Source organism: Quercus lobata, chromosome 10, assembly GCF_001633185.2.
Source record: "Quercus lobata isolate SW786 chromosome 10, ValleyOak3.0 Primary Assembly, whole genome shotgun sequence".
Classification (NCBI taxonomy): domain Eukaryota; kingdom Viridiplantae; phylum Streptophyta; class Magnoliopsida; order Fagales; family Fagaceae; genus Quercus; species Quercus lobata.
In genome coordinates this window covers 8,900,714-9,044,516 of record NC_044913.1, presented here as the reverse complement: position 1 = coordinate 9,044,516, position 143,803 = coordinate 8,900,714, and the positions used below count along the sequence as shown (strand labels likewise).

The 143,803-nt window shown below is 34.7% G+C and overlaps 12 protein-coding genes across 21 annotated transcripts in view; 5 read left to right on the top strand and 7 right to left on the bottom strand.

The window, feature by feature from the left end:
* Positions 1–22,575: 22,575 nt before the first annotated feature.
* On the top strand, positions 22,576–29,159 carry LOC115964307. The gene is made up of 10 exons (XM_031083645.1): positions 22,576–23,011; positions 23,517–23,664; positions 24,106–24,236; positions 24,568–24,769; positions 25,042–25,304; positions 25,799–25,913; positions 26,164–26,350; positions 26,582–26,724; positions 26,858–27,024; positions 28,968–29,159. Exons 1-10 carry the CDS (start codon positions 22,805–22,807, stop codon positions 29,157–29,159), a joined length of 1,755 nt encoding a protein of 584 aa, XP_030939505.1. The 5' UTR covers positions 22,576–22,804.
* LOC115962485 lies at positions 26,603–31,935 on the top strand. Of its 3 annotated transcripts, XM_031081330.1 has the most exons (6): positions 26,603–26,724; positions 26,858–27,024; positions 28,968–29,262; positions 29,356–29,399; positions 29,817–30,013; positions 30,640–31,935. In XM_031081330.1, exons 3-6 carry the CDS (start codon positions 29,230–29,232, stop codon positions 31,656–31,658), a joined length of 1,293 nt encoding a protein of 430 aa, XP_030937190.1. In that variant the 5' UTR covers positions 26,603–26,724; positions 26,858–27,024; positions 28,968–29,229; the 3' UTR covers positions 31,659–31,935. The 3 variants fall into 3 exon arrangements, with proteins under 3 accessions (XP_030937190.1, XP_030937192.1, XP_030937191.1); XM_031081332.1 differs by lacking the exons at positions 26,603–26,724; positions 26,858–27,024 and adding an exon at positions 28,623–28,861; XM_031081331.1 differs by lacking the exons at positions 26,603–26,724; positions 26,858–27,024 and having other exon boundaries at positions 28,870–29,262.
* Positions 31,936–46,633: 14,698 nt separating this feature from the next.
* On the bottom strand, positions 46,634–49,854 carry LOC115964306. Its single transcript, XM_031083644.1, has 3 exons — positions 49,797–49,854; positions 49,079–49,610; positions 46,634–46,868 (listed from the first exon to the last, which is right to left on the bottom strand). Exons 1-3 carry the CDS (start codon positions 49,852–49,854, stop codon positions 46,634–46,636), a joined length of 825 nt encoding a protein of 274 aa, XP_030939504.1.
* Positions 49,855–66,797: 16,943 nt separating this feature from the next.
* LOC115964305 lies at positions 66,798–77,434 on the top strand. The gene is made up of 14 exons (XM_031083643.1): positions 66,798–67,232; positions 67,726–67,873; positions 68,314–68,444; positions 68,796–68,997; positions 69,290–69,552; positions 69,859–69,973; positions 70,227–70,413; positions 70,641–70,783; positions 70,915–71,081; positions 74,584–74,883; positions 74,979–75,022; positions 75,405–75,450; positions 75,483–75,567; positions 75,889–77,434. The coding sequence occupies exons 1-14, from the start codon at positions 66,993–66,995 to the stop codon at positions 76,920–76,922; spliced, it is 3,105 nt and encodes a 1,034-aa protein (XP_030939503.1). The 5' UTR covers positions 66,798–66,992; the 3' UTR covers positions 76,923–77,434.
* An 873-nt stretch (positions 77,435–78,307) lies between these two features.
* Positions 78,308–80,710, bottom strand: LOC115963101 (glutaredoxin). The gene is made up of 4 exons (XM_031081993.1): positions 80,418–80,710; positions 79,753–79,841; positions 78,695–78,793; positions 78,308–78,555 (listed from the first exon to the last, which is right to left on the bottom strand). The coding sequence occupies exons 1-4, from the start codon at positions 80,516–80,518 to the stop codon at positions 78,470–78,472; spliced, it is 375 nt and encodes a 124-aa protein (XP_030937853.1). The 5' UTR covers positions 80,519–80,710; the 3' UTR covers positions 78,308–78,469.
* Positions 80,711–88,748: 8,038 nt separating this feature from the next.
* Positions 88,749–95,179, bottom strand: LOC115962472 (methyltransferase-like protein 17, mitochondrial). The gene is made up of 12 exons (XM_031081316.1): positions 94,841–95,179; positions 93,841–94,109; positions 93,469–93,542; positions 93,259–93,353; positions 92,210–92,307; positions 91,811–91,894; positions 91,549–91,629; positions 91,326–91,412; positions 91,140–91,235; positions 89,959–90,041; positions 89,477–89,565; positions 88,749–89,330 (listed from the first exon to the last, which is right to left on the bottom strand). The coding sequence occupies exons 1-12, from the start codon at positions 94,971–94,973 to the stop codon at positions 88,990–88,992; spliced, it is 1,530 nt and encodes a 509-aa protein (XP_030937176.1). The 5' UTR covers positions 94,974–95,179; the 3' UTR covers positions 88,749–88,989.
* Positions 95,180–96,566: 1,387 nt separating this feature from the next.
* On the bottom strand, positions 96,567–102,170 carry LOC115964002. Of its 3 annotated transcripts, none has more exons than XM_031083285.1 (5): positions 101,929–102,166; positions 101,230–101,296; positions 100,135–100,268; positions 98,122–98,574; positions 96,567–97,295 (listed from the first exon to the last, which is right to left on the bottom strand). In XM_031083285.1, the coding sequence occupies exons 2-5, from the start codon at positions 101,254–101,256 to the stop codon at positions 96,881–96,883; spliced, it is 1,029 nt and encodes a 342-aa protein (XP_030939145.1). In that variant the 5' UTR covers positions 101,257–101,296; positions 101,929–102,166; the 3' UTR covers positions 96,567–96,880. The 3 variants fall into 3 exon arrangements, with proteins under 3 accessions (XP_030939145.1, XP_030939146.1, XP_030939147.1); XM_031083287.1 differs by having other exon boundaries at positions 97,211–97,295; positions 98,195–98,574; positions 101,929–102,170; XM_031083286.1 differs by lacking the exon at positions 101,230–101,296 and having other exon boundaries at positions 101,929–102,167.
* Positions 102,171–104,691: 2,521 nt separating this feature from the next.
* On the bottom strand, positions 104,692–118,159 carry LOC115963940 (protein MODIFIER OF SNC1 1). Of its 6 annotated transcripts, none has more exons than XM_031083187.1 (11): positions 117,830–118,159; positions 113,775–113,850; positions 112,133–112,225; positions 111,992–112,036; positions 111,454–111,829; positions 109,920–110,001; positions 109,399–109,485; positions 107,952–109,281; positions 107,592–107,850; positions 104,989–107,518; positions 104,692–104,905 (listed from the first exon to the last, which is right to left on the bottom strand). In XM_031083187.1, the coding sequence occupies exons 2-10, from the start codon at positions 113,804–113,806 to the stop codon at positions 105,074–105,076; spliced, it is 4,749 nt and encodes a 1,582-aa protein (XP_030939047.1). In that variant the 5' UTR covers positions 113,807–113,850; positions 117,830–118,159; the 3' UTR covers positions 104,692–104,905; positions 104,989–105,073. The 6 variants fall into 6 exon arrangements, with proteins under 6 accessions (XP_030939047.1, XP_030939051.1, XP_030939049.1 ...); XM_031083191.1 differs by having other exon boundaries at positions 109,405–109,485; XM_031083189.1 differs by having other exon boundaries at positions 117,945–118,159.
* Positions 118,160–126,035: 7,876 nt separating this feature from the next.
* On the top strand, positions 126,036–129,348 carry LOC115965942 (probable apyrase 7). Its single transcript, XM_031085260.1, has 2 exons — positions 126,036–127,772; positions 128,646–129,348. Exons 1-2 carry the CDS (start codon positions 126,626–126,628, stop codon positions 129,194–129,196), a joined length of 1,698 nt encoding a protein of 565 aa, XP_030941120.1. The 5' UTR covers positions 126,036–126,625; the 3' UTR covers positions 129,197–129,348.
* A 1,788-nt stretch (positions 129,349–131,136) lies between these two features.
* On the bottom strand, positions 131,137–133,145 carry LOC115962851 (heme-binding protein 2-like). The gene is made up of 2 exons (XM_031081724.1): positions 132,826–133,145; positions 131,137–131,798 (listed from the first exon to the last, which is right to left on the bottom strand). The coding sequence occupies exons 1-2, from the start codon at positions 133,020–133,022 to the stop codon at positions 131,345–131,347; spliced, it is 651 nt and encodes a 216-aa protein (XP_030937584.1). The 5' UTR covers positions 133,023–133,145; the 3' UTR covers positions 131,137–131,344.
* Positions 133,146–134,687: 1,542 nt separating this feature from the next.
* On the top strand, positions 134,688–137,004 carry LOC115964304. Its single transcript, XM_031083642.1, has 3 exons — positions 134,688–134,960; positions 135,081–135,930; positions 136,055–137,004. The coding sequence occupies exons 1-3, from the start codon at positions 134,688–134,690 to the stop codon at positions 137,002–137,004; spliced, it is 2,073 nt and encodes a 690-aa protein (XP_030939502.1).
* A 4,231-nt stretch (positions 137,005–141,235) lies between these two features.
* LOC115965392 (CRAL-TRIO domain-containing protein C3H8.02) overlaps positions 141,236–143,803 on the bottom strand; it is a 4,455-nt gene continuing 1,887 nt past the window's right edge. Inside the window, exons 4-7 of the mRNA XM_031084601.1 lie at positions 143,130–143,282; positions 142,411–142,533; positions 141,910–142,034; positions 141,236–141,582 (exon numbers count right to left, since the gene is read on the bottom strand). Of these exons, the coding sequence (XP_030940461.1) occupies positions 141,957–142,034; positions 142,411–142,533; positions 143,130–143,282 (354 nt within the window). The 3' untranslated portion in view covers positions 141,236–141,582; positions 141,910–141,956. The remainder of the gene's footprint in view (positions 141,583–141,909; positions 142,035–142,410; positions 142,534–143,129; positions 143,283–143,803) is intronic.

Here is a 143,803-nt window from a genome sequence, read left to right as displayed (position 1 = left end):
TAGGTGTCCTATGAATTTGGAATGACTCATTTATATTTTGTATAATATGTAGTACGCATCATCATCTTGAATGGGATCACTAAGAAACATTGGAGCCATTAATTTTATTGAGAAAGTTAATCATTTTCAAAAAATTTACACGGTTGCACATCTTGAACTTCCCCTTAATATAAAATGCAAAAGGGTATTGAATCTATTGATTATCACACAATCATTGTTGTACAACATCTGTACACACTACCAGCTTCATGTTTAAATGTGGGCATTCTTAAAAAATATGGATATCACAGGTGAAATTGTGGATTTAGTGTGTACAGAGTGTACATTATGTGTGTGTGAGAACATTTATCGCTTTTATATCTATAAGACCTATTTTTCTCATACCTTCTTACTCTTTTTCACTCTCTCCTTTCAGGCTGCTACATGCATATCTGGCATGGCTATAGTCACAGTAAACATTAATTCAACCATAATATGCATTTTAGGGACTCCAGTTTCCCAAGCTGAAACAATTACTTTCCTATATGGTATGATTGACAATAGTTTACAAGCATTACAAAGAGAAAATAAATCATCTGTTTGTGGAATCAAAATTATGTTTAAATATTTTGTTTAACTCTGAATATTTCTATGGTTATATGCAATTAGGAAAGATTATATGCAATTAGGAAAGCTTTATATTTAAATGTCTATTTGTAGGGTGTTTCCTCCTGATACATATAAATGTGACCTTCAGATTCTCTGAGGCCTGCTGTAACATTGAGTACACCACGTTCAGAATCTCTGAGGGCTGCTGTAATGTACACCATCCCATATTAGGACAAAAGAACGCAACATTCCTATGTTGATAAAATTCGTGAAGCCTGTATTTGGCGTCAACTCTTCTATAATATCAATCACTGGAGGGCATATACAGAGGCCAGTAATTTTGGTTACTTTTGTGTTAGTATCTATGTGTATTAACCAATACATGAACACATGCATCACATACATAATGCACCCACACACAAATGAGAAATCATGATGATGACCTTTTTACGCACCATTTGGGTTCTTGATGGAAATAATATTTCAATTGATATGGCATATTTACTTTTAACATATTTTCATTTTTGTTCCTTTCCAATGATAATCATTACCATTTTCAGCTTTAAAGAAATAAGTTCACGAATATATGCTGTAGAGATAAAAGCAGAAAATGATAGTATATACTGTGTATCTGTCTTTGTTCCTGAAAACGTGATTGGGGATGTTGCTGGAAACAAAAATCTACGTTCCAATGATCTACGACTATGTCCCTGTAAGGATTCTTACTCGTCTCTTGTTCTCAGCTCAATTGTAGTCCAACATCTATGCCCTAGATGACACTTTTAGCCCTTTGACTTCCTTATTTATTTACTAATGTATGGTTAAAAAAAATACAGATCATGTGCCCAAAATATCTTCTGTGGTTTCTGTGCTTGCAACTGCTTCATTTGCGGCGACATCTATTGCTGCCGGGCTGCTTACGGTTTCAATTGCAAGCCTTTCCTCCATTGGGACATTTTCAACACCATTTTCTTCTTTTTCTAATCCTGCAAGTAATCTTTTTGTATGATATCAAACTCATTTGAGCAGTTATCTCATTAATTGATTATTTAGTTATACAATGATAATCTTCGACACTCTTAGAAACACAACAATAAATAAATTGACATTAATGCTGTGGTTGGATTTTATAAAAGGGGTAGAGAATAATTTTACAACTGTTTGGGGTTGGAAAAAATTTCTTTAAATGACATTCTTGACAAACAATCACTAACCCAAAAAAGGTTCTATTAGCATGTCAATGTGCACCTTTAACTTTCTTTGGACACCTTGAATAAGAACACTAAGCACATCGTTGGTGATCTCTTCATTCTAAAGTAAGTTTATTATGGTCTTACTTTTTTCAAAGCATTTCATTTTTGGTAAAACAAGATCTTTCTGATGTACAAATCATATTTCCTTTTTTTTTTTTTTCTTTGTGGCTGATCCAGTATTTTCCAAGGTTTGAACCAAAAGTTAATCAAACTGTACTAGCAGGTTATTGCACTATGATTATATATAGCCTCTTGACAATTAAGTGAAATAACTACACATACTGTGGAACAAATTAACCCTTTTCCTCCTCCTGTAGAAATAATACACTCCCAGAATAATTTTCCTTGATTTTTATACATAAAATTTAATATATAATTGAACTCTCTAAATATTTTGGTTGGTTTTGAGTCTTTTGTCTGACTTTTTGAACCAAAAGCCCAACTGAAGCCTGCAGAGCCTATTAGTACTTCTGCCAAAGATGGAAACTAGGATTGACCTCTTTGGAGTGGAATTTTGTGAGCTGGGGTGTTATTTAAGAACTACACCACTCTTCCTGAACTTATCAGACATAATTTACGGTTTATGGCTGGTAGATTAGCGTAACATACTGTTATTTAAAATATCTGACAAAAATAACATATCAAACCTTATGAACTACATCATTCTTGTAGAACCAATGATCTTTTTTACTTTTCTATTTCATACAGAGAAGTGCATGCCATATTCAGGTTTTTGCATTATCTAGATGGTTGGCAGTGAGACTGCCAGTGAATTATTATGAATTTGCAAGGGGTTTGCAATGGAGCATTCCCTACTTCAGTCTTCCATGGGAAACTAGGCACATCCAGCCAGTCGTGGTGGGCTCCAATCCTCCTACCAACTCAGATTCCTACAGGTCTAAAATTCATGATTCTGGAATTTTCCTGGGTGTGCAGCCAAAACAAGAGAATTTGAGTAGGGTTGCTTCAGTATACTGTGTACAAGGCACGGTTGCGGCCGAATCCCAAAGAATATATATATCATACTTTCAGGTTTGAAACCACTATTTTTTCTATGACTTGCTTTTGACTTCTTTAACCATATAATGAATAAATTTTGTGATACAATGCATTGTACCCTTGCAGAACAATAGTAAACCAGATGCTGAATATATTCTAGATGGGTAAGTAATGAGGCCTCTTATTTCTATCTATTACATGTAGTTGCATATAGATTTTAGAGACATAAAAAAACGGAGAGAATATTCAATACAGATTTTTTTTTTTCTCAAAAAATATTCAATATAAAGCAGACTAATTATGAAAGCAATAATGTAATATTTCGTCTTCTTCTTCTTCTTTAAAAAGAACCGTTGAATGCAATTTAAAGAATTCTGGGAATGGACTATTTGGTATGCTAGTTATTTTGATGTAGAATTTTGTGTAGGTTCTATGAAAAATTAAAACTATTCATGCTTTGAATTATTTCAAATTACGGATCAAACCAAAAGGACAAACTTGATAATTAATTCCCTATTATCCATTTCTGTTTAATTGGTGAATTCATAATTTGGATTTTGAAGTGCCACAGACAGACTCATTTATTTATCAGTGTAATATCTTACTAGATTTTGTCTCGTGTAGTTGGGAGGAATTTAGTAGAACCATGTTCTGGTTAGCCATAATTGGTGGCAGTTTAATATTGCTGCATGCTTTACTCCTTGCCATCCTAAAATTCAAGAAGCAAAAGCAGAGGGGTTATGGACTACTCACATTCCCAAGATTTAAAATATTCCTTGTAAATCTTGCACTACCTAGTATTTGTGAGGCCTCTGTTGCTCTAATTATAGGTAACTTGACAGTTTGTTTACTTCCCTACAAATGAATCCTTATCGATGCATTTATCATGCAAAATTTAAGTTTCGAAAGATAATTATGTTGCTTGCTTTTTTTCTTTTTTTATTTTTCTTTTTTTTTTTATATACTAATTTAGTATGATTCAACTTTCTACTTATATTGAATTCTTTAATCAGAGAATTGTCTAATTCTCATTCTGATATATCATAGAATGAGCTAGTTATTTTTTTTTTTCCAAGTAATCTTTTCTACTCTACATTCCAAATATGTGATGGAATTGTGACTATGTTCCCGTCTTGTTCATATGTCTTATGGACTTAATCATTACCACATTGATTGGCAATAGAATTGGTATACGGTCCCATCTCCTCACATATTTAAGAATTTCAATGCAATTGATGTTTCAAACTGTTTGGACATTAACTCAAATCCCTTCTCTCTGCATGACAATCATCATAGCATCATATCAGATTTATGCAAATATGTATCTAGATCCAAGATTCATATATTTTGCACATGTAATGCTAGAACTTGAAGTACATAACTATGTGGCTTAATATTTTCTCACTTTTGTTAATTAAGGAGGAACGCCATTAGAGTTTGTAGTTGGCACTCTGCTTCTGGGTACTGTGTCTTTTCTACTGCTGGCCTTACTCTGGTTCCTCTCTATAGGTATTACATTTGCAAAGTTACTTCAATACAATGAAGATCTTCAAGTAGGTCGAATATTTAACAGTCCTAGAAATAGAGGCCAGTGGACATGGAAAATTGAACAGAACTCTGATTGCCTAACCATTTTAAGGCCTCTATTTGAAGATATAAGAGGCCCCATGCTCTCCCAAAAAATTTATGGAGAAAGTATTGATACACATGGTGATGGGATCATTGCCTCTAATGAGGAAACTGAAGAGCTTTGTCCAAAAGATGAAGAGGTTTCTGGGGACAATGTTGAGAGAACACCAGGGACGAGGCTCAACTCAGCTTCATGAAGTTCAGCGCGAAATATGTCCCGTTCAACTATACCAAGTCATATGCCCTCAAAGAGATCAAATACTGCAGCAACTCTGATAGATTCATTGACCTTCAGCACAAGTTTACATACACATGGTGATGATGGGATCATTGCCTCTAATGATGAAACTGAAGATCTATGTCCAAAAGCTGAAGAGGTTTCTGGGGACAATGTTGTGAGAACACTTGACTCGGCTCCACGAAGTTCAATAAGAAGTATGTCCAGTTCAACTAAACCAAGTCATATTCCCTCAAAGAGATCAAATACTGCAGCAACTCTAGTGGATTCCTTGACATCTAGCATAAGTTTTCATACACATGGTGATAATGGGATCATTGCCTCTGATGACGAAACTGAAGATCTTTGTCAAAAAGCTGAAGAGGTTTTTGGGGACAATGTTGTAAGAACATCAAGGACAAGGCTCAACTCAGCCCCACAAAATTCAATGCGAAGTACATCCCGTTCAACTAGACCAAGTCATATTCCCTCAAAGAGATCAGATACCACAGCAACTCTAGTGGATTCCTTGACGTCCAACATAGGTTTTCACTCACATGGTGATGATGGGATCATTGTCTCTGATGACGAAACTGAAGATCTTTGCCCAAAAGTTGAAGAGGCTTTTCAGGACAATGTTGTGAGAACACCAAGGATGAGGCTCAACTCAGCTCCACGAAGTTCAGTGCGAAATACATCTCATTCAGCTACACCAAGTCATATTCCCTCAAAGAGATCAGATACCGCAGCAACTCTGATAGATTCATTGACATCCAACACAAGTTTCCATACACATGGTGACGATGGGATCATTGCCTCTAATAACGAAACTGAAGATCTTTGTCCAAAAGCTGAAGAGGTTTCTGGGGACAATGTTGTGAGAACACCAGGGACAAGGCTCAACTCAGCTCCACAAAATTTAATGCAAAGTACGTCCAGTTCAACTAGACCAAGTCATATTCCCCTAAAGAGATCAGATACAGCAGCAACTTTGATAGACTCATTGACGTCTAACACAAGTTTCCATATACATGGTGATGATGGGATCATTGCCTCTAATGACAAAACTGAAGATCTTTGTCCAAAAGCTGAAGAGGTTTCTAGGGACATTGTTGTGACAACATTAGGGACAAGGCTCGACTCAGCTCCACGAAGTTCAATGTGGAGTTTGTCCCATTCAACTAGACCAAGTCATATTCCCTCTAAGAGATCAGATACCACAGCAACTTTAGTGGATTCCTTGATGTCCAGCATAAGTTTCCACTCACATGGTGATGATGGGATCATTGCCTTTGATGACAAAACTGAAGATCTTTGTCCAAAAGCTGAAAAGGTTTCTGGGGACAATGTTGTGAGAATGCTCGACTCAGCTCCACAAAGTTCAGTGCGAAGTGCGTCCAGTTCAACTAGACCAAGTCATATTCCCTTAAAGAGATCAAATACTGCAGCAACTTTACTGTATTCTTTGCGTCCAGCACAAGTTTTCATACACATGGTGATGATGGGATCATTGCCTCCAATGATGAAACTAAAGATCTTTGTCCAAAAGCAGAAAAGGTTTTTGGGGACAATGCTGTGAGAACATTAGAGGCAATGCTCGACTCAGCTCCACAAAGTTTAGTGCGAAGTACGTCCCGTTCAACTAGACCAAGTCATATTTCAAAGAGATCAGATACCGCAGCAACTCTAGTGGATTCCTTGACATCTAGCACAAGTTTATATACATATGGTGATGATGGGATCATTGTCTCTGATGATGAAATTGAAGATCTTTGTCCACAAGCTGAAGAGGTTTCTAGGGACAATGTTGTGAGAACATCAAGGACGAGACTTGACTTAGCTCCACAAAGTTCAATGCAAAGTACATCCTATTCAACTAGACCAAGTCATATTCCCTCAAAGAGATCAAATGCCGTAGCAACTCTAGTGGATTCCTTGACGTCCAACACAAGTTTTCATACACATTGTGATGATGGGATCATTGCCTTCAATGTAGAAACTGGAGATCTTTGTCCAAAAGCTAAAGAGGTTTCTAGGGACAATGTTGTGAGAATATCAGAGACGAGGCTCAACTCAACTCCACCAAGTTCAATGCAAAGTATGTCCCATTCAACTAGTCCAAGTCATATTCCCTCAAAAAGATCAAATACCGCAACAACTATGGTGGATTCCTTGACGTCCAACACAAGTTTTGATTCACATGGTGATGATGGGATCATTGCCTCTGATGACAAAACTAAAGATCTTTGTTTGAAAGCTAGAGAAGTTTCTAGGGAAAATGTTGTGAGAACATCAGAGACGAGGCTCGACTCAACTCCACGAAGTTCAATGCAAAGTACGTCCCTATCTACTAGACCAAATCATATTCCCTCAAAGAGATCAGATACTGTAGCAACTCTAGTGGATTCCTTAACGTCCAGCACAAGTTTTCATACACATGGTGATGATGGGATCATTGCCTTTGATGGAGAAACTAAAGAGCTTTCTCGAAAAGTTGAAGAGGTTTCTGGAGGTAGTGTTGTGAGAACATTAGGGACAAGGCTCGACTTAACCCCACTAAGTTCAACTCGAAGTACATCCTATTCAACTCAACCAAGTCCTATTCCCTCTACAAGATCACGCATCGTAGCAACTTTGGCAAGCTCCTTGACGTCTAGCTCTAGTGTTCATCCACATGGTGGTGATGGGATCATTGCCTCTGATGATAAAACTGAAGAGGTTTATCCAAAAGCTGAAGATCTACAGGTTTTTGGGGGCATTGTTCATACAAATTCAGAAGCACCTTTTAACCAAAAGCTATTTAGGAAACTCAGATTATTCCACACATTGCTCAAGTCCTTAAGACGCATTGTGCTAGGGACTATGACTGGTGTCTATAAGGACCACTGGCTTTCTAAGATTCCAACTATAATATTGCTATGCATCACTTCTTTTCAGCTCTTATTCCTTATTCTTAATAAGCCATTTATTAATAAGGCAATTCAGTTGGTTGAGATCATTTCAGTTTTTAGTATGTGTATTTGCTATTTGTTTAGTTCTCTTGGAGAGTCCGTCTGCAGCCCAGGATGAGACTATAGTTGGAGTGTTCATGCTTATAATTTTCCTATTGGGATTTTTACCACAAATAATGAATCAATGGTATGCTCTCCAAAGACAAATAAAGCAATTGGACTCTAAAAAGAAGTGTTTCCTAACTGGTTTGAAGATAGTTTCAATAGGATTAGCTTTGCTTTTCATCTCACTGGATCTTTTGGAAAGTGAGTTCCCAGGAATTTTTGGGGATGGTGACCAAGGGCCGAAAGAGGATAATGTCAATATTGATGACCAAGGAAAGGAAGAGACTAATGACACTGGTGACCAAGCAAAGGAAGAGACTAATGACAATGATGACGAAGGGGAGGAAGAGACTAACAGAAGGAACTCTGGGAGTAGTAATAGAAGGAACTCTAAGAGAGGGAACAGGAATAGGAACTTTGGGAGTAAGAACTCGGGAACAACTATGCCAGAAAAATCCTGGTTAAACCAACTACTAGAATTAGTAAAGGTTGTTACAAACTGTATGGGATTGCCTAAGATAATTTGAAGACGGTAGCCAGCAACGTGACCTGTTAGAGTTGTTATTTATTTATTTTTTTTTTTTTTTGAGAATCAACATAGTGCCTTTTATTCAATGAATACATCAAAGTTTGCTAAAACTACAAGAATGAAACTGTGGTGGAACATCCTCCATCCACACACTATAATCTAAAACAGTTAAAGCAAAACATGCTAAAACATAAACAACCATATTACACTCTCTCTTAACATGAGAGTAGTGTAATTTACCAAAAAAATCTAGCCATAACAACTCCAATCCCTAATTTTTGCTTCCTACTGAATAGTGCATCATCAAAATTGATCTTCACCATGTCCAAGATAGGAGCTCTCCAATGAGCTCGGATCGGTGTGAATTGTGGTAGAGAAGGTTGCTGCACTGCCTGGAATTTCGTTAGGAGTTCTTTGGCCATGTTTGTGAGCTAATTTGGACTGCAACAAGGTTGGTTAGTTCTGACTCGATTCCGGTGTGTCCAAATTTTCCAAACCATGACCGAGAACAAAGTGATTTTCTCATCCATGAAAGCAACGCCCTGGCCCTTAATATCTCGGATTACAATGCCTACACCCACATAATTTTGTTCTCAAAAAATAGCATTGCCAAAGTTCACCTTTAAGATCGGCCATGGATGTGGTTTCCAGATGGCACGGTGTGGAGGCTGATTGGACTGGTCCAGCTCATTACCCTTCATTGCTATTGTTGAGATTTTTTCCTTGTCTAGAATATCGGCCATAAGAGTTGGGTTGCGTGTGTATTGTAAAGTTGAAATTTTCGGGGCTGTGTGAGTAAATTCCATGATGGGTGACTCAACTGGCTTGCACGTGCTCCTGGTATTATGATGAGCCTTCTGTTTTTGGGCTGAATCAAAATACTCGTAAAGAGCATTAGTTGTATTTCCTTTCATAGACGGAAGCTCATTAAACCGGTTAAGGTCAGCATCAATTTCATTTATTTGAATATCAAATAAATTTGCCATTGGTAACTGAATAGGAAATAAATCCTCCTCCAAATCAATTCACTAACTGCTATAACGGTTACGATTATTGCTCGATCTCCTTCAGACTCCCTGCTCGCCTGAACCTTCTCCGGTCCGCCGTCCAATGCTTCTTTGCCCGTCACTTCCAAGGCCATTCTTACTGTGTGAAACACTTTCCTTGTCCAAGGTTTCTTATTCTCATAGAATCCTGGCACATAAACAACCACTTTTTCATGCACCGCGTCTAGAATTGCCTTCAATGACCGACCTCCATACCTGGTTCCCTTATTGCTGATTTCCACCTTGCATCACGAAAGGCTTTCCATGTGAGTGGAAAATTCCTTTCGTAAAAACCAGGCACAATAGGCGTAAAAACCGTATCCAACTGTATGGCTAAATTCCTATATATTAGTCGACGTAGAAAATATAGTAGACTCCTCACAAAAAGAAAAAAGTTTCCCCATCCCCCCAACAAATAAACCCCACAAGCTCCATGGATACACTTGATATCCATAGAAAGACAAAAACATAAACAAGACAATACCAAAATAGAACTCTCCTTCATGTAGAAGGGACAAACAACTTCTACTGTTGAAGAGAAGGAGGAAAATATTTGGTGTTATCTTAGACTCTTAGTTGCTTAGTTGTTATATGAGAAGCGTATAAGGCTTTTATAAATGCCTGTGAACAATAATATTATACTTGTCGCAAACCCACGCGATGCGTGGGAATATATTATTACTTTGAAATCGTGGTATGATGTATAATATGTTCTTTCTAAATATAAAAAATAAAAAATTCTAAAATTATTTTTCATTTATCCATCTTTACATATATATCATTTTAATATTTTAGGTATGTTTGATTGAAATTATTTCTTTTTGAGGTGGTCCATATTTTCTAAATTACATTATGGTACATTGTGTTTTCTTTTTTTTCTTACAACTAAATTCTTTAAGTTTTTTACTCAAAAAAAAAATGCTTTAAGTTTCAAATATGTTATTCAAATTTCTCATTTCTTAAATAAGATATCATGATAATCAAAACTCATCACAAAATTATGCCTAATATTACTCAAATAGTTGAGAAACACATTCAAATACATAGCGAGATTGTATTTTAATATAAATTCTAATTTTCAATTTCAAAATAACTAAGTATTATGTCAAACAAAAATCAAACAAAAGCTATGAGAGGGAGAGAGAAGGCTTGTGATGGAGAACACAAAAACACACATAAAATTGTATATTAACCCAAAATAGTTTTATAAAAAAATATAATGATTCATCAACCTAAAGTTAAGTTGCAAGAAAGAATAAATAATCGAGAAAGAGAATAATCGCCTTTTTTGGGAGAGACTTGAATTGGATAAATTTATAGAAAATAAGATGAGAAGAAGAATAGTCAAAATAAAAGATATAGTCACACCAAATTATTCAAGTCATGTTATGTAATTGAATAAGATTATATTCTTATATTCTATCTTTATAATGCAATATGATAGCATTTGATAATAATAATAAATAAATAAAAAATTACTTGAAAACACAAAACCAAAAAGTTTGGAGCATGAAATTCAATTCAATCCTATTTATTTTTTGTAGTGGTATGCATCAACTTAAAGTAGAGTTTTAAAGAACACACAAATTCATCAACCTAAAGTAAAGATATAAAACATAAAAAAAATTTAAAAAAATCCACACAAAAAAGAAAAAAATATATGAGAGAGAGAGAGAGGGAGAATAATAGTAGAGTTCTAAAGAACATGGAAATTCATCAATATAAAGTAAAGATACAATTTTTTTCTTTTTTTAAACTACCAAAAGAAAAGAAATACACGATAAAGAGAGAGAGTAAAAACCTTTTTGTGTGATAAAATATGTATAGAGTGAAAGAGATTAGCAAATTTATAGTAAGAGGATGGGGATATGAATAGTCAAAATAAAAGGAAGATGAAGGGATAAAGGAAAAGTGATATTAATGTTAATAGTAGTGAGGAGATGAAAATGTAAAAGGGATTAGGAAACGTTGGAGAAAATGTAACCATTAACTACAAAATTAATAAATAAATTAATTAAAAGTCAAAAAATAAAAAGAGAAATGATTGAAAATAAGTAGGCGATATGACCGCTGACATGGCTCAACGAGGCGTAGCAATAATAAATTTTACGCTTCAACTTTTAGATATATATAGATATAGATTATCTTAATGATTGTGAGAAAAATCAAGCCTATATATGCTTGTTAAGAGGTCCCCGTAACCCCTTGATGCATAACCATAAAGAAAATTTCTAACATTTACTTACTTTCCATATTTACTTCTGAAGCTTGGGCTAATGCAACATAGGTTCTAAGTTTGAAACCAATCAACTTGGTCCCTAAACTAGTAAACCCAACCTCTCTCTTTTCCTTTTCCTTTTTTTTTTTTTTTTTTTTTTTTTTTTTTCAGAATGAGTAAACCCAACCTGGATCCCAAAATGTTACTCATTTTCTCTACTCTCTCATAGTGATTAGGGATCAAGCGATGGTAGAGCCAGGAATTTAGGTCAAAGGGAACATGATTAAAAGACAAGATTGAAAGTAAAAAACTAATCTAAAAAAATTAATCAATATCAATAACAAAATAATGTAATTGTCATACGGAATCTAACATAAAATGTAAATTTTAATTTATTTTTTCACACCTAACTTAATTTACTCAATTGCCTTCGACGATTTTTCATATTTTGAAATCGCTGCATAATTTCTTCACACTCAATAATCTTGAATGTATCTTTCTCAATGTATGTGACTAAACAATCATTCGTCCATTGATCTTCCATTGAATGCTTTTAAAAACTCAACTTGAATGTTTTTAAAAACTCAACTGAAACTCTAAGGTACAAACTGTATCAAGAGAATTTTTTTATTTTTTTATTTTTATGGTAGGTGTCAGGCATGCTTTATATTATATATACAATTTAGTTTATCAAAAAAAAATATATACAATTTTTTTTTCAGAGTTCTATTAGTATTTGGCTACTGTGATTCCTATTCCGTATAGCAGTAGGTTTTTTTTTTTTTTTTTAATCATTACTAGGTGGAACCCATAGTCTTATATTAGAATTATAATAGGAATTTTTTTTTTTTTTCAGAGTTCTATTAGTATTAGGCTGCTGAGTTCTGATTCCTACCGTGTAGCAGTAGGTTGTTCTTTTTTTTTTTTTTTTTTTTAGGTGGAAAATTTTTTAAAGTTCAGGTGGGGCACCTGCCTCCTCTCCCTCCGCCCCTGGGATCAAGTGAGCCAATACCCCACATGGAAAAAAATGTGCAGCTCCCGGCCCAGGGGGTCATAACAAGGAGCCAAAAATATGACCTCTCTGCCTTTGGTTCAACGACGTTGATCGCTCTACTTTACCTTCTTTAAGCTTGAGCTCTCAAATGATATTGGTTTGAGCTTGTTGACAACGCCACATTCTCCAAACAGGACTGAACAGTTATTATATATGTTATTTTATATTTTATATTAAAAAACAGCCTGTCTTCAAAATTGACCCTTTCAATCATCTTCTAAATTCTAATTACATTCACGTTTTTACATGTTGTGCACAGTTCCCAACTAATGAAATTATTTAGTCAGATATTCCATTATGGGCTGTTATAAGTTGGCTTTTGACTCTTTGTAGGAAGAACTATGGTAGAGCCAATGTGAAGTTGGCTCTATTTTATGATTGGCTATTCATTGATGAAAGAGTGGATAATATTATTAACATTGAGCCTGAAATGCTGTTGATGGTATATTCCACTCCCAAATACATTGATATGACCCTTCTCAAATTTTTGTTCCTTCTGGCGGACAACTAAATGATGTACGACATATTGATATTCTAGAAGTTAAGGGTGTCTCATCAGCTTTCACTGTACTTCTCAGAAAGGAGTGATTCAATCAATGGATGTTTTGACCAATTGTGATGCACTTTCTCCCGCTGTAAGGGAGAGACTTGGGAGTAATTTTATGGTATTTTCATAGCACAATCAATGACACTCATTTTTGTGAGGTTTACTTATTAAATTTATGATGGTGAATAAAAAGCACCTAAATTTGTTCCAAGACTTTGAAGGTTTTTGTCAAGAGCCAATGCTCCTAGTTACCTTTTGACACCTTTGAGCTGGTCAAATTCATGTTGTATGGAAAGTGGAAACTACAACACCCATCACCAAAAGGGCAATTTACAGATTTTACATTTTACTTACGTGTGCGTTTGATTTTAAATTAAAAACTAACTTATTTTATTATTTAATTTATTTCTCTACTATTTATGGGTTCTACTGCACTTTTTGATACTATTCATGAGTCTCATTATACTATTTCAACTAAATTTATTTTTATTTACAGTACTTTCAATAAAAAGTTTTCAATTTCAGTAAAATAAGCAAATTCCAAATAGACTCTACTGTTAGAACATATGTGATTTGATGTTAGGAACATATGTCAATTTAGAATTGGTTAATCCTTTGACAAAACGTACTTTACTTGCAATTTGATAGATTTAGGATGTGTTTAATACTTCAAGAAATAAGGTTTCAAGTTCTAGTGTTAAAGTCATGCAAATCTGTCCAAGAAATGAGTGAAGAAGTGTTGGATTTTAAAACTCAACAGCTAATATCTATCGAGGTTTAAAAAACTACTGAAGCCCGATGCTCGACAGCTAGCTTGATAGATATCCTATCTATCGAGATTTATAAAATTCAGTTTTTCAAAGCTGATTTTCATCAAATCCGTGTGTATATGTTTGGGCTTTCTTTTCTCACAATCCTAAACATATATAAGGATTATTTTAAGGACCGTCAAAGGTTGCACAAGTGTGAAGAAAAGTTTTGTTCATGCAAATTGTGATCGGAGACAAAATTTGCCCTAGTTCATCCTTTTCTTGAAGAAACTGCTGTGTTTGTACACCGTAGGGTTTTGTGACCAAGAAACTTCATGATTTTCATCATATGATGAATTGAAAAACTTTGCAACCAATATCTTTCTCAAGTTGGTGATTAAGTCATGTACTGGAATCCGCACATCTATTGGCTAGTCATGTACTAGGAGCCGTGCATTAAAAGGAGATATTGTCACTACAGAATAAGTTCAATTGGGTATTGGGGTAAGGGTTCAACTATAAGTTGGTATAAAGTACTGGGATTCCTTTACTTGTAACCGCTTGTTGTGATAATAGTGAATTCTCGAGGGTGGTGACCTTAAAACCACCCAATAGGGTTTTTGCCGTGTAAGTTTTCCTCATTCGTAAACAAATTACCATGTCAATTTAATTTTTATTGCATTTAGTTAATTGGTAATTTGTTTGTACTACTATATATATTGCATGTTAATTGAATTAATTAATTAACTTGGCTAATTAATTTGTTAGTTCATCATAAGGGATCAATACATTCTTGGCCTATCATCTACGTCAATAGAATTGCAATGGTTTCACTATTTTTAGGAAGGGGGAAAAAATACAAGATGTGATGATACAATATTTATTTCTCAAAACAACACAACAAACCTTAATCTGAAACAACGATGTTTATATCATACACATAGAATTCACAATGGCCTAAAAATTGGCCTAAACCTAAGAAAATTTTTCATTAAAAACTGTAGCACTTTTATATTAGGTCAAATCATAATCCAAATCAAGCACAAACTAACTAGCCCAACACTTACACCATCATATGTAATAGGCCTTCAGACATTGAAGGAGTTATTATATTCATTTGTAAATCTCAGTAATCGAAAAAACAATGGGTGGCACTGTTCTGGGCTCAGTTACTATCTGGTCATGGCCCATGCTTGGCCTTTGCCTCATATAGCCATTAGATTGATCCATTTGGTCTCTAGCAGTGTTTATTACACAAAGAGCAATACCGGTACTACAACATTTTACACAACTTTTACTACAATTTGCCATGTGATGAGTTGTGAATGGTAGAGATGTAGACCCACATGGATCCACCATTTTTTCTTCACCACTGACAATTTATCACGAGACAAGTTATGACAAAAATTGTGTTAAATGTTGTGGTACTAACATTACTTTTAGAGCATTAGCATCAGGCATTCTAAAAAAAATATTATTTTGACACATCAAAAAATTACTTTATCTATTTTAACACATCACTTTACAATACACCCTACATCACATATTCTATTCTTGTTTTACTTTATTTAAATAATCTTAATTTATTTTTTCTTTACTTTTTTTAATTCTTTTTTATGCTTTATTTTTTGTTCTCAAAGTTGGGTGAAGAGATAAAGGAGAGAGAATCTTTCAATAATTATTAATTAATCTCAAGTTACCAACGGTACTAAAGAGAGAGAAATTTTTGAATAAAAAAATAGTTAAATATTTATACAACATCTGCCCATATCATCCTATCATTAGAATCTCACTATAGCAAATGCCAAATTTATTTGGCATATGACATATCTCGTGAATGTATTTTTTTTTTTTTTTAACAAAGTTTAGCTACAAAATTAATTGTAGTCTTAGGCTACAAACTCACTCAATATCTTTTAATTGGAGGTGAATTTTAACAAATCCACCATTGGATTACATCTTCTTCTTATATCCTCCATATTTGCAAAATTTCAAGAAAATTAAAGATCAATAGCTATGTCATCAATAAATTTTTAAATTGCAAGTTTTTGTAATTTAAAATTATGCATAAAATATAATATTATAGATTATATAGTAAATAATATTTGATTGACACAAAAATTGACATGTGTATTAAGAACATAAAGAACATGTAATTCAACGGTTAGATTTTCAAAATATGCAGTAATATTTATTTTATTGAGTAAGTTTGTAGCCTAAAGTTACAACCAATTTTATAGCTAAATTTTGTCTATTTTTTTATGTCTAGTCTGCTAAATATAAAAATTTAGCATTTAGCATACCTGATGTTAGTTCTTTTATACAAAACTTACTTTACACAATATTACACACACCCAAAAAGTATTTAAAATTGTAATTCAAGTCATGATTTCTAGCTTAGAAATCACAATTTCAATATATATATATATATATATATATTTGTGTTTATATAAAATCATGTAAAATAACATCTATGCAACAAGAATAACACTTTGGTTTAAACTTAGCTTTAGCCTAGTGGAACCTCTTAAATAGGTTGTTCGTAGCTCGCTTGTCAATTGGGTGTCTTCTGCCAGGAAACAGAGGCCATTACTAACAAGTCAACATTCAATGGGCTTGTGGACCATCTTTCTCAGTCTGGCAATTATACTTGATATTCAGACCCATATAAAAAGGAAAAAAGACAAAGAAGGTCTTTGAAAATAATAAGTGCTTTACAGTCTTTTCCACAACCGTTGACGCAGCCTTCGTTGACGCCACAACTGCTTTAAAGCGTTTTCCACAACCGCGGACGTGGCAATGTCTGATTGCATTCTAGGAGGGTACAATTTTTTCCACGACACTTCTTTTTTTAATAATGTTTTTTTTATTAAAGGAGAATGAATACTATAGAAATATTAGAAATTATCGTTGACGACGTTGAGCTACAGTACAGAAGTCTTCAAAGTTCAAACCGAAGGAGATGGCTAGTATTGTTAATTTCTGATACTATTGCCCGTCTGGTAGGGTATTTCAAACATATTTTTTAACATTTTAAATACATTTACATATATTTTCACATATTTTTTTCACTCACACATATATAAAAAACGCACCAACATTACTCAATTTCTTCTACCAAACAACCCCTAGCTTTGTCTCATTGTGATTTGCTCTCATTGAACATGTCACTTCAAGACCACTTTCACAGTTTCACCTACTACCATTTGTTAGATTCATTGAACCAGTGTACCTCTAATTTAAGCATGGAAGTCTTTATTTACTTACTTATTTAATGTAAAGTTAGTGTACTTTTTTAATAGAACAAAGTAGTAGGGGTGTGCAAAAAATCCACTGACCCACCAAACTCGATCCTATCCGTCAAGTTGGGTTAGTTTTTAAGGCTTGGTAGGTTGAATTGGGTTAAAAAAAAAAAAATTTTATAGCGGGTCGGGTTAGGTTTGAGTCATAAAATTACAAACCCGTCAAACCCGACCTGACCCACCATATTTAATATATATTAAAATATATTATATATTTAATAATTTTTTTAAAATCAATTGTAGGGCACTTATATATATATATATATATATAATATTATATAATTAATAAATTTTTTTAAATAACCAGTTCTTCCTATCTTATATAAAAGCCAATTAGTTCACACAAATTCTAATAAATTACTATTGTTGTTTAGTCATTAGTGTTGTTTGCCTTTAAGAAGTTACATTGATACTAATCTTTATGTTTTTTTAATATATTAATATTAATATTTTTTTCTACTTAATTTAATAATAATAATAGAAAATTTGTCAAACCCCTGGGTTCAACCTGACCCAACCTGACCCATGTGGGTTGGGTTAGGTTGAGTTGGACTTATATGATGGGTTGGGTTGGGTTGAATCTTTTTTGACCAACCATAGTAGGTTGGGTCAAAAAATCCCCTCAATCCGACCCAACCCGACCCGTGCACACCCTACAGAGTAGTATATCTTGAGCCAAAACAGTCAATCATACAATACAAGGGACTTCTTCTAACAAGACTACAAAAGATTCTTTTCCCAAAAAAAAGAATCAATATAAAAACAAAAAACAAAAGATTCTTTTCCGTTTTGGAAGAATCAATATAAAAAAAATTCGTTCACTTTACAATTATTGTCCTTTTGTTTTTAGAAAATTCTAGGTCTACAATGTGGGTCTTTTTAAATTATCAGTGGCAAGTGCCTAATGGTGATGGAAAATTATAGGTTTATATATATATATATATATATATATATATATATTTATTGATAATCATGGCTACCAAATATAAAATAACCAGAAAAGTAGCTTTTAACTACTTCTTTTGTCGTCATTTTTACCTTCTTTTTCACGGTCTCATTCCGCGTTGTATAGTGGAGGAAAAATTTAAATTATTGAGTTGTTTTAATTAGTTCGATACTTCTATGAAAGTGCACCAACATTGACCTCGTCATTTAAAAATTTTTGAGTTGTTTAAGTTCATACTTCTATGAAAGTGCACCTATAGTGACCTCGCCATTTTAAAATTATCAATGATGATCAGATGGTCCCTCTCTTGATAAAATTATTGACAAGGTGGGATGGAGCATGAAAATAACAACAAAAGGAGCCTATGTTCTTTGCAGTTTACAACTCTGCTACATGGTTTAACTTGTGAATTATGAGTTTTGAAAGTTTGAGAAATTAATTGGAAATGTAAATAACAACAAACAAGGATTGATCTCTGAAATATAGTTGGGAGATTTTCTTTTCTTTCCTTTTTGATCCCTCAAGCATTATGTGTAAGCATTCTTTGTTTTGGTTGATTCGTAGAGCGAGTGAGGTTAGTTGAGCCAAGAAAGTTCTTGAAATCATGTATAGCAACTTTCCCATTTATGGATTTTTGTACAATCTTGATAAGAATTGACTATTCATAATCCAAAATCTTTTTAACTCTTTTACTTTGTAGCAAGGATGTCAATACCGTACCGGAGGCCATACCGATTTGGCCACCAGTACGATATATTTCGGATACCGGTCAATATCAGTGTACCGTTTCAGGTTTACCGCTATTTTATATATATATATATATATATGTATGTATGTATGTGTCTGTGTATATATATATTATAATAAATATAAAAGTTTACCATAAAACATTTCTTCAATTCAAAACTAATTATTCATGGTTTTAGACTTTAATATCAATTAAAAGGGAAAAATAATAAAAAAAATAAAATAGAAAGCTTAAAAGTTACCATTGCATACTAAGAAAACAAATAATACTAATAAGTTAATGCAAATAAGTTACCATTCTGTCCTAACAAAAATTCAAAAATTACAAAACTTAAAAAAAATAAAATAAAATAAAACTTATTTTTGTACCGGCCAGTACGCTCGGTACCAGCCAGTATTGCCCAAAATTGGCCGGTACGAGGCCGGTACAGCCGGTATTTTTTTCGGTATGAAACAGGGAGGTCGAGCGTACCGGATTGCTGGCCGGAACGGTATATTCCGGCCGTACCGGCCGGTACAGTACGAAATCAATAACCTTGCTTTGTAGCACTAGTTTGGGCAACACATAGATACATGCTTGCCATTACAAAGATTAGCAATTAATATAAGATTTAGAATTGATTTATAACACAAACCAAAAATATAATCATCTGATTTTTGAAATGCTTATAAATTATACCATTAAAAGAGAAATTAATTTGAATATACAAGAAAGAAGCACAAATAATATTGGGAAAACTAGAAAAATAATTGATCTCAATTGTAGGCACATAGCAGATTAACAAAAGAAGGCATTTGATTGCTAATATTTGGAAAACAAAGTGATACAAAATAAAGTAACAATGTATTAATTTGTCTTGCTTTTTATGCCCTTTCAACAATTGTGAAAATTCCAAGTAGTATTTTAGAAGATAGTTCATTTTTTGATGTGTTGTTATATAATGGATTTGGGTTGTAATTTATAAGTTGTTCAAGATATTAAACATAGTCAATTAGTTTTTCACTGTCTTAAGTTAATAAAAACCTTACATTTATTTTTTTTATTTTTTAACCTTAGTCAAAATACCAAAAAAAAAAAAGAAAAGAAAAAGAAAAAGAAGAACACGCCACTATTAAAAAAATTATCAAGCGCAACGCACGAATTTGTAACTAGTTTCCTTAAAATTAGACAAATTATAAGAAATTATGCTTTTTCACTTAAATAAATGAGGATGGCTACTTCCAATCAAACCATAAATTGCATGTATTATATTGTAGTGCTCAAATCATGCATCAAAATATATATAAGTAGAGACCTCATGTTGGAGAGTATAAGGTTGTTCCATGTGGCGCATTCCTTGAAGTTCTCTTTATTTAGTTTTCTACTTCAACAAAGTTTGCATTTATATTAAAGTATTAGTTCATTGAATTAGCTAATAAAGTAAATGCATTAGGCATTTTCCGGGGGGGGGGGGGGGGGAAGTTATATCCAGTATTGGACCAATGATAATATTATCAATTGTTGTGCATTAATTATTATATTAAATGAATTTATATAATTATTTTTATAAACTCTATATTGAAAATAATTTTTTGTTGGAATAATAATAGAAAAAATTTAGAATTTGACATTCTTACTCATGCTTAGTTGCTTTGACAACAATTGTTTGAAAAGCCATAAAAAATTAAATATTTGTGAATACACTAAAATTAATCTTAATCCTTTAAATTTTCTAACTCCTTTGTGTGTGTGTGTGTGTGTGTGTGGAACTAACACTGTAGTATGTATTTTATGTAATTACAAATATAATTAATAAATATGTTTATTTAGTTATATTAATTATTTTAAGCATAATGAAATTTTAATATCATTTTTCTAAGATTTATATGAAAAACAATTGGTTTTTTTATGTGAGAAACAATTAATTTGAAATATGGCATTTTTACTCAAATTTAATTGTTTTTGCAACAATTTAAACCATGTCCAACAAAAAGGGGGGAAAATTTTAGTAACACACGATCAAGAATGTAAAAATAAAAAATAAAAAATTAATTGAAGGATATATGCATTTTTTAGTAGTCATGAAACATGTCTATCTATATTCGCTACTATATCATGCAATTTTCAATTCGTAAACACGTTTATATATATATATATATATATTGTATGATAAAATCACTATACTGCTCTTAGTGCATTTCTATTTTGTCTATATATAAAATAACTAAAGATTACAATTTTTTACAAGGAAATTTATTAAAATATCTTTTTTATACATCAATAGTTGGAGGTGAGGATTTGAATGTTGAATATTTTTATTGGAAATTGAGGTGTTAATCAATTAAGTTATAAGATTTTTGATAAAACTTATCGAAATATTGAAGAAAACTAATAATAAATTGCACTACATATCGAGTTAGAACACAACTAATTTAATAGAATCGTTAAAATAATTAAGAAGTATGGTTCTATAACTGAAAAGAGACCCCTTGTCCACATAAAGTAAGCTAGAACCAAGTTGCAGGTCTTCAATTGATCGATACAATATATGAGAACTAAGGCCATATCCAAATTCCAAAGTCCATCCAAGCTGAGCTATGAAACAAAGCTAAACCGTACAATGTTTTCCTAATTAATGCCTTTTGATACAAGCATGCAATTTGTACAGCAAAGTATAAGTATATTAATTTTTCATCGAGAAATATACCTTTTTTTTTTAAGACACATTTATAATCCAAGTAGGATACATGGAATTTAAGCTATGAAAAATTGAACGAAAGCCAAGGCATGCTTTGTATTTATTTTCTTTGGAAACTAAAAAAGTGGCTAATTCAATAAGGAAAAGTCTAGGGCCACATAATTTTTCATAACTTCTTGTCACAACTGTGACATGACAGAGTGTAATTGGTAAAGAAAAATGGTAGATCCACGTATAAGTGATAGTTAACCACTCACAATCTGCCACATCATAGAACTACTCATTCAATAATATTGAAACAAAATGATACTAGTTATGAATTTTAAACTAATAGACACCTCATGGAGTTGCAGATTATGGGTAAGGGGAAGAAGAACCGAAAAATAGTGAAGAACAAAAAATAAAATGAATTTCTTTAATGTTAAAGGAATTATAAGAAAATTAAATGAAAAAAATAAATATAAGAAAAAAAAATTTTAAGCTAATGTGGCTTATTTTTCCATTTAATCAATTATATGACCACTAAAATTTATACAAGTCAACATCTCATTTAATTTTTTAATTTAAGTGTGTTATCTGTGTAATTCGTTTGTTACCTAAGTATTTTTTTTTTGTTAGTAAGTTAATTGGTACCAAATTAACTGCAAGTTGAAAATGACGTAATCTAAATTAACTGTTATTAAAATTTAGGGTCAAAATTGATTATAGCTCCAAAATATAAAGGTCATAATGATTTTTTTTTTTTTTTTTTTAAGAGGAAGAGATTCAGAGAACCTTAAAACTTTTATTTCTCACATGATTTATCTAATTTTAAATTCATGTGAGCCCCAAACATGTTTGAAAACAGCTGGCTGCTAATGGTAATCTTATCTTATTTGCTGTGTACTTATTTCCCTATAAAAAGGAAAACATGGTCCTGTCTCCTGACATAGTTGCATGTCTCATGTCTGTCCTTACTTATCATTTTATAGTACTAACAAATCCTTGTCGTTGCTCTGTCTGGAAAGCCTTTAACTTGCACTGTTGGTCTAATGTGCACTACATCTTTAATGGAACCTTCATCATCTACTAAACAGTCCAAACTCTGTATAATCTCTTTTCTTTTCCACTAATCTCATTTTCAATACTGTTTCCGTACTGCACTCACTATTCAAAATTGTTTTCACAAACCCCACAAATGTGTTTCTTTTGGTTATAAATTGTTGGCCTTTACTTGTCTCAGACTTCAATTAAGGTTTACTCTGAAATGGACTTGCACAAGCTTCCATTGGTGGTTTTACTTTTCTCGGTTTTTTCTCTTTTAAGTTTCATAGCACTCTGTGATGACTCAGAGCTCACTGTGAAGTTCTCGAAGACTCCCCATGCATTCTCAAATCTCAACTCAACCGTATTCGTCTTTGAAGTTCATGTGGGTGGGAATGGTGCTTGCACCAATTGTAATATCACTTGCAAGGTACGTTAAGGTCTAGTAATACTTTGAGCTTCTTTTACTTGGCTTTTTTTTGTTTTGGGTGCTCTACTCTCTCTCTCTTTCTCTCTCATGAGTTTATATGTTTCGTGGTTCTTAAGTTAATGTAAGGGAGTTGGTTGATTTAAAAGAGTAATTAGCACGTGTTTACATTCTGTAAGGATGTAATGAGCTTGAATTTTCTTTTAGAGTTCAGACTAATCAAGAAGGCTATTTGGAATTCTGTTTATTCATATGTACATATTTTTGAATTTTTCTATAGTTGATAAGAATGAACGATTACTCATAATCTTCCTGGTTCCAAGCTAAATTATTGGAATTTTGTTTGTTTGCTGCTTTGTGTGTGTGTGTTTTGCTTTCCAACTCAATGGTAAGTGGGAAGTGAAGAAGCTGCATCATGGTTTGATTTGTTGAGAAAACTTTGGGTTTTCTCTTGACGTTCATTTGGCTTATTCCACAAAATAATAGGTTAATAAACTTGTTGGTGCAGTTGGACGATGGCTTTGGCCGCATTAATGCTTCTCAATGTGAAAATGGGACGGTTATGTGTGAAGACTTGCAGGATGGAGATCATAAATTTGAGGTTTGCGCCAACGGGACTCAAGGAGTTGGCTGCAGTAGCCATAACTGGACTATTGGTTAAGAACCTTCCTTTTATTCTTTTTCTAATTATAATAAATATTATATTTTCTTCAATTACCACTCAACTTCAAATAAGACCTTGCTTGAAAGTCTTCAACAGCTATGTATATGAGGAAATGTTTTGCCTCCCATGAGCTTATATTGTGTTCTTCAGTACCCAATTTCTAATGTGTTCATTTTTTCTGAAAATGGGCTCTACAAAACCCATCTACTCAATTTTCAAATTTCTATGAAAATGCATAAATTTTACCTTCCTATTCTTATTCTTGAAGACTTAAACACACCCCCACATTGAAGGTTAGTTTGACACTTTATCAAGCCTGCTGAAACCAAACCGAGTCTATGATATTAACAATTTTAGATTTTCAGGCAATCATGTTGACTTATATTTTGTCTGTACCCATAGCCGATTCATATTATATACCTTAATTTTGCAGATATTGTCCCGCCAACGGCAAATATCACCGCCTCAACTGATTTCACAAATGCTCTGAATGTTTCTATAAATATATCTTTCAGTAAACCCTGTACTGGTGGAGGTTTTGTATGTTCGTCTGTGAAATGCAACGTGAGTAGGTGGCTAACAAACACATAAAATAAAATTAAAAAAGCCTCTAAATCGATTTTATGTTCTCTCTTTGGTTATTGCATTATTATAGTGTTTCAGAATTGTGGTTTTTTGGTTAATTTGTTCTCAACCTTTCTATTATTGAAGAATGCCTTTAGTTGAATAACGGAAAAATGTCTTGAAATTCCTCATATGGAACTGTCCACCATGTTAATTAAGTAGATGTGTAAATTGAATTCCATAATCTAGGTTCTCTGACTAGTTATGCTGTCTAGACTGAATAATAAACCGAATTCTAACATTTTCATCACTTTTGGAAAACTCTTTACAGCTTTTGGTCTACGGTGATGGCAACGTTATACCAAACTCGCTCAAAATTCTACAGCCAAACCTCCAATATTCTGTCCTTGTGAATTTATCATCCACTGCTCAGTATGGGCGAGTGATTTTGGTAATGGATAAGAATTTTTGTACTGACAGTGCAGGGAACAAATTTGAAAGAAACAAGAATTCTAATTTCACTCTGCATTTCGGTGAGTCTAGTTTTTATTGCCATAGGATTTTTTTCCCCAATAGGCAATATGTATCATTATTTTCAGGAAGAGTTATAAGTGAAATGTCCTTTAATTGCTATTCTTGTTTTTATCTAACTAATGCCTTGAGCTTTACTTATTGGCAATTTGTATCATATTTAAATTGAATAATTTGGACTGTTTATGTAACTTTTCTTGTCTGATTTGATTGATTGGTTGATTGTTGTTGTTGTCAATGTGTTCTTTACATGCTCTGTTCATTAATTCTACAGATAGACGAAGTATCAACTTAACAACTCACGTTCCTAAAAGGCAACTTCAATTTAATGGTGAAACTATACTGGTGCGAGCAACCAATAACTATAAGAATCTAAGGGTCTGTTTAACCTTTCCAAAGCCTGTTAACAACACATCTGAAGAAATTAAAAAATTTCTCAAAGCAGAAGTTTTATATTCACTCCAAAAGAGTCAGGGCTCACTTCTTCCTCTGGTTGACACTAAAAAATATGAAGGGCCTAGAAGATTTGAATATAAGGTCAGATGGTTCTCACAGTCTAATTTTATTTTTTCAGCCATGAGAGTAGAAGTTGGTTCATAGGTTAGGAGCCTGTTTAGTTGTCCTATGAATTTGAAATGGCTCATTTATATTTTGTTCTATGTAATGCACAACATCATCTTGAATTGGGTCACTTAGAAACATTGGAGCCATTAATTATATTGGGAAAATAAATCATCTTCAAAAAAATTTCACAGTTGCACATCTTGAACTTCCCCCTAATATAAAATGCAAAAGTGTATTGATCATCACACCGTCATTATTGTACATCATCCGTACACACTACCAATTTCACATTTTAAATGTGGACATCCTTAACAAATAGATATGGTTATCGCATGTGAAATTATGGATGTAGTGTGTACAGAATGTACATTAATGTGTATGTGAGAACATTTATTGCTATTTATATCTCTAGGACCTATATTTCTCATATACCTTTTATTTCTTACTCATTTTCACTCTCCTTTCAGGTTGCTGCATATATATTTGACACGACTGTAGTCAATGTAAGCATTGATACAACCTCTATAATAAGCAGACAGGGGACTCCATTTTTTCCAGTTGAACCATTTACTTTCATATATGGTACGATTGACAATAGTTTACAAGTGTTACAAAGAGAAAATAAATAATCTGTTTGTGGAATCAAAATTCTGTTTCAATATTCTGTTACTCAACTCTTTGAATATAGAAACTCTTCAGATAGAATTTTTTTTCTACAGTTATATAAGCAATTAGGCGTATAAAAAAATATTATATGCAATTAGGAAAGCTTTATATTTAAATGTCTATTTGTTAGGTGTTTCCTCCTAATAGATATAAATGTGACCTTCAGAGTCTCTGAGGCCTGCTGTACACTTGATTGAACTACCTACCGAATTTCCAAGGCTTGCTGTAATGTGGCGTACACCATCCCATATTTGGACAAGAGAACGCAACATCCTTGTGTTGATAAAATTCGTGAAGCCTGTATTTGGCTTTAGCCGTTCTAATATATCAATCATAGGAGGGAAATTACAGAGGCAAGTCGTTTCTGGCTATCTTCATGTTTGTATCTATGCATGTTAACCCTTACATGAACAAGACATCACATAAATAATTCACCCACATACAAATAAGAAACCATGATGACGACCTTTCTACACATCATTTGGGTTCTTGATGGAAATAATATTTCAATTAGTATGTCATATTTAATCTTTAACAAATTTTCATTTTTGTTCCTTTCCAATGATAATCATTAACATTTTCAGCTTTGAAGAAATCTGTAATGGCATATATACTACAGTGATAAAAGCAGACCAAGATATTGTATCTGTCAATGTTCCCGGAAGCGTATCTGGGGATGTTGCTGGAAACAAAAATCAGCCTTCCAATGTTCTACAAGTAATGGACTGTAAGGACTCTTCCTCTTTTCTCTTGTTGTCAGCTCAATTGTAGTCCAACATCTAAGCTCTAGATGCAGTGACGCTTCTTAGCCCTTTGATTTTCTCATTTATTTACTGATGTAAGGTTTAAAAAATATACAGATTCTGTGCCGAAAAGATCAACTACGTTTTTTGGATCTACAATTGGTTCATTTGTAGTGATAGTTATTGCTGCCGGGATACTTAAGGTTTCGATAGCAAGCTTTCATTCCATTGGGGAATTCTCAAGTCCATTTCCTTCTTTATCTCAGCCTGAGAGTAATCTTTTTGTATGATATCTATTTCATTTGAACTGTTATCTCATTAATTGATTATTTAGTTGTAGCATGATAATAATCTATACAGACGCTTTTACACCGTGTTAGAAACACAATAGTAAATAAACTGACATTTTTTTTTATATAATCATAAATTAACATTAATTTTGTGGCTGGATGTTATAAAAAGGGTAGAGAAAAATCTTACAAATCTTTGAAGTTGAAGCATGTAAAGTTGTGATTTTCAATTTATGTCTGTTGGCTTTAATTTTGTGTCAAATTTGATTATAATTTATTCAATCATTTACCTTTATTTTTTTGGGATTAAATGTAATGGGTTGCATGTGCAAATTGATAAAGAACTATGAAGCAGGGGATTTCGCGATTGGTGCAACCTGCGAAAGGTCATGTGAGGAGCACATGTTGAAAGTTCAAACGACTCAAGTGTCAAAGGCATTTCGCAAGTGCCTCGTGACTTGGCCAACTTGCGACTTGACCCACGAGATGCACGGCTAGCTATTTATGTTTGTTTCCCTCATTTATTTACCCATACTTATGAAATTGTAAGAAGAGTTTCAAAGGAAAAGCCCTAAAATCCATTTGAGAGTTAGAGATTGTAGCCTAACAATCATCTACACATTTCTCTTAGTTTTCTTCACTCTCTTCTCTCTCTAATTCTATATCTCTTAAGAGGTTCTTAGCCCAAACACAAACCACATCTATACAGAGTGTTGTGAGTTGATTTGGAGCAATTGGGAAGCATTGGGTTCATGCCAATCTTTGATGGAAGCAATTGGTGACAATTGCAAGATTTGGAAAGCTAGTGAAAACAAGGCTTGGCGAAACCTATTAGTAGCTAGGACTTGGAGGGTCAAAGTACAGAGGGTAGTCTAGGTTTAGGGGGTCTATTTGTTATCCTTGTACTCCAATTGATTTACTAATGGATCGATTCGGCTTGTAAGGGCCACGGAGGTTTTTGCATTGTTTTTTTCGGTTTTCTCTTCAATAGCACATCACAGTGTTATCTTGTGTTTGCTTCTCTCTTTCCTTACTACTTGTGCTTTTTACTTAATTGTTAATTATGTATATCCATGCACTAGTTAGTAGTCCCAGTTGATTGCGCATTTATTACTCTTATTCCGCATTGTTTAAAGTAAAGTAGAAGCAATCTAGCTGTAATTTAAAAATTAGGGTCTAAACTATCTCTAGTATTTATACTGGTGAGCTTTTAAAACAAAATTTTTAAATGATGAAAAACAATCATGACCTCAAAAAAAGTTCTGATAGCATGTCGATGTGCACCTTTAACTTTCTCGGGATACCTTATGTCTCTGCAAAGCATTTCATTTATGGTAAAACAAGATTTTTCTTATGTACAAATTGATTTGCTTATTTTTTTTTTCTCTGTGGCTGATCCAGTATTTTCCAAGGTTTGAACTAGAAGTCAATCAAACTGTACCTAGCAGGTCATTTATATGTAGCCTCTTGACAATCAATCAAATAATTAAAAATAATTAGAAATACTGTGAAACAAATTAACCCTCTTCCTCTGGATCCGATAAAAATTAATACACCTAGAATAATTTTCCTTGATTTTTATACATATAATTTAATATATAACTGAATTCTCTAAATATTTTGGATGGTTTTGAGCCTTTTGAGTTTTGACCATGTTGTCTGACTTCTTGAACCAATGGCCCAACTGTGAAGCCTGTGGAACCTATTGGCACTTCTTCCAAAGATGGAAAACTAGGATTGACCTCTTCAAAGTGGGATTTTGTGGGCTGGGGTTTTATTACATTATCGGCATAAAGAGTAGAACTTATCAAACCTTGGTAGATAGATTAGGGTAACCTACTGTCACTTGAAGTATCTGATAAATAACTTATCAAACCTTATGAACTGCATCATTCTAGTAGAACTAACCAGCATTTTTCCTTTTCTCTTTCATACAGAGAATTGCATGCCATCTTCAGGTTATTGCATTATCTGGATGGTTGGCAGTGAGACTGCCAGTGGAGTATTATGAATTGACAAGGGGTTTGCAATGGAGCATTCCCTACTTAAGTGTTCCATGGGAAAGGGAAACTGCGCACACCCGTCTGGTCATGGAGAACTCGAGTCTCTCTGCCATTACACACGTCTGAAATTCATTATTCGGGAATCTTTCGGAGTAAGCAGCCAACACCAAGTTCCAATAGTGGGCCCATAGCTTCAATGGTTTCGAAGGATTTTCAATCACTACTTGAGGTCTGAAACCTCTACTTTATCTACGACTTGTTTTTGAATTCTTTAATCTCATAATAAGTAAATTTTTTGATAGAATACATTGTACACCTGCAGACACCACATCTTAATTCTACTCTTGATCCAAGTATTTTACATGGGTAAGTTACGGGACTCTTACTTCTATTTATTACATGAACTTGAATATTGATTTTAAGGACAAAACAAATGGAAAAAATATTCAATACAGATTTATTTTATTTTATTTTTGGGCTTGAAAATATTTAATATAAAGCAGAAAAACTATGAAAGCCACAATTTTTTATAATAAAAAAACCTTTTAAATTTAATTTAAATATTTGCTAGTTATTTAAATGTATAATTTTCTATAGGTTCTACAAAAAAAATTGAAGCTATTCATGCTTTGAATTTTTGCAAATTATTGATCAAACCAAAAGGACAAACTTGATACTTAGTTTACTGTTATTCATGTGAATTCATAATTTGGATTTTGGAGTGCCACAGACAGACTCGTTTATTTATCAATGTAATATCTTACTAGATTTTGTTTCTTGTAGGTGGAGGGATTTTAGTAGAAGCATGTTCTGGTTAGCCATAATTGGTGGCGGTTTGATAAACCTGCATGCTTTACTCCTTCTCTTCCTAAAATTGAAGAAGAAGGATTATGGAGTACATACATTCTCAAGATTTGAAATAGTCATGGTAAATCTTGCGCTACCTGCTATTTCTAAGTCCTCTGCTGGTCTAATTAGAGGTAACTTGACAGTTTGTTTCCTTCCCCACAAAAGATAATTATGTTGCTTGTCTTTTCTTTTTTTTTAATTGCAAACCCCATATTAGTATCTTTCAGCTCTCTACTTAATTATATTGAATTCTTTAATCAACGAATTTTCTAATTGTCATTTTTTTTTTTTACGAAAAGATAGATAATTCTCATAATAATATGCCATAGAATGAGTTTTTTTTTTTTTTTTTTTTTTTTTTCCTATGAAGTAATCTTTTCTACTCTACTTTCCAAATATGTAATGGAATTGTGACTATGTTCCTGTCTTGTTCATGTATGTCTTATGGACTTAATAATTATCATATAGCTTGGCACCAGAACTGGTCTACGGTCCCATCTCTTCACATATTTGAGAACTGCAATGAAGCTGATGTTTCACACTGTTTGGACGTTAACTCAATTCACTTCTCTGTGCGTGACAACCATCATTGCATAGTTATCTGACTGCATCATATCAGAGTTATGCGAATGTGTATCTAGAACCAAGATTCACAATTTTTTGCACATTTACATGCTCTTTTGTCATTGGTTTTAATGCTAAGAACTTCAAGCACAGAACTATGTGGCTTAATCATTTCTCACTTTTGTGAATTAAGGAAGAACGGCATTGGGGACTGCTGTTGGCGTTCTGCTTCTGGGTGTCGTGTGTATTCTACTGCTGGCCTTGCTCTTGTTCCTCTCTATGGGTATTTCATTTGCAAAGCTACTTCAATACAAGGAAGTTCATCAAGAGGGTCGGGGTTTCCACTGGTATCAAAAAATAGTCCGGGTATTTTTGGTTTCTGGTAAGGGAGGCGAGTGGACATCGAAAAACCCACAGAATTCAAATTATCTAACCATTTTAGAGCCTCTATTTAAAGAATTTAGAGGCCCTCCAAAGTCCAAGCTCTCACAGATTTCTGGGGGCAGTTCCCAATCACAAGGTGCAGATGACAAAACTGAAGATGCAGAAGCACCTTTTATCCAAAAGCTGGTTGGAAAACTCAGAATATACTACATATTGCTTGAGTCTGTTATCCAAAAGCTATGTGGAGAACTCAGAATATACTACCTATTGCTTGATTCCGTGAAACGTGTTTTGCTAGCGATTGTGGGTAGTGTCTACGTGGGCAACTCTTCTTCTAAGATTCCTACCATAATCTCTTTATGCATCAGTTGTTTTCAGCTCTTCTTCCTTGTTCTCGGGAAGCCATATGTTAAGATAAACATTCAGCTGTTTGAGATCATATCAGTTTCCAGTGAAGCATGTATATTTGCTATTTCATTAGTTCTCCCAGAGGAGAAATTGTCAGACAAGGATAAGCCTAAACTTGGAGTTCTCATGCTTATACTTGTCCTAGTGGGAATTTTACCACAGATAATGAATGAATTGTATGCTTTGTATAAACAGATAAAGCAGCTGGACGTTAAGAAGCATTTCTTAACCGGTTTGAAAAAAGCTTCATCTGGATTAACTAACTTTGCTTTTCGGCTCAAAGGAGTTTTCACTAAGCAGCCCCCAGGTTTAAAGGATAATATTGCAGACTCCAACTCTAAACCAACCTCTGTTGCAGATGAGGATACAGCTACCTCTACCTCTACCTCTTATCAATTCAAATCTCCAAATCAAGATTGAACAAAAATTCACCAGTCCTTCGGCTGAAAGTAACGGGAACTCTAGGAGTAGAAACAGGAAGAAGAATTCTTGGAGTAGGAACTCGAACAACTGTTCCAGAAAAATCATGGTTGAACCAACACCACTCTTTGATTTATTAGGTGCTATCTTTAGTTGCTTAGTTGTTACGTGTTAGGATAGACTTTATCCATGTTAGTTCACCTCAGCTTTATCTTAGCTTATCATTTGTTTTAGTTCACCTCAGCTTTATCTCATTGTTGAGTTACGTTTTCAAGCATGTAAGGCAGGGACGGACCCAGGAAGGGGCCAAAGGGGGCCCGGGCCCCCGCTGGGTCCAAAAAAAAAAAAATTAGTAGGTAAAATTTTCAAAAAAAAGGCTTGGGCCCCTTGGTTTTTAGCTTGGGCCCCCCTTGGTTTTTAGCTCAGGCCCCCCCAGTCGGCCAGCCCAGTAGTTTTCAAAAGCCATGAAAACCTTAAAAAAATAAAATGTAAAAAAGAAAAGAAAAGAAAACCCAGCACAGCAAGACTCCAAAACCGTTGAAGCAGTTTACTTTGACCGACTAGAAAGCTTCTAGACTGAGTAATGAAGTGCTGTACAACTGTACAGCATTTCACATATAATACTTTTGTCTTTCTTTATTTTTTTATTTATAATAAGGTATATTACTTTTGTTTCGGTGATTTAATGTTCTTTACACAGTACACTACAATTAATAATAATAATAATAATAATAATATAATATGTAATAATGTGGTTTATATTAGAATATTAGATTATCTATTTATATATGATAATAGTAGGACAAATAATTGTTTAATTGTTTGATTTGATCTAATTGCACTTAAATAGTAATTTGCACTTCATTGTTCACACTTTTTTTAACAAAAATTATTGTATAAATCTTCAAAATTTCATACCTATTAATCAATTTTTTATCCTAAATGCTGAAACATTAGATGTAACTCCTTAGAAAAGCTCTAAAATGTAAAAAGGTAAGTTCAAACCTATTAACCTATGTACAAAAAATTTAGTACAGTGAAAAAAATGTAGGCACAAGTTTACTTAAAGTTAGTTTATGAAATAAAGTAATTTAATTTTGGCCACAATTTGGGCCAAATTAACTTGAGTGTTTTGCATTTTGAGCCAAAATAGGCTTAACCTATTAACATAATGTAGGCATAACTAACTTGCTCCTCCTAAGAAAATTTCTTGGCTCCGCCAGTGACTATATGGATGTGTATTTGAATTTTTTTTTTTCGTTTATCTCCGGCCCCCCCCCCCCCAGCTTGAAATCCTGGGTTCGTCCCTGATGTAAGGCATATGTAAAAGCCTATGGACAATTATAATAGATTATTATCAAAATGTATATGAGAAAAATCAAGCTTATGGAATTTCTTCTTTGACGTTTACTTGCTTTCCATATTTCTCTCTTTTGTCACCATCTCCCCACGTGGGAAGAACAGTGCAGCTCGCGGCAGAGGGGGTTGTAACAAATGCTAGCTTAGTAGCCTTAGTAAGGATGAAAGTGGGAGCCCTACTTTGTGCCCGTTTGTTTGCACTTTTGAAGTGCAAAAAGTGCTTTTTCAAACCACTTTTTCAATCTACCCGTTTGGTAAGACTCAAACATCCTGCTTTTTCTAAAACGTGGCTTTTTGAAATGTGAACAAACGTGACTTTGACACAACACAGCTCTGGCGAGCTTTTGCAAAAGCTAACGCGCATTGATAAATGTTACCGTTGAGAAGCTCTCTTCAATTACCAAATTGCCCAACCATTTTGATTGAAAACCCAATTTTGCCCTTTGATAAATTAGGGTCTGTAACTAGAAAGCCGTTTTTGAAGATAGTTTCAATAGGATTAGCTCTGCTTTTCATATCGCAAGATTTTTTGGATAGCAAGTTCCCAGGAATTTTTAGGGATGGTGACCAAGGGCCGAAAGAGGATAATGTCAATATTGATGACCAAGGGAAGGAAGAGACTAATGACACTGGTGACCAAGCGAAGGAAGAGACTAATGACAAAGATGACGAAGGGGAGGAAGAGACTAACAGAAGGAACTCTGGGAGTAGTAACAGAAGGGACCCTAGGAGAAGGAACAAGAACAGGAGCTCAGGGAGTAGGAACTCGAAAACAACTGTGCCAGAAAAATCATGGTTAAACCAACTGGTAAATCCTATTATGAACTGTATGGGATTGCATGAGATAATTTAAAGATGGCAGCCAACAATGTGACCCATTAGAATTGTAATTTGATTTATTAGATTATCTTACTTGCTTAGTTGTTATTTGATAAGCATATGAGGATTCTATAAAAGCCTATTGAACAATAATATTAGATTATCAGAATGTTTGTGAGAAAAATCAAAGCTTATATATGCTTGTTAGAAGGTCTTGGAAACCCCTCTACGCATAACCATAAAATATCTTTGACATTTACTTTCCATATTTCTCTCTTTTGTCACCATAGCCCCACGTGGGAAAAAAGGGTGTAGTTCATGGCTAAGGAGGTCGTAACAAAGGAGATTAAAATATGACCTCTCCGCCTTTGGTTCAATGACGTTGATAGCTCTATTTTGCCTTCTCTAAGCTTGAGCTCTAGAATGGCAATGGTTTGAGCTTGTTCTCAATGTTTTGCAAACTGCATTCCACTTCCTAAATGGAAAGAAAATTTGTATTTTTAATGTGGAATCTTAAATATAGTTAGATTTCTTACATGCCAAGTGCCATATCTCTCACATTATGATTATTCCCTTTTTCTTTTCTCCTTAGGCTTTGTACATATATCCAGTTGTTTTATATCCAGAGCTCATCCTTTACAATTTGTTTGAAATTTTGGAAATAGATGAGAATTGAGAGTATGAGAACAAAAGGAAGGAGAGTGGAGTGAAATGGTAATCCTTCCCCTTCTTTGGATGTTTTTAAATTTAAGTAGGATAAGAGTAATAGATAATCCCTTCATCAAATTTGGTTATTTTACAAAATAAAATGGTACTGAGAGAAAATGATAAGACATCATATAAATTGAAAATTATGATTTTTTGTTCAATTTAAAGAAATATATAATTGAAGTCATAAGGACAATTTTGACAAATTATTTATTTTTATCTCCAAGTCTCATCTATCGCCAAACTTTCAAACACATTGTAAAGGATGAGCTATGGACACTATTGGATATACATGCAAAGCTTAAGGAGAAAAAAAATGGAATAATTCTAATGTAAGACATATGGCACTAGGCATGTAAGGAATGTAAATGTATGTCCCATATTTGTGTTGTGTGGGTGCGTTTGATGAGTTTCACATCAGGCAAATACTGGGTTGATCTAAGATTTTATTAACAACTATAAGAAATCTCAATTGTGACTAATTCTTTTGAGATATAACACATAAATGACAAGTGCATACTCATATTTGGCATCTCTACTCAAAATGCATTTCATAGCTTATTATTAGGAAGTGAAATGCAGTTTGCAAAAAACTGAGATGTTTGGCACTTCTTTCGAGTTTCATGACATGCGTTTTCAATTTAATACATTTTGCACTTTTTGTTTACTAGAGTAAAAAATTGAAAATCCCTAAAACCAATGATACCCTTTGTTGGCACTGTATCTAGTCTAGTATTCACTTTGAACTGTAGAAGCAAATCTAAAAGGAGCAAATAAAAAATATGTTAGATCATCAAAGTGGCATTGATTATTGTCTTTCCTATAAAAACATATAAAAATAAATTAATAACTCTTTCAAAGGAGAAATTATTAAGTCCGTACCCCTGTGAGAGGGTGGACTCTTGGACAAACCTCCTCTCACAGTCTCAACTGTGTCATCTACCTCAGTACTCTCCCAAGATGCGTGCATCTTTGCGGTTAAGTCTTTGGATAAAAATTTATATACATATACTCTGTTTGCACACACATTTTTAAAAGTGAAATCATGTTTTTAACTCATGATTTTAGTTTAAAAAATGGTTGTGTAACGGTGTGTGTAACATGGTGTATAACAAACATTACCTTTTATCTTTTGAGTGATATTTATTATACACATTCCAATCCACACAGTTTTGCATATAACCTTAAATAACAAAACTTATAACTAACTGAAGTTATGCCTTCAAACTTTAAAATCGTGATTTCAAGTCATAAGTTCTATCGTTTTGAGGTGTGTGTGCAAATCTGCGTGACTTAGTGTCTGTTTGGTAATGGAGTACTGGAGTTCAAGTACTGATGTTCAAAATGATGTGAAAACTATAGTTTAAAAAATGTTGTGAAAATATGTGTTTAAAATACTCATAATGCAAAAAAATGTGTTTGATACCATTTTTCTAATAACATATTTTCAAATGTGAAAAAAAAAATTATGTGTTTAGTATGTGTATATTTTTTTAAAAAAAAATGGGTAAGGTGTGTAACTTTTTCTAACAATACAATACTTTTAATTCGAGAGAGATACTCCCATTGTCCCACCCATTCCCACAACCACACAGACAATGTTAGAAATCAACACTAACTCTCTTGTCTCTAGAAACTCCTAGAACATCTCACACATTCTCTAGAACATTCTCTTGCATTTCGGGTTTCTCTATGAGATGTCTCTCTTTAGTTCTCTAGGGACTTCTATGTAGAATTAAAACTCAACCACATGTTTATAGAATAGTCTAGAAGGTTGGAGAATGGCATTCATTTAATGCCAATAAAAAGGAAGATGCTAGAAGTTTCAAGTTGGTTTCCTAACCAACATACACCTATTATAAATAGATGTGGTGGTATGTGAAAGTGTAGTGTGTGAGACTAGTGAGAGGTGTGTGAAGTGAAGTGAGTGTCATAAAGCATCAAGTGAGAGATGTGTGAAGTTGTATGAGGTGGTGAAGTGTGTGCCATAGATAGCAAGTGTGTAGAGTGAAATAGAGTCAAGAGCTAGTGTGTGTAGGTGTCTAGAAGTGAGGTGTGTGCGAGTGTACTTAGTGAGGCAATGTTGTGCACAGTGAAAGAAAGGTACTGCATGTGCACTAGTGTTAGTGAGTCAAAGCATCAATGCTTGTAAAGTGTTGTAATTCAAAGAGTCAAGTTTTAAATAAAAGCTCCTTGTTCAGTCTTTTGTTCAACAATCTAGTGTCAGAGCTTCTGCTAACTCAACAATCTCGTATCAGAGCGAGGCGGTCAGGGACCGTGTTTGTGATGTCTAGGACAGTATTTTTGGAGGTGTTCATTATGCTCGTGTATAGTCTGGGACTGTGAAGTTCGTGGTCTGGGACCAAGCTTATTTGGAAGAGCGAAAGATTTCACCAAGTTGTGATAGCAGACCTCTAAGTTGTTGGTAGCATTAGAAGGCTCAAAAACCAGAATTACAACAGATGGTCGACTTGTATGTAGTCATACTTGCAGGGGCAAGATCTGTGGGAGATCGTGGTTGGTGGTGAAACCACACCTCCTGAAAATGCCAAAGCTTTGCTAAAGTGGAAGATTAAAGCCGGGAAGGCTTTGTTTGCAATCAAGACAAGCATCGAGGAAGAGATGTTGGAGCACATCAGGCATGTAAACGCACCAAAGGCTGCATGGGACACCTTTTCAACACTATTTTCAAAGAAGAATGATGTAAGGCTACAATTGCTTGAGAATGAGCTAATGTCAGTGGCACAATGAGATATGACAATCACGCAATACTTCACCAAGGTAAAGTTTCTCTGTTGCGAAATCTCTGAGTTAGATCCTACATCAAACATTTCTGATTCAAGAATGAGAAAGATAATAATTCATGGGTTGAGACCCGAATAGAGAAGTTTTGTAGCTGCCATTCAAGGTTGGCATGTCCAACCATCATTAGCAGAATTGGAAAATTTGCTAGCTGACCAAGAAGCATTGGTCAAGCAAATGGTTGGGGTCTCACTAAAGAGTGACGAGGAGGCACTCTTTAACGGTCACTATAAAGACAAACCCAAGAAAAGATTTAATGCAGGTTCTAAGAATAGAAATAATGAAGATAGAGAAGATAAAGAGATCTTTCAAGATGGAGGAGCTCGAGGAAGTCACGACAATAATGATCGACGATCCACTAGTCCCAAAAGCCGTAATGTCAAGTGTTTCAAGTGTGGAAAAATGGGCCACTTTGCACGAGATTATCGATTCAAGTGGAGAACAGCTCAAGGAAATACAGCGATGTTAAGCAACCTAGAAGATGATAGTGAAGAAGAATGGGCTGCTGAATCGTGTCTAGCTATGATAGAACCAGCTGAAGAAGCAGTGGAAGAGGAAGCAATGCTAACAGTCTTAAAGGAAATTGAAGAGAAAATGCCTGACAACATGGGGGAGCAATCTAGGAAAGATCAGTTCACAGTAACTGATGAGTTACAATCTTTTGAGGATGAAGGTAAGCCAGAGTCTAGAGAGGTAACCCATCCTTGGCAAACTAGTGTTCACCATAGGACACTAGAAGAGGATTGACCAAGAATTAAAGAAGAGATTCACGCATTAAAGTAGGTGCCAAAGCCCAAGGATATGAAACCCATTAAATCTTGGAAGTTATGGCAAATAGATGATGTAAAGAATGCTTTCCTGCATGGAGAGTTGGATTGAGAAGTTTACATGGAGCAGCCAATGAGATTTGAGGGTAAAGCCCAACCAAACAATGTCTGCAAGCTATGAAGAACACTTTACGGGTTGAAACAAGCGCCGAGGGAATGGTATGACGACAATGGCAAAATTGGGAGAGAGTTAGTGTTGAGGGGGAGTATTAGAAATCAACACTAACTCTCTTTTCTCTAGAAACTCCTAGAACATCTCACACATTCTCTAGAACATTCTCTTGCATTCCGAGTTTCTCTATGAGATGTCTCTCTTTAGTTCTGTAGAGACTTCTATGTAGAAGTAAAACTCAACCACATGTTTATAGAATAGTCTAGAAGGTTGGAGAATGGCATTCATTTAATGCCAATAAAAAGGAAGATGCTAGGAGCTTCAAGTTGGTTTCCTAACCAACATACACCTAGTATAAATAGATGTGGTGGTATGTGAAGGTGTAGTGTGTGAGACTAGTGAGAGGTGTGTGAAGTGAAGTGAGTGCCATAAAGCATCAAGTGAGAGATGTGTGACGTTGTATGAGGTGGTGAAGTGTGTGCCATAGATAGCAAGTGTGTAGAGTGAAATAGAGTCAAGAGCTAGTGTGTGTAGGTGTCTAGAAGTGAGGTGTGTGCAAGTGTACTTAGTAAGGCAGTGTCGTGCGCAGTGAAAGAAAGGTGTTGCGTGTGCACTAGTGTTAGTGAGTCAAAGCATCAATCCTTGTAAAGTGTTGTAATTCAAAGAGTCAAGTTTTAAATAAAAGCTCCTTGTTCAATCTTTTGTTCAACAATCTAGTACTGTTAAAGCTTTCGCTAACTCAACAGACAAAACCAAGCCTCTCTCTTCTTCCTCCTCTTCTTATCTCCTTCTTCCCCTTCCCATGGTCCCCCACCCATTCTCACAGCCATAGACACAACGAAGAGAAAAGAGGAGAAAATATTTGATTGTGCCTTCAATACAAAAAAATTAACTATCAATTATTGAGATAAATACAAAATTTGACCAAAAGAAAGGGGTATCAGAGAACTAGATCAAGTCAATTATAACATCATTAAAAAAAGAAAAGAAATATACAAATCATGGTATTTACGAAACATGTAACAAATTAGGAAAATTCGAGATTTCAATAAAAGAGAAAATAGGAAGAAAGGGTTAGATAGATTGGTGGATTTTATATTATTATCTGATTAAGTTTGTTTTGAAATAAGTAGATAGTGTGGGAGGATGAGGGGAAAGTGGATGTGGGCCGGGTTGAATCCACAGTCTTATTATATAATGCCATTTTTATCAAATTTAATTGGCTACAAAGGGTAGCATTGTTGTTCGTACCATTCCCATTATTTTTTTAAAAACATTTCTATAGTTAAAAGAGAGTGGATTTTAATATGGAATGTTTCTATTGAAAATATCAGTAAATGCTAGTTGAACTACAAAAGTCTTGACATTTTTAATTTGAAAACAAAAGTGACATACAACATATACAAAAGCTATTTATTAAGGAATCAGAGGACCTAGATTAGCATTATTAATTCCGCAATACTAACTTTTTTCTCATTGTGTGCATTGAACATGTCATTTCAAGACCATTTTCACCTATTACTATATGTGAGATTCATATCATACTATGTAAACAGTGTACTTCCAATTTAAGCATGCAAAGTCTTGTCCCATGACTTATCCATACATATTTTTGGTATATTAAGGTCGAGGTCATGTTTAATTATGCATGACCTTATCTATTGATTAGTGATTATATGGGTTAAATCATGATTACCTAAAACAGCCAGAGTAACGGGTGAATATAGCTAACCAAAAAAAAAAAAAACTTAAAAACCTACCGTATTAGCTTACCCATTTCCCTCCTAAGATAGAGTTTTAGTTACAGTGAATTTGACGCTGGTATAAAGAAAAAAAAATAGTTAGTTAGAGGAGAAAAAGCTTTTATCCTAAAATAGAGAAACAAATTTTAGGGAAGTTACTACCAATAGTCTTAGCAATTCAATACCAATGGTCTCAGCAAGTCAATACAGTATAACATTCCTTTCTTTTTGGTAAACCAGGACAAAAGATTGTTGGCTTTACAATTAATGTTCTTTTGCTCTTTGAAAATAACCTTACAATGTGGGTCTTTTCTCTTTTGAATTATTAGTGGCAAATGCCAAATGGAGATGTGGGGACTACGGGAGGACAATACAAAACAAATAGGTATAACATTCCTTTCTTTTTGGTAAACCAGGACAAAAGATTGTTGGCTTTACAATTAATGTTCTTTTGCTCTTTGAAAATAACCTTACAATGTGGGTCTTTTCTCTTTTGAATTATTAGTGGCAAATGCCAAATGGAGATGTGGGGACTACGGGAGGACGATACAAAACAAATAGGTACCAAATATAAAGATAACTAGATAAAAGTCACTTTTAACTGTTTTTTTGTAAATTTTTCTGGGAAAATTGGATTGTGGAGGCAAAATTATTGATATAAGTGACCTTGCAGCCTTGCAGGTCATCTGCACATTGCAAATTATTTCAAAACTATTAGTGAAGATCACACGGTCCCTCCCCTTTCTTGATAAACTTATTGATAAGGTGGCAGGAGCATGAAAAATGTGGAACCAATTAGAATGCCTAGGATGAAAATGTGGAACCAATCTGCAGATTACAACTCTGCTACATGGTTTTGAAAACTTGAGAAATTAATTGGAAATGTAAATAACAACAAACAAAACAAACAATTGGGTTGATATGTGAACATCTTATGCGTAAACATTTTATGTTTGAGAACTACTTATTTAATTTTTTACTGAAAATATTATAGAAAAAAATTAAAAATTAAATAAAATAAGTTGATTATTTATTTTTATTTTTTTGCTAAAAGTATGTAAGTTTTTAGACCTCTTAAAACCACAATCAGATTAACCTAGGTAATTAGCCAAATGATTACTTAGTCAAATTAACAAATCTAGGTTAACACAAATATATTGTATCAATGTATAGCAGCGGAAAATAAAAAATACAATGATATAATAACCTAGGAAAACCAAACCGGTAAAAAATCTGGGGAGAATATAACCTAGCTATTCTCAAGGTAAAAAGCAAATCTACTAGAAAGAATCGAAATTTTACAATAGCAACTTAGACCATTAACATCCTATTGCTACCCACTAGTAGAAACTTACTGACATGACCACGTGCAAGCTCTGAGACCACGAACTCCTTCTTTCTTTGGCCTTTACAAAGCACAAACACCCACGTTTGTGACTTTGAGATCCCACTCAAAGGTTTAGAACACAAACTCTCATGTTTGTGACTCTAAGACCCTTGAAGGTTTAGATCATCAACACCTTTAATGACTAGAGAAGGCAGCAACTTCTACAATACCGGATCTTGAGATTCTTCAAGTAATAACACCGGTAGAAAATAAGAAAGAGTTTTTTAGGAACAAAACCCTAAATACAAAAGAGACACACTCTTCTTTCTCTGAAAGCCTTATAAAAACGTGATTAGGGTTTCCTTTATATACTGGGAAAAGTAGATTAGAAACCCTAATCCTTAATAGGCTTGAACTGCTGTTTAGGTTTAATTAAAATTCTGCAGATACGACTTTTGATCAATCGAGCCTGTCTTTCAATCGATCAAACCAAACGGATTATGAAATCTTCTTCCTGCAGCTTGTATGTTCTTAAATCTTGACTTGAATCACCTTGAGCATTGTTTAATTATACCTATAAACTCTAAGATCTATATCTAGACAAGTTTGTGTTCACAATTTGCCAATTGTTCTAAACTTTTAGAACTTAACAAAGTACTTAGCAAAAATAATTGTGAGGAAAAACATAATTAATGTGAGACCCAAAAAAAAAAGCTTTTTGACTAAAAATGGTAACTGGCCCTAGCTTTTTGGGGAAAAAAAAAAAGTATTTAGTTGTGTGAAGGATAAGGTACAAATAAGCTTCTAATAGTAGAAAATTTAAGATAAAACCATCTGATTATTAGAACCCAAACACACATTAACTCAAATGATTTAGTTGACTCGTAAAGCGAGTTAAATTGATTGAGCTAAGAAAGTTCTTGAATTCACATTCAGTAATTTTTTAATTTCCCAATATTTGTACAATCTCGATAAGGACGTGACTATTCAGAATCCAAAATTTTTTACTCCTTTATTGCTGATGATTTAAATAATGTCAGCTTGCTGGCATTGTAGTCTGACAAGCACGTGGAAATGTTTCTTCTATCAACAGTGGTCCAAACTCCAAACTCGGGGCTTTATTGCTTTCAAGAAGGAAAAAAAAAACACACACACACAGGGCTTTATCATTAATTTTCTGGGCTAGAAACGTACAGAATAGAACGGGGGTAGTGAAACTAACGGGGAAAACTTTTTATTTTTTATTTTTATAGATGAACTGAAAAGATAACAGGGAAAACTAATAAAGAAAGAAAAGAACGTTTCATAAAAAGAAAGTTTCATAAAACCCTTAATACGTTTACGATACTAAAAGAATCTCGGGTTTTAGAATATTTGTTAATTGATTAATTTATGAAAATTTTTATACTATTTTTTTGAAAAATATAAAAAAAATTTATTATATTCTTATTTTCTCATAAAAAGTTTCTATAAATATTTTTTAAATTAATACCTTTAGAGCATTTATTAACTTTTTTCAAAGAAAAAATGTTTAGTTAATAGGTATTCTTAGCCTTCGTTTGGGAGGAGAGAATAAAATGATTTGAAAATGAATGAAAAGAATAATTGTAGAATATTCTCACATTCTTTCCTTTGGTAGTTTCAATGGAGGAAATGGAAAAAATAGAATTTAAGTGAGAGAGAATAGAATGAGTAGAAGGAAACACTCATTGGGAGGAATTGAAAGGAATGTAATTAGTTTTAGGGCAAAACTTAAATACAATACCTTAGGTATTGTTTCTTAGGTACTCCTTTTAATTTTTTGACACCTGTCTAATTAAATAAGTCAGCTAACAGGCGTTAACCCGTCTCTTTTTTGCTTCTTTTTTTTTTTTTTTCATCATCTCCTTCAGCAAGAAACATGATAGCTTCCTATCTCTCAGACTTAAGACTTATCACACACAATCTTAGAAGAACTCAGGTCGCTATTAGGATTCTCACACCCAAACTCTTAGAGTTCTAATCAGAATCAAGCAAAGAAGGTCAAAGGGGCTGGTTAGTGCACATTATATCGTCCACAAAACTCTCGGATTTCTCATGCACAATCTCACAAGATCTCGTTGGCTTCTGTAAATTGACAAACCTTTAATAGTAGTAGGCTTTTTACACTCAAACTCTAACTCATTTAAATCAAGCAAAGAAGGATAAAATGGTGATTTTCTTCATTAATCCCATTATTTTCATTATAAAACAAGTTGATATTTTCCTATTCTTATTTCACACACAAACTCTAACTCATGTTCTTTGAGTGTAAAAGGTCGAAGAGGTTGGGGTTCTAAGGGTTTTCTTGTGTGTATTATAAATGGGTTTTAACGCAACTGTGAGAAGTTTCAGAGATTTGAAAAAGATGAACCAGAAAAAGAAAAAGAAAAAATGAGATGACATTAACGCCCCATTAGCTAACTATTTAATTAGAAAGATGTCAAAAAATTAAAAGGAGTACCTAAGGAACAATACCTGAAGTACAGTAGCTAAGTTTTGCTCTTAGTTTTAATGAATTTTTTTACTAAAACTCCCTAAATACTTCTAGATATTCAACTCTTCATTTTAAAATAGGGGTCTAATAGTAATTTATATATACTATAAAACCGAAACCTTTGACTTTTTGTTGACCTCACGAAACTTTGCCACCTAAGCTTTTATTTTTTAATTATTTTTTTAATCTTTATTTTTAGTCACCGACTCACCTTCCCTGATTATTTTCTTTCTCCCTCTTCAATCACATCCCCTCCCTCAACTCAGCCAAACTCCACACCCGACCCGTACTTCTCACAAGCGCCAACCAAAAAGATGCAGAGAAAGATGTGATCAATTCTAGAACTAGTATAACTCTATAGGGCATGGAATCAAACTCTTTAACGCTGCGTTTTATTTTATGCAAATTCCAATTCTGATCAACATTCGATTTGTATTCCAAGGCAATCAGCAAAGTAAGAGTTGGAGAGATAAATAGTGTTTTATGAAGAAGCTTCTGGTATGATGGTGTTGGGTTAAAATGAATTGACCCCTTACAAATTAATTAATTACCCAAGTTAATTAATGAAATCAAATTTTATGCAATAGCGTGGCAGCATGAACAAATCACCAAATTATCTAAATGCAGCAGAAAATAAATTTGACACATGTGATTTGTTTACAAGTAGGGAAAACCACCAAGGCAAAAACCCACCAGGTGATTTTAAGGTCACCACTCCCAAGAATCCACTATTATCATTCATAAGCAATTACAAGTATAAAAAATCTTACCAAACCCTTTGGCCTATCCCGAAATACCAACCTAATGTTGAACCTTTACCCCAATTGGACTTGTATTGTTGCAGCAATCTTTTCGTTCAATGCACAAATCCCAGTACGTGACTAAGCAATGATGCACGGATCCTAGTACGTTACTAACTCCAGCAACTTGAAGAGGTTGTTGGCTGCAAAGTTCTTCAATTCATCAACAATGAAGATCAGGAAGCTCTTTGGTCACAAAACCTTTGATGTAAAGATGCAGTAGTTTCTTCAAAGAGAATAATGAACTCTGTCGCTTTTTGCATGCGCGGCGGCCTTTAAAATAAGCCTTATATATGTCTAGGTTTGTGAGAAAAGAAACTATGTACAAATATTTCAGCATGAGCCGAAAATCAGATCTGGAAGTTTTGATTTCGTAAGTCTCGATGGAAAAAACTTTCATCGAGCTCCAATTGAGCTTCCACATTAAAAATCTCAATAGAAAGGATTCTGTCAGGACTTCTGTCGAGCTTTAATGAACAACCCTTCTTCACTTGTTTCTTGGTTAGATCTTCATGGCTTTAACACTTGACTTGAACAACATGTTTCTTAAAGTACTAAAACCATTCTAGATCTACCCAATTACAAGTAAAGTGCATTTTGTTAAAGAATTAGCCAATTACGTAAAATATGTCTCTACCAGATGGGAATTGAAATTTTAAAATACAAGAGACATACACATAGTGATAGACATGTAAGCCTATAATCGAACATGCAATTTGGATGGTGTGTTGGCATGTCCTACCTCCTATGTTATGTTATACTTATTAAAAAAAAAAAAAAAAAGTTTTCAATACACTAATGGAGCCAATGGTATTTTAGTTTCTATTATGCATAACCTAATAATCCTTTGCACGTATCCATATTTGTCATAGAGGAAAATAAGGAAGACAATATTTACCATTCACAATTACCATTGTTCTTTTTCATACCCATATATCTTTGAAAATTTGCTTATATGCATAGACCATATATTAGATGCTACCCGAAATTTGACAAAGCAATGTATGATTTGTAAGTGCCTTTATTTTTTTTTTTTTGCAAAAAATGCATATTTTTATTTTTGTCTAAAAAGTGGTCTTTTATATATATATATAAAGATTTCTCCAATGAACTACTTAAAGATGGTTGAATATGAAAATTAATAAAAATAATTGAAATGGGAGTCAAGCTGTTCTTTTCATTTAGTCTATTATTAAGAAATGAAATATCCTACAGTTTTATATTTTAACCCTCTGCCACTATGGATACAACCTTATAATCCTTACCTTATTGATCATCATAATTGCATATTGCACAGTTTTTTTTTTTTTTTTTTTGGATACAAGCATATTGCACAGTTTTTAATATTGCTTACTTTTGAATATCTAGAAAAAGAAAGGACATAACTTATTGTAAAAAGGAGTATAAAGACAAGATTAGATTCATAACTTAGTTATAGTAAGATATAATGCTTATTTGCCGCACCAAAAACAACCAAAAAAAGACAAAATCTAAACAAAATAAAAGGACCTCTATTACAACAAAAAATTTCAGTTTTCTAAATGAAACCAGAACCAATGACTAATGCTATTAATAACTTTCCTTAATAATAGTTTTAGGGAAACAATAAAGTCTCCAAGGAAAGTTTAATAACTTTGACATAACATTCGTAGTATTATTTTAGGTGTACACAATTTATTTAAAAATATACACACATTTTTATTGTGGTCTTTTTAGATTGCTAAAAATGTTATAATTTCTTAATCCCTTGAGACTTTTTTTTTTTTTTTTTTATAAGAAGCACTTTCATTACTGAAAAACAACGAAACACTACAAAACATCCTGAAGAAGAGCTTGTTCAAGAAAACAAGGAATCTCTTCTATCCAAACAGAAAAAATCATCAATGCCTAAAGCATGTTTAGTGAGAATATGGGCTGGACAATTGTCTTGCTAGCATACATGGGAAAAATCAACATGACGAAACTCATGGGAAGCAGATACAGAACCATAAATCACAGACAATCGACGAAGGCGAGGGAGAGGTCTCTGAAAGGGCATTGAACACCACCAATGAATCACCCTCCATAATGAAGTCTTGAATCAGCAAGTCCTTAGAAAATTGCAACCCGAACTCAACTGCCTTTGCCTCCACTTCTACTGCACCAAGAGGGATCCGAAGCTTCTTACTGCAAGCTCCAATTAATGAGCCATCTGAGTCCCTAATAATTAGCCCAATGTCTGCCGAATTTTGCCCAGCAAATATGCCACCATCGACATTTATTTTATACCTGCTGGGTGAAGGAGGAATCTAGCGAGTTTGGATACCTGGGCTCAGCTTAGAGATAGTGCAAACACCATCCTGAAATTCTGCCAAAAAATCCATAGCACCATAAACCACTTGCTAACTTGATTTCTTTACACCCCTAACTCTTAACTTATTTCGATTTGTCCACACTGCCTAAGCCACCATAACAATCCGTTCAATCCTATCCTGCTCCCAATCGGCTTCCATAACCCCATACCACAACATATCCAAAAAAGAATGAAAGTGGACCCACGAGTTCATTGGAAACAGCTTCGATAAAACCCAGACTTCACGAACGAAGGCACAATCCCAGAAAATATGGCTTGATGACTCCACATCCGCATGACATACATCACATAGTCCATCTAACAACACCTTCCTTTTCATGAGGTTCTCTATGGCGGGAAGAATGTCCTTACAATCTCTCCATGCAAAGTGGCGAACCTTAGGAGGAATATCAAGCCCCCAAAGTGTCTTCCAAAAATGCCCCAGCCTACTATCATCTGAAACAACCCCCGTTAACCCTTCTTACTTCATATCTATAGCTACAGTGTAGGCACTCTGGACTGAGAACCTACCATTCAAAGATGGGACCCAAACCAGCCTATCCTCAGGTAAGCGAGAGCTCAGGACCAAACCCAAAATTGCCTTAGCCTCATGCGGTAAGAAAATTCCCCGGATCAACTCAGGATTCCAAGAACTAGTGTCCTGATCAATAAGCTCACTGACCCGAGCTTCAAACCCAAGCAGAGAAGGCGGAGAGATCACCTTATATGTCAAAGGAGTGGGAAGCCATCTATCTTGCCAAATCTATATGCTCCTCCCGTTACCCACTTGCCAACAAATCCCACGACTCACTATGCTTTGGGCTACCATGATACTTTGCCAAGTGAAAGACGGATTGCAACCCACCTTGGCATGAATAAAATCACAGTTGGGGGAAGAAGACCTAGAACAACAAGGAGTCCCTACCCACTTGAAGTCTCCACCCTTGATTGGCCAAAAGAGCTAAGTTGAATTGTTTTTGAAAGTTCAAATATGTGTATAAACACCCTTGAACGTTTAGACCCCCAATTTACAAATTACCAACTCAAGCTTTATATCAAACAATTAATGTACGGAACATGAGCAAAAGCTTAATATAGAATTGGTAAACAAACTATGCCAATTAAAATCATATCCACAACAGAAAATAAAAGGCAAAGATAAAGGGAAGAGAGATGCAAACACAAGGACAACACACGATGTGTTATCGAAGAGGAAACCGAAGCCCTCGGCGTAAAACCTCTCCGCCGCCCTCCAAGCGGTCAATAATCCACTAGAAAATGTAGTTGGGATACATGAACAGCAATAGACCCTCCAAACCTAATCTACCCGATGTACCTAAGCCCTCCAAGCTTCTTGCTCCAACGAGGTTGCGCCGAACCTTTTTCTTTTCTAGCTTACCGGATTCCGCTATAATCCATAGCATCCGCCATCCTTGGCATCTTCCAATGCTTCCCAAAGCTCCAAAAACACTTAACACTCTAAATGGGTGTGGGTAGTGTTTGGATAGAAATCTCCTCTCAATAGGTATGACAATGAGAGAGGGAATGAGAAGAGACTACAAAGATTTCTCTCTAAGAATAAGTAGCTCTCTCTAATTGGGTGGGTGTTTTGAAGAAACCTCTCTTAGGGTTTTTCTCTTTGAATAGCCACACATATTTTGTGGGAATAAGGGGTATTTATACTGGTGTGAGAATGGAATGCAAAGAGTCAATTTTTCCAAAACAGGGCTGGCTGGCGACTTGACCTCGCGACTTAACTGAGTCGCGAGTTCAAGCCGCGAGCTAGCTAAATGGCCAGTCTGGATTTTTGTCCTGTAGTGCTCCAGCTGGCATGACTGTTCAGCTCCTCTGCATGCTCTGCGCGTGTGCAACTTTTGGCAGCTTGCAAGCCGCGAGCTTCCCGCGAGATCCAACCGCGAGTCCCTGCTTCACTGCACAGTCTTGAGCATTTCTTCACACTCTCTCACACACTACCCTTACATGATTCCCACCTAAATACAGGGTTTCTAAGTGCTGTATTACAAGCAAATATGTCACGGAATAAAGCCAACACATGGTTGATTAAATTCAACCTTACAGTTTTAGTTGCTTGAAACCCACACCCCCTTGAGATTTAGGAGTACAAAGTTTATCCCAACTAATCCAAGCCATCTTCCTTTCATCTTTTTTCTGACCCCACCAAAAATTCTGCATCAAGCTCGTCATCTCCTCACAAAGCGAGTTCGCGATCCTAAAACAGCTCATAAAGTATGTTGGTATTGCTTGGGCCATGGCCTTGATCAAAATTTCTTTCCCCACCTTAGAAAGAAGCTTTTCATTCCATCCTGCCAATTTCCTAGCCAGCTTGTCCTTAATCTCCTTAAAAGAATTTTTTCTATTTTTCCCTACCAACGAAGGTAAACCCAAATACTTCTCATGCTGCTTGATAACTTGAGCACCAAACCTGGACTTTATCTCCTCTTGAACCTCATGAGCAGTGTTACTACTGAAATATAAGGAAGTTTTGGCCCTATTCAACTGTTGACCCGAACCCAATTCATAGACATTCAAAACATGTTGTAAAGGGTCACAATTCTTAATGGAAGCTCTACAGAAAATTATGCTGTCATCTGCAAAAAATAAGTGAGACAAAATAGGACCCCCTCTACACACAAAAACACCCTTCGTAACCCCATCAGTGATTACTTTTTTAATTAAAGATGAAAGACCTTCAGCACAAAAAAGAAACAGATAAGGGGAGAGAGGGTCACCTTGGCGAAGCCCCCTTGAAGGAGTGATATGGCCCCACGGCTTACCATTGGTTCTGATAGAATAATTGACTGATGAATACACTGCATCATCAAGCTTTGCCATCTAGGGTGGAATTTTATCCAAACAAACCCATTCGAATCTATCATAGGCCTTGCTCAAATTAAACTTCAAAGTCATTTCTCCTACTTTCCCTGTTTTACGCTGGCTAATGTGATGCATCGTTTCAAAAGCAATTAGAACATTGTCAATAATAAGTCTACTGTTGACAAAAGCACTCTTAGTCTCACTAATAATAGATGGGAGTATTTTCTTTGACCTATTAGCAAGTGTTTTAGCAACCAACTTATAGATCACATCACACAAGCTAATAAGTCTAAATTCAATAACCTTTTTTGGCTGATTTATCTTAGGAACCAGGACAATATGAGTGTCATTAAAATTTGGAGGGGGAGATACCAAAATTGAGAAAATCAAGCACAGTTTTAGTTACTAAATTTCCCACCGTAAGCCAAAAATGCTGATAAAAGAGGGGGGGCATACCGTCGGGACCCGAAGCCTTTTAAGGGTACATTTGTTTGAGAGCAAGGTGAACTTACTGAGGAAGAAACTCTTTCACTAGATGCCCATTCGTTTCCAGAGTGACCTTGGTTTGGATTGCATCCAAAATTTTTGAAAAATCCGTGGGGGAGGTGGAAGTGAAAAGCTTTAAGTAGTAATCCCCAAAAACCTTAGCAACGGCTGATTCATCATCTTGCCAAGTCTCTTGCTCATCAAAAATGCCCTTAATAGAATTTTTTTGAAACTGGGATGATGCCTTTGCATGAAAATAACTCATGTTGCGGTCGCCTTCCTTAAACCAATGCAGTTTAGCTCTTTGTTTCCACATCAAGCTCTCCTTTTCAAGCCCACAATTAAGCTCAGATCTGGTCTCATGAATACTCTGTATTACACCCACATCTGTTAGATATAACTCAAGCCACTCCAACCGCTTCTGAAGCCTAGCAACTTCCTTCCCTACATGACCGAACTCAAACTTGTTCCAAGCTTCCAATTTTGACCTTCACAAGTTCAAACATGTTAGAATGGGATAAGGGGAAGTGTCAAACAACCCCTCAAACCATGCCGAAGAGACAATGCTCTCACATCTGGGGTCCTGCACCCACATGGCCTCAAATCTAAACCCTTTCTTGTGTCTACCCCAGTTTAGTTTCTCAAAGAAAGTTTGGAGCAATGGACAATGATCCGAAACAGATGAAGACTTGTGAAATAACCGAGCCATAGGAAATAAGGCAGTCCAATCCAGAGATACAAGTGCACGATCAAGGCGTTCTCTGGTCTGAAACCCATTCCCCCCTCTGATAAAGCCAGGTAAAATTGGGTCAACAAAATCCAATTCCTTTAACCCACAAAAATATTAGAATTATTAAAGCGGGCCATTTGTTGATATGGCCAAGCTGCTCCCCCTTCCTTTTCTTCAACACATCGAATCTCATTGAAGTCCCCGATGACCAACCATGGCAAATGGGAAACTGAATAAAGGGAATTAATAAGTTGCCAAGATTCTACTCTTTTAGAAGTCTCCGAGTTGCCATAGAACCCCATTAAGTGCCACGGACTATAGTTGCCACCACCCTCCACAATGGCATCAATATGGGATAAAGAGGAGCCTAATACCTTCATTCTTAATTATGAATCCCAAAACAAAGCCAGATCTCCACTAGAACCTTCACTAGGGACAATAAAACCTTCCTTAAAACCACAACGATCTCTTATCACCTTCATCCAATCAACATCAGACTTTGTTTCCATTAGGAAAACAAACTTGGGCTTCTCTATCCTAATAACGTTCTTCAAGACATTAACTATCTGAGAGTTCCCAAGCCCTTGACAGTTCCAGCTTAACAGACTCATTAGGCTCGGCGGGACTGCTTAGCAACCTCTGCCACTCCAAATGTGTAGCAAAAATGACACCCAAGTTCCTGGCTTCCTCATCCACTTTCAATTTCTTTTCCTCCTCCCCATCATGAACCTCGACCCCATTAGATTTTCTTTTTGACCCCACTTCTGTCAACTGCATCCCATGATCCCCCTTCATACTAGCCCTTTTGGACAATTTGGCCCAACATCCTTTTTTCGAAACACAGTCAAGCTTAAGTTCGGCCTAAGGGGCCTTGCCACCCTTCTTAACCCCCCCCCCCCCCCCCTTTATCTTTTGTTTTCCTCCCACCCTACTGAGAGTCCTTAGATTCGGTCCAACCCAATTCAAACGAACCTAAAGTCTCCTCCACTGCAATTGTATTAGAAATATGCAAAGACATAGATTGTACATTGGACCCCACAACCTCTGAAACCCCTAACTTGTTGAGATTATAGATTTGGACTGAAGGAATCTCCAAAGAATTTTGGGTAGCATCCACAATGATAGTGTTAGGTTTTACTATGTCCGATGCTATAGCCTTATCAATATCTTCTAGTATCGCCTCAAAGTCAGCCTCCTTTGAACTGGACATAAAGACTCCATTGTTCTCGATACTTACCAATTTCAAACTCCTGGATTCCCTCGAATGCACCCCCCAAGCACCCCTTCATCATTGTCTGTTGCGACACCACTCCTATTATCACCCTTCTCGGCCTGCTTTGGATTGTCACTGAAGGCAGCCACTTCAATAGCATGAAACCTAGACTAACTAGCCTTAGAGCATGTTTTGGGAACCCCTTCCTCATATCCCTTGACCTCAATAGACTAGCACTTACCCATACTAAATTGAGGGGCTCTCATCCAATATTCAAATTGCTAATCATCCACCACAAGCGTACCTTTACTTTTCAGCCAAATTTCAACATCTTTGTCATCATGGGTTAATAATCCACACCAAAAACACAAATTGGGTAGACGCTCGTATTGAAAAGCAACCCAACCTTCTGTACCATCTTCCATCGCAATTTTCCTTCCTCGACAGAGAGGGTGAGACACATCCACCCCCACCCTTACTCACCTAAAAGTTCCTCCTTTCATCTCTAAGGGGTCAGCAGATTGGATCACTATACCTATGGATTCTTCTATTAACACTGCTATTTATGGGGTCATAAACTGAAAATGTATCGTGAATCTAAATCCAAAAGGTACAAAACTTGAACTCAAGATCTTTCAAGGACTGTTTCCCGTTGAAGTGCTGAAAAAACTACCAGGTGTCTATCATACGACCAAGGCTCTCCCTGCAAAACCTTTTCAGCGTCAACTTCTAACTCAAATTCAAAAGGCATAATGTTATTCCCTACGTTAACCAATTGGAAGCACTCCCTTGTACGCCATAATGGACGAAAAGTTCAGGCGACCGTAGCCATATTCAGGTTCCTCTTAGTAAAGAACTTTGCCATGAGAACATGCTCTAAAGTAGATAATTTCCTCAGTAGCAAAACCTTATTCTCTTCCTTCGTAGTCAGGAATAATCCATCACACCTCCTAATTATGTCTTCCATACTGATCTTGGGCAAACCAACCTCACCACTATGCTGTAGACTATGCCCCTCTAGCAACGGAGGTCACTAAAGGGAAAACCGCCTTACTCGATGAGAAGGCAACAGTCTAGGTTTTGGAGGTGCTCTCACTAAACCCTAGCCGAGAACTATTTCCTCATATACATCCGTTAATTCCTTGAGACTTTCATTAATTTATTTTAGTGTACTACACATACAGATAGGCTCCTGTGCATAGCATGGATTTACAACAAGTATTATTATAAAATGATTCCATTCATTTCCCTCTATGTTACTTCCAAACAAGGTTACTTATTCATTTTCATTCATTTATTTTAAAACATCCTAACAAGGTTATTTAATTAAATTCTATTCGTTTCTCTTATTTAATTAAATACGTTCCTTTCCTTTCTATTCCTTTCAAATTATTCAATTCTATTTCATTTCATTCCTTTATGAATTCCCAAACGAAGCCTTAGGGTATTTGTTGATAGACAATTTTATGAAAGTTTGGATACCACTTTCATGAGAAATATAAAAAATTGTATAAAAAAAAAAAAATTATTTTTTTCTTTTCACATAAAATTTTTTTAAGAGTATTTCCTAAATTAATATCCTTAGAGTATTGGTTTACTTTTCCCAAAGTGAAAATACAAGCTTGGAAGAAGTATTGAAACTATGGACCATTAATATTTCATTCACTATCATAACTCTTTGCATTAAAAACAGAATGAAGATGTCATCTATATATATATATATATAAAAACCGAAGCCTTTGCTGGCACCACAATTTTCCACGTCAGCATAAAAAATAAAAAATAAATAAAAATTATAACTCCTCAAAACCCTAGCAACCTTACCCCTCTCTCAAGTTAAGAAATATAAAGCCACGGTTTCTGCAAACTCTCTCTTTCTCCAGATGTAGGAAGCCCTAAAGCATTCAAGATCTACAAAACCCTAGCAACCTTACCGCTCTCTCAAGTTAAGAAATATAAAGCCACGGTTTCTGCAAACTCTCTCTCTTCAGACGTAGGAAGTCCTAAAGCATTCAAGATCTACAATGCACGGTATAGATTTTAGCTTATAAAGTTCAGCTTTTGTAAGGTTAGTTTGTTTATATATTTACTCCTTATGTATCCCTTGCAAGCACACATGAACTTAAATTGTCTTTTAATATATGCATGCTTTATTATTTTCTAATAGTTTTCCTGTGCATCGCACGGGTTAGCAACTAGTTTTATTTATTTTTATTTCTTCCCCGGTACATGTAACCTAATGAAATTGTCACAAACCGATGACACATAAACATCATAGCTTGCATTTAGTTTTTGTTGAAAGTTAACAAAAGCATAGTTGTACTTTTTATAATAAAAAAAAAGTGAGACTTGAAAAGACTGTTTATAATAAATAAGTTAAGGGTAAAATTATCATTTTGGTCCCTACATTTTAGGGTTACTTTCAATTTGGTTCTTATTATTTTAAATTTTCTGTTAGGTTAGTCCATATCATCAACTCACCTATAAAAAGTGTCGATGTGACAAACTATTTGCATATGCTTATATTTTTAAGTTTTAGTGGCCTCATTAGCACTTAGATGGCAAAAAAAGCCACAACAAGTTTTAAAAATATTTTTCTTTATTTTTTCTTTTAATTTTCTTTCCATTTCTTAGTCACCAAACATAAATTTTATTTTTATTTTATGAATTTTATTTTTTACTTTCATGCAATTTATTGGTAACCAAAAAAATAAACTTCCCACCAAACTGGCAAACCCAGATCCACTCCCTTATAATGCATCAAAAACAAATCAAAGATCCAATCCCTAATTCAGCCATCAAACAACCTAAACCCTCATAGATTTTGAAGTGAGGACATACTGCCTCATTTAGATTGAATATGGAGAAATTGAATGGATAAAGAAGTAGTAGACTCGCGGATCTTGAACCTCAGAGAAACTAGCTCAACACCATAATGGAGGGCGACAATGGAGCCGAAGGCTGCTTGTAACACCCCAACCTAATTTTATAGTTAACATATGTGTTCAAGTGATTAATTATTATTTTGAGTCACTTACTTTCTAAAATTAATATAAGAGTATTTAATAAATATATTATTTTATAATACCATTGAATGAGAATTGTAACTATTATACATAATTGAATGACTATTTGTATTTTAAATATATACTAAGTATGTACTGTAAGGTTGAATTTAATCAACCATCTTGTTGGCTTTATTCCGTGTCAAATTTGCTTGTATTTCAGCATTTAGTAACCCTGTATTTAGGTGGGTTTTGTTGTAAGGGTAGTGAGTGAGATAGAGTGATTGAATGCTCAAGAGTGTGCAAGAAAACAGAGTCTCGCGGCTTGATCTTACAGGTGACTCGCAGCTGCAAGCCGCCAGAAGCAGCACACGTGCCAAGCATGCCAGAAGTTGAAGCGTCATGCTAGCTGGAGCACTACAGGACAAAATAGGACAACTGGCTGTTCTGTTATCGCGCGACTGGAACTCGCGACTCAGTCAAGCTGCGAGTCCAAGTCGCGAGCCACCCCTGTTTTGATAAACCTGACGTTTCACATTCTTTTCTCACCCCAGTATAAATACCCGTCATACCCACAAATGAAAGAGAGCTTCCAGAGAGAATTTGAGAGAGAAACTCTAGAGTAACACAAGATTGATTCATCTATAATCTTTACATAAGAGTCTCTTCAAATTCCTTAACTCTCTTCCACTCCATTGTAAAATCCTTGAGAGGCATTTTATCAAAACTTTTTTCTCACCATATCCATTACTGTGAGAGGGCTGTTTGGTGTTCTGGGAAGCAGTTAGGAAGGAACCAATCTACATTGGTTGATGCTATAGTCAAGTAGCGGAATCCGGGAAGCTAGAAAAGAAAAAGGTTTGGCGCAACCTCGTTGAAGTAAGAAACTTGGAGGGCTTAGGTGCACTGGGTAGATTAGGCTTGGAGGGTCTATTGTTGTCCATGTATCCCAACTACATTTTCTAGTGGATTGTTTACCACTTGGAGGGCAGTGGAGAGGTTTTACACCGAGGACTTCGGTTTCCTCTTCGATAACACATCGCGTGTTGTCCTTGTGTTTGCATCTTTCTTTCCTTTTATCTTTGCCTTTTACTATCTGCTGTGGGTTATGATTTTAATTTGGCTTAGATAGTTTTCCAATTTTGTTTTATAGATTTTGTTCATTTTCCTCACACTAGTTGTTTGACATAAAGCTTGAATTGGTTAATTTATATATTGGGGGTCTAAACGTTCAAGGGTGTTTTTACACTATTTGAACTTTCATGTACAAAACTATATTAAGTGGTTTGAGTTATTAGATACATAATTGGTGTTTTAATTAAGCATGATGAATGAAATAGTATGGTAGAAATTTTACCCACATGCAACCAATTGAAATCTAACACATGTAAAGCCAAAGAACCATGCATGTTGATAAGCCCCAAAGACCAAGACTTGGCCATGCAATGAACAAGCTCAATGACAACGCCTTAAAATGTATGCTTGTTATATATTTATGTGGGCGTTATCTCCTTATTAATATGCTTGATTTGTATAATTAAGTCATGATTTGCATTAGTCTCTATTATTTATCTTTACAAAATTTCTTGAATAAGATGCTATTCATTGTGTGTAATTTTCTACTTTCAGGAAATCATGTGAGAAAGATGAGTTTACAGAAATTTGTAAGAGAATGGAGGTCAAACTAGAATTAAAGTGGAGCTAAAGGACCATGCTTAAATGTCTAAGGAGGTGCAGCTGGAGTGCCTGGATCGTCTACCATGATTCGAAGCTTCAAATAAGGAAAGAAATCAAAAAGGCAGAATCTGAAAAGGAAAAATCTGATTTGAGCACTGATCAGTATTTTGGACGTATCTCTCTCATCAAAAATCCAATTGACACAACACTGAATGAGTTGGAAACGTGACTTAAATATCTACAACTTTCCAGTTTTGAGTTTTTCGAAATTCTCAATTTTCAAAGGCTGAAATTAACTCACAAGTTACTGCTGTAAACCTGGACAGAAATTAAAATAGTAAAAGTTTTATTTTCTTTGGGATACTTAGACATTAGGGTTTTGAAGTGAGGCTGGGCAGAACGAATTTTGGCAGAGAAAACCTTGTATTTTTCTTTCTCTAATGGCAGTTTAAACTCTTTGCTAGGGCTAGGGGTTATGTTTCTTCTATACGGTATGAATATTCAATGTGATTCTTTCTAGGATTTTATCAACAACATATTTGATTGTTCAATTAGATTTCTTTTGATGTATTATTTCTTCCATGATTTCAAGTTCAATCATGTTTTTCTTATTGTTTAGATGAATTTCTAATAGTTTCAAATAGAAATCACGTTTTAAAGTGAATGGGTTTTTCTGAAAACTATTCTAACTGCGTTATTAATCGAGGTTATCATGCGTTCTTGAATTGTCTCAGTTCAACAAAATCATAAGTATTTAATTGTATAAGAACAATCAATTATGAAATATATATTTTCTCAGATCACAAAGAATTTCATATCAATATAGCAAAACACTCCGATACCCTAGTATTTACATTATTGATTTAAATTAGTTTTTATTATTATTCTTGTTAACAATCACCAAGCAAAAGTATTTTTCTTCTTTACCCAAATTTTTGTTTAATTATATTGTCTTTGAATCTATCCTACTCCTTATGGTTTGACCTCAGTACTCCGAGAATTATATTGCTATGATCTCCTACACTTGGGAGTGAGCAAGCACTCCACCTCACCTCTTCTTTGACTTTCTAAAGCAACTAGAGCATCCAAGAAGCTCCTTACCTCTCCATTTCCCACGGGTACACAAATCAAAATTTCTCACCCACTTTGCTCTCTTTTCTCTTAAGGAAAGAGCTAGGAAGCTCTCTTAAGTCCCTTTTGTCAAATCCACGGGTCCACACATTAAAAGAAAGCAAGACTCCATCTCATTTCTTCTTCACACTCTCTCAAAGAAACTAGAAGACTCAAGAAACTCTCTTCCTCTCTCATGCCTACAGGTCCAACACCAAAAAGAAAGAAAACTCTCTCAAGCTCTCTACCTCTCATACTTTTGGGTCCAGCCACTAGGAAAGGGAAATCCTTTCATGCAAGAGAGATTCTATTCCTATTTTCCCCTCAAAAACCATAAACTTGGTAAAGGTTCTAGCTACTCTCACCTTAGAATCCATGATTTCTTCAAGGAATTTTTAGTAATGGTATTTGTGGTTTGTAAAACTAGGAGATCATGAACTTGTAAGTAATATATATAAATATATATATATATATATATGTGTGCTGTTTTAAGAAGCTTTGGAATTGTGTTGGTGTTTTGTTGAAGGTAGATTAGGGTTTTTACTAATTAATGATTTTATATGATTAAGGAAGTAAGAAAAAGTTAGGATGAGTACTTTTGATGCTGCTGCTGAGATTTTTTTTGTGTGTATTTTTTGCTCTAAATGGTTAAATGACTATATATAAGTGTTTTCTAACATGTCCAATGAGTGTATAAAAATCCTCATATGATAATAAGACTATTTGCAATCATTTTATGATTTTAAAAGAAAATGTTTCAGAGCTGCCTCTGTAACAGATTCTGTGTTTATGCATGATAAATTATGTATTAAATTGTATACAATTAATTTGGATGCTAGGGATATTTATTATGAAATCTAAGACACATATGGTTGTTATGGAAGTGGTCTCACGGCATTTGGATCAATATAAAAATAATGGGTTAATTTCTAAGTTGCATGAAATTCTGTTAGGACAGATTTGAGCACGTTGTCTTGTATGATTTTTAGTAAATTATGGTTTTATACTTTGACTCCAAAATTGTTATGGTATTTACTAGACATCCAGAGGAGTTTCTCTGTAAAATTTCATGAATTTTGGATGTGAATTGGTAGCCCATTTGTATTTTGTAAATGAAGTATATGCTGCTGGAATAAAACAGTGAACAGTAAAGGACATGCCTAACTTTGAGGATTTAATTCTAACGTTAGGATGAATGTTTTGAGCTATAATTTAATATGCTTATCATTTGGTATGTTTGGATCATAGATAAATTTTTTGTATCTTGGTTTGAGGTTCAGTACTCAAAGGAAGGGCTCTAAACCATTTAACTGTTTTTTTTATGAAGCTGTTTTGTTCGACATGCTCAATGTTGCCTTATGAGTGTATATGGTCATATGATCATGCTTAAAAGAGTTTATGTTTATGCATGCATTATTTCCTTAATCTCAAAGCACCTTTTGAAATGAAGTTGACTCTTCTAGAGATACGTTATTAATATAAGAATAATGGTTTTTCTATAGTTTGGTACATTATTTGTTGATGTGTGATGTCGCGGAAACCTAAAGAAAAGCACACACGATGCTCTCTTGATGGAACAGGAACTAAACTGTTAGTTCCTGGTAGTAAACCTCGAATCCATGAGGGGTTTCCCTGAATCTACAAGGAGAATAAAACTGGAATCCACCAGAAGATAATTTGACAAAACGTCTGTGTTTATTGATAATAGTCTCTGAAAAACGTTTAGGCTCCGTTTGGGAGGAGGGAATGGAATGGAATGGAATAAAAGGAATATTTTTAGAATATTCTTCCCTCCTCTTGTTTGGGAGTTTTAACGGAGGGAATGAAATGTCCATTCCCTTGTTTGGGAGTTTAAGTGGGAGGGAATGGAATGGTTAGGAGGGAATGCTCATTCCTCCCTTTTCCCTCAAAACCTCAAATTTTTGTTCTCTTCAAAATTGGAAGGAATGGGAGGGAATGAATTTAGGTTTAATGAAATTTTTGTTAAAATCCCTAAAATACCCCTTTAATATCAGCCTTTTTTTTCTCATTCAGCCGTAAGAAAAATAAAGCTATAATTCTTGCATAATATTGTCCGTCCTCTACAAAGTGAAGCTACTGTCGCTGGTCTTTTTTTTTTTTTTTTTTGTCTGCTGCATTTTCAAATATTGCTTAAACCAGTAGCTATCTTTTCTTTTTCTTTTCGGTTGTTTGCTAGTCTTTTTTTTTTTTTTTAATTTTTATGAACTGTTTGCTAGTGATTCATGAGAGTGATATATAGTGTTTTTGTATAGACCAAGATAGTTCCCTTTTCTATCCATCAATCTATGTTATAATTTATCAACGTCAATTCCCTTTCTGTCTAAACAAAATATATACATAATATATTTTATGCATTTGTTTACAACTTATTAAGATGTTAAAGCTAGTGAACAAGGACAGGTGTGTGGTTAAGAAAAAAACAAGAGTAAAAAAAATTTTAAATGAGAAGAAAATAAAATGAAAAGTATTTTAATTAAAATAATAGTAGTTTAGAACTTTAATAAGTTAGAGTAGATTATTTTTAATATAAATTTTTTTATGCCTGAGGCCTACATATTTTTGATGGAAAATCCAACTTATAAAGAGATGTTCTTTGGTTACCCAGATCATGAGCGCAAATGTGTCTTATTGACACTGATGTCTAGGCCTAAAAATTAAAAAAGTGTGGGATTTTTTGGCCAACCTTAGTTTTGGAATGGATTATGTTATTTTGTTTTGTTTTGGCATGACTCATAACCGGAGTTTTTTTTTTTTTTTAAGATATTTATTTGCATTGTTAGACAATATTTATTTTGTTGAGAATAAATATGTGATGCGTGAATTGCTTTACAACATAGAAATATACATAACTTGTTTTTTAGCTACAATAATTTTTTTTTCCTTAATGAAATTGGGAGATGGAGATGTATTAAATTATCAAATCCATTGTAAAGCATACCAGCCAAAAAAGATCCAATCTAAAACTAGCAGCCCCTAAAAAAAATTTGCAAATTGAAATAAAGAAATTGTACTATTGTTAATTTTTCATGCCATTATATTCATCTGTTAAATTATTGATTAGCGTGATACAATCTATTCACCTTGACAAAACAATATTGTAATTTAATAATCTAACATAGACCCAATTGTGGCTAACTAGTTTCACATCATCCACTAAATACTAAGCATTTCAAAGCAATTATAAGTTCTCATTGATTATTTTTTATGTTCTTTAAAATGAGGGGTATAATAGTAATGTTATTATAAAATGATTCCATTCCATTCCTTTCAATGTCACTCCCAAACGGTGTTACTTACTTTCCATTCCATTCCATTCCATTCCTTTATTTTATAACATCCAAACAAGATTTTTAAATCACATTCCATTCCATTCCATTCCATTCCTTTCCCTACTAAATCCATTCCATTCTATTCCATTCCATTCCATTCCTTTAATGATCATTCCATTCCATTCCTTTATAAACTCCCAAACGGACCCTTACAGACTTAGGGGCCTATTTAAGGGCTCCTTAAAACTTGACCGACAAGAAAATATAATCTAAAATAACTCCTAATTGATACCTAACCATAACAGGAATCAAATTTGACCTAAAAAGTATTAAATGCACCTAAAAACAAGGAAATAAATCACCTAAACCTAAAATAACGTTTTTTTACATAAAAATACCAAAAATAATAAACTACAGTAATTAAATAATAAATTGTGTCCTACGTCAGACCCCTCCACTTGAAACAAACTCGTCCTCGAGTTCATCTTTGAAATCTAAAATCTCCCATGCCAAGAGAACAAATACTTTGAATACTTCATCTTCTTTGTCTTCTGCCAAACTTGAAAGTCATTAATTGGCCAACTTGAACTTCTTCTCCCTTGATCTTCATGTAATTGAAAATATTCACCAAATAAGAGTCAATGATCAAATCAAATCTTTCCACCCCAATAAAATCAATAAACTTTGTTTCGGTGTCTCCCAATAAAATAATAGGAGTTTGAATGTTGCAATCATCTAACTTGATTTCATCAAGATCATTGACAACTTCCTCTATAATTTCTTCTTTAATGGTCTCTACTATCTCAACCTCAAGATCTTTCTCTATAATGGGGTCTTCATTAATCTCTTCCACAATCTTGATTTCAGGTTCTTCTTCTATAACAAGACCTTCATTAATTTCCTCAAAAATCTCTATATTTTCTTCTTTGACTTCTCCATATTCTTCAAGAACAATATTTGCTTCAACATGTAATTCTTCCTTTAGCGGTGGAATATTTGGCTCTTCAAAATAATTCAAGTATGAACTTCTTGGCCAATAATAATCTTGTATTGTATACGACAAGATTTCTTCACAATCCAAAGGATAAAATTTGATAGCAAGCATATTTTTCATCCTTGGCCATGATCGAATTTTGTCTTTACCTTGTCGAATTCTGTCAGATTGTACTCGTTCCCACCAACATAAGGCATACTTACTAAGTTTATACAAAGCAAGTCCAACTTTTCTCTCATAACAAATATCCTCATAGTCAAATAAATCCTCTAGATCAAGTAACCAATCAAGAAAATCTTCTTTTAAAAAATAACCATTAAAACTTGCAATTCTCTTATAAGGTCTATATGAAATTTGCTTACCAATAGGTGGCCCATGAGTTATGTCTCCGCTGCAGTTATCCCTATTGTTTCCATTCTTCAACGGCGCCATCCTAGCATAGATATTTGTGAGTGCTTGTTGTACGTCACATAATACTCGCTAAGTTATTCATCGTTGTTGTGGGGGTGGTTACCATCTCGCCCGTTAGCAATCAGACCAAGGCAAGTCAAGGCTCTGATACCAACTGATGTCGCGGAAGCCTAAAGAAAAGCACACACGATGCTTTCTTGATGGAACAGAAACTAAACTGTTAGTTCCTGGTAGTAAACCTCGAATCAAATTTGACCTAAAAAGCATTAAATGCACCTAAAAACAAGGAAATAAATCACCTAAACCTAAAATAACATTTTTTTTACATAAAAATACCAAAAATAATAAACTACAATAATTAAATAATAAATTGTGTCCTACATCAATGTGTGCATAATATGTTGTGGGAATCTCGTTGAGGTGGGATTAGGATTTCCTTGATTCTAAGAGATAAGCTTTGAGATGAATGTGTAAGTTTATGACAATGAAATTATGGATAGTAATAAGCTTTGATTTTTGGTTTGGGTGTTACCAGTATCCAAGTCTAAGCTCCTTCGACTTTAGGCTCTCAGTTCCTCTGCTTTCAGGTAAGGAATAAGTTATATGAGTATTTGGTAAGTCATGAGGTTATTTTAAAGTATATGATGCATTAAAAGGGTTTTTGATTAGAGGTATGGCATATAAGCATGTATCAAACAAAGATATGTTCGTGAGTTATCGAAACCTTATGTATATGATTTAAGCATATTGATGCTATTACTAATTCCACAAACATGATGTTTAAAGAAAACAATAGAGATGCTTTTATTATGAAATGTTATGCAAACAATGAATATCAATATGATGTATAAATATGAAATGTTTCAAGTTATGTCCTCTAGTAATTTGAACTCTGCCAGTAGGGGTTAATTACTGGCTTTCCATGGAAAATGTTATCTGTTTGGCCATTATAAATGGAATTGGCTCTGCTATACCCGCCCTTGTTGGTTACAGCCAACTTGTGGAAGAAGTCAACCAACCCTCATGGTTGAATATATGTATTATGATGTGATCTCAAGAATACCTGGCATTGTTTGGAATGCTGGATACCTAGCACCGTGGTGCTAAAAGCCTCCCAAACAAGTACAAACTTATCAGATATGGACTAACTAATAAGTTATTTATGAACAACTATATTATGTTATTAATCATAAGAGAATGATTTTGTTTAAATGCATTATGAAAAGTTAAAAGCTCTCATGAAAAGAAGTTTATGATGAAAAGAAAAGCTATTCTTTAAAGATAAGAGTTTCTGGAGTTTTTTACTCTTTAAAGATAAAGCTTCTAATGAAAGTACAAGTTTATGTTAAAAAGTTATAAGATATCTGTTCTTTATGAAACGTTAAGTTTTATGACTATGAAAGTTACAATATTTTACTAGAAGAAGTTTATGAAGAAACGTTTTATTATTCTTTAAGATGTTTTTAGTTTAAGACAAGGTTACCAATTATCTGATTTAAGTTAAAATGATTATTTCATAATGAGAATGCATATATATTGATTTTAAACAATCAACATTATATTTGGTGACTTTGTAAAAAATTCAATCCGAAGGTTTTGGTAATATTATTCTAATAAGAAAAAAGAGAACAATTATTTTCCTATGAAGAGCGTGTAAGTTATTATTATGAATAGTATAAAATACTATGCATGAAAATATATTCTCCTATCTGCACATTTATAAAATGAAATGATTTGATTTACATGCATCCTTATTAAATTCTCATGTATCTTACCTTTATTGAGCTGTATAGCTCACCCCTTCCACTCTTTTAGTCAACAGGTTTTAATTTGGAGCAAAGGGAGCCTTAGTTGAGTTTTGGAAGGAGCTAGTTTTAGTTTTAAATGTATAGATCCCAAATTTGTATCTGATGTTTAGTTTTGCGGTATTGTGTATTTTAGGATCTAATGAAAGTTATGTACCTTAAAGTATAAAGAGATGTATTATGTGAAATTCTGAATTTGAATAACTAGTGGATTATGTCAATCTTGGAGAATAGTGTAGATGTTCTGAATTTTAAGTGATAGGTTATATCAGGAAGTAAAGAAACAAGGATGTAAAGTAAGAAAGAGGGAAGCTCTTGTAAAAGTTAAGTTGGTTCTTGTTAATATCAGGTTTAAGCTTGATATTAACATGCCGGTCATAGTCACAAATCCGGGTATCGGGTTTAGGGTGTGACACTGCTATTTCGTAGGAGCCAGGAATATAGATATCATATAAGAGCCTCAGAGTAATTAATTTTTGTGAAATTGTGGACATATAAAAGAATGACTAAAATGTAAAAAGATCCCCTAGGTTTAGGTCATTTGCAAAAACACCCCTTATGGTTCCAATTATTTCTCATAATTTCCTGAGGTTTCTATATCCACCAAATTGACTCTTATAACGAACTTTTTTTAGCTCCTCTGGACAAAAAAAAAAAAAAATATATATATATATATATATGCAACCATTATGTGACCACATTAAGAAGATTCACCAACTAATTTGTGCTACAAGTCATGTGATAGTCACATGATTTTTTTCATCCATAAAAGCTAATAAAAGTTTGTCCCAAGGGTCAATTTGGTAGATATATGACCCTTAGGGTGTTCTCAAGGCTTGTTTTTACAATAGATGCAAACCCCAGGGGTGTTTTTGTAATTTGGCCTAAAAGAATTTGTGAGTTTATAAAAAGAAAAAAATGGTACATAAAAGAAAAATATTTTTAAAATCCAATGTTTCTTTTTTTTTGCCATCATCTTAGTGTTAATTTGACCACTAAGATTTGGACATGTTTAGTCTTTAAATATTGCGCATGCCAACAATGGAAACACACATTTTCTGTAGTTAGTTGACGGGAGGGAGTTTAGGGACTAACTTGACCATAAGTTAAAAATAATATGGAGGAAATTGAATGCCTGAAGAGAGAGAGAGAGACGTTTGCCATATAGATATTTTCTATAAGTGAATTGACGATAGGGATTAACTTGACAATAAGTTAAAAATAACAAGGACCAAATTAACTACCGAGAAAAAGTGAGCACCAAATTGAAAGTAACCCCAAAATAGTAATTTTGCCTAAGTTAAAATGGTAACAAAAAATAGCTAATCCAAATTCCAAATGCACTATTCATATTTGCATAAGCCTTATGCTTTTGGAATTTGTTGAAAAAAGTTTTGTTTACTTTTTGTCTCAACTTTGTTGCCAATAGTTTTTCAAAAAAAAACTTTTTTACTAATAATCTAGCTTATAGCTTCTTATAAATAAATTATTTTTTCTAACATATTTAACATACAAAATACCAAAAATTATATATTTTGATAAATACTATATAAATAAGTTATCGAAAAAAAATAAAACAATTCTCAAATCGACGCACACCGTGTCATGCTACTTCTTTTGGCAATATAAAATAAACTAAGCAGGCACACCTTTTTTAGGAGCTCAATAATAATTTTGCAATCTTGCCCACCATTCAACAGGACATACCCAGTTAGCTCAACTGATAAAATCTTTGATGGTTGAATATATAAAAGATCTATGGTTTAATCTCTGCCTACACCAAAAACCGACTGGTATTTGGGTCTGATAATAAAAGAGCTATCATCAGGAGCGAACACCATAAGTTGAAACTTTCTAATAAAAAAAAAAAAAAAAAGGACATACCTAATGGAAATTATATGTAAGCTTGATCAAATTTTATAATCTCAAGAAATTTAATTGAACTTCTAGTAATTTGTTTTATATTTAAATATTCTAAGCATGTTATGTATGTAGAGTTAATCCACTAATCAGTCTGTTCTCATCTTCAAGTTTCAACACAGTGTTGGTGGGAATATTGAAAGTTGGTTTTAAACTGTGTTGGTGGGAATATGAATTAAGCTGGATACCGCTTTAGCCTATACTTATTACAGAAATGCGTAAGAAGTTTTAGTATACTAATTGTCTATGGGTTGTGTTAATAGGCACTGTAACAATACATTTTTGGATAACTTTTTGGGTAACCTTTTTAGCTTTTGGCAATTTTTCTTTATTTCTTTTGGCAATTTTTCAGTCCAAACTTGCACTCATCTTTTTAAGTCACTCTTACCTCTACTATTCACTGTAAAATATATTTTCTATCCAACTAATCTCATTTACAACACTGTTTCCATACAATGTCCCCACAAATGTGTTTTTTTTTTTTTTTTTTTTGGTTATAAATTGTTGGTCTTTACATGTCTCAGACTTCAATTAAGCTTTACTCTGAAATGGGCTTTCTCAAGCTTCCATTGCTTGTTTTACTTTTCTCGGTTTTTTCTCTTTTGAGTTTCCTAGCACTCTGTGATGACTCAGAGCTCACTGTGAAGTTCTTGAAGACTCCCCATGCATTCTCAAATCTCAACTCAACCGTATTCGTCTTTGAAGTTCTTTTGGGTGGGAGTTGCGCTTGCACCAACTGTAACATCACTTGCAAGGTACGTTAAGCTCTAGCAACGCTTTGAGCAAGTTTTACTTGCCTTTTGTTTCGGGTGCTCTGTTCTCTCTCTTTCTCTCTCCTGAGTTTATATATTTCATGGTTCTTAAGTTAATGTAAGGGAGTTGGTTGATTTAAAGAAGTAATTAGCACGTCTTTCCATTCTGTAAGGATGAAATGAGCTTGAATTTTCTTTTAGAGTTTAGACTAATCAAGAAAACCATTTGGAATTCAGTTTATTCATATGTACATATTTTTGTATTTTTCTTTAGTTGATAATATTATTATAATGAATGATTATTCTTCCTGGTGCCAAGCTAAATTATTGGAATTTTTTTTTGCTTTGTGTATGTGTTTTGCTTTCCACTTCAATAGTAAGTGGGAAGTGAAGAAGCTGCATCATGGTTTGATTTATTGGGAAAACTTTGGTTCTTCTCTTGATGTTCATTTGGCTTGTTCCACAAAATAATAGGTTAATAAACTTGTTTGTGCAGTTGGATGATGGCTTTGGCCGCATTAATGCTTCTCAATGTGAAAATGGGACGGTTTTGTGTGAAGGCTTGCAGGATGGAAATCATAAATTTGAGGTTTGCCCCAACGGGACTCAAGGAGTTGGCTGCAGTAGCTATAACTGGACTGTTGGTTAAGAACCTTCCTTTTATTCTTTTTCTAATTGCTATTATATTTTCTTCAATTACCACTCAACTTCAAATAAGACCTTCTTGCTTGAAAGTCTTCAACAGCTATGTATATGAGGAAATGTTTTGCCTCCCATGAGCTTATATTGTGTTCTTTAGTACCCAATTTCTAAGGTGTTCATTTTTCTGTGAATGGGCTCTACAAAACCCATCTACTCAATTTTCAAATTTCTATGAAATGCATAAATTTTACCTAACTATTCTTATTCTTGAAGACTTAAACACACCCCCACATTGAAGGTTAGTTTGACACTTTATCAAGCCTGATGAAACCAAACTGAGTCTATGATGTTAACAATCTAATTTAGATTTTCTGGCAATCATGTTGACTTGTATTTTGTCTTTACCCATAGCTGATTCATATTATATACCTTAATTTTGCAGATACTGTCCCGCCAACGGCATATATCTCAGCCTCAACACCTTTCACAAATGCTCTGAATGCCCTTATAAATATATCTTTCAGTGAACCCTGTACTGGTGGAGGTTTTGTATGTTCGTCTGTGAAATGCAATGTGAGTAGGTGGCTAACAAACACACACAAAAAAAAAAAAAAAACAAAAAAAAAATCCTCTAAATTGATTTTATGTTCTCTCTTTGGTTATTGCATTATTAATTTATTATGGTGTTTCAGAATTGTGGTTTTGTAGTTAATTTGTTCTCAACCTTTCTATTATTGAAGAATGGCTTAAGTTGAATAACTGAAAAATGTCTTGAAATTCCTCATATGGAACTGTCCACCATGTTAATTAGGTAGATGTGTAAATTGAATTCCATAATCTAGGTTCTCTAACTAGTTATGTTGTATAGACTGAATAATAAACCGAATTCTAACATTTTCATCACTTTTGGAAAACTCTTTACAGCTTTTGGTCGATGGTGCTGGCCAAGTTATGCCAAACTCGCTCAAAACTCTACAGCCAAACCTCCAATATTCTATCCTTGTGGGTTTATCATCCACTGCTCAGTCTGGGCGAGTGATTTTGGTAATGGATAAGAATTTTTGTACTGACAGTGCAGGGAACAAATTTGAAAGAAACAAGAATTCTAATTTCACTCTGCATTTCGGTGAGTCTGGTTTTTATTGCCATGGTTTTTATTGCCATAGGATTTTTTTTTTTTTCCCAATAGGCAATATGTATCATTATTTTCAGGAAGAGTTATAAGTGAAATGTCCTTTCATTGCTATTCTTGTTTTTATCTACCTAATTCCTTGAGCTTTACTTATTGGCAATTTGTATCATATTTAAATTGAATAATCTGGACTGTTTATGTAACTGTCCTTGTCTGATTTGATTGATTGGTTGATTGCTGTTGTTGTCAATGTGTTCTTTACATGCTCTGTTCATTAATTCTACAGATAGACGAAGTATCAACTTTACTACTCACGTTCCCGAAAGGCAACTTCAACTTCATGGTGAAACTAGACTGATACGAGCAACTAATAACTGTACTAAACTAAAGATCTGTTTAACCTTTCCAGAGCCTATTCTCAACACATCTGAAGAAATTAAAAATTCTCTCAAAGCAGAAATTTTATATTCTCTCCAAATGAGTCAGGGCTCACTTCTTCCTCTGGATGACACTAAAAAATATGAAGGGCCTAGCAGATTTGAATTTAAGGTCAGATTGTTCTCACAATCTTATTTTATTTTTTCAGCCATGAGAATAAAAGTTAGTTCATAGGTTAGGAGCCTGTTTAGTTGTCCTATGAATTTGGAATGGCTCATTTATATTTTGTATAATATGTAATGCACAACATCATCTTGAATTGGGTCACTTATAAACATTGTAGCCATTAATTGTATTCGGAAAATAAATCATCTTCAAAAAATTCTGACACGGCTTTTGGAATGGCTCATTTATATCTCTAGGATCTATATTTCTCATACCTTTTCTTTCTTACTCATTTTCACTCTCTCCTTTCAGGTTGCTGGATGTATATCTGACGCGGCTGTAGTCACGGTAAGCGTGGATTCAAACTCTATAATAAGCAGATACAGGACTCCAGTTTCCCCAGTTGAACCAATTACTTTCCTATATGGTATGATTGACAATAGTTTACAAGCGTTACAAAGAGAAAATAAATAATCTGTTTGTGGAATCAAAATTCTGTTTCAATATTCTGTTACTCAACTCTCTGAATATAGAAACTCTTCAGATAGAATTGTTTTACTACAGTTATATATATGCAATTAGGCGTCTAAAAAAAAGATTATATGCAATTAGGAAAGCTTTATATTTAAATGTCTATTTGTAGGGTGTTTCCACCTGATAGATATAAATGTGACCTTCAGATTCTCTGAGGCCTAATGTAACGTTGATTACACTACCTTCCGAATCTCCGAGGCCTTCTGTAATGCTGAGTACACCATCCCATATTTGGACAAGAGAACACAACATCACTATGTTGATCAAATTCGGGAAGCCTGTATTTGGCTTCAACTCTTCTAAAATATCAATCAAAGGAGGGCATTTACAGAGGCAAGTCATTTCTGGTTATCTTCGTGTTTGTATCTATGCATGTTAACCTTACATGAACACAACATCACATTAATAATGCACCCGCACAAATGAGAAACCATGACGTTGACCTTTTTACGAACCAATTTGGGTTCTTGATGGAAATAATATTTCAATTAGTATGGCATATTTACTCTCAACATATTTTCATTTTTTTCCTTTCCAATGATAATCATTAACATTTTCAGCTTTCAAGAATATAGTAAAGGCATATATACTGTAGTGATAAAAGCAGACCAAGATATTGTATCTGTCAATGTTCCCGAAAACGTAACTGGGGATGTTACTGGAAACAAAAATCTGCCTTCCAATGTTCTACAAGTAAGGCACTGTAAGTATTCTTATTCTTTTCTCTTGTTATCAGCTAAATTTTAGTCCAACATCTATGCTCTAGATGAAAATTTTTAGCCCTTTGATTTTCTCATTCATTTACTGATGTAAGGTTTTAAAAATTATATACAGATTCTGTGCCGAAAATAACTCGTGTGATTCTTGGGCTTGTAACTACATCAATTGTGGTGACATTTATTCCTGCTGGGCTCATTACGGTTTCAATAGCAAGCATTGACTCCATTGGGGAATTTTCGAGTCCATTTTCTTCTTTATCTCGTCCTGAGAGTAATCTTTTTGTATGATATCTAACTCAGTTGAACAGTTATTTCATTAATTTATTATTTAGTTACTCCCATGATAATAATTTACACCGGGGATTTTACACCGTGTTAGAAACACAACAGTAAATAAATTGACTTTTTTTTTTTGGGTAATCATAAATCGAAATTAATTCTGTAGCTGGCTGTTATAAAAAGGTAGAGAAAAATCTTACAACCCTTTGAAGTTGAAACAAATTTTTTTTTAAATGACATTATTGAAAAACAATCATGACCCCAAATTTTTGAAGTCGATGTGCACCTTTAACTTTCTTGGGACACCTTGAATAAGAACACCGCACATCATTGGTGATCTCTTCATTCTAAAGTATATTTATTGTCTTTGCAAAGTATTTCATTTATGGTAAAACAAGATCTTTCTGATGTACAATTTAATTTGCTTATTTTTTCTTTGTGGCTGATTCAATCTTTTCCAAGGTTTGAACCAGAAGTTAATCAAACTGTACCTAGCAGGTCATTGCACTATGATTATATATAGCCTCTTGACAATCAAGTAATATAATTAGAAAAACTGTGGAACAAATTAGCCCTTTTCCTCTTCCCATGGAAATAATACACTCCTAGAATAATTTTCCTTGATTTTTATGCATATAATTTAATATATAATTAGACTCTCTGGTTGGTTTTGACCATTTTGGGCCATTGGTTTTGACCAATGGCCCAACTGAAGCCTGTGGAGCCTATTGGTACTTCTTCCAAAGATGGAAAACTAGGATTGACCTCTTTAGAGTGGGATTTTGTGGGTTGGGATTTTATTCTATTATTAGTCACAAACCCGTGTGTTGTGCATAATAATTTTTAAAATAAAATATTATTATAGTCTCTAAACTTTATAAAGGATTAAAAAAAAATAGTTTTATTATATTTTTCATAATCTTGTCTATAACGTTTCTTACCATTATCATATATTTATTGATTGAAGATTGCATAATATGATATGTGAAGATTATGATTTTATATATATATATATATATATATATATTAGGTTAAATGAAATATCAAAAAATGAGATTATAAAATTTCCCAACTTTATTTCTAATATAATTTCTAAATTACTTAAGAACATCTCATTTTTTGTTATGAAAGGAAATATAATTTCCTTAGTTAGAATTTGATTAGTTTTAAGTTTAAAATTTATATTATTATATGTAATTGTTGATTATTGATTTAATTAAGTGAATGTAATGGTTGATTTTATTGCATTATAAAGTTTTCAATGTCCTCCTTACAGTCATCTCTATTTTATTTCTTACTTCTCTTGACCACTTTTTTATTTTCCAAATAATGATTACTAATTGACGTTTGATTTCACTTTTTTTTTTTTCTTCCTTCATTTATTCTTTATTACTTTGTATATTCCCTTGCTAATTGTAATTTTTATGGTTATCAATAAGAAATAGATATCATGGATGACTTAAATAGTTAGATGTAGTTACGTTAGTGGTATGTCAAAAGGTTTTTATGCCGAAGGATTTTTTTCCCTTCTGAATTTTGAAGGAAATATGAAAAACATGTTTCTATTTTGGTTTCAATCAATTAAGACATCCATAATATCTTAACAAAAGCAATAATGAGCCTTAAATTTTTTTTTTTTTTTAATATATGAAGCGGTTAGGTTAGTGGCATGTCAAAGTAAAAATAGATAAATAAATCCATGGAAATGTAAAAGGTCTTTTTTTGAAAAAAGAAATGGTGACTTTTTGAATTGTAGAAATATGATTGTTTCAATTATCCTGTTTATAAATTTCATTATTTAGTTATAAACATCTAAATTAAAGTAGATGAATATATAAATGAAAAATTATATGCAAAGTTACAACCGCACAAGATAAATATGTATAGATTTTTTTTTTTTTTTTGGTTTTTGATTATTCATGAATCATTATTTCATTGTTTACTTATAGATATCTAAATTAAAGTTTTTTTTTTAGAAAAATCTAATTAAAATAGATGAATATGTAAAGGGAAAATTATATGAAAAGTTAAAACTATCCATGATGAACGTTTAACTACTGGTAAATATGTGTTTTTTGAAGACTAAAAGTATGCTTGATTACTTTAGCTGGAACTATATAAATATACAAATACTGTTGTGAGTGATTCCATCATTTGCAAATTATCGAGTTCGGTAGTCTTATAGGATAGATATTTCATTTTGCAAAAAAATTTACATGAACTCTTTTGTGACAACAATTTTTTTTTTTTTTTTTGCCGAAACAAGTTAAGAATATTAAGACTTAAGTTACCACATTTGGTAACTGTAAAATAAGTCAGTGATATAAAAAATAGAAAAGGTTTAAAATTTTTAAAATGCATTTTCAGTAGATTGTAATATAAAACATTTTTTTCTCATTTTTTTCTGTAACTTTTCCTATAAGATCAATATTGTTGACATCCTTTAAAGATGATACATAATATTTTTTAGAAGAAGAAGAAGAAGAGACTACGCTAACACATAATATAAAATAAAACTAGTGTATTTATGATAAAGGTTTTTATTGAAATGATATATAGTAGTCCATATTTTTTTAGTCTCGAATCAAAAAGTTCATTCTCAATAGCCTTTTAAGTCTAAAAATTAATGCTTGGCCTAGGCACATTCAAAAGTACTTTCTAAACTATAAATTATATGACCCTTTTATCACACAAATATTTTGATTTTCCTAAAGGAAGGTAAGTGTGTGTCTAGCCATTTTCTTGATTTGTGTTGCATAATTTAATAGTACGGAGGATGTGACTAGATTTAAATGTTGAATAAAATAAGATAAGAAGAAAAAAGAGTAAAAATAAAATATATAGCAATAAACATCAAATTATCCAAATCATGCTATGTAATATAATAGGAGCATTATATTATTATATACTATATGTAAAATGCGTAGGATAATATTTAATAATCAAAGAGAATAAAAAAGATAACAACTTAAAACACAAAACTAAATCACATCAACCCAAAGTAGAATTCTAATTAACACAAAAGTTCATCAACCTAAAGTATGGATAAAATAAAAAGAAAAAATCAAATTAAGAGAGAGTGAGAGTGAAAGAGAGAGAGAAGTAACATTTTTTGTGTGAGAAAACTATGCATAGAATGGAAAAGAAAATGTCAATTTATAGTAAGATGTTGAGAATAAGAATAGCCAAAATAAAAGAAGATAAAAGAATAAAGAGAGAATGATATTAAGGTAGAAAGTAGTAGGGAGATGAAGAGATAAAAGGGAGCAAGGGAGAGTTTTGGAAAATTAATAATAAAAATAATGGTTAAAAGATATTTTAATTTTTAAATAATAGAGTTTTTAAATTACGAGAAAATGTTTTAAAATATATATAGGAAAAATTGGAAACAAAAAAGATAATAACGTGGCCGCTGACTTGATTCAACTACAACTTATCAAAACTTATGAACTGCGTCATTCTTGTAGAACTAACTAGCATTTTTTTCCTTTTCTCTTTCATACAGAGAATTGTATGCCATCTTCAGGTCTTTGCACTATCTAGATGGTTGGCAGTGAGACTGCCAGTGGAGTATTATGAATTTGCAAGGGGTTTACAATGGAGCATTCCCTACTTTAGTCTTCCGTGGGAATCTGGGCACATTCCCTACACTGTCAAGACAAACTCGAGTCTCCCTGACAACACACATTCCTACATGTCTAAAATTCCTTATTCAGGAATCTTTCCGGGTGAGCAGATGAAACCAAAGAGTTTTAATAGGGCCGTGTTACCGCTGGCTGCAATGGGATATGATTTATTCATTGAGGTCTGAAACCTCTACTTTTTCTGTGACGCTTTTTTTTTACTTCTTTAATCTTATAATGAGTAAATTTTTTGATAGAATGCATTTTACACCTACAGAGACTAGACGCTGAATATGCTTTTAATCCACATATTCTAAATGGGTAAGTTACGAGGACTCTTATTTCTATTTATTATATGAACTTGCATATAGATTTTAGAAACAAAACAAATGGAAAAAATATTCAATACAGATTTATTTTATTTTATTTTTGGGCTTGAAAAATATTTAATATAATGCAAAAAAAACTAATGTAAGTGATGAAGGAATATTTCGTCAATTTTTTTTTTTAAAGTGTTCGATTTAATTTAAATATTTGCTAGTTATCTAAATGTAGGATTTTCTATAGGTTTTATGAAAAATTGAAGTTATTCATGCTTTGAATTATTGCAAATTATTGATCAAACCAAAAGGAAAAACTTGATACCTAGTTTCCTATTATTCATTTCCATTTAATATCTTATACGAGATTTTGCCTCATGTAGGTGGAGGGATTTTTATAGAAGCACGTTCTGGTTAGCTATAATTGGTGGCGAAATTCTGAAATGCAGAGGGGTTATGGAGTACTCACATTCCCAAGATTTGAAATATTCCTTGTAAATCTTGGGCTACCTTGTATTTGTGAGGCCTCTGCCTCTCTAATTAGAGGTAACTTAGACAGTTTGTTTCCTTCCCCACAAATGAATCCTTATCTATGCATTTATCATGCAAAATTAAAGTTTCGAAAGATAATTATGTTGCAATGAAGCTGATGTTTCACACTGTTTGGACGTTAACTCAATTCACTTCTCTGTTCATGACAACCATCATAGCATAGTTATCTAACTGCATCATAACAGAATTTCGCTATCTAAAACCAAGATTCACAATTTTTTGCACATTTACATGCTCTTTGTCATTGGTTTTAATGCTAAGAACTTCAAGCACAGAACTATGTGGCTTAATCATCTCTCACTTTTTTGAATTAAGGAGGAACGGCATTGGGGATTGTTGTTGGCGGTCTGCTTCTGGGTGCTGTGTCTTTTCTACTCCTGGCCTTGCTCTTGTTCCTCTCTAGAGGTATTACATTTGAAAAGCTACTTCAATACAAGGAAGTTCATCAAGAGGGCCGGGGTTTTCACTGGTATCAAGAAATAGTCCGAGTATTTTTGGTTTCTGGTAGGAGAGGCCAGTGGACATGGAAAAACCAGCAGAATTCTAATTATTTAACCATCTTAGGGCCTCTATTTGAAGATTTTAGAGGCCCTCAAATATCCAATCTCTCACAAATTTCTGGGGGCAGATCCCATGCACAAGGTGCAGATCACGAAACTGAAGATGAAGCACCTTTTATCCAAAAGCTGTGTGGAAAACTCAGAATATACTACACATTGCTTGAGTCCGTGAGACGTGTTTTGCTAGGGGTTATGGCTGGTGCCTCTATGGAGAACTCGTCTCCTCAGATTCCCTCCATAATCTTCTTATGCATCACTTGTTTTCAGCTCTTCTTCCTTGTTCTCGAGAAGCCATTTATTAAGAAAAACATTCAGCGGATTGAGTTCATGTCAATTTTCAGTGAAGCATGTATATCTGTTATTTATTTTGTTCTCTCAGAGACAAAAGAATTGAAAGCCAAGAAAGCGACTATAGTTGGATGGCTCATGATTGCAGTTTTCCTAGTGGGATTTTTACCACGGATAATATATGAATTGTGTGCTTTGTATAAACAGATAAAGCTGCTGGACACTGCTGAGAACCGTTTCCTAACCGGTTTGAAGATAGTTTCATTTGGATTAGCTCTGCTTTTCATCTCAGAGGAGTTTTTATTAAGCAGATGGTTCCCCCATTTAAAGGATAATATTGCAGGCTCCAATTCTCAACCAACCTCTGTTGCAGAAAAAGATACAGTTACTCCACGTTTAACTGACAATATTGTAGACTCCAACTCTCAACCAACCTCTGTTGTAGAAAAAGATACGGCTACCTCTACCTCTGATCAAATCAAATCCCTACGTCAGGATTGAACTCAAATTCATATCGTGGATAAAGATAACTTCAGATTATGTAAATCTCTTGTTATACTGGGCTTTTATCAACTGATTGTATATACATAAGTTAATGGGGATGAAGAGACTAGTCCTTCAGCTGAAAGTAACATAGGAACTCTGGGAGTAGGAACAATAACAAGAACTCTTGAAGTAGGAACTCGGGAACAATGGTTCCAGAAAAATCATGGTTACACCAACACCACTCTTTGATTTCTTAGGTGTTATCTTTAGTTGCTTAGTTGTTATTTGTTAGGAGGATAGACTTGTACCCTTTTATCCTTGGCATTGTTTTAGCTTATCATTTATTTTAGTTCAACTCAACTTTATCTCATTGTTGAGTTAGGTTTTCAAGCATGTAAAGCATCTGTAAAAACCTATGAACAATAATAATAGATTATTATCAGAATGTTTATGAGAAAAATCAAGCTTATGAAATTTCTTTGACGTTTACTTGCCATCCATATTTCTCTCTTTTGTCACCATAGCCCCGCTTGTCAAAAAAGGTGCAGCTCGCGGCCGAGGGGTTGTAACAAAGGCTAGCTTTAGTGAAAGATGAAAGGGGGCTCCAAATGATCCATCAACCAGTCGTGCAAGATGGAGTGGGTTCTGGGGCATGCACTAAAGGTAGTGGAAGCCCTACTTTAAATACATCTTCTGATTACAAGCGAAAACAAAGCGGAATGTACTACGATTTAGGAGCCATTTTTGCATTCAAGTGAAATCAGAACACATCATTGGATTACTGGTTTCATTGCAGTTTCTTTATCCATTCCAACCGCGCGCTGATGCTGTGCTTGCTCCACTACTTGTGAGAAGTAATGAGAAATAAGTGATTGCTTAGAACCGTGGAGATGGGGCTGTAACCCTTTTTTATTTTAAGCTGTGACCCATTTGTTGGGCTCATAGGAGTAAAATTTTGGCTCTCTTGAATAGCCATGAAAGTTAGAATTATCAAAAATTACTTTATGCAAAAGTTGGAACTTGTTTGAGTTTAGTTGTATGTGCACATGCGCAAGTATCAAATGTTTTAGTTCTAAAAACTGCAATCATGTATGATCTAGGGAAATCAAGTTTGCTTCAAATCAGATCTGAAAGCTTTATTTTTGACCTGATAAACAAGTAAAGTGGAGTAAAAACAAATTTAGATAGGCCAATTGTAGTTTGATTATCATTCTTGTTTTCTCCGAGTGACAAAGGTTGTGTAAATTCACACTCCCTTCAGCGTTTTGTATTCACTAGTTTTAAAGACCTCAGTAGTTTCCCTTAGTGCAGTCACTAGCTTCCCTTTGTTAGCACTGTATCTAATCTAATATTTGCTAACATGTCAGCACACCAACCATACTCAGCAAGAGACATGGAGCTTGATCAACCATATTTCATTCCTTTACCACATACTAGCATTTAGCCATCTAGGCGTCCAGGTTTATTGTTATTACAAAACAAACATGTAATGTGATCTATTGTCCTTGCTTGCAGTTTCTTCTCTTCACATTGTTCACAGAAACATCTGGTATCTACAATATTCACAGCTGGGCAGAGTTATTGGCAATGGCACCAGCTTCAGTGAGAAGGGGAACAAGCTGGCCTGCCTGGTACTTCTCCATAATAGCTGCAATAACAGGAGACAAAATGCAGAAAAGGGTAATTATTCAGTCTATATATTGTTTTTTCTTAGGGCTTGATAACAAAAGATTCTAGGCATTGATATTCATTAAAACTAAAAAGAAGCAAAGAAACGGGTGGCTTACTATCACAACCACCAATGTGTTTTCCCCCAATAAACACATTGGGCACAGTCCTCTGACCAGTCCACTCTGCTAGAGCCGATTGAATGTCACTTCCATCACCTTCAAAAAGAAATACATCAAAAACGTAAGTTCCTCAAAAATATGGTAGTGCATAGCTATTAAGTATCTCATTGTTATGGAAACAGAGCAGCGGACAGGCCATTTGAGCTAGTCCCCCTTATAATGAGGTGGAGGGGGTTTCAAAACCTAGCAGGCTTTCAAGAGTCTTGTAGCTCAACTAATACTTCTTGATGTTTTCAATGAAGATGTCTGTAGTATTAATCCCCCATTCTCTAAAATTGAATTATATATAATAATAAAAAATCCCCCTTTCTCAACATTGAATTATCTGTAAAAATAAAAAATAAAACATGGAGGTGCAGGTGGTACCAATCCACACACACAGAGTAGCTCAATATGGATATTAAATTGATCGTGCAGGTAAGAATAAGATGGATGCGAGTATTCATAGTAATTGAACAATACTTAATCTTCAGAACTTTCTGATTAGTGTCAAGTATTTGTACCCTCATTTTGCTATTAGAGAATGAGCTTTGAAGAACTCAACATGTTTGCAAATAATTGCATAAATATCACACGACTCAGAATATATAGTGTAACTTACAACTCTATTTTAACAACCACAGCTGCTATAATGTATTCCATTAAATGAAACATGTATGATAGCTGTTACACAAAATTCTTAAGTCTAAAACTCTCATATCAATTTGAACTCAAAATCCCACAACGGCCTTTTAAAAACAAAGCATCTGTAAATCCAAAGATGGCAACAGAAGCAGTTACCCAAATTTCCTCACAAAGTGCATTGTAAGATAGCAAGGTAACACATAGAAAAGACATTTCATAACAAGCATTGTAAGATAGCAAGGTAACACATGGAAAGGACATTTCATAACAAAGGCAGTAATGGACTAATTAAGCATCAACCAGGACATGTTATTACTATAGCTACAGCCTACAGAGATAGAGAAATTACAAGAGTAATATGAAACACTTACGTTCCTCATCCAGCTCAATAATCTTGTAACTTGCTCCTAGCTGTGTGAACAGCTGCTTGACCCTCTTGCAATAGCCACAGTAAGTTTTACTGCGATTTTATGAATTCCAAACCCAATTAGTACATAGCTACAGAGGATAACAGAATCTGAAGATAACTAAAACCAAACCCTCATATTATGAAGGCAGTGACAATATATATAAAAATAAAAAACAAACATTGAAGACAGTGACAAACATTTACAGTTATTGCATAAACAAAAACTGGTGTGAATGTGAAAAAAATCAAAAGTAGACACCCCAAAATCAAACTATAATTAGCTTTCCAAGACTTGACCCCTTGTTCACAATACTCAAAAGTCTTTTGAATATGACTATATCATTTATAATATGACCACAACTTTTGTGCCGCATGAACCCACTTTCTCTAACAATATAAGCATATTCTTACATGGAAATTCTCGTTCTATACATTAAAATTTTAATATAAAAAAAAATTGAAAATACCCATCATCCAGTTCCCAAAAAAACATAGATTCAGAATTGCTAAAAGCACAAACTTTATTAGGTAGTGAAGAATATATATATATATATATATATATATATTTAATAATTTAAATAGTGTGCATGTTTTGGTGGAGAGAGGTATAAAAGAAAACACAAAAACCTGAAGACAACAACAGGATTGGAAGACACAATCTCCTTAGCCTTGTTCAACGCCATTTCTAGCTCTTCTTTGCTTATTTTTGAGCTGAAAACCGATCCCATATCTTTTTATTTGTATGAGAGAGAAAGAGGTTAGAGAGAACAGGTGTTGAAAGCTTCTTTGGTTTGGTTTTTCGGTGGCAAAGCTACAAGAACCACAGGTGTTAAATTTTGAAACTGTTTGCTGACAATGAAATGAAGGCCGATTTTTTCTGGATAGCTAGCTTCGATGGTCAACCGTATATGGTAAGAGAGAGAGAGAGGTTTGTTTTTTTTTTTTTTTATTGCGTCGAATTCTTTACTGCTATTTCGTGTTTTTTTTTTTTTTTTTTTTTTTTGAGATTCTATTTCGTCTTTTCTAGAACTATTCTATTACCACCTTTGCGTTGTTTTTACGAAACGTATTTACTAATTTTGTTAAGGATAAGGATTGCCCTGTCGCCTTATTAGATACATTTTTGGTAGCAATCTGAAAAGGTTGGGATGGAAAATCTAATCTACTGCGGCGACAATTTTTTTTTTTTTTTTTTTTATACAAACAAGGGTGTTCAGAAATTTTTGAGTATACGGCGACATTTCTTTTAATAATGTAATCATGTAATATTGGGATTTAGTGACCATTTGAAATGCACTTTTTAACCAATTTATTACTTAGTTTTTCTACTATTATAAGTTTCAACTTTCATATGAGTCACCTATTTATTTTATATAATCTAGCTTATTTTCAGACTATTTGTGAGTTTCATCTCACGTGAGTCACCTACTTATCAGCAAAAAGATTGCAATATAAAGAATTTGTAGCTAATAATGGGGTAAGTTTGACATTATATGTTCTTCTTTATATAAAAAGAAAAAACATGTTAAAAATCGTTTTCATCTCTTATCACTGGAATAGTCAGTGCAACCAAATGTGAAAATTATTTTTTTGGGTTGCAACCAAACAAACAAGGGAAGATGAAATCATTTTTGACAAAACAAAAACAAAAACAAAAACAAAAATGTACACCAACACAAATAATCTTAGATACCAATGCTCCTATTAAGACAACACCAAAGAAAATGGTGAAAATCAAGAAGATCTCATCCCATTTCATTCATATGATAGCATCTAACTTGTAACCTCCCTCAAAAAAAAAAATTAAAAATTAAAAAATTAAAAAAAAAAAAAAAAAAAAAAAAAAAAACAAAAACAAAAATTACACCAAAACAACTAATCTTGGATACCAATGTTCCAATTAAGACAATACCAAAGAAAGTGGCTCAAATCAAGAAGATGGATTTGGATATATCCATTTTCTCGAAAATTTCTTCCCATGAGTTTCAAAATTGGAACACTTATTTACCCTTTTAAACTCATTAACCCACTACTAAAATTGTGTGTAGTACAACCTTATCATGTTTTTTTAAGGTGAGTTACACATTCATAAATACCCAATGATACTAACAAGTTAGAATAATAAAAATAAATTTATTATTAAAAAAAACAATAATAAAATAAAATAGATGACTAGGAAAAAAAATATTATACACATTAGAAAAATATCAAAAATAATGGTTGTCGACCAACAACCCACCAAACAAGTCAACCAAAAACCCACCAAACAACATTCTCAAAAAAAAAAAAACCCCACCAAACAAGAGTGAGGGCGGATTATACGTTCTTCATCTCTTTCAACACACCGGTAATCAAATATTGGGGACTTCATCTTCCAAAAAATTTTCATTAATTTTAAATTTTTTTTTAAATCAAATAAATCATTCATGGCTAAAATCACTTCATATTATGTATTAGATACTTGCTGGGCTTTTATATCTATAGCAGCAACGAAAAGCAAACATAAGATAGTAAGAGCATTCTCATTAAGGTGCAAACTATTGCAACAAACAGCTCAATACCTTTTATGTTTGCTTTGCTACGGATACAAAAGTCTAGCATCTAATAAATAACAGAAAGTAAATTTTAAAAAATAAAGATTTATTTCCTTTTTCTTTAATTCAAAATTAATTAATCTTTTTTGAAAGATGAAGTCACCATTATTCACTAATAAATTAAATTTAAGCATTGAAACCCATCACATCACTCCAATGTTTGATCATTTCTCAATATATAATCATATCCACTCTCTCCAATATTTCCTTCAATAATTACGAAATTCAAAAACTTCTTAATTATTTTTTATTCCATGTCCATCACTAAAACTGCGTGAGGTCTAAGTTTTTTAAGATTTTCAACAATCAATGAATATGGTACACCTTCATAAATAGCAGTGATACTAATATGTTAGAACACCAAATTTAAATCAATTAAAAAAAATAGAAGATTAGAAAAGTCAATTGTGACAAAAAAAATATATGAAAAAATCTATATGAAATAAAATAAAATAAAAACTAAAATCCAAATACATCATATTAGAAACATAACTAAAGTAAGGTCCCCACCAACCAACACCGCAACAACTAATGCCTTATGAGAGAGTGAGTAGATTATATATTCTTCATCACTTCAAATATACTGATAACCATCAATGTATACAACTCTTTTGAAAAGTCCTTTCAAAATAGTATAATATCGATCTGTTGGAAGAGATGAAGACAACATAATCCACTCACACTCTCGTCAACCACACTGGTTGTTGCATTGTTGCATTGTTGGTTGATAACCATTACTTTAGTTATGCATTTTAGTTTTTCTATTTCATATCGTTTTTTCATTTTTATTTTTGCCACAATTAAACTCTTTTTTTTTAGTCTACTATTTTTTTTAATAATAAATTTAGTTTTTGTGTTGTAACATATTAAGAGTATCTATGAAGGCATACCTCATCTGACCAATAAAAAAAATTTAAAACTTCAACCCCACACAATTTTATTGGTAGAAGAAAGAATCAAGAATAGTTTAGAGGTTTTCGAATTCCGTGATTCTTGAGGAAGAAACTTTGGAGAAAAAGGATATGGTTAGAGATTGATCAAAGTTGAAGATAATGAATTTCAATACTCAAATCTGCTATCGAATTATTGGTGGTGAACGATCTCAACAGGTAATTATGCTAAGAATAGTTTTAGACTTTTAGTACTTACATTAAGAAGACTTTTAGTACTTACATTAAGAATGGTTTTCTTTTGATACCAAATCAAATTAATTTAACGAGAAATAAGTTAGTAAAAAGATGCAATCATTTCTATATTTAATAGTTTAATTCGTAATTATCTATACTACTATTTAAGGAGCTTTCCCTATTTGAGTATTTATTGTTTTGGTCCAAAATGTCCCTACACTTTTATGTTTAAGTAGAGACAAAACTTCCACTAAAATATTGCCTAAAAAATAGAGTCACTTTTTTATTGATTTCCAAATTGTTTTATCCACTTATAAATTAAATTTTCAAAATAAAAATTATATATAAAAAATAAAAATAGGTTTTTTTTTCTGTAAAATAGGACCACAAAGCCCAACATTTTCACTTTTTTTTTCTTCTCCTTTTTTTCCCTTTATCAAGACTTAAACGTTTCTCTCTCTCTTTTTCGGTTTCCTTTCTTCTAAATTCTAATCTCACGGTTTTTTTTTATTTTGGTTTTTGTTTTTATTTTTTCAAATCTCTTCTTCTTTATTTTTGAATTATTAAAAAAAAATGTGATTTTTAATGTACTCCCTTTTTTTATTTTTAATGATTTATTTACTTATTTATGTTGGTATTTGAATTGTTTTCTTTTCACATCTGTTTGTACTGCTTTTTTTTTCATATTTTAATAAATGTATTTTCTATGTCCAAAATAAAAATCACTATGTGTGTGGTTTAATTGGATGAAAGAGAGAAACGTCTCAAATTAAGATGAATGGAAAATTATGACACTAAACCCAAAAATTACATACTCTTCAAAGTATCCATATGGATTCGGGTCCTACTAGCTGGATTGAATACTCTTCTACTCATTGGACTGCAACGATATGGCGTAAGTAGGCTAGCAGTGACTAATATATTTAGCTCCAAGCTAGTTCTATCTACCTATCTTAAATCTTTCTTGTGATTTTACAGTTCTAAAGTGGGTACGTATATTTATGGTTGGTAGATAAGGAAGCTGGAGGGTGTAATAGGCTTGGGTTGGTTTGTAATTTTTGAAAGATGCTTTATGTTGGTGGGGCCACGGGTTGGGCTTGTTGTAAGCTTGTGTGAATTTTCCAGTTGGGCTTGGAATTTTAGTTGGAATGGAGGTTTGTGTCTAAGGGTGATTGGGGTTTGGGCTGGTGCGATGGGTTCAGATGGGCTGAAGGCTTAGAGCTGGATTGTTTCCATTAAGTGTGGCCTTCAAGGTTTCGGGTTGGGGTTGATTGATCAGATTGGGCCCAGGTTGAGCTTTGGGCCTGGGTTCACGGTTTGGACCAGGCTTGACCCGGTCCACCATTTTCCTAATAAACTACTTCCACCAATCAGGACCTAAGACAAATCTGGTACACCAATAATATTTTGACACCTCACCACCTTATCCCATCTCCTTGTTTAATTCTTTTTCTTTTTCTTTTAACCCACCATATCAAAAAGGAGAAATGGGTATGATTTTGTTTCAAAATTGGTATTATCTGATTTGGGGTTTGGAGATTGTTTCAGATGTATTTGAAATCCGATGTGTGTATATGTATGACAGTATGAATGAACATGTGTAGCCGTATGTGTGTGTGTGTCTTGTGTTCATATGTACACTTGAGCTACTACCATTAACATGTGAGCATGCATTTCCAAAAAAATAAAAGCTAGCATGAAAATGAGATGGGAAGTAGAAGATGCTACCCATTTCTTTCTGTTGTTCTCTGTTTTTCCATGCTCTTTTGTTTATGGTTCCATGCTGAGTGTTGCCTGATAATAGACACAGAGCAGAGCTATAGTCTTTAAATCCAAAATCAAATGGGAAAATGAAATACATAATAATAAATAGAAAAGAAAAAGGCTTCTTATGAACCTGTTGGATTTGCAGGTTGTGGGTGGCATTGATGGTAGTTTTGGGTGATTAATTTTTTTTTTTATGTGGTGGGTTGCAATTTGTTGTGATTGTGGTGGTTGGGGGTGTGACCGTGGCTGTGACAATGGTTGACCGTGACTGAGGTGTGGTTGTTGTGGCTGTAGTGTGGTTGTTGTGGCTGAAGCGTGGTTGTTGTGGTTGAAGCTGTACTCGTTGTGGCAGTCGTGGGTCTCTGGGTTGTTTTTGTTTTTGTTTTCTGGTTGATGGTGGTATGAAGATGTGGGTTTGGGTGATGATGAGGTTGTGGGTCTGGGTTTGTGAGTTTGGTGGTTAGGGATTGTGGTGGCTGTCGGCTGGTGGTTTTTTTTTTTTTATGATAGTGGTAGCTAGTAGTGGCTAGGCATGAGTGTGGCTGTGACTAGGGTTGCTTGGACAAAGAAGAAAGTGATGGGTTTCATTAGAGAAAGAAAGAGACACAGTGGTAAAATAAAAATAATATTATTTAAATGAAGTTCTAAAAAAAATTGAATGGTTGATGTTAGATGTATTGTAAAATGGTATGTTAAAATTGATAAAGTAAAATTTTGAGATGTTAAATGCTAAAAAATTTGCATTCTTTGATGAAAATGCTCTAAGAAAGAGAAAGGAAAAATGTATGCTTTTACCTTTGTGCCTTCATTAATACATATTAATACACTTGTAATGATGGGGAAATTCATATATTAGTACACCTGTAATTTCTTAAAGTGTGAAGGATATATTAATCATTTACAATATAAAATGGTGGACCTAGAAAATTAGTTCCATCACTTCCTGTCATTTTCGCCCAAATTGGGTTAATACCAAAACAGTAGGGCCCATGGAAAAAGCAGCACTCCACCTCATCAACTTTTCTTTTCTCTTGGATAACCAAACAGTAGAAATGATCTTTCTTCCTTGCTCTTCCCTTCTTTTCTTTTCCCTTACCCCTTTCCAAACACAGTGTTAGGGTTTAGGGATGGAAATTAATACCTTTAAGGTTATTGAAAATTTTCTAGCAATTGGAACAAACCTTAACTCACTGAATTAGAACTTAGACTGCAATGCACTTAAAGAATTATACTTTAAATCAACAATTATGAATAAAACTTGACATGCTCATTAATTAAAAGAAATTAACTTGACTTTTTACTAAATCACATGTATGACTTTATAAAAATGAAGGACCAAATATGGACCCAGATAAAAACAAGACATGTAGTTTAAGAAAATCAGTTAAATGCCTTAGGCAATGCTCAAAACTAGGCCAGTCCATGGGTCGGGCCGGTTCGGTTTTGGACTCAACCCAAACCCGACCCGCCAGTGTCAGGTGGAAGGTGAAGGGACCTAAAATCGACCATGACATCAATTAGTCGAATCAATTTTGGGTTCAAGTGATGCTCAAGTCAATTCAGTCAGTGGTGAAAGTCATCAAAATTTGCAAATGTCACTGAAATCTGCAAAAACTCTCTGAAATCTACTGGGATTTGGTCAGATTTGGCTAAATCTCACCAGATTTGGTCGATATCTCACCGGATTTGAGCTTGATCTTGTCGGAGTTGGCCGGATTTTGTATATATGATCGATCAGGTCAGGTGGCTCGGGTTTTGGAGAAGAAAACCCACCACTCGACTCACTGACGTCAATTCTTGGAGGCGGTGGAAAATCTGTTGACTGATGGGAGCGTCGGTTCGGTGGGTGTTGGTCGGGTTTGGACACCCCTACTTAAAACTTAATGGCATGCTCAAATAAAATAAAATAAAAAACTCAAATGGTATATTTAGTACCAACTTTCCATGAAACTTACTCCAAAATCTTAGCACGCTTTCCATAGGAAATTATGTACTATTTCCACAATTAAAATTCAAAATAGATAATTTCATTCAATTAGTGAAATCTCATTCAAACCAACTCTAATTTTCATCCATCACTAATCAAATTACATGGAATTTCATGGTTTTAAATATAACATCAAAATTAATCTAATTACATGGTTAAATTTCAATTTAAGCTCAATCAAATTTAGTCAATTGCATAAAAAATGATAAAAGTAAAAAAAATAAATAAATGAGGTTCAACCATTAAAACTATGAAATCCTTTAATTTATGGCTAAAACTTTTATCAAAATTTAGAGCCGGACAAAATATGATATCAACACAATGTAAATTTACATGATTATTATAACAACCACATATTTTTACACAAGTTTGCATGACCAAATGTGAGTGAATTTTGGACTTGATTGACTAAAATGTAGTCATTTTCCTACTATACAAGCACTTGGCGCTTTAAAATTTTACAAATACATATTTTAATAATTGTTTTGAAAAGTAAATGTGTAAGATAGAAAATGCAGAATTTTATACTAAATTAAACATTAAAATTTACCCAATACAATGTTTTAAAGTATATTGTAAAAATGTATATGTAAATTAAATAAAATAAATTTTTAGTGAGGTAAAATGTTTTTTTTTTGTTTTGGTACCCAATATAAATGTGTTTTAAATCTAAAACACAAAAACCAAACCTCATGTTAGTACAAAACAAAATAAGTAGGCAAATTATGAGTGATGGGGTAAAAGTAGATAAATTATGACAAAATTATAGTAAAAATTGTGATCCTTAACATTACTCTTATAACAATGATGAAGCAGAAAAAAATTTATCTTTTGTCAGATTTTATTTTATTTAGAAATAATTATAACATTCTATAAATCTCGCAACTCAAACCTTTTTTCTAAACTCCCAAGCGGATGAAGAGATTTAAATTCAGTCCAAGACGCTTGACTTCTTTTGCCAAATATACCGAGTTATTTTCGTACTCTTATTAATACCAAACCAAAATGTCCAAAACCAAATCAAAAGTTAAAAACAATGTGTACCGTGCACTGAAAAGGGACCACAAATCCAGCATATTAAGACGTGTGTCAGTGTGTTTGTCATTGTGCAACTTGACAAAAGCCATGCTAGTCCTGCTGTGCAGGTTGATTTGCAGAGTTCTGTACCAGCTAATTTACAACTTTGTTCGTTGTGCCAAATCAATTTGGATAGGCTTTGACACCACAAGAACACAATAATCAGCTGAAAGGCTATGAACACCTCAAGCTGATATATATGTTGATTTTTTCTATGGAGTCATGGCATTCTATGTGGTTTAAGTTTAATCTGTCATAGTGACTGTGGTCTTCTGGGTCGTGAGCTTTAGACAGCTTTTATGCAACCAGTCGATTGAAGATTATAACAAAGGCCTGAACAATCCAAATATTCTTAAAAGATTTTATAAACACCACTTTGTATAAAAATGACCAGGCAAACTTGTCATTGAAACCAAAAGCAAAAATATTTTGAGAAATGGATAAAACAAACCTGACTTCTGTAGCTTACCAAATTAATAGAATTCACTCATTTTTGCACGTTGAACATTTTTTATATTGTATGCATCCATCTAATCTAACCTCGTCGTCTAGAACCATATACAAAATGACTGTTAAATATGAATGTAACACTTGTGGTTTACATTTCCGTTAGTATTACAAGGGCAAGATACATCAAAGATGTTATCTCAAAAGGGCCACAAGTCACCCCAAAGAGATCTTTTGGCCTGATGGTGTAATGTAGGATTCTTACTTTGAGTGACAACCACACGCTCAAACGAACCCTCCGAGCCATCTTGATTGGTTGATCGACAAATATCCATTGTGACATGCCTGCCCCGTCGAACAGGTGAAAAAATAATCCTGCCCCAACCACCCCCAAGATCAGCAGAGGCTGTTTCTTCTTCCTCCTCATCTTCGTCATTCTGGTCAGCAGCATCAGTATCCATTACATCTGAATCATAGGTAGCTGGATCCACTTCTTCATATGGAATATTATCAGCCTCTTGCTGTAACTTGATTAAGTCCTCTATCCAGGTCAAAAGAGAAAATTTCAGAAAGACCAAAAATGAAGTTCAAAAATTCCCAGATTGCACTAGAATGCAAGCTGATTAGCACGTGCATGCTAGGAATCACAATATAGCAAAAACATGCTTTGAGTGTATTCAGTTGTACCATAGTCAATTTCAAGATCTTCCGGATTTCTTTTTGCATGTTGTTCCTTCAATGTCTCAAATTCCATGCCATCAAGGGGCCAGGGTTCACTGATTAAATTGAACAGTCATGTAAAATATTTACATAAGGAGCTGCAAGGTGATGGAAATATAAAAAATAAAATTGAAGAATTAAAAATGATTTTAGAAATCATATTTGGCATTTTTTGCAAATATGCTCATCATAGAGATTGATAGAAACTAGAAAGAACGCATGATGAAAAGTCACTTAACTAATTAAGAATTAATATGTAAAAGAATCATTTTCATTCTGATGAACTTCAAAAATACCATCAAATAAACAGTTTGATATTCTTTTGTAATTTTTTTTTTTAACAAAAATATAAAGTAAGCTTTACTATTTTAGAATTGAGCCACTGATGACTAAGAAAATTAATGAATAAACAGCCCCATCTCTTTGAAAGCAACTCTTCAAATACTCACCTTGGTCTTTGTCCTCGTCTAAAAGCAACGAAAGAAAATTTCTCATCCTCAAAGCCACGTAAAGGTGGTTCCCCCTTGGCACGCTACAAAAATGCCACTGATTAGAGAGAAGATAATAGCAATGGCATAAATTTCCTAAATGCTTTCAATTTACTTTTAATATATATATATATATATATATATATATATTCTCAGAACTAGAAGAATCATAGGAATAAAAGTGTCAAACAACTTCCAAATAAGAAGAGAACACAATTTGTATAGCTCTTTGACAACATTTTTTTTTGAGGGCACTACATTAGAAAAGTAACCTGCAAGGTTAGGACTTGTATTGACACCCATGATAAATCATTTAAACACAAGGATCTAACACCCGCTTCACAAGAAACTCTTGAAACATGCTTGGAACATCTGTCAAACAAATATGACATTGCATGCATCATGATTTCAAAGACCAGACTTCACTGGCTGATCAGACCAGGTTAACTGGTAACCAGTGTCTAGGCTGATACAGTCCAAAAAAAGGGCAATTTGAATTTTATTCAAAAATGATGAAACCTGGAAAAACCCAGAAACAAAAAAAAAAATGCATCACATGCATTATATTATTATCATCATTATCATTAAACTAAGAATAAATGAACTAACTTTTCATTTATTTATTTATTTTTTTTTTTTTTTTTTTTTTTTTTTTGAGAAAGAACTTTTCATTTAACTTCAGAATGCTATGCCCAAAAAAGATTAGCCCATGCATTCAACACTCCACATACTTGAAGGAGGGTGCTATTTATAAAGGAAAAGGTATAAAAATTTCCTTTATTTTTCTAATGTGGGACTTGTAATACTTCTTGTTAAAACCTCACACTTATTTATGAAGGAAAAATTATAGCATCTTCATTCTTTTAATATGAAACTTGAAATACTTTTCAAATAAAAAAAATTCATTCATTTTTTCAATGTGTGATTTCCATGTTCTTTAATTATTTATGCTGGTCTGGCTTGAAAACCTTGAACTCCTCCCTTTTCTGATTCTTTTCACAGTTCAAGTTTTAAATCCATGGCATGCATATCAACATGTAGCAGATTGGCCTACTTATAGATGATATACCAAATGGTTAACTAAGCAAAGGAACAGTAGCCACATGGGGTAGACAGAGTAGGATATGGATTAAGGGAGGAACCTTGTATGCACGTTGTGATGATGTCCTCTCCAAGCGTTGGACAAAATGACAGTACTTACTAGTTCTTGTCAGTGGACATTGTCCATCATGAGGGCACTGCATCAAGAGAACTATATGTGAGAAAAAGAGAATTGGAAAGAAAAAAAGGGGGGGGGGGGGTGGGGAGGAGATGACCGTAACACTCACAGGGGCAACTATGAATGCACCGCTTTTTTGAGCCACCACCAAGTCCTTTGAAGTTGTATTGATTGCAGCTTTAGATTTACGGAGTTTCTAAGAAGTCATGAATATGGCACTATACATGAGAAGGGTTAATAAAGCACAATAGTTAATCAGAAACACAAGAGTCCGGCAACAGATATTGAATCAGTACTGTAACTAAAATTGTCCTGAAGAATGAACAACTTACCCTTTTCTCCATCCATAATATATGAGATCGCATTTGAGATATTACATTAAATCCATGAGGCGTTCCAGGTTCAACCAAAACCTACTCCACATTTGGATTTCAGAAAAAAAAAAAAAAAAAAAAAAAAAAATCAATGGAGAAAACTTGAAAGCTGAAAAGTGTATAACTATAAAATCAATTAAAGCAACCAATAATGTAACATTTCTCAATTCCATGCATGAATGTGACAAAACATGAAATTTTCCATAAGCAGGTATCATACCAGAACATCCTGTGTAAGATCCCAAAGCTGGCGTACTATAGTGATTCTGTCCTTCAGAGATGGTATCTCCCCAAGCACATAGGACTTCACCCCATAGCCAACAGACAATAAACATCAATTAGTACCAGGAAGAGGCCACAACTCCGGATTTTCAAATAAATATTTGTATGCTCTCTTATAAATCAAAAATAGTAATGGAAGTTTCATTTGTATTGTATAAATGGGCTAAATAAAACCAAATAAAAATAATAATACACATTTGATGAAAGATTCCTTAGGTGCAGTGGTTTAAAAAAATAATATATCAAATAGAAACATGATACTTCCTACATTCATGCCAAGACTCAAATAACTTTTGGGAAAATGTTTTAGGAAGAGACCAAGAAGAATGCAACTTACAGCAATCACAAGGTCATGTCTTCTCTCTGACTTATTGATGCTTTTAGTAAGTGCCTGAATGCTATCATAACTATGAATAAGTGGCAGATTCTTCATACCTAAAACAATTGTAACATATAAATATTAGAATTATGTTTTGATCAAATGACTTCTTTATCTCATGAATTTGTACGGGAAAAGAGGGAGGTGGGAAGGGGGAACCAGATGATAGTCACATAGAAAAACCTATTGATACTACAAACATATTTAACATTTCATAAAAAAATGTCAATGAGGCAACATAATTTCAATGCACACAATGATGGCATGTCAAATGAAATCTAAATCTAAATTTCTCCTTAAAATAAAAATTAATAGGTTAATCATAATTCAAAAGCCTATCCCCCCATTTCTTAACAGGAATGCTTGAGCATTATTTGCAGCCATACCTCATGTATTTAGATTTAGAATGAAGCATTAGAGGAGATACTTTGGAATAATAACGAATCAATGGAAATAGAGGTTAGGCCATGTCACAATGATACTTCTAAAAGAATGCAGCAGAATTGGAATATTCTTGGAGAATGAAGATCTATGGGTTCTGGTACCACTTTAGATTCCATTTTTAAAGTTTTAACAATATTATGACATATGATAGTTGCAAAATGATATTAGGATCTATGAAAGAGTTCACTATGCACAAGGTTTTACACAAATTAAGCTTGTTATAGCAGGCATATAAGCATCATATCATGCACCTGGTGCAAATCATACCCGGTAAATTTCATTGACCTAAGCTAATTCATGATTAAGTCATAAGCTATTGTTTTATAAAGTTATTCTCTACATGAACACTATTTTTGCATGACTTCCAAATCCAAGACTCCAAACCCACACAATGGAACCAATACAATTTAGCACTCAGCCGAAATACACAACAAAGAGTTACTATATGGTCCCTTCAAACAATAGTAATTTTTCCTCTAATTTCCAACTGCTCTTTGAAATTTTAATACTACAACAATCTCACAGAAAGATCAACTACTTGAAAAGAGAAAACTGTCAGTTACCTTGTATAAGGCTCCGGCCAGCACGCTGCATTGACTGGGATGGCTCCACTAAATTGACTTTCTCCAAGGACTGTGGCCACACTTCTCGCAGGGCCCTACAAAATATTGTTCACATTGACGCAAATGCAGCTACTAAGAGATAACAATAAACCAACATGCATTTTAGTATGCAGGTGACTATATTGGGAGATATTAAAATGAGCTTTTCACCAGAAAGCCGAACCCGTGCCAGCACCAAAATCCAACACTCTAGCTGGAGAGAAACCTGGTAGCCTTCTACGAACCTAAACACCCAAAATATACAAAAATTATAACGAAACAATAATTCAAATTTCCAAATCCCAAAAGCTTCATTTGCTTTCTAAGAACACATACAGGGGGAAAAAATTTAATTCAAGGGAACTAAAACCCTTCACCCAGTTAAGCCTAATTCAACTCTCTGACTCAGTTAAGCTCAGCACTTCATCTAAGTCTCAAATTTTGGCAACCAAAAAAAACAAAACAAAAACAAAAAACCCAGCAATTCCACACACAAGAAACACCCACACAATTTCTGTCATTTCACTTCTATTTCTATACTACCTCCTTGAGAACTCGGTAACATGCAGAGAACACAGCAGGCATCCGAGATGCAACATAAGCGGCAGTCTCATCCTCCATATACTTGAAGCCAATGTCACCATAGGAGCTCTTGATCTTCCACCGCTGCTTCGAATGCTCTACCGTTTTCAATGGATCCTCCACCAGCTCCCTCGACGTTGTCATCACCATCTGCGCATTCACATCCTTGATTGTGTTCAGAGACTGTGATAGCCTCAGCACCTTCCTCTTCATGTGCGGCTCCTCAAGCTCTGTAACCCCAATCCCCCACCTCCAGAAATCAAATGCTTATATATAGAAAGAAGCATACATACATACATATCTGTAACCCCAAAAACACTCCAAAAATCAAATGCTTGTAAATAGAAAGAAGCATACATACATACACACATGAAAACCCAAACCCACCTCCAAAAATGAAATGCTTATACATAAAATGAATCATACATCCCTATCTATAACCCAAACCCGCCTCCAAAAACACTAATTACACATACAAAGAAGCACACATATCTGTACCCCAAACCCACTTCCATAAATCAAATTCTTATACAAACAAAGAGTCCAACAATACATATCTGATAAACTACGACTTGTCCCAAATGCTTAAGCTATTAATAAATGGTGAATTTAATCATTTAATCATAATTCCAACACTCCTCCTTGATAAATGGGACCCAGCACATGGAAATGAACACAAGCAAGCCTTTTACCCAAGCTGAGCTTGGGCAATTCATAAACAACTTGGTTCATTTGCAGTCTTAAGTTCGAGCTATTAAGAAATGATAAATTTAATCATTTAACTAAATCACAACCCAAAACCCACCTCCAAAAATGAAATGCTTATACAATCAAAGAATCAAACACACATATTTCTAACTCCAAAACAATCAAACACTTGTGCATACATACATACAAGTATGCATATTATGAAAACAATTCAGGGAAGCATTTGGGAAATGAGTAAATGGGTAGTAGCTACCTCGGAGATATTTTTTGATGGCACGGCGGAGACGAACCGGAACGACCAGGCAGCGCTGGGATTGCTTAGCGGCGGCGCGGAGATTTTCTGGGGTGAAGATTTTTTTAGAGGTTTCGGGCAAAAGGGTCGCCATTTTCGTATGTTGGTGGAGCTGTAACTGTGAGGAGAAGAGCTGGTTTCTTCTGTGAGTGAGAGAGTGAATCGAGTTTGGGTGTGTGGGTTTTTGGACGCAGAATAATAGGGTTTTAGGGGTTTTGGGCTTGATGATGGGTTTATCCTTTTAGGCATAGGTCCATTCCAAGCCCGACATCCTCTCTTATTCTTCCTTGATACAATTTTCATAAAATATTTCACAACTAACAAGATAATAAGTTATATGTGCAAAATGTTTCACAAGTGACGAGATGGTAAGTTATATTTTTACAAATTTTTCATAACTTCCAATATAACAAGTTGCTAATAGTAGATAATAAAGTGAAATCAATAAAAACCAATAATAAAAAAAATGCTAACTCAAAGTGTTGTGAATTATTGTAAGAACTATTGTGTCAGCAATATTACCCTCAAAAGCATTTTCTACCCTTAAAAGCATTTTTTTTTTCCTAGGAGGTAACCGAAGGAGGGGCTTAGTAGGGTATGAAATACGAATCCCAATATGCTAGAGAAATCATTTGGTCTTTTTGGGTGGAGTCCTCCACCTCATGCAAGAGGTTGTATTTGTTGCAACAAGAATATATAACATCTATTTTACATGGGATCCCATATTTGTGGGATCCACTCATATGATAGGGATATTATATATACCAGTTGGCAGCTACATAATAAAAATAAAGGATTTACTAACGTGTGTCCTTAAGGTACATATTAATAAACCATTTTAAAAAACTTTTTATGAAAAAAAGAAAAAATAATTAGTTGTTTTAACAGTTTTTTCAATTTTCTATAAAAACTTTCCCAAAATAGATGATTAATTTGTACCTTAAGAGTACACATTAACTGGACTTTAAAAATAAAAATCCCCTCTCATAGGGATAGGGCTCATTCTTATATGAGAGGGAGGATACATTCACCCAATGCAGAATAGATTTTCTCAAAAAAAATGAAAGACTCCATTGGAAGGACATAATAACCACTCAGTTATATTTTTATTTTGCTAATAAACAATAACCTCTCAATGTGCAGACACTAGAGGTGCTAGAAACCATTGGTTATTTATTACCCATTTCCTCCCTTTTCTCTTGACCTCTCCCTGGAACAACACTTGTCCACTATTCTTTTGATATTCCATTGATTTCCAAGAGGAATAGCTTTTGTTGCAAGATGCTATAGCATAGTAGTTAGCAGCAAAGCTCCAGGCAATAATCCTAGCACTCATAGAAACTTTGAACAAAGCAGTTGAGATGGGATATAGAAATCTGCTGATTCTGACGTAGAGAAAGCAATTGAAGAAATGCTGCACAGATGAAGGAACCATGGTATTGCTCAATAATAGCAGAGGGAAAAAACATACACATGGCAAAAACGTGATTCGCTGTGCATTTAAGGGGAAAACTAAAGACCCTAGACATTCGCTCTGTTTTTATAACTTCAATCAAAACCAAAGAGCAAGTTCTTGTTCATCTCAACAGACAATGTAGAAACCAAAAGGCAAGAGGAAAATGATCCCCATGTCCCCAACATCACAGCAAAATAGGGCAGGAATAAAACGAAACATTAATGACAGTACTAGAGTTTGAAAGCACTTTCCATCTCATTATGGAACCTCAAGAGTACATTCGCAGGTAGTGAATACAAAAAAGGAAATACATTAATAGGGATCTCATCCAAGAATACAAGCACCACCCTAAAAAAAATTACAGGAATCGAACAACTCTTTCTGCTCAGATACACGGCCAGCGAGAGACACCCAGAAGAACCCAGTCTAAAATGGGGTTGGCCAACTACAAAAATCTCAACCCTCTATTGAAACATATTCAGAATCAACTCTAATTTGAGCCAGTTTCCCTCGCCCAAAAATTTACTCAATCATAATTCCAATATCTAAATGAGATTAGCTCTCTTTAGGAACCTAATTGTCTGACAGTAATATGGCCATATTGATTCCACATAATCAAGGTATTTCTCCATCATCCACTCTTGCAATTCTTTCAACCTTTTTCTTGATAGCTCTTTGTAGTCTAGGTTCTTTATGTTCACTACAGGTTGCCAGAATCGAGCATGGACGTCTTCTTGAAGCTTCCCACATGCAAGATAGCTATAGGCCACCATGTAGTAAGTGGGTAGGTTTTTAATTATTTTGACAGTCTGCTTGAAGCTGAAGACATAGAGCGCGCACAACCAGCGGAAGATCTTGATGTAGGCGGCTATAATAAGGGGCCCAAAAACCCACAAAGGAGTCAACTCCTTTGAAACTTCAGCTCCATAAATAGAATTAACCACCAGGTACAAAGGAATGCTGCAAATTAAACAGAGAAATTAGAAGCAGCAGAAATGTGTATACTATAGCATTATTGCATTTTCACTTTTCATGCATTTCAATTTATCAAAACTATGTGATACAATATGAAGTGCATAACTGTATAATGCCAAAAGACTGCACTATATGACACTGCAGATGGTTGTGCTCAAGTTAACGATCGAGATTACCAATAGAACTGCAAGTTAGAAATCGCCCCTTATGATTATAATTAATTTCATTCACCTTTTTCCAAATTCAAAAAAATATTGCAGTTAAATTTTCAATTAGAATTGGTTAATACACCAGTGACATTCAGTAATAAGCTACACTATGCATTAATGCAATTTTCCATTAATATAGCATGTATCCTAGGCTCCATACATTGCAGACGATTCCAATAGAACAAGAAGGAAGCACTAACTCAATCAAAGTTATAGGGGCAGCAATTATTTTCACTGAGCTAAAAAAGAAAAAATGTGTTGGACTTAGGAGACCTTGACTAATGTTCCATTCATTATTAAGTAGGTATAAACAGTGCCTAATTGTGCCTGATTTCTTTTTATTTTTCTTTATATTATCCTTAGTATAACATATATGGTCTATTCTATCAACACTACACACAACTTGCTTTTAGTATGACTACCAGAAAAGTAAAATTGGTAGAAAATCATAGGAAAACAGACAAATTGACAGTTAAACATGCACCCACATTCCACACCCACGTACAAATCCATCTTAAGACATAATCCATAATGGATAAGGATATCTCAAGTCAAGCATGTCAACAGAAGAGAGATTAACAGGCAAAAACCAATATACTTACAATATTAGTAAAGGTATCTTTATTGTTGCATCCAGACCCAGAAAGTGGCACCAAACCGCCTTTAGAATCTCACCTCTTTCCTTTTTTTCCTTTTTCTCAGTCCCATGGTGAGTCTCTGATATCTCTGTTGGAGGTAGTTCTTCTCCCAAAATTCCATCCTCTACTTGACTTGGTGATTGTGTGCGCAACATTGTCAACCATTTCTTGAATAGTTTATGAATGGCAGGGGATGATGCAATGCTTTGATTCGCTTCAGAGGTATAAGAAAGTGGAATGTCATTCGCCTTTGGAGATTCTGTTATGGTATCCTCACTCTCTTTTAGTTTAACTGAATTCTTTGGTACCTTTGATCCATTTACTCTACCTGCTGATTCACCATTTTGGGCACTGCCTTTGAAAGCTGAAATTCTCAAAGACTTAAGTTTTGTTCCACGAATGCAAGAAGCCCCTACACTGTGGAAAAAAGTGTAAGAAGAATTACATCTAATAAATGACAGTGACAAATTTTAACGGCTATAAAATGAAGAAAGATTTATATTTTTTTTTTTTTTTTTGATAAGTAATAGTTTTATTGATAACAAAAAAGAGTCACCCAAGTATACAGGAAGTATACAAGGACAAAACAATCAATTACAAAAGTTAGATAAATCTAGCAGATCAACAACTGAAAATAAAGAATGACTCCCAAAGCTGACAACCAGTCCAGTAAAGTTCTAAAAAATAATAACTTGAGATCAGGCATGGTTCTCACTGTATCTTCAAAACTCTGGCTATTTCTAAAATAATACACACACACACACGCATAAATATATTACTTCTAAAGTATGAGAAAGAAAAATTGTTAGAATACCACCCACAAACATCAGTATACCAAATTTTTAAAAATTATAGATAATTTTAATCAGAAAAACTACACCTATATAACTCAAGAACATAGAAATTTACAAAGAATCATTGTAATATGCAGATAAAGAAGTTCAGAACAAAATTATACCTACCACCAGATCATGGAAGAAGCAATCACCCCCCACCCTCACCCCTCTCTTAAATTTATTTCATATGTTTTAACATTTATATTCTTTTTGAAGCAATCATTTTATTCAAAAGAGGAACGGCTCATGTACACAAGATGTATACATAAAACTCTCCTAAAGAATTACAATCTAAAAGGAGAGCCTATAAAATCTACAATAGAATGCTCATCACTTCTTTGGAGAGTACAAGATTACTCAAACAAAGATCTCAACAATGAAGATTTCAACCACAACTAGAATCTCCACACCATTAAATGCATGATTATTCCTCTCCCTCCATAACTACACTAGACAAAATGGGGCTATGTTCCAAGCAAATTGGCATGATTACTAAAATGATCCCTCCACCAAAAAAGCACACCCACCACTCTCCTGTACATCACCTAGTGAACCCAAAACATTAAGAAAAATAAAGGACCACGTCTCATGGGCAATAACACAGTGAATGGCATTTGAAATAACACAAATGAGTTTTTTAAAGAACAATACCACTTTTGACCCAAATAAAATAGTTTGACCACAGTCAAACAAAACCATATGCAAAAAAATTCATTAAAGCTTGTCCAATTTTCATCCTAGGTATATTTCATGATTTTAATGCCTACCAAATAAGTTGAATTTTTTTTTGGTTTATTTTATTTTTTTGGTTTCTTACTTCAACATTTTTTATTATTATTATGATTGATAAATCTGCGAGAAGTTTGAATCTGATACGCAGGCCTACCAATTAGTTACACAAAAAGGAGAGGCAGAATGAAGATAAGAGAAGGATGTGCTTGTGTTATGAACCATTATCCAATCGATTAACTGAAAATCCACAACTGTAAATCCAATAACTAATAAACATGAAAATATAAAACATTAACAACTTGAGGTGGCAGACTCCTTAAACCATCAAACATATAAGTCATATTTTCAATTCTCCTAGTTTTAAATGGTATATTGGCAGTAGGACACACTTGAGAAGGAAAATTCCCACCTTAAACGAATATTGTACTTTAATAGGTAACACCTATCTGCTTTCCCAACCATCTGAAGTGTGGCTGCATAATGCTTCAACATCATCCCTTTGCTCCATGATATTGGCCTCAAGGGAAATGTTGAATAAGAATTCTGAAATGCATAAAACAGATTAATATTTTTAGATTTCAAAATATTTGTAAGTCAAAATTTGAATCTAGGAATTAGTGAAAACAAGATGAGAACATTTTACAATAACTAGAAACTATCACACAGCAATAGTACATAGTGTGTTTATGCAAGATAACATGTCAAAAACTTTCATGGATTTTAACTAACATCGCATGGACATAGATCAAAAGTTAGGAGTCAATACAGTCTCAAAATAATTGACATGGCTGACTGAGACTCATGCTCCTTGGCTCATATGGAAAATATTGCAAGCACATATATGAGCAGATTTCTTGCACATGATTGTTAACTTATCTATGTTCATGTTGTTTAATCCATGTAAAAAACATTGACACCACCCATTAGCTGACTCATTTCTCTACCAGGTTATGCTTATTTAGATGCTTCCATGCATTGCAACCAGTACAAGAATTTAAAACTTAAAAAAGAACAAGGCAACATGTTAACGACATATGGATTAAGTGGCTCAGTATTTAATAAAACTAGTATGGGGGGCAAGATACATAGTCAGGCCTGAAACATTTATGAAGTGAATAAATAGATTATCTTCTTTCATATTTTTGATAAGTATTGTCTTCTTTCATGTAAACTTGAATTCCAGAAGTATCGCACAAAAATCAATTTATTGAGGAAGTTTTTTCTAAATGCTGAACTTTAACATTGTCATTTAGCCCAACATCTACCATTCTTTTGAATAGAACAATTGCATTCTTGGACTTCTTAAACTGGTTCTTTCCCAAAACCAAAACTTACAATTAAGAGTAGAAGATTTCTATACATGTAGATATATGAAACCCAGATAAATAAACGCGGGTTACACGTTGAACGTCACTAACTATCGTGTCTTTTAACCTCAAATAACTCTGCTTTCCAAACATCATACAAGCATATAGATAAAGTGATCAAGGCTTTCTTACATTACCTGCATTTGATGGGTTACCAACACCATTGTCTCACCCTCAACCACCCAATCATTTACTTAACAGGGCCTATTCAACCAAAAAAAAAAAGGACACAATAAACACGTAATTTATCCAAAGACAGAAGATAATCAGTCAAGTAAAATCCCCACAACATAATACAAAAAGTTCACAATTTTACAACAATATAATACAAGCAAGTTCTACAGAAGCAAAATTCACAATCACCCATCTGAATAATACTCAAAACCAAAGAATATTGAAAAACACAAATTCCAAAATCTGTAAACAAAATCTAAACTTTCGGTCAAAAAAACCCATAGCATGGTCAACTTTTACTAGTAAACAACAACAACACACACTCTCCAATACCCAACAAGGATTGACACAAAAAAATGGCGTGAGAATTATGCATCCCCAATTATTAGCAGAAGAAAAGCTAAGTTTTTCATTTTCTTATAGAAAAGAAGGGAAACAACGACAAAAAAAAAAAAACCCAGAATGTAATATTTTAAATTCAATTTCCTTTCCTTTTTTCCACAATTTTCTAGGCCACCAAACAGAATCAAATACATTACCAGCCCAAAAAAAAAAAAAAAAAAAAAAGAAAGAAAGAAAGAAAGAAAGACCCAGAAAGCAAAAGCCTAAGATAAAGCGAAAGACAACAACTTTAGCTCCAAAAGGTGTAAATTTACACTGACCTGTGCAGTTGAATTCATGAGCTCCTCAAAACCCAAATCTTTTTTCTATTTTCTATATGGGGGTGCTAAAAAAAACAGAACTTGATACAATTATGATAAGAATAAGAGCACCCTTTTTTATCTTTATCCTCTAATTGAATTTCTATTAATATAACAAAGAGATAGAGTTTGCGTGATTGAATTTAGGGTTTTTATAGGGACCCTTTTTTTCACAGTGGATATGATATTATTATATGATGATAATGAAGCACCCAAAAAAAAAAAAAAAACCTAAAACTAGAGCGTAAGGGAATGTAAAGAAAGGCGGTTGAAAAATAAAAAATAATTATAATTAAAATTAAAATGGAAAATTTGGAATTGGTGGTCTTTGTGGCCTGACCCGTTTTGGTGATTCGGGTTGTGGGTCTAGTGAGTTTCTTTTTTTAAAATTATTATAAAGAAAAGGTAAAGGATTTGGCCTTGAAACACCCACGTCATGACAAAAAGGTTAAGAAGTAAGAAGTTTATCATTCTTGGACATTACGCCTCCCTTGAGTTAAGCAAGACATTTGGACTCCAAAAATGCCATGCTCATAATATTTTCACAATAAATTTTAAGTAATTGATTGTTATTAATGGATAATAAAATAATTTTAGTAATTAGTTCAATTTAGAACCAATAATAACTTACTATCCTGAATTTATTATAAAAATGTTGTGAACATAGAATTTTTCTTTCAACTCTAAAGACTTAAGGTGTTACAAGTAGTATTAGAGTAATGTGCCATCTGTTGGTAGATGTTATGTATGTCATGAGTTGTACGTGTGAGAAAGTACATATGTAGGACCTTGATAGAGCCTCACATTAATTAGTGATAGAGAAGTTGAGAAATTTATAATTCTCACCCCTCGAACACCTTTTTTCTATTGGGCTAATCTTTAGTACTCAAAAGATCCAAGGTGTTACATATAGATTATAAATATTTTTAAAAATGATTATGAAACATTCAAAACAAGGGATTTTTTTTTAATGATAGTTTGAAACAAGGGTTATCTATAAATATTCTAAAAATCATTATGACACATTCAAAACAAGGGTTGATCTCAAATCATAAATTGTAACCATGACTCCTAAATTAGAATTCTTGAAAAGGAAGGGAAGGATTTTTATTTTTATTTTTATTATTTATGATTGGCATATGGGAAGGATTGACTATATGTTCTATAACTTGTAATATGGGGTTATTTTAAATTTAGTGATACTGGTAGTATCAATTATGATATGTTTTTATATTATATTATATTATATAAATAAATATATATATATATATATATTATACAGTTTAATACGAGCCATTTTTAAGAAATTAAATTAAATTTACTAAGATGACAACATTGATCTAAATTTAAGAAGAGCTTTTTAAAAATATATAAATAAAAAATAAATAGGTAATGTTGATATCAAGATAAATCTTAATAAGAAATGGTCCGCGGTAATAGTGGTTGTTGTCCAATCAATACATGTTATGAGCAAAATAAAACACAAAAGTAGTGAATTTACATGTTCATGGGTAAAGATACATGTTGAAGGCTCGAATGGCAATCTTTCTCACATGCTTGAAGGTTTCTTCTAATTAACGTTTGAAAGGGAAGGAGAATCAACAGAGATATAGTCAAATTTAAGGGCATTTGCTTCAGTAATAGAATAGTCTACCATGGATTAAGGTACACACTGAAGAATATATATATATATATATATATATATATTCTTACATAATTACATTCGTTGCTAATCATTGGATAATTTCTAATCTACACCTAAATTCTTGCACTTTATTCATTAAAAAAAAAAAAATTGAAGTTTAATTTTTCTTTTTAAATGTTTTTTCAAATGTTATGTTTTTATTATTTTATTTTTTAACTTTTCAAATACTCTTGATCTTACCTTTCTCACTACCATAAAGGGTAATTGAAGAGTTAAAAAATAAAAACAAAAATAATAATAATAATAATTAATAAACCATTTGCATAGAAAAGAAAATAGCAAGACAAAGATGAAGCCTGCTCAGATGAGCAAGAGCAACAAGGATAGCATGGTAAAACAAAGATTCATCCCAAACCTGGACTTAAACAAAGAATGGGGGCCCAACGAGCAACTCAACCATATCCAAATGGCTGCGTTGTCCCATCGATGCCTCTATCAATGCAGACTTGCCGACTTGCAGTTAACAAAATGGAAATCAAAATTCATTGTCAAATTTACTTATTTATTTTGTTATAAAATAAGGAAAATATAAAGACAAGATAAGCAAATATTAGAGCAAAATTATATCTGAATTGCTTATTTTCTTTCGTGGTTATTCACCGCATGCAACCATTTTATTTTTAAAATCATTATATCTAATTAAATGAAATAATATTATTCCAAATATATTTTAGTTATCAACTATTAGTATAGATTTATAGAAGAAGGGGGTACAAAGTTTTAGTTGTAGTGTTTACTTTTTATAGGAAAATCAATAATTTAATCAAGACAGTCTAGTAGCTTGTAGATGGAGAAATATGCCTTGGTGGTTTGTTTGATCACTGTTATTAGTGTTATATATTTAATAATGAGATTTGAACCTTGAATGTCTTTGCTTTGCTTGAATGTCTTTGCTTTGCTGGAAACACTAGATGAGCTACTTGGCTATTAATAGCTAATACACATGCTATTTCAATTTCTAAAGCATTAAGCTGAACCCCACAAAGAAGGCAACCCACACACACCAACACATGGCGCCACAACACAAACCGAAAATTGCGATATACGAAGGGGAACCAGAAAACTTCACTTCTTCCTCTCTCGTGTTCCATAGTAAAGGGATAATGGTCACTAAATACAAGGCTTAAAATGACATATTGAGGGTTCCACAGTAAACACACTGTGACCAAATTACAAAAATATGAGAGGAAACTAACCACCTAAGATCACTTCACATCAAGTTTGCTCCAAGCCCTGCACAACATATAGCCATCAGTCAACAATTGATTAATATAAGTTATAACTGAAAAGACCTACTACGCAAAAATTAGTATTACCTGAAAACATGAGGGATCAATCCACTACAAATCATGGAGTTGTTTATAGTCAAACAAAAACCCGACCATGGAATTTCTACAATCGCTACTCATAACCAGCATCTACTCGATCATTGCCACTTTGCCGTCCATAAAAGTTCCCCCCACCACGCCTTGAATGACTCGGACCTCTCTCCCTGAACCTCGGACCTGCATTATGAGTTCCATCTTTAGGTCCTTCAGCATTGTTGGACTTGTTATTGTTATATGGGCCCACTGGCTGGTACTCGTAATGTGAATTGTGCCTCTGCCTTTCCCAGTTTACAGGTTGGTTGTTATGTTTGCTATCTTGCCCAGATGAGTTCCAATCTCCACGAGATTCATTCCCTCTGCCAAAACGGTTATTGTTTTGGTTTCCACTTTTGCGGAACCCTGATGATGACCGTTGCTCATGTCTAACATCAATATTTGCAGGAGCATGTTCAACTGGGCTAACGTGAACTTGATTCGGGGATTGGGTTCGTCCCTTTAGCGAACCTACTTTTCTACCTCTTTTAGCCTCTTGACGCCCTACATTTAATGCTTCTTCTCCAGTGCTTTTTTTAGAGGGAGACTCATCATGGTAAGGCTGGCGTACAACTTCACCTGACTTCTTGTCATGTTGTGCTGCCAGAGGTACTTCACCCTGGGGAGTATACTCCTTTTTGTTTGTCCAAGCAACTTCACCATCAACACTTTGACCACCATTGGTTCTGCCTCCCCGTTGGTAATTAGCTGAAGACATCTGAGATTTGGGTTGCCAATGAGCAGTTGACCGTTCCCCAAGACCTCTATTTTCTTTTGAAGTAGCAGGCAAGTCTGACTGACTCATTTCAGAGGCTGAAGAATGAGTATTTATTTTCTTGTGATCAGAATCATTATTATTCCCCATACCTTTCTGTCCCTTGAGTGGATGCCGTTTCATTCTGCCTGTTACTCCCTGATCTTTTATGACAGAAACTGCAACCGGTGGAACTGAATCAGAATTGTTGGGAATGTTCCATCCATCAGAAGCATTACTTTCTTCAGAATATTTCGGTTGCTCTTTCACTGAATTCACGTCAGGCTTCTGAGGTTGGAAATCCTCAATTGATTTTTGAACATTCCGATCAGGGTATGAAGAAGGTCCCTCCTGCATACTTTGCATGCCGACCGACTCCATTGAACCCCGTTGCCGCCACGACCCATGTGCTTTTCCCTGCTTGTTCTGTCTACCATCCCCATTCCTGGACTCCAAGGGAAGCCCAACTTTTCCACTAGCTGAACTAGCAGGTTGACTAAATTCCGTGAATTGAGAACTAGAATCTGCTTTCCCCACAGTCTCATCTGATGTATTCTGATTGATTGAAGATGCCACTGGTTGTTGAATGCATCCTTGCTGAGCCATTTCCTTTGCTACAGGCTTTGGTATGTATCTCTCCATTTCTGCCCTCTTTTTGGGATTGCTCTGGACTTGATGATCACTCTTGACGGATGAAATACTGGACTCAACTACATTTTTATGACTGGCTTCATCAGTGTCAGCTTTATTCTGTGGCCGCACCGGTGCCCAAATAACATCACTCTGGATTCTCTCTGCGGATCTATTAACATGTGGATTTCTTGGTGTCCTGCGAGACTGCTGAGATTTCCCCTGGCTATTCACTCTACCATGATCTTCGCTGGGTAAAGATAAGCGCTGATCTGGTAACTGATTTGCATCTTTGGAAATAATTACCGACTCAATTGAATTAGGATCCAATTCAGACTCAGAAGCCTTTGGCCTACCACTTTCAACAGAAGCATTAACAAGATTTGTTTCTTTTGATTCTGATGATTGTAAAGCCACCATAGACGATGCCGACTCCGCTTTGTGCTTGTTCTTGCCACTTCTGTTATTCTTCTTTCTCTGATGAACAGACGACTCGGCCATGGCATTTGCATTCACAGGCAAGCTTGACTCACAGCTCAAAGCACTTTCATTAGCAAGTCCCCCAACTGACACTGTGACCTTACCTGCTGCATCAGGATGACTCTTCGGCGCCTCATCATTATGGGTGGAAATTGACTTCTCATCAATTTTCTTTTCTGACAGAATATTCTGCTTTTGTTTGTAGTTCATACGCTTCTGCTTTGAGGCATTACCATCATGAACATGGGGAGCATTATTAACATGAGCAACATCAGCACAATCAGCATCTCGCTGCAAGGACACCGACTGGTTTTGCACTAAAGGTTCCCTGTTAGCACTCTTAGGTTTCTCTGGAGGTAGCTCACTGGACAAAACACAGGATTGTTCCACTCTACCGGTGCTACCCTCACTAATTTGAGGAACTACATTCAATTCTTGCTTATTCTGGATAGCACCACTTAAAGCATCTTCTGACTGCTGATTTGAACCATCCATTGATTGTTTACGCTTATTCAACTCTTCCAATTTTGCATGAGCCTTGGCCATTTGCCTTCTTGTCCGTTCTTCCTCCTCCTCCTTTAGTTGTTTGGCGCGTTGCTCAAGTTCTCTCAACTTAGGACGCTGATGAAGTATACCAGTATCATAAGACTCAAAAGCATAAAAGCTAGAAGGAACATAAAACAAGATATCTTACCTGTGCTTGATAATCACTTGGATCAGAAACAGGAGCAGCAGATTCTCTCTCATCCCTTGCTACAGGATATGGTCCAGACTTTGCAGAAGCCTCAACAGAGGTATGGTGGTCGTGCACATGAACGTCAGAATGTGAAGCTAATACAACACTTGGAGAGTCTACCACTGGAGATTTTTTCCGCCACCCATCAACCTCTTGGCTATTGAGTGCTCCTCTTCCACGATTACCACCTCTGCCTTGCACACCATGTGTAGATCTCCTGTGAATCTGCAAATCAGTATTTTACGAACACAGAAATAACTACTACATTGTTAGTGAAAGCCTACAAAGTACAGAACAGGAAAAAAAGAAAAAAGAAACCTGGAGATGGTTGTTCCACTGACTACTGTAGATTCAAGACTCTTATCTCCAGCAGAAAATCCCATTTCACGGGAGGCAGAATTTGTCATTCCAGTGGTGTGGGTTCTCTCAGTATACACAAAACCACTACCACCTTCATTTGTAGAATGGTTAGCCTTGGCATTCTGAACCTGAAATTTATCCTTTCGCTCCTCCAAACTGGAAACAGATGTAATATCATGCCGTCCATCAGAAGCCCGGGCTTTTGCATTTAATCCCTCAATTTTTTGAATCAGAGAGGAATCTTTTGGAACAGCTGAAACAGGACCTTGAACTTCTTGTAAACCAGGGGATGTGTGTTCCAAATGTGTCACCGAAATGTCATCCAATACCCTCATATTTCCCACACTTTCAGGAGACTTTACTTTTACAGGGACAGAAGAATAAGATCGTTGGTTGTCATAAGTCTGACTCGAAACTTCTTGACTGGTTTCTGTTCTTCTTAAAGCCATCTCCTCATCATTTCTGTAATCTGACCTCCGGTCATTTTCCAATGAAGAAATTCCTGGTTGGTCCCCCTTCTCAACATATGCAGCATTTGTTGCAACTGTACCCTCCCATTTTTTCTCTTCATTCTTTCCCTCCCAACAATTCTGCTGCTTCAGAAGAACTTTGTATGGTCCTCGAGTATCATGATGATGACCAGATTCCACATGTTCTGCAGCCGATGTTTTGCCAGTAGAACCATAGCCACCAGATCTTCCCTGAGAATTGCCAGGCTCAGGAACATTTTGGCTTGGGTACCTGTTATAAACATGGGGGCCAGCTGCTATTCCCATAAATGGAACATCTCGTTCATTGGATGCATGGTAACCCATCGGTGGACCATAATAGCCTTCATACGCAACTGGACCAGGGAAAAAGCCAGGCCTCATTGGCATACCTGGGCGAATGTAAGCATCGGGCATATGAGGTCTATACATATCTCCATTTTTAGGATGGTGTCCTCTTGGTGCGCCTCCTGGTGGGGGACCTGGCTGTGGATTGGCAAGAGCAGTAGGTGGGATTTGATGACGATAATAAAATGGTTCCATGGGAAAGCCACCAGGAGCAACGGGAGCTCCATATGGAGGACCTCCTGGAGGTCGGAACCAACCTGGAGGGTTAGTTACTGGAGGACCATGCCAAGCTTCATAATGTTGAGGAGGAATACTAGGATTAGGGTATGGCTGGGGATCGCCCTGCCACCTCTCTGCGCCGGTTGTGACTCCCTCATCACCATATGCGGGGAGATCTCTTACCCAAGAATTTGCAGTACTGCTTTTCACATTTGCATTTACAGAAACATCACCTGAAATAAGAGAATACCTTTTTCGAATGAGACAATGCTACACCTTAAAACAGAAATTGGCACAAGGAACAGGAACCCAGCATCTTCATTAAAAGCATGGGAATTGACTGCATGTACACAAACCAACTATAGAAGCCCCGCTCCTCTCTTTGGGAAGTGCTATTCCATCGGAAGATGAGCCTGGGCGCCTGTGAGAACCATGGTCTGTAATTCACAGTTGATCAAGCAATCAGAGAATTGCATAGAATATCCCACTAAAACACTTGAACCACCATGATAAACCTCTTCTTTCATAAATCTAACAAACAGTGCAAAAGTAAAGAAACCACGCATAACCAAAATGACTAAAATTGCTCCATAAAATTTAGTTCAATGCAGTTAGATTCTTCATTCTTCAAAGCTTTATAAAAGAGACAATAGGCATGACATCAGCTTCAATCCTTCCGGTAAGTGACTATTTTTAAAGTTAAAGAATAACAATCAAGAAATGAAGTACATAACAATGACAGCAAATGGGGTAAACCATCAAATTAACCCTTAACTCTGATGATAGTAACTAACAAACATAAACATGACACTAAAAAAATATTAAGGAGGCAAATGAAAATAAACATAACCTTGTGACTCGGTATTCTTACCAGAAATATCCTTCTCCGAACCAAGTGTTGGAAAATCTCCAGAAGTCAGAGAAAACGCATCCTTCTTGGGTGCCATTACTCCCTGCAGGTACAGCAGTGGATAACTAATATAGATCAGGCCATACAACTGACACAAGAGAGAGAACAAATATAAACTGCTTAAACAAAATAAGAATAGCCAAGGGTGGGATTTCATAGAGTTGAGTATACGGTATAAAACTCAACCCAAAAACCAATCCCAACCATAATGTGTAAGACTATAATTCCACATAATTGTTTCCCCTCAACCTACTGCAACTACAAATGGCGACAAAGTAAGAGACACTAAGAGGGGACAGATTCTAAATGAACAAAGGAAAGATACATTACAGACAAAAAATAGGGATACCACAAAAATTGTAATTTAACTCAAGATATCCTTGACACTCTTCCAATAAGCGTGAATCATGATATGGTTATTGATATCACTAAAACAAAAACAAAAACAAAAAAAAATGAAGGCCAAGAATACAATTTCTCTGTTAGAAGCACCAGGAGAGGCTAGTTAACCTACAAGGCTCTTTGCAATGAAGACCAAGAATACATTTCCATTGAAGATTTCGGTATAATCAAGCAAGAAACCGAAATGCTTCCAATATATTCCTCAGATTCTTCTTTGAATCTAACAAAGAGTAGTCATTGCATGAATGATATTCTAGATTTTTTATCCTTTTTCTAGCAAGTACAACTCACTCACCCGTATGGAATTGAACCCATGAATTATCCGTCCACCCCTAATTAAGGGAGGAGATGCCTTCTAGTCCAAAGACCACAGCTTCCACACCCCCCCCCCCCCAAAAACAATTTTTTAATTCCTTTTATTCTTTCATTTGGATTAATAATAAAAATCTGCTTAAAAGAAAAGCGTAAAAGTGGAGCAACCCTAGTACACAAGAAGTATAAAAAGGAAGAGCCTCTTTTAATTCCTCTATAGTTTTGTCGGAATTTACTAGATAATTAATAAATACATACAGTACATGATGCTCCATATTATGATCAGTTGACACATAGTTTATCACTCTTAACTACAAAATACTGTCTGGGTTTTCTTTTTTAATGTTTATTTTGTAGTATGCATAAAATTGAAGGCAATGAATTATTCAATACAATATTAACTAAATACTGAAAGTACAGAAAAGGCGCTGCCCACCAATCACAGAACTTTCAGTGAAACTATGTTTCATAAAACGGCCCTAAAACCCAAAAAAAAAAAATTTATTGCATTTCAGTCCTGCATATAGTTTGCTTAAACAGTTCTTTTTATAGAAATACAGTATCAGTAAATGGTGTAAAAAAAGGATTTATGTACACATCCAGCCCACATAACATGCTAACTATAACATCCATAACATATTTTGCACAACTTTAATGAAGAAACAATATATTGTTACTGCAGCATATCCTTCAGTAAGAAAACTGAGCAGAAAACTTCTTAATTTGTAAGTATTGTTAAAATGCAAAGAATCAAACAATGAGCTTACAATCAGAAATATACCAGTTTCTCTGCAGTCCCAGCAGCACTCCATGGCCCTGGATTTTCAGATGATTGTTCTGCAAACCGGGATAACTGTGAGCTACCAGGTCTTGTTTCTGCACTGCGAGGACGCAATGATGTTAGTGACGTCTGACTAGATGTCAACGCACCAGAAGCTGATGATGGCCTAGAGTTTGGACCCCATGCATTAGCAGTAGGTTCGTGAGCTCTATCACTACCAGCAGTTGACGGTCGTGTGCTGCTGCCACCAGATGAAGGACGGCCACTTAAATGACTTGGTGAACTAGTACCACCATCAGCTCTCGGAGACAGTGCTGAAGAACCCCACGCATTTGATGTGGAAGAAGATGATTTACTGCCCCAGCTAAGGGTGCCCCTGACAAGTGTAAACATATATACTCAAGCACTGCTTTGGCATTCATAATCAGGACATATAGTGACAGCATTATAATACTATATGGATACACAAACAAATCATAATACTCACACACACACACAAAGAGATCAGATACCCTACACTGAGGAATGTGGTACTTACTTAGGAACAATTTCCACACTTGGGTCCAAGCCATGATTTTCTAACCTTAAAACAACAGAGAGATGATGTAAAATCTTAGGGGGCCAAAAACAATTCATGTCTGTAAAGTGAACCATAAAGAATTCAGCAGGAACCAAATACCTTTGACTTGGTAAGTTTATGGGTTTTGGAACCGTGACTTTCCCTAAAACAGTCATGCCACTTCTTCTGGCAGAGGCAGAAGAAGCCCCCCACCTGCATGAATTATGGCACCGTTATATGACAATGTGAGGATGTGTGTCAATTACAGCACAAAAGAATCTGAGAACCAGATTAACCAACAGTATCCTCCAGCACAAACTCAAAAAGGATTAAAAAAAACAATTTTCACCAAAATCGTGGAGAAGAATAAACAACCAGTAAATTAACAATAAATAAAAAATAGTAACACGCAATAATAAAGACTGACAAGTGACAACATCACAGTTCAAATTTAAACTAAATAATCCAATGCATTATCCTAACTGGATATTTACATGCATAAAGAAGGGAAGGGGAATGCAGGGGAACAAAAACTAAAGCTGAAACCATTGACATGCAGTTACTGGAGATTAAAATAATAATAAATAAATAAAAAGACTAAACAATTTAATGCACAATAGCAGAAAATTCTACTAATGATATTTCTTTAATCAGGAAAAAACATAAAAATGAACAAAAATAGATCTACTGACATGAGATGGATATGCTACCACACTCTCAGTTATCCACATCTCTTTCTAATCACATCCCTCATGGTACTCGATTATTTTCATGTGACTAATTCTTTTTATTTTATAGGTAAAAAAAAATAACCAACCCAAGTACATTAGGGATGTACTGTGGGGGCAAAAATCAAGAAAAAAAATTACAATGATCAAGTAAAACAGGAAGGAAAAAACAAGAAAAATGCAACAAAGCCACACTCCATACAAGGAGAGTAGTAGACTCAAACATTTGGATACCATAGGGTGACCAGAAAAAATCATAAACTCAGGAGATGTCAATGAAACTACATCAGACCATAGGGGGTGTAGATATATTTATGTAATTTTTTCAACTACATCAAAAACCATAGGAAGTTGGCAAATTTTTATTGCCTATTAATTACAGTCTCTCCTATTAGCACAACTCTGGTCAATGAATATTCATGGGATATCCCCATTTTTTTTTCAGCGGACAACCCCGCATACCCATCCATGCTATATAAGTGAAACTACAGCATAAATTCCCCTCCTTTTCATTCTTTTTTGCTTTTGATGAAAGGAATTAAAGACAATACATCTATAGATTTTTTATTATGAACACTTTATAACTTAACTCACCCCCTAAATATTTGACACTACACTCTCAATCCATCCATAAATGCTAATAGAAATGCTTAAAGTTTTGGGTTCTAAAAATATTGAAAATGCTTTACTACTTGCTATTAGTCTACTGGTATACAAAGTCTGAGCTGCAATTTTTTTCATGAACTAAGAAAATAGATATCTTGTTCAAAATTTTCATAACTAACATTAAAGTGCCTCACAGAAGATGCTTCTTATGCATCACATGGGCCGTAATTTAACTCTCAGGCTTCCAAATAAAGCATGCAGCCCCAAATTTGGCACCACTTGCTGTGAGTATGTGCAAATCGAGAAAATAAGAGTGAGTGACAGTTTAGATAACTATAAAAGAGAAGCATTCAAGATTTTTAAGCAACAACGACCATGGCAACCAGGAAGATACTAGAGGAAGTTAAAGGGAAATGAAAACATTATACCTTCTCTCTCCACTCAGCAAACTCGATGTCATAGTCTGACTGTCCTTGCACGATCATTCAAACAATTTGAGGCAGCCTGGGAAAAGAAGGAAAAAGCATTTTGATCAATTCAAGATGTTGTAGTAATGGATGTGAATTTCAAAACATACATAGCAATTACAAGATTATGTATAAACATCTTTATCCATTCAAATATTACAAAACAATTTTTTTATAACATTCAAAAAACTTTTCTAGTAGTAATGTGTCGATTATGGGGGCTTCAAATGATAGCCCATGGTAATGGCATCTTTCATGGTACCTCATGTCTATGGTTCAAACCTCCCCTCCCCTCTCCCCCACTATCTACCAATCAAAAAAAAACAGAAGAAGTAATGTGCCCAAGTACAGTATCCATCTGAATAGCAATTTTTTTTTCTACTAGCAATAATTGTTTCTACTTGATGGCTCTGAAGCAAACCCAAGAGTGTCCAACGCAGTTTTCACAAGCTTGTGGAGCCACCTCCCAGTCACGGATGTTAGTTTCCACAGCTAGATGCCAACTGAGACAGTCAATGCCAGGATAGTGGTGGCCGCCAATTTGGTGGGGGATTCCTTGGCATGTTGATATAATGCTGGCAAGGAAGAACAATGATAAAACTTTCACAGTTATTTGTAAGGGAAAGAGCTAGGGCACTTTGTGCAAGTTGACAGACTTCATTGCTTGGTGCCTCTATTTATAGGCTCTAACTCTGCAAAGCAGCCTTAGTTAGGGATGTAATCTACTCAAACACCACCAGTCCAGTAAAAGATCATTTCAATTGAAAATTCATACACTTGCATGATCACACCATCATTAAAAATTTTACTTGGCTTTTGTTAACAGGTTAAGAAGGAATCTATTTGTTTCTACTACCAATAATTGTTTCTACTTGATGGCTCTGATGCAAACCCAAGAGAGAGAGAGAGAGATGAATCCACTAAGTAGGAGAAACATATCTAACAAAAAGCAATCAAATGGTTAGCTTAACCACCCTCCCCCATTGTAAATATTGTTAAAGTTAGTTGAGCCACATGTATGTGTAAAACATAAAATGACTTTGGTCGAAACCATAGAACTTTTATATATATATGCCAAGAGCCGTGTAATTCAACCGGCACTTCCTAATATTTCCAGTAGACATCTAGGGTTCCTCTTACCCCTAATTATCAATACATATATGAAGGGGGAGTACATATCAGTGCCAGACTTCCAATATTAGAAATTTGCAATGTCCTTTAGCCAAATTAATACATTAGCATAATCCATATCTGCCAATGAAAGGAGATCTCATATTCTCATCTTCTAAAGATTTGGTCTAGGGGTATGCATGGCACGGGACGGAGGTTTTATGAATTCTTTATATGGGGGATGACGGGCTCAATGTTTTCTTCAATTGAGGTGTTCCTAGATTTTATGGACTACCTAGGCTCTAGCTAATTGTTTTTTTTCCCCTCTTTAGGATTCTTGAATACAACTTGTGTACTAGATTGTCATTTTTTTAATAAATTTATTTACATATAAAATAAAAATAAAAATTCCCATCACATCCCAACCCCTCACATGTGTAGAAACCAACCCAACCCACATGGAACAGGTTGGGTTGGGTCAATGGATTGTGCTTAAAAATTCCATGGCTTATAAAAATTTATACTTCCATAGACTATTTAAGCATTTGTTTTGATAAATTTTTACAATTCACATAATATGCCTAAATCATATTCCAAACTCATCAAAACTAATTCTTAATATATTAAAATAAATCAAACTAAAAAACTAAAATAACCATAATCAAATGGGTTGGAAAACTTATCAACCTGAACCCAACCAAACTCAAGGCTCAAAATAAAATTCCAACCCAACCAAGACATCGAGTTGGGTTAGACTGGTTTTGTCAAGTTAGTGGTTTGGCCCGCTTCAGCTTCATGCCTTAAAGCACTGGCCCCATCATCAATCAGTGACTTCTATTTTGTTAGGATGCAGACACGGTCAAATATCTTGTATAACTAGTTTCAAGGATAGTAACAGTAGAGACTGCAGTTGGCAGCCTAAAATGTTGAGCCCCAACCTATAGATCACAAGGAAGGTAGTAGCTAAAATTGCAATAATGCAGCCTTTTTTTCTTTATCAGCTATAGAGCAGTTTCATTTTTGGGGGGCTTCAACTTGTACTGCATCTCATGGGACTCAAAGGTAAACCACATCCTTTTTTCTCTCAATTATTCTCCTAAACAGAGTATTATAAAATTGGAATCCCATACGAACTAGATTTCTACTGTTTACCACACCTACACTTCTTTTTTGACCAAAGTCCATCCCTTCAGTAGTAATGTTCCTTCAAAATAGGAAATCTTCAAACAACAATAGAAAACATTGTTGCAAAAACCATTTCTGCCCATACTCTTAACTACTTGTTAAACCTGATTTCCTCCCATGATGCCAACAGTTACAAAGTTCAATAAATTCTCTTTAGAATTCACTTCTTTCAGCCACTGGTCCGCTTTCTTAAAAATTTCCACTTGCTAGATGGCCTGTTCTGCTGTGCTAAAAACAATACACATAGTTCTAAGTATCATATTATATGTCACCAAGACAACATATTGTATCGTAATAATCACAAGAGCCAGCTACAATAGGATTCAAAAACAACTACTATCATGTATTTAACTCAACTAATAATTCCAATTAAATTGGGATTGCCTCTTATAAAAAAAAGAAGATTCGATGACGAGATGTATCAAAACTCATCTCAATTCCCAACTAATTACAAAAGCATTCCCAAAATTCCATTCAACAGATCAACTAAAAGAGCAACCTAATTTCTTTTCTCAGTTCCTATGAATTATGTTCTGTTTCATTAAACCAGTTCTGCTAGGCACATGAGTACATTATCAGCTTCTCCATTCACACATCAACAACAACACTCTGGACTCCTATTTGCCCTCTCCTTCCAACATCCTTTTTGCTCAACACAGCTCAACAAATCCATTGCCTCAAGTATGCTGGGCTGGTTACGAAGCCCTTCATATCACGATTCCACATTATACAGGAACAAAATTTCTTTTAAAAGTCTGCCCAACAAAAGCTCCTTCTTGTCTTCCCCATTTCATTACACAATAATTGAACCTAAATCATAGCAACTATTCATACTAGTCTACATTTAGAGTTCCTTTTTTTGCCAAGAAAGTATTACAAGCAAATTTTTTAAAGAAATACCAAAGAGGTGCTAAATATTATTTCTTCTTAAGGCTAAGAGAAACTTTTAAATTACAAGTCTATATTGCACATTGCCTAACAATTCTACCCTACATCCAACCTCTTCTAAATCTCTTAACAACCACATTCAACCTTGCACAACAAATCATTACTTCCTACATTTGTATCAATCACCTCTCCCAGACTCAACAGACGTAAGAGCGCCTCATGCTCTGGATAAGACATTATTATAACTAGTGATCTTGAACCCATAAACTCAAGCTTCACCCACCTCGTTATATCGGTTCAAAGTAACATTTGAGCTAGACCTTATTGGGTTCCTACAATTGTATTACAAAGCTTCCTATAAAAATATGGGATTATTAAGAGACATTTATCGAAACCCATTTTACAGTATTGATCACTATAACCACCCTTTCAATCTAATAACAATAACTTAAAATAAAACTGATCCACAAAGTGCAAACCCACATAAACAGAAACATTTAAACCAATTACAAATAATGAAACAACGACAAAACAATTCAATTCCAAAGCAAATACAAAACATTTCAAACATAATATAAAAAATTTTAAAAACCAAAAAACCCCAAATGCTCCGTTTGGTTGCCGAGAAACCACAAGGAAAAAGATAAATAAATAAAACAAGCATTTGGCACATAGTTTATCTTGTCCTCTAAATCCATTTATCAATTTTTTTTTCCCTTTTGCGCTATTTCAAATTTTTTTATATCTTCCGCTTCGATTTCTTGTGTGAACGAAATAGCGAAAACTTGAAAAATAACAATAATAAAATAGTTTCCGAGGAAATTTAGACTTGCCTGAAAAAGCTAGGTTCAGAAAGGATTCGTGGAAACCCTAAAGAGAAACGAAAAAAAAATCCGAGAAAGTATGAAACACAGAGAAAAAGAGAGAAAAGTGATGAGAAATCAGAACCTACGCGAGTGTATGAAGATCGCGACGAAGGTTCGGAGAGAGAGAGAGATCTGAGAGAGTTGAAGGAGAAGGATTTGAGTGCGGTGAGGGTTTTTTTTCAGATCGGAGAAGAAGAAGAAGAAGAAGAAGAAGAAGAGAGAGAGAGAGAGAGAGAGAGAGAGCTGAGGAGTTAAAGAGGATTTTTGGAGTTGGCCCTGTGCAGATTATTAATGTGCACACACAACCCTTTTATTTTTTCTCACACACAAATTGAAATTACACATTAATATACATGTAGAATTGTAGTTGTAGATTAATTATTATTATCATTATTATTATTTTAATTTATTTTTAGTTTTGGGGGATTTTTACCTTCTGTAAAAAAAAAAAAAAAAAAAAAAAAAGCAAAATTTGTGATTTTCGCTTTATAAAGATAAAGTTTTTTTTTTAATTTTTTTTTTAAATGGTGTTATGGGTAATCTATATATAGAAAAAGAAAGATGTTCCCATCAAAAAAAGAGAAAGAAAAAGAAAGATGTTACACCAATCGTTATTCAAAAAAAAAAAAAGTATGAGACCCTATTGGAGTCTGAGGTAAAATCTAGGGTGTTAATTCGAGTTATCATATCGGGATCGTGTTATGTCGAAGTATGAGTATTTGACTAAATGCCTTAACCTGAACCCGATCCATGTAATAATCATGTTATGGCACTTCAACCCTAATTCAACTTGTTAATGAAGTGGATTGACATGACCCGATCCACTTAATACACTTAGGGTCCGTTTGGATTGAGCTTATTGTTGCTGAAACTGAAAATTGAAAACTGAAAACTGAAAACACTGTAGCAAAATAATTTTTAAATGTGTAAATAGTGTCGTGGGACCCATGAATAGTACATGAACAGTGCGTAAACAGTGCGTGAATAGTATTTTTTGTCCCCTGCACAGTGCTTTTACTGTTCACGTGCAAAAAAAAAAAAAAAAAAAAAAGTTAGGAAAACGTAGAGCTGAAACGCAAGTTTCAGCTCTACCCAAACGGGCACTTAATAAACAGATCGTGTTGAGTTGACACGAATGTGACACAACCCATTTTAACCCGCTTAATATTAAATATAACATCTATAAAGAAACAAATTCTTTACATCCTGAAAATAATGCATACACTTTTAGTCTTCAACCTACATTCAAAATAATATAGTTCAAAAAAAATTAGCATCCATCTAAAAATAAGTTTTTTACACTCCAAGAGAAGTGCATATACTTCAACCTAAATTCAAAATAACATAGTTCAACAAAAATATAACACTCATAGAACTCATTAAATGCTAAGTATCAATATTGAAAGAGTTTGTTCAAACAATAGATTATGACTAAGGTTTATAAAGTTTCAATTTACAATTATATCACTTGTAAGTTTTTGTAATTAGTCACTTTTCTTTTTAAATTAAAAATACATGTTGGATATAAAAAGTATTTGATAGATTTAAAATAAAATGAATATTTATTTGTTATAAGTTTTAGGTTTTAAGTAAAATTTATTTATTTACTGCAAATTTAAAGGTCTCAAACTGCAGACAATAGTTACAAGTTTTAGGGCTTAAGTAAATTTTTTAGTATATATGTATATATGGCAAAAAAAAAAGTGAAAGTTTTAGGGTTAAGCAAATAGATTCTAAAATTTTTAATGTAAAACTTATGTACAATTAGTTTAGGTTCTAAAAAAATGGATTCTAATTAGCTCAACTGAAAAGGTAATTTGTCGACAAATAAAATATATGGGGGTTTGATCTCCGCTTATACCAAAAATTCAATTAATGTCTTGGTCTAATATAAAAACAATAATCAGAAGCAGGTGTCATTAGAGTCTGAGGTAAATCTAAAGGAATTGCAAAAAATAGGTTCAAATTTTAGGGCTTAAGTAAAAATTTTAGTAGGGGATGAAGCTTGTGTTCAATGCCTTTTTGTACTGGACACAATACAATTCGAACATGTGTTTACATTTTAGCTTATCCATTGCAAAAAAATACTAGATACAAGCCGTATTAGCAAACAACAATTGAAAGTTTTAGGGTTAGGTAAATAAATTATAAAAATTTTAAGATAAAACTTATTTAAAATTAGTTTAGGTTCTAAAAAAATGGGTTCCAATTAGCCCAAAAAAAGTCGCTTGTCGTTGAATTAAAATATATGAGAGTTAATTTTTGTTTATACCTGTGGGGCCCAACAATTCGTGGACCAGGCCCATTTGCCCTTAGAGAGTCCGAAGGCCCAATCCGAGGAGAGCTGTGGCCTAAGCTCTACAACTCAGAGCACAAAAGAATTTTGGGAGGCAGCCGAGGACAGTGTAGTCCTCGGCAGATCCATAGTCCCACCAGAACAAAGGGGTGAAACTGGTATAGGGACGAAATTCGTAAGGAGATCCAAGATACCTTGGGGAGGTTATCCTTACTACCCTTCCAGATAAGACCCAGCGCCTGACAGAGCCGTACTCTGCAGCTTTATCAAACCATCCCCAACAATTCCGGGATGGGACTGATGGGACAAATGTCAGTGTTTGTAAAAACTGACCCTACACGTGGACGAAGGATAGCGAATGCAAGCTAGTATAAAATAAAGAAGTAAGTAAATCACGAGGGGGGAGCCCAGCCCCAAAGAAGAAAGAAAGACTACGTGGGGAAACATCTCAACCAGACTGGACTTCACGGAAGAAATCTCGCCGTTGGGTAACCGGGATAAGATCTCAAAAGGTCCTCGGATCAGCTCCGAGGAGCTCCATCCCACGGGGTACGACGCCTTAGAGCTTCCTCTAAAGCCATGACCGGGCATCGCCACTTGGCCAGCGGCTAGCTTTTCAAGCCCACTCTCTACAAATCATATTGTGAGGGACCTTTATTGCGTGAGCCCAAAAATGTTAGTGGGCCGCAAAGGAATCGTGTCCTTACAATACCAAAAATCAAGTTGGTGTCTTGATCTAATGATAAAAAAACAATTATCAAAAACATACGTCATGTTGAAATTATCACTAAAAAAAAGGCTTTTAATTACATTCAATCATGTGATTATATTGATTAATGTATATACATGGTTTAATTTATTGGCAAACCTAACATAAAAACATTTTAACAACTCTATCTAAATTTTTTATAGGGTAAAATATTTTTTTTAAGTTTACCAATTAAATTCAAATCGTATGGCCATTCAATCAATACACTATATAAGGAATGTTTTTTTTTTTTTCAAATATTTATAATAAAATTAATTAAAAAGTACCTAGAAAATTGTACATATATTAATTTTCAAAGCATGTTTAGCATTGTTCGGAAGTACGAGGCACTACCGCACAGCCACAATGGCAAAGTTGCAGTATGCTGGGCCTTTGTTTACTGATTAAAATAACGAGAGAGAGAGAGAGATATGTATGAATGATACAGTAGTTGTACTTATAATGGAGGATAAAATATCTCTTTCTAGTTTCTACGGCAAATCTCGGCTTTCAATGAATCGATTAAATTAACATATAGTTTATTAATGTATAATATTTAAATAACAACGACTTATCTAATCTTTTTTTTTTTTTTTTGAGAACACGACTTATCTAATCTAATAATATATATTTTTTATAGTTTTGAGTAAACTCTAGTGGTATAATTCTGTTTTATGAGAAATTATAAGAATCATATTATGGACAAGTGATGTGGTCTATCATTTCACACAAAAATTCCACATGTTTAAAATTGTTTGTTAGAAAATTTTTTTAAACAGAAATTAATTATTAACACAGTAATTTTAAATAAGTGAAAGTTTTTTAGTGGAATTATAGACAAATGACGTGGTCCATCAGTAGACTCTATAATTTCTCCTGTTTTACCATTATTTCATCTAGATGGGCTAGCCTAGCTCAATAGTATAATGACAAGTTCATTGGATAAAAAAATTGGTCATTTTTTAGTGTTTATTCCAAGGCAGTTGCTTTAATTGGTGTCTTTTTATTATTAAATAAAAGATATGAAGCTCAATCTCTACTTACACTAAAAATTAAATAATATCTTCATTTGATAATAAAAAGTAATTATCAAAAACAGATATAATAATTAGTGAAACATAAAATAGAACATAAGATAGAAGATTTTTATTTCAAAACATTGGATACAAGCCAATCCATTGTAAAAACGTGATAGGATAACATTGTCATTGTAATTTAAGGACAAATAGAATGTTAAAATAAACAAATATGTGGATGGGTAAAACTGTAAATTGGTATTTATTGATTTAAATAGGTGATTTCACTTATCAGATATTGAATCCCAATCATGATCACATCCCTTATCCTTTAAGGATTAATAAGTTATAAACTAGTGCACAGGCGTTAAGCAAGTCAAAAAAAGTGAGTATCAAAGTCCTAGACCACGTGTCCAAGTCCTGTTGGTTCAAATGGGACCCCCTCCGCAAGAAGTAAGGTCCAAGTTTGATCTATCATTTCTAACTTTTAATGGAGCAACCAAACAAAAAAGTCCTACACTACAAAGTACAAAAACCACTGCAGCCTGCAGCAAAATACAATACAATAGTGCCAATTAGAATCTGTCCTGTCTATTCTGATCACTGATATTTGAAATGGAGGGAGACAAATCATAAAAGAGAAAGATGAAAGAATAGTAGGAGAGAAAAGTGATTGAAATATACAAAGATGAGTTAATCTTGTTTTACTCAGTTTGACTCACCCCTAAAAAATCAATTAATTGATTTCTAAGTTAAAAATCGTGATTTCAATTGCATTTTAGAGCGTGTGTAAATCAAAACGTGTAATAAACATTGGTCTACAAAAATCAAGAGATTGTGGCCACACTCTATTACACTCTCTTCAACTTTCCTTTCATCCACTTTTATCGCTAAAGATTGCCATTTGTCTATGTGGTCAGATTTTGCAAGGTCTCACCACTCTCTCTCTCTTTCCCTTTTCAAGAAAAAGGCATATTGATAACTTTCAAACTGTAGTTCAGCTTGAGTTATTGAAAAATAACTCTATTGGTTCTTTCTAATTTAACATTACAAAAGCTTAAAATGCAACTCAAGTTTGAGTTAATGAATTATTGGTAGGAAAAGAATGACGTAAATTAATATTGGATGATTTAGATGTTTCATCTTTTTATATTATGGTTTAAAATCAAGATATTAATATGAGAAGTAAGACAATGTTAGCAAAACAATGTTAAATAATATAGGGCTATGCAAACTGCAAAGACCAATCCGAACTAACTGTTCTAAGCTGGACTGATTGCCTCTAGAGGTATGTTAGAAACTCATGGATAAGACTCATCCTTAAAAACTGACTTGCAAGAAGAGAGTGCTTAAGAGCTTATAAACACATGATTAAATTTACACTTAATTAATGTAGGTCATTAAAATCATAACATGGTGCCACCTAGATCAATATCAATAGTCGATGAAAAAACCAAACCCTTCAACATGATGTCAGTAGGTGTTTTCTATATACATACGAATACCAAACTGGACGTTATTAACTATAGAAACAAACACATTTAAAATTATCAACTTTAAACCGAAGCTATTGACTGACCTTGATAAAAATTATATATGATTGCTGTAGGTACCAAGTATAAGACTTCTGGGCCTTAAATCACTTGGGCTCACAATTTATTTGTAGTGGGCTTGAGGATTTCCTACTATGGGTCGTTATCGGCAGAGAGACTCAAAACAACACTTAGTTGATACTCTCTTACTTGGCTGTTTTCTCTCAGTTTTTCTAAACCCCCTCTTCTTCCAAATTTCCTCTATTTATAGCCAAGGTTAGTGGGGAGATCATGATTACAGCCACCGTTGGTGCTACTGAAGGTCCAATATTATCTTATTAAAGTGGGTGTTTAGGTGAGAGGGCGGTGCAACATTTATGGCCTTGGAACTTGGTTCCAGCTTGATCGATTATGTTCGGCAACTTAGTTTCCCGTGCATATCATGATTTTCCCGGACACGGCTCATACGCTTGCCCGAGAAAGCTTAACCGGTCACCTCTTGGAACTCAATACCCAAAACTTGTTTTTACACTAAGGCAGTTTCAAGAAGGGCATAAGGTAACTGGACCTTTCTGCTGGGCCTGCGCCCAAAGCCGGTATGGGCTTGGGCCCGGGGCCTGTATGGGCCTGGGCCCAAGGCCAGTATGGGCTTTGGGATCTCGGTGCCGTACAATTGCAATATACTAATCCATTATTTCAGCAAAAAATATACTAATCCATTATTAGTAGCGAAGGAAAATGCCAACATCCCACTTGGACTAGTCTAGCCCTATGAGGTTTTTTCTATCTTGAAGAGGGCATGGATTTTGCCTTCATTGTCCCATCTTGTTCCCACCCCACCCTGCTTCATGTGTATACAATCTCTCTCTCTCTCTCTCCCTTAATCTTTTTTTCCCTTGTACCTCTAACTCTAATCACACCAAAGGAATCTCATTCAAAATACTAAAGTGACTCCACCTTACTCCATTACAACCTATCCTACTTCTATTTCACATGGATTTTTCTAATATTGAAGAAGGCATGAAATTGGGATGACTAGAAAGGATACTCATGATCTTGAATTCTTATTTGATGCAAGGATAACATGTGTAGCCTTATTCACATTGTTGTGGTTACATGAGCAACCGTTATTCATATTACCAACTCCCATGGTTTGGCTTATGTCTCGTCCCATTGTTATCTCTAATTATTTTAATTTCTTTTTATATCACCCTTGATTTTAACTAGCAATAAAGTTAGGGTCACAACAAAAGTTCACAAAACTCAATTTGTACCACTTCACACATGAGTTATTAAAAAAATCAATTGGTCTATTAAAAAAAAAAATTAGAGATTATGATGGGTCCATGTTTTAGGTGGTAGGAAAATTGGAGAGTGTTGTGAAACGAATAATGATAGGGATAATAAAATTTTACTACATAAATCTTACAATATAATATGTCACCAATTATAAAAAACAATTCAAACATTCATTGGAAAAAAAAGAAGATATTTTCAACATATGACATCTTCTAATGGTTGCTCTTCATCATCATACCAAAGACACCAGTTAATTTTTTATATAGGCATGGATCGAATCTTATATCTATTATTCAACGACAAGAGAGATTTTACAAGTTGAGCCAATTGAAACTCACTATTGTCACATTAGTTTGTAGTACATTTAGCACTTTCCTTGTAAAATATTAGTTAAGAAAGTCAAGATAAACATCTTTTGCCACAATTCTAGATTGTGATTGATAGATAAAAAGTAGTGATTTCATGTGAAAGTAATTGTCCATTACTTAAACAAGTCACAACAAATGATTGCCACTTGCTACTAAGGGTCCGTTTGTATACTGTTTATTTTGCTTGAAAACTGAAAACACTGTAGCAAAATAATTTTTAAATGTGTGAATAGAGTCATGAGACCCATTTTTAATGAAAGTTTTGTTAAAAAAAGAGGTTTGTGGATACTGTGAACAGTACATGGGATCTACTGAACAATGCATAATCATGTGAAAACTGACTTCTCAAAAAAAAAAAAAAAAAAAAAGGCCAAAACACCAAACACTGGGGTCCAAAAACGCAATCCAAACAAGTACTAAGAATAAAGTTAGGGGTATAACAAAAATTGACAACAATTTAAAAATATTCCTAAATTAACCTGTAACCTCACACGTGCTGATGTGCCCATCACAGTTTGCAATTTGAATCTTTCTTATGAATTAGATACGTTAATCTGAGAATATTGTGAAATTAAGGTGTGAGACATGACTTTCCTACTAAATGTTTATGTCTTATTTCTAAATTGGCACCTAGTGCCCGTTTGGATCCACATTATTGCACGTCTGCGTTTCATAATTCACGTTTCCTTCTTATTTATTTATTTTTTTTAGTTGCAGTTGTTGACTTTTCTCCCGTGTACTGTTTATGGGATCTACAAACTTCACTTTTCAACAACTTTTTTCATTTAAAATAAGTCTCAAAGCATTATTTATATATTTAAAAATTATTTTATTACAGTGTTTTTAGTTTTTAACAAAATAAATTATATCTAAACAAATCTCTAATTAACTCAGCACGTGCCAAACAGCAACGGTGTTTTTTGTTTTTGTGTTTCCCAGGATTACGATTGAGATGCCAAGCTGACCCGACTCTCTCTGGGTCACACTCTCTGTGATCTCTCATCCCCATCAGAGATTCGTAGGGGCTGGTACAGTTTCCATGGTTTCAGAGACCAACTAGGTACTCTCTTCTCTCATTTCAATTCCCAGATCACATCTGAGCACATATAATCACACCCTTTTTTTATTAGTCAAAGTTGCTATATTCTGGGTTCTAGAAAATGGTGCAAATTGTGAACTTATTGTTTTCATTTTAATTACACAAATTCGTGTTGTGTGTGTGTTTTTATTGGCTCAATTGGGTTACTGTTACATAAACTAGAGATTTTTTTTTTGATGCAAAGATGAAGTAGGTAGGAACTAGAAAGCTGTAAGATTTGGCATTATGTGATATCTGAATTGAGTGGTTGTGGGTGTATTTTCATTAATGGCTTTGCAAGTTTATAGACCCATTGGGGTATTATTACAATTAGTGAAAAAATTAGCAAGATTTTGAGGGCAAAATAGAAAGTGGGGTTCAAAGAGTTAGTAGGATTTGGCATGGATTCATGTTGATAATAGTGATATGGAACCCAAATCGCCATCGAAACTTAAGCTCTCAATCACGGGATTTACTTGGTATAAACGGGTGTTGAAAACAAGTATCATTGTTTTGGTTGTGGTGCTGTTGTTGGTTGGTGTTTACTTTGCATTTAGCCCCGGAAAAGGCCAAAGTGTATTTAAGGAGTCGTATTTTAGTGTGGTTGTGGACTGTGGAAGCTCGGGGACACGAGTGAATGTGTACGAGTGGATGTCAGAAGGTGAAAGTAACGTGAAGTTTCCTCTTTTGTTGCATTCTTATCCTGACAATACAACCAAGAGTTCACTTTGGAAGAATTCATGTCAGTATCACTGTATGCAAACTGAGCCTGGATTAGATAAATTTGTTGGCAACTCATCAGGAGTGAGAGTGTCTTTGGAACCATTGATTTTATGGGCAGAACAGGTGGTACCTCGTGAAAGACATTCAGACACTCCAATTCTTGTTTTAGGTACTGCTGGGTTAAGAAGGTTAGCTATTGACAATGCTAGGCAGGTTTTGGAGGATGTAGAGGCTGTTGTGAAGGAGCACACATTTTTGTTTAGGAAGAATTGGATAAGGGTATTGAGTGGGAAAGAAGAAGCTTATTATGGTTGGGTTGCCCTGAACTATAAAATGGGGAGATTTGGAAATTATTCAAAGTCACCCACTTTGGGACTTATTGACCTGGGAGGTTCCTCGTTGCAGGTTGTGATGGAAATAGATGATGCAAGAGAAGACACACACTTGGTGAGATCAAAGATTGGTTCAAAGGAACATCGGATTTTAGCATATTCGTTGCCAGCTTTTGGTTTGAATGAGGCATTTGATAGGAGTGTGGTCATGCTCAGCCAAGTACAATGGTTCAAAGAAAATACTCATAATACATTAGAAGTCAGACATCCTTGTCTTGGTTCTGATTTTGTACAAAACTATAGCTGCTCTGGTTGCTTAGGGCTTAATTCCAGTTATCAGAAAATTTTCAGCGGACAAACATGGAATGCTGAATTTCCTTCTTTGCATCTGGTTGGAGAACCCAATTGGGAGCTATGCGAAGGACTTGCAAAGGCAGCCGCCATCAATTCAAGCAGTTTAGATTGGTCACAACCAACAGTTGGTACAAACTGTAAAGCAGGCTCATCTTCTTATGGTGGTGAGTACTACTATTACTATTCATTACTTACTCTGGTCGAAAAAGTATTTATTCTTGACATATACTGATATCCATGTGACTTACTCTGGTCGAAAAAGTATTTATTCTTGACATATACTGATATCCATGTGACTTATCAACCAAAAAAGAAAATTAAAAAAAAAAGTATTTACTATTCATTACTTACTCTGGTCGAAAAAGTATTTATTCTTGACATATACTGATATCCATGTGACTTATCAACCAAAAAAGAAAAGAAAAAAAAAAAGGCCTGATATCCATGTGTTTGGTGTCTACTAATTTGGTCTTGCTATGATTCTGAATTTTCTTTTGATAGCCTTAGGAATTCAATAGATTTTCAGTGTCTAAAAAGTAAATACTTAAGACATCATATTTCTTGAAATGTATTAAGTATTGAGAATAATAGGTTTAAGCTATTCACCAAATGAAGGATTATGCACTTTGGTTTATAAGAAATTTTTTTGATATGTCACTTTTGGTTTATAAGAATTAAACTCTAAGTGAAGGATGGGATAAGCCCTCTGAAATTCTTTTGCTCAATGATTGCTATTTTCATGGTCATAGCAACTTAAATGTTACTCATGATAGGACAACTTCCAAGGCACCACATGTTTGGTGAAGTTGAGACATAAAGCTACCTTCGTTTATAAGTATATTATTATTTACAATGTTAAATTGGCATTTTCCAAATATTATTTCTTATGATAATAGATGGCAGTTTCTAATATCAATGACTAGAAAGGAGCATCAGTTTTCCATTATGCACTATGTCTCTTATACAGTTGTTCAGTTCATTTCATAAAGGGATTTGTAGTAAGAATTCACCTTTTAAGTACCACTTGTGATATGCAGGCGGTGACTTTATTAATTTGACAGCTGCCGCTTACCCCTCTGCACGCTTTCATGCTTTATCTGGATTTTATGCTGTTTACAAAGTGTTAAATCTGAATCCAAGAGCTAACTTTACAAAGATTTGGGAGGAAGGTCAGCAGTTATGCTCAAGATCATGGGCTAACTTGAGCAGTATTTCCAGGAACCAAAAATATGCTGGACAATATTGTTTCCATGTACCTTATATGGCATCTCTCATTAAGGATTCTCTTTGTCTTGGTGATAAAGAGATAATATTTGGCCCAGGGGATGTTTCTTGGACATTAGGAGCTGCATTGGTTGAAGGTGAACAATTATTGTTCAGAACTACCAAAACTGAGACTAGTATTTCTACCTTAAAGAATATGAGTATCGTGTCCTCTCCAGTTGTTCTGTTTGTTTTACTTCTATGCCTTCTATTTATCATTTATCGTTGCCAAATCAAGCTGCCTATGCCAAGCAGGAATAGTAGTGCTGCTGCTGGGGTGTCTCTGCCATCGTATGTTGCTCATTCAAAACGCCGACCTAACTAATATGTGGATGCATGCACAAAGTATAATGGAGTCTGGTCAATGTGTTCATTGTTTTATTGTTCTTATACAACCACAATTCATTTATTCTTTTAGGATGGATTTGTTAGAAAATATTCTGATTATAAAAACCAATTTTGTTGTGTGGTTTGAAATTAGTTGGCACATTCCGCATTGGAAATTGTCTGCAGCGATTCTATCCTGTCACTTGACCTTATGTGAGTGGGAATATTGTGCCAATTTCTGAACCTGGGCTGGAGCTCACTTTTAGATCTAATTTTAGAAGTTGGAAACTGGTCCCTATTCCCAAGCTCGATCAAGATACCATGTTAATCTTGCACTTCTTAGCCCTTAGGACATACTTTTTTTTTGGGCTGAATAAATACTTTATTTGTAAGAAGAAACAAAAGATATACAATCAAGGGGGGGTTTGTGACCATCTCTATCTAAAGCTTGAGCTAACAACAACGACAAGTTAAAGATGGGAACCCCAATCCAATTTAAAAGATCAGCCCACCGGGCTATAAGGTGGACGGTAAGGTTTCTCTCTTTACATATAAAAGAAAATGATACATTATCAACAGATTTGGCTAAGAACAAAACATCCTCCAAGACTGCTTTAAACTTTAATTCTCCAGTGTAGCTATTTTGTTTCTTGTTTCTCAATGGCTCAATGATATTTGCACCTCCTTCCATCTTAAATTATCCTTGTTTACAACAAAAATGTAGACTTAATATACGTCAATACGTGTAAGCTCTGAGAATTTTGCTTAAAACAGCCCCGTCTCACTATATGACCATACTAATGCACCATAATGCATAGGGAAAAAAAAACTTTTGTTACGGGGTACACTGCAATGTCTGCAACACATGGGCGCTGACACTTGCACAGTAGTGCTATGTGATACTTGTTAAGCTAGAGGCATTATATTGACTTGGCTTAGAAGCATGATCTAGGTACCAGTGAAAACATGAAGGAACTAACTGCACTCGAGAATAATTGATTTCAATAACAATAAAGCAATAGGCAATCACTCACTTCTAGCATTTTATTTCCGTATGGGTTATAAGGTGGAATTTTGCGAACATGGCCCTAAGGTGTTAGCTAGGGCTAAGAGACTTGAATTCAAGATCACATGGATCACTAAAGATTAGATTAATCTATTGAAATTCAACATTCACTCCGTACTTTTGATATAACTTCTTGCTTATTTTTGTTTGGAAATTGCTTATTTTCGTAACTTATTTGCATAATGTGAGACAAAAAGTTAAAAGTTAGTTTATTTTCAAAAAGTTAAAAGTTAGATTATTTGAAATAAAAATAAGACAAAAAGTAATGTGAGACCCGTAAAGAGTTGATAATTTAAACAAAAAACTAGTTTTTAATCTGTTGTCAAACACACATTTGAAAATTGAGTGCTTAATTAACTAACAATATTTTGGTTTCTCATTGTATCCCAATTACTTTAAATCCTATGTTTGGATAGAGGGAGAGAGGGACCACCTAGGGGGGAGGTGGGGAATGTAGATGAGCCAGAGATGGCTGGAGACGTGCATGGAGGGAGAAGGAGGGAGAGTAGAGGGGAGGTGGCTGGAAATTAGGTGCACCTCTCCAACCACCTCTCATCTACTCCCTCCCTCTCCCTCCATCCAAACATACCATGAAGGACACATATGTGAGAGACACACGGAGAGATTACAAACCAGGACAACTGCATTAGGAATATCTAAGTGCTACCCTCTTGAGTCTGGACTATCTAAGATTTCAAAACCGCATGGTGATTTTTGGCAAGCACATTGAGAATGATGCAGCTTGACATTGGTCATCAGATTTTACCCTTTTCTTATTTATATTATCCTCATCAGAAGTAGCTAATAATTTTCTGTTGGCAACTCGGCATTGCAAAAGCCCGGAGTCACAAATTACAGATAACTATCGTATGCATAAATTTTATTTTTACACAAGCAAGTAATGAAGTCAGAAGCACCATATTTTTACATATTAATTAAAATCATATATATACACATACAGGGTTATTTTTGGGAACAAAAATTTACAGATATAGGGAATTCAAAACACAGTAATTTATGTATCAGTAGCTCCAAGCACATAATGCAGAAAATTGCAGTCATGCCCAACCATGCCACAGTCTAGTATGTTGCTACTCCACTGAATTTACAGCCATCAAATTCTGATGCATCAACCTCCACCCAAACCTCATTTACACGCCCAATAAACTGGAATGGAGAATTGTACTGTGCAATCGAGTAGGCATTACTACTTTCCGAAGAAGTTGCATTTGCCCATGGAGACCTGCTCAAGCTAATAGCAAGTTTCTCTGCCTCTTTAACAATGTTACTATCCCTAGCAAATCCAGAGAATTTCCTAACAGCAATACACTGACTGTCCCATGCATAGGGCTTCAGGTTCAGCTCTGGAAGTGGGAGTGGAGGGCTAGCTTGGAACTTCACGGGCAAGTAAAAACGGACAAAGTAGGCCGATGAGTGTAGAGGGCCAGCTTCTGGGACTATGCTTGTCAGGACAGGAGCTGTCATTGCAATCCTAGAGAAATTCAGATTGGCACCTTGGATATACTGGAACAACCTGTGAGATTAACAACAACAAAATCTTAGCAAAATGAAAAGCTCCGGAATTTATTTTTAATAAAAAAAGAGTACACAACGGATTTTACAAAAATTTAAAATGAAATGTGGATCCAGAATGGGCATTTACACTATACCTATAAACGGATTAAAAAAATGCTTATAGACATCTTGCACTGTCATAGTAATTGCAGTAACAGAACATGATAGATGCGCTGTGTTAAAAAAAAAAGGTCAATAAGTTGGTTTTCAAGTTTTGTCCCATGGCCTCACTCTCCACCCATTCTTGTGGGAGGAGGAAGTGCCATTTAAGCCCGAGCTTATTGGCAAACCACACGTTTTGAATCATTTTGATGTGATGTCGATATTGGTATAACTAGGGAATGCACTGTCTAGCCTTAGTATTGATTGTCAAATTGTGGTAATAGGCACCATGATAATTAAAATGCTGCCAGTAGTTATCATTAAACAGGATGTTGTCACTAATTCTCAAAAAAAAAAAAAGGGATGTTGTCACAGTTATTTCGTCTCCTTTCAAAAACCATCTCATTTGGCTTACTTTAGTTTCAGATAATTATTAAAGGTTCAAAAATTATATATACCTACTGTACGGTCCGGTCCGTGGACCGAAACCCTGATTTTCTAACAACTACTAGTTTGGTTCCTAAGAAAACCGAATAAGAACAAAGCTAAACTAAATTGTGAATTACATGACTTATTTTGATGGGGTCCCTGAAATTTTAAACCTTATCAGACAAGAAACCAAGGATCAAATTATTTCATTTATACTATAATTTCTCAGCAACCAAACAGAAAGTGGAAATTTCACCTCGATTATATCAATCAAATGTGTCAGACTAAACTGAACATATTACATAAGCTGTTGACCCCCCAAAAAAAAAAAAAAAAAAAGCCCAAAACTTTTCTTTAGATTCCTGTTTTGTTTTCCTTCATTTTCTCATCAAACAAAGAAAAGGGTACCTAAGATTACTCAAAATCAACATGGTTTAAGAAGAAAGTAGTAGCACCTGTGGAAACCAAATTTGGTGGCTTTCTCAAAGGAGATGTCTTTAGATGGAGCAGACATCCACGTGGACTGTCTGTAGAGTCTGATCTCGAAGTCCGATTCCGAGTGAACCACACTGTACTGCGGCGATTCGATCGCTTGGCAAAGACCCAGAAATCCAAAACAAAGAACCAGTGATAGCATCCTTGGATTCTCCATTTCTCTCTCTCTCTCTGTCTCTCGAAGACTCGAACACACACACAAGGTGTCTCTGACTCTTTGGAGAGGAACTGGGACTGAATCAAGAGAGGAATTTTGTGAGAGAGAATGACAACGTTGGACGAAATTGGCAATTTACAGTTTTGTACATGTATGATTAACGTTGTGATGTGATGTGGTAGTGGATTAAATTGTCAATTTGCGTTCTGTGTAGAGAGTAGTAGTATATTCCATGAGTTACGTGTCATGAATGTTGAAAATAATAATATATATATATATATATAAAACCGAAATCTTTGAAATTCCCACAATTTTCTACATCATCATTTTAATTTAAAAAAATTTTAAATTAAAAGAGAGTCCTAATAGGAGTATCTTATATATATATATATATATATATAAGAGACAAAATTTTTGAAAATCCTAAATCAATCTCCTCTGTCTGTCTCCACTAAGAGAGAAATCTTTGAAAACCCTAAAGCAATCTCCTCTATCTGTCTCCACTAAGAGAGAAAACCCTAAACTTCAATTTTTTTGGTACGCTTGCTATTACTTTTTCTCTTTTTCGTGAATAAGTTTTCTTGCTATTACTTTTTCTCTTTTTTGTGAATAAGATTTTACATGACTTTCATTGGCGATGGAGTAGTACTTTACAATATATAGTATAACTACAAGTATTGTGGAGTAAGGTATATGTACTATATGTTATCTTATGTTTTCTCTTATGGTGTCATGCTTCTTTGTTTATTAATTAAAGATTATGTTGGAAGCTTATATTATTTGTACTTTCAAAGTGTTTGACAATGTTTGAACCAAATTTTTCATCAATTAGGAAGAATTAGATAAAAAAACCTTAGAAAAGCTTTCCATCCTTACTGAAATTGTCTCGTAATAATGACTTTTTGTTTTTGTTTTGTTTTTATAATTTGTAGGTTTTGAATCTTTTGATTTTAAATTTTATTGTCTTTTGAAAGTTTGACCATCTAAATTTTTGGGTTCAATTTTTTGCAATATTTGAAACAGTTTATTAAATTTCAACTGTTATAATTATGGATTATTCTCTTGAAGGTAACCTATCTTTCTCTTATATTTTCTCTATTTGGTAGTCATATATATATATATATATATATTTTTCCTTTCGGACGTTTTAACATTAGAATTTTTTAGTTATTTTTTTTCAATATCTAAATTTGTTAGCTAGATTTTTTTGTAACCTATTGCATGTTCAAGCAATGACTTATTCATCAAATTGTAACTCAAAAAAATAGGAGCAATTCATGCAATAGTATAGTTTCATAATCAGTTTAAAATTTTATAAAATTATTTTAGTCTATTATAAATAGGTAAGATCTCGTGCGTTGCACGGGTTTCCGACTAGTATTATATAATAATCATAACTTGTATCAGTGTCCCATGTTAACTTGGTACCTTGGTACCTCCAGGTTGAGGTTAATAATAAGTAATAACTATACTATATTTAGATTGATATTGTTTTGAAGTTATTTGAGAATAGTAATTTTATAATCTAGTCTAAATTTTCCTCTAGCTCTCTCCCCTCTAGGGTAGGAGCTTTTCTCTCTCATTGGGGTACGAGTCTCTTTCTCCCTTAGTTTATCACTAAGGGTTTGACTTTCGATTTGGGTGCTGTCTTAGTTAGTCCTGGATATGGCAGATGAAGTGATACACAGCTTGGAGGGTATGAAACTGACTACAGAAGAGGAGGAAGTTATACCTATCTCCGATGAGGGTAGGCAAGAAGAGATTGAGAGATGTGTACTAAGTTTAATCGGTAAGTTCCTCACCTACAAACCCTTTAATAAAAGAGCTGCTCTAAGCACAACAAAGAGGGCGTGGGGATTGGAAAACAAAGTACAGGTTGTGGACGTTGGAGCAAACCTTTTTCAGTTCAAGTTTCCGACTGAATTTGATTTGGAAAGGGTTTTGAAGAATGGGCCGTGGACTTTCGATAACCAAGCTCTATTACTAGTTCGATGGAGAGCTGGGATGACCGCTAGCAATGTCAAGTTTGAGTCTGTGTCTTTTTGGGTGCAAATCTAGGGAGCCCCGTTTGATATGGTCTCTCCAAAAGTAGCAGAGGAAATAGGGAGTCGGTTGGGAGTTGTTGAAGAAGTGGAGAAGAGGCTGAAACAGGATACTCCAGGCATGTTTATAAGAGTTAAGGTGGTGCTGCCTATATCAAAACCGCTTCGGAGAGGGGTGTTTGTTGCTGGATCAAATGGACAGAGGACATGGGTCTCATTTAGGTACGAAAGGCTTGCTCTGTTTTGCCATCACTGCGGTTTGCTTGGCCATGACATCAAGCATTGTGCTCAACACTTCGCGATAACAAAGGGAGGTAGAGAAGTTCCTTGCCAGTATGGGGAATGGCTGAAGGCCTCAGGGAGTCATGGTCGGTCTCCAAATCGGCGAGACCAAGTTCGTGAGGCAGATGACAAAGGGAACACTGAGAGGAGAACAACGCAGCAACATCAGAATGAGTTGTCTAGGATGGTAAACGATGGCGGAAAGGATGAGTCAGAGATCAGGGATGGAGGAGACATGCGCTTTAATGAGGCTAACGTGAATCAGGGGTTTGGTTCGGAAGTATCGCTGGCGTATCCCGTGAATCAGGCAGTGCAGAGTACGGACAAAGATGTGATGGAGAAGAACACGCCGGATGGTTTAGTTGGGCCAGACTTGGATAGGCTGAAAGCATCAGATGGGCTTATAGATGAAAGTGGGAAAAATAAGTCTCAAGGAGTTGAGAAGCAACGGACATGGACCAGGCGAGCTCGCATGGATTATGGGCCTATGGAGAACTTAAAGGAGAATGCAAAGTTAACTCTGGGCAAAAGAATGAACACAACACAGCAGCTGGCGGGAAGTGATAGTCCAGAAGAGCAAACAGGTAAGAAACAAAAAACTGATATTGCTCCACATTCAACTGAAGCGGCGGGGGTGTCGGAACACCTCTGCCGAGCGCAATGAGACTTTAAGTTGGAACTGCCAAGGGCTTGGGAACCCTTGGACAGTTCGAAGCCTTCATGATTTGGTGAGGGATCAAGCTCCCACTGTCTGCTTTCTTATGGAAACTAGACTTGACAAAGAAGGGTTTATGCATCATTGTAGAGAGTTAGCTTATCCAAATAAATTGATCGTTAAAAAGCCTGATTCTGGTGGTGGGTTAGCATTAGTTTGGAAAGAAGAGGCTAGCCTAGAGGTGATAAATTACACTGATAATCATATTCTAGCAAAAGTAGTGGAGGATAATGGCTTCCAATGGTTTTTAAAGGGGTTTTATGGCTGGCCGGAAGCAAATAAAAAATGTAAGTCATGGGCACTTTTAAAACACATTTCTTCTTTTGTTGATGGTCTGTGGTGTTGTATTGGTGATTTTAACGCGTTCTTACACGCTTTTGAAAAACTTAGCTCCCACCCACCTTCGGTTAAACAGATGGAAGAGTTTGGGGCTGCCTTGGAAGAGTGTAATTTGATTGACTTGGGTTTTTGTGGTTATAAATTCACTTGGAATAACAAAAGGCTTGGTGCAGCAAATACTAGAGAAAGGCTAGATAGAGCAGTCGCAAACAAGGAGTGGTGTGATATGTTTCCAGCTAGCTGTGTGTCTCATATTTTTTCACATGCTTCGGATCATATGCCGCTAATTTTACAGATAGGAACGGATAGTAATTTCCATGGTAGAATAGCTAGAGGCTTTAAATTTGAAGAACGGTGGCTTTTAGAGGAGGATTGTGGAAATGTGGTTGACGAAGCTTGGGCTCAGATGGGTGGGGCCGGTTCTCCTATGGCCACTGTTAGTGCTAAAATTAATCACTGTGGGGCTGTTTTAGATGCGTGGGGGTCGTCGAGGACAAAGCCTGAGGTGGCGGAAATAAAAAGATTGAAAAAAGTGCTTGAAAGGCTTCATAATGGCGTTCAAAACGAAGCGACCAGGTCTGAGTTTTTGGCAGCCAGTAAATAGCTTGATGATCTTTTGCTTAAGCAAGAGCTTTATTGGGCTCAACGGTCCCGGCTGGCGTGGTTGAAGTTGGGGGACAAAAACACAAAATTTTTTCACTCCAAGGCCTCGCAACGACGCCGTAGAAATTTCATACAGGGGATAAAAAATTCTGAGGGGGTGTGGGTTGACAGGATTGAGGATGTGGCTGGGGTGGCAGTCCAATATTTTGAAAATTTGTTTTCGGCTGGGGAAAGTCACAGAGTGGAGGAATGTCTTAATGCGGTCAATCACAGGATGTCGCCTAATATGCTAAATATTTTATCAGGAGAGTTTAGTGCCGATGAGGTGAAGACGGCGCTATTTCAGATGGGCCCGACTAAAGCTCCTGGACCGGACGGTATGAATGCTCTCTTCTATCAGAAGTTTTGGCATATTGTAGGCTATGATGTAACTAATGCTGTGTTAGATTTTCTGAACTCTGGTCTTATGATGCTTGAATTAAATTATACCCCTATTGTTCTCATTCCTAAAGTAAAGTACCCAGAAAAAATGTTTGACTTTAGACCTATTAGTTTGTGCAATGTTATATATAAAATAATTTCTAAAGTGTTGGCTAATAGATTAAAGTTGATTTTGCCTCAATTAATCTCTCCCTCTCAGAGCGCTTTTGTGCCGGGTCGTTTAATAATTGATAACGTTCTTGTGGCCTATGAAACCTTGCATGCTATGCATGGCCGGAAAAAGGGAAAGAAAGGGGCTATTGCACTAAAATTGGATATTAGTAAGGCGTATGACAGGGTCGAATGGTCGTTTTTGGAAGGAATGTTGAACAAGTTGGGTTTTCCGGATGGGTGGATTGATCGGATCATGGGTTGTGTAACTACCTCGTCCTTTTCCGTCCGCCTCAATGGTAAGGCTTATGGTAATTTTAGACCTACTAGGGGACTCCGCCAAGGAGACCCGCTTTCCCTTTATTTATTTTTAATTTGTGCTGAGGCTTTTTCATCTCTGTTGACTAGGGAAGAGGTTGTGGGCCGGCTTCATGGAGTGCCCATTTGTCGGTCTGCTCCTTCTATTTCCCATTTGCTTTTTGCTGATGATTCTCTTGTGTTTTGTCAAGCTAAACAGGAGGAAGTACAAGTGGTCTCGGATGTTTTAAACTTGTATGCTGCGGCTTCCGATCAATGTATAAACTTGGAAAAATCCTCAGTCTTTTTCAGCAGCAATACTTCAAAGGGGCATAGGGACTGGATAAAGAGTGTGTTGAAGGTGAAGGAAGTGGACAAATTCGAATCTTATCTAGGCTTACCCACTTTGATTGGCCGGTCAAAATATCATGCTTTTGCTTTTCTTAAGGAGAGGGTGTGGAAGAAGATCCAAGGGTGGAAGGGGAAGTTACTGTCCAAAGCGGGGAAGGAAGTCCTAATAAAAGCGGTGGCACAATCAATCCCTACATACACGATGGGAGTATTTCTACTGCCAGTGAAACTCTGTAACGAATTAAACATGATGTGTGCTAGGTTCTGGTGGGGCCAAAGTGGGGATGAAAAAAAGATACACTGGAAGAGTTGGGAGTCTCTTGTCCAGTCAAAGAAGGAGGGAGGTTTGGGTTTCAGAGACATCCGGAGTTTCAACTTAGCCATGTTGGCAAAGCAAGGGTGGAGATTGTTGACCAACCATGACTCTCTTCTTTATCGATGTTTTAAAACAAAATACTTCCCCCGGTGCACCTTCTTGGAGGCGGCTGATCATCCTAACAGCTCCTTCGTTTGGAAAAGCTTAATTGCGGCACAATCTATTTTGAGAAAGGGGTGTTGTTGGCGTGTTGGTTCGGGCTCTTCTATCCGGGTGTTAACTGACAAGTGGCTGCCTCACCACCCAACAAATAAAATCCTGGCTCCACTGAATGAAGTAGAGGAAGATTGGTATGTGGCGGAGCTAATTGATTGGAATAACTTCCAATGGGACCATTCTATCATTGACGGGGCTTTTAGCAAATTCGATGCTGAAGCTATTTATCGAATCCCCCTGAGCAGAAGGTATACTTCAGATGTGTTGGTCTGGATGCAAAACAAAAATGGGCGGTACTCGGTGCGGTCTGGTTACTATACAACAAGGTTGTTGGCTAGGGAGTCAAAACATATGGGTGAGGGGTCTAACCCAAGGGCTGGCAGTGACGTTTGGGCGAAGGTTTGGGGGCTTCACATCCCAACTAAGATCAAAGTTTTTGTGTGGCGAGCTTGCCACGATATTCTCCCAACTTATGATAAGCTTAGGCAGCGACGAATCATTCATTTTGACCTCTGCCCTGTCTGCAACCAAGCCCCCGAAACAATTCTCCATTCTTTGTGGGAGTGTGCAGCAGCCCAAGGTGTGTGGGCTGGCTGCTCCAATCGTTTGCTACAGAAGGGGCTGACTGTCCAAGCTTCTGTGTTCAATTTGGTGGAGGATTTTCTGCATAAGCTGCCTTCGGATGTGCTGGAATTCTTGTTGGTGCTTTGCTGGCTTCTTTGGCATCGCCGTAACCGAGTTGTGCATGGGGGAATTTTGCAGGAACCTAGGGCTCTGGTTGGACGTGCTAGCAGTCTTTTAGATGAGTATCTGGGGGCTCGGACTCAGCTGGTTTCTCCCATGCCCCATGTGTCAAGCGGTCCATCCTAGAAGTGGCAACCTCCCTTAGGCTTGACATACAAGATGAACTATGATGCTGCAGTGTTCAATGAGTTGCCTGCTACTGGTGTTGGAGTGGTGATCTGGAACGGGGATGGTCAGGTGATGGCAGCGTTGGCGTCAAGGGGTCCTGCTGTTATGGATAGTGAAGAGGCAGAGGTTTTAGCTTGCCGGCAAGCCTTGGAGTTTGCAATTGATGCCGGCTTTGCTGATTTAGTTGTGGAAGGTGATAACTCAAACGTGTTGCGGTCTATTGTTTCTGCTCAGCCGGATTGGTCAAGACTTGGAAACATTTACGATGATGTTCGCTACTTGGCTGCTAGGCTGCGCTTTGTGGAGTTCAAATGCATTAGACGTTCCGCAAATGGGGTGGCCCATTCTCTTGTCCGTTATGCTAGACAAATTAACAATGATTGTATATGGCTGGAGGAAACCCCTCTGCCAGCTCAAAGAGCTTTGTATGAGGACTCTATTTCTTTGTTGGTTAATTGAATTTGAGTTCATTTTCAAAAAAAAAAAAAAAAAAGAATAGTAATTTTTGTTTTTTAAATCTTGACCCTTTAAAGATGTCACAATTTCAAAACACACTTCATTTGTACTAGACATTCATTTTTGTCTTTGAGAAAGCTTTGACAAAAGTTGGAAAATATGGATTGAAGAGTTTATCTCAACTCATATTATATTTTAAAAATGTGTTAAAATACATTTAACATTCTTGAAGTTTGGGCTAATGTTAGTCGGGTTCAAGACTTTTTAAAACTGATCAACTTAGTCTCTAATCATGGTGAGAGAGATGAGAAAAACCCCATTTGGTAAAGTTGATAAACAACTCATTTTTAGTTTTTAAATAACATTACACGTATTTTCACACACTTTTTCATCTACAAGTATTTCAAAAAACTACAAACAACATTATTTAAACTCCTCTACCAAATGAGCCCTAAATAATAGTGTAAGATCCAAGTTGACTTTAGAGTTCAAATTGGTCAGTTTTAAAAAATTTTGGACTTGAGTGATGTTACCCTAAAAAATATTAACTACTCATTTTGGTAAACAAATTTGATACCAAATTTGAGAATGACTTGCACATGTTGATGAAACACATATCAAATTCAATCACACATGGCTGTTACTTGTTACCTGCTTTGGTTGACGTTACCTCAGTAACTTATGGATCATATGTATTTTATACCCAAGCAAGCATCTGAAACTTGATGTGGGCATTGCTTGCATCATGGGATGGCAGGAAGATCAGACACAATTGTGGTGGAGGTGAATAGAATTTATCTTGTCCATATCAAAGCATGAATGTAGATTTACTCAAAGCAGTCCTCTCCTAGTAAATGGGTTCCTAGTTCCTACATTAGGATGTATGAAATTGAATTTCAGCTCAAGCCTGAACCAGTTGAATACAGAAATTGTGAAGCTTTATGGTGCAAGGCTAAAGCCGCATTTTTTGCTATTTCACGTGTTGCTCAACAGAACTTTGCCAAACATCATCCTTGCTGGAGAGGCTTTGAATGTTCAGAACCCTCTGAAAAATGCAACCGAGGTGTTGAATTGGACCATAGCATCGTTAGTGAATGCTCTTAAGCAGTTTTGTTGTTGGAATTTATATATTGGAGATAGAAATGCTTGGCAGTCCACAATTTGGCTTAATAAGCCTTTCATAGTAATAGATTTGAGCAGACCTCTAATCCTTTCTCCTATTTAATACAATTTTAAAAAAATAAAAAAATAAAGAGATCTAGATCAGTTATTTTGTCCTACTTAGCACAAATCTTCAAGAAAGGCATTTTTCTGTCATATTGGCTTAACAATTTTCCATTGAAGTGCAGGACTAGGAAGAATTGAATAAGTTCAACCTGTAAAATCCCAGTCATCCTGAACAAGTTGTGAACTATCTCCACTGCAGTTCTTCTCAAATTCCTGCATATAAAGTGTAAAACAAACAAATAGTTCAGCAAAGGGTTATCAAAATGAGAGATTGTAACAAATACGTGTATCAAAGCAAGGGACAGTTCATTGGTGCAATAATTCCCAACTAAATGGGTTGGGATTTGGGAATGGCCACTTATGCGCAAATTGTTAGACCTTATTCAAATCAGCCCTCCAAAAACTGTGGTTTGGCAAGATCAACACTATCCCGCCTTTTTACTGTTCATTGTTTGCTTCATTTTAAGAGGAGTATTGCACAGCAAATGCAGCAAAATAAGATTGAAGTTGCGTAATTAAATGCATTATTCTTTTACCCACCAAATCATGAAACGCACAACTAAAAATTTGTATTTTAATAAGCCATTTCAGTCTCTAAAGCTAGCAGGCAATGTTGCTTCTGTAAAATATTCCTTCCTGACAATATCCACTGAGCAAAATCTCACCTACAAAAACAAATACATATATGAAATAATACAACAATAAATAAACAAGGGCAGAATGAAGTACAAAACAGCACCATGATTATTCATCTGAAAGTAATGCTTCAGATCAAGTTCAAATTCAGTGATTTGATGTCCAGGTCTCATTCTAGAAGCTTGAAAAAGAAAAATGGAGAATAAAAATTTAAAGAGGTGCTAAACCCACTGCCAAAAAGGCCATCTGATAGCAGCCTCAGAATTCAAGAACCAAAGATAAGTTGGTGAGTATCCAACTCTGTAATGCAGCATAAGAGTTCCTCTTGAGACTATATATTTCAAACATAAACTTACAAAGGATACCTACGTCCCTTGGAACAAGAAGTGCACAAGAAATCCATACCAGAGAAGCATATGATTTCATCATGGGCTTGGCAAACTGCCAGATTGGCTTAAACACAAATGGAGCTTCCACAAAGAGGACTTGGCCCAATCGCTTTGGATAGTAATAGTAACACAACTCAAACTGCCAAAAAAAAAAGAGAGTGATGAATAAACACAAAACAAGTAAGTGATTTCAGGTTTAAAAACAAAATAAAAAGTAGAAGTGATTATTTCCTTTTGATTTTGACATTTGAACTAATCAAGTATATGTTTAAGCAGCAGCAGCAGCAGCATTGAGTAGTAAAATAGTCAGTGTCAAATAAATACAAAATGAACTAGGATTTTCCTTTTACCATTTAAAAAAATCATTCAGTGCCATGGCTTCAAAGTAATTCTTAAATCATCACCTCAACTCTCAACAATAGATTCATTGCAAGCAAAACCGGTAACAGTTGCAGTAGTATGAGTACAAGGACAAATTATAGAAAATTGCCAACAAACAGCAACCTAAGGAATTTGGAAGAATACATGGAGGTACATCTCTACACTTGTTCACAAAAAGTATTAAGAATAAATGAAAAAGAACTCATCAGATGAAATGGATGCTTTTTATTCTTATGTGTTTTACTGTGATATATAACTCATTTGATAGTGTAATTTCCGCAAGAGAAACATCACATGTATCCAAGTTCAATTACCCATCTAGAACATAATCAGCAGCTATTGCATAAAAATTACCAAAAAAGTCAAAAACTTAATATCTGCATTCTTGGTGCCAAAGCCCCGAAGATCAAATATTCCGAGAATTTCTTCTTTCCCAGCTGGAAGCTTACCCAATGCTTTCTCAATCAGAAACACACAGAGCTTCTCATCCTCTACAGGATCCTGCATCTATAAGTAAATGATTTTAAGTTTATGACTAGAAACTAAAACCCATGCCAGAAATCAAATCAATCATCAAAGATTTATAATTAGAGTTAGTAGTTCTAACAATATTTTCTTGACTTCAAAATACCATGTATAAATAGAACAATAGCACATATGGTGATCCTTAGTTTTGTTTAAAAAGTCACTATAATTTGCAATAGACTAAAGAAAATTTAGAGGAAGGGGGTTTAAGTGACGTTAACTGATCTAAAAAGAGGCAAGAATATTCTATGAGAAATTCATACACAAACATATTCTTAGGTACTCTTCATTCTCCCATTTGGACTGGCCATCCCTGAATTTACTTGTTTCGACAATGACTTATGTTCTTGTAGTAAATCAAGCATAGAAAGCATGTCATGAATGGTTTATAACTGTGGGATCATGGATATAGAGACACTCCTCTAGAGTTGCAAATACATATTCTCAGAAAGTCTACCTCATCATACCCCAAAAAAGTTTATACTCCATGACAAAAACATAGA

Coding starts and splice junctions, on each gene's coding strand:
- LOC115964307 (XM_031083645.1), top strand. CDS start 22,805: ATGGACTTGCACAAGCTTCCATTGGTGGTTTTACTTTTCTCGGTTTTT. Junction 23,012..23,516: donor ATTGTAATATCACTTGCAAG/GTACGTTAAGGT, acceptor TTGTTGGTGCAG/TTGGACGATGGCTTTGGCCG. Junction 27,025..28,967: donor AGCCTGAGAGTAATCTTTTT/GTATGATATCTA, acceptor TCTTTCATACAG/AGAATTGCATGCCATCTTCA.
- LOC115964305 (XM_031083643.1), top strand. CDS start 66,993: ATGTCTCAGACTTCAATTAAGCTTTACTCTGAAATGGGCTTTCTCAAG. Junction 70,414..70,640: donor AAAGGAGGGCATTTACAGAG/GCAAGTCATTTC, acceptor TAACATTTTCAG/CTTTCAAGAATATAGTAAAG. Junction 75,451..75,482: donor TCTGGTTAGCTATAATTGGT/GGCGAAATTCTG, acceptor AGGGGTTATGGA/GTACTCACATTCCCAAGATT.
- LOC115964306 (XM_031083644.1), bottom strand. CDS start 49,854: ATGGCAAAGCTTGATGATGCAGTGTATTCATCAGTCAATTATTCTATC. Junction 49,611..49,796: donor TTATTCTATCAGAACCAATG/GTAAGCCGTGGG, acceptor TATTTTTTGCAG/ATGACAGCATAATTTTCTGT. Junction 46,869..49,078: donor GGTTTCAAGCAACTAAAACT/GTAAGGTTGAAT, acceptor GCTAATTATTAG/GGACTCAGATGGCTCATTAA.
- LOC115963101 (XM_031081993.1), bottom strand. CDS start 80,518: ATGGGATCGGTTTTCAGCTCAAAAATAAGCAAAGAAGAGCTAGAAATG. Junction 78,794..79,752: donor TATTGAGCTGGATGAGGAAC/GTAAGTGTTTCA, acceptor TTCTTTTTGAAG/GTGATGGAAGTGACATTCAA. Junction 78,556..78,694: donor ACACATTGGTGGTTGTGATA/GTAAGCCACCCG, acceptor CTGTTATTGCAG/CTATTATGGAGAAGTACCAG.
- LOC115962851 (XM_031081724.1), bottom strand. CDS start 133,022: ATGGAGAATCCAAGGATGCTATCACTGGTTCTTTGTTTTGGATTTCTG. Junction 131,799..132,825: donor ACCAAATTTGGTTTCCACAG/GTGCTACTACTT, acceptor TTAATCTCACAG/GTTGTTCCAGTATATCCAAG.
- LOC115965942 (XM_031085260.1), top strand. CDS start 126,626: ATGGAACCCAAATCGCCATCGAAACTTAAGCTCTCAATCACGGGATTT. Junction 127,773..128,645: donor AGGCTCATCTTCTTATGGTG/GTGAGTACTACT, acceptor TGTGATATGCAG/GCGGTGACTTTATTAATTTG.
- LOC115964002 (XM_031083285.1), bottom strand. CDS start 101,256: ATGGTGTTGGTAACCCATCAAATGCAG. Junction 98,575..100,134: donor AAGTACAATATTCGTTTAAG/GTGGGAATTTTC, acceptor TTTTTTCCACAG/TGTAGGGGCTTCTTGCATTC. Junction 97,296..98,121: donor AAGATACCTTTACTAATATT/GTAAGTATATTG, acceptor TTTAATTTGCAG/CATTCCTTTGTACCTGGTGG.
- LOC115962485 (XM_031081330.1), top strand. CDS start 29,230: ATGGTTTCGAAGGATTTTCAATCACTACTTGAG. Junction 29,263..29,355: donor ATTTTCAATCACTACTTGAG/GTCTGAAACCTC, acceptor GTACACCTGCAG/ACACCACATCTTAATTCTAC. Junction 29,400..29,816: donor GATCCAAGTATTTTACATGG/GTAAGTTACGGG, acceptor TGTTTCTTGTAG/GTGGAGGGATTTTAGTAGAA.
- LOC115962472 (XM_031081316.1), bottom strand. CDS start 94,973: ATGGCGACCCTTTTGCCCGAAACCTCTAAAAAAATCTTCACCCCAGAA. Junction 93,543..93,840: donor GTTACCGAGTTCTCAAGGAG/GTAGTATAGAAA, acceptor TTGGGTGTTTAG/GTTCGTAGAAGGCTACCAGG. Junction 91,630..91,810: donor ATCTTACACAGGATGTTCTG/GTATGATACCTG, acceptor AATGTGGAGTAG/GTTTTGGTTGAACCTGGAAC.
- LOC115963940 (XM_031083187.1), bottom strand. CDS start 113,806: ATGACATCGAGTTTGCTGAGTGGAGAGAGAAG. Junction 112,037..112,132: donor ATAAACTTACCAAGTCAAAG/GTATTTGGTTCC, acceptor TGTTGTTTTAAG/GTTAGAAAATCATGGCTTGG. Junction 109,282..109,398: donor GGCTTCTATAGTTGGTTTGT/GTACATGCAGTC, acceptor CTCTTATTTCAG/GTGATGTTTCTGTAAATGCA.
- LOC115964304 (XM_031083642.1), top strand. CDS start 134,688: ATGGCAGATGAAGTGATACACAGCTTGGAGGGTATGAAACTGACTACA. Junction 134,961..135,080: donor CTGAATTTGATTTGGAAAGG/GTTTTGAAGAAT, acceptor GTGCAAATCTAG/GGAGCCCCGTTTGATATGGT. Junction 135,931..136,054: donor TAGTCCAGAAGAGCAAACAG/GTAAGAAACAAA, acceptor ACCCTTGGACAG/TTCGAAGCCTTCATGATTTG.